General features: G+C 34.0%; 6 protein-coding genes, 1 non-coding gene and 1 pseudogene across 9 annotated transcripts; 5 read left to right on the forward strand and 3 right to left on the reverse strand.

Annotated features, from left to right (window-relative positions):
• Positions 1-17647: 17647 nt before the first annotated feature.
• On the reverse strand, positions 17648-19982 carry LOC102631325 (pentatricopeptide repeat-containing protein At5g13770, chloroplastic-like). The gene is made up of 3 exons (XM_052432737.1): positions 19855-19982; positions 19626-19722; positions 17648-18914 (listed from the first exon to the last, which is right to left on the reverse strand). Exons 1-3 carry the CDS (start codon positions 19980-19982, stop codon positions 17730-17732), a joined length of 1410 nt encoding a protein of 469 aa, XP_052288697.1. The 3' UTR covers positions 17648-17729.
• A 9091-nt stretch (positions 19983-29073) lies between these two features.
• Positions 29074-35282, forward strand: LOC102614511 (uncharacterized). 3 transcript variants are annotated; one of them, XM_052433017.1, is made up of 10 exons: positions 29074-29455; positions 29599-29614; positions 29697-29843; positions 30450-30998; positions 31243-32460; positions 32605-32926; positions 33534-33789; positions 33884-34088; positions 34237-34474; positions 35143-35282. In XM_052433017.1, the coding sequence occupies exons 3-9, from the start codon at positions 29715-29717 to the stop codon at positions 34468-34470; spliced, it is 2913 nt and encodes a 970-aa protein (XP_052288977.1). In that variant the 5' UTR covers positions 29074-29455; positions 29599-29614; positions 29697-29714; the 3' UTR covers positions 34471-34474; positions 35143-35282. The 3 variants fall into 3 exon arrangements, with proteins under 3 accessions (XP_052288977.1, XP_052288976.1, XP_015383406.2); XM_052433016.1 differs by having other exon boundaries at positions 29599-29843; XM_015527920.3 differs by lacking the exon at positions 29599-29614.
• Positions 35283-69424: 34142 nt separating this feature from the next.
• LOC127899377 (uncharacterized) lies at positions 69425-71764 on the forward strand (the record flags this gene model as incomplete). The annotated part of the gene is made up of 3 exons (XM_052432738.1): positions 69425-70027; positions 70427-71395; positions 71630-71764. Coding segments are annotated over 3 exons (1707 nt in total), but the record flags the coding sequence as incomplete, so codon positions are not given.
• LOC127899496 (small nucleolar RNA R71) lies at positions 69728-69834 on the reverse strand. Its single transcript, XR_008051373.1, has one exon. It is a non-coding gene; the product is annotated as a small nucleolar RNA R71 (small nucleolar RNA).
• A 9235-nt stretch (positions 71765-80999) lies between the features above and the next one.
• Positions 81000-81693, reverse strand: LOC102612841 (lignin-forming anionic peroxidase-like). The gene is made up of 2 exons (XM_052432739.1): positions 81534-81693; positions 81000-81388 (listed from the first exon to the last, which is right to left on the reverse strand). Exons 1-2 carry the CDS (start codon positions 81691-81693, stop codon positions 81000-81002), a joined length of 549 nt encoding a protein of 182 aa, XP_052288699.1.
• Positions 81694-98534: 16841 nt separating this feature from the next.
• LOC102630715 (lignin-forming anionic peroxidase-like) lies at positions 98535-100020 on the forward strand. The gene is made up of 3 exons (XM_052432436.1): positions 98535-99013; positions 99169-99331; positions 99480-100020. The coding sequence occupies exons 1-3, from the start codon at positions 98594-98596 to the stop codon at positions 99866-99868; spliced, it is 972 nt and encodes a 323-aa protein (XP_052288396.1). The 5' UTR covers positions 98535-98593; the 3' UTR covers positions 99869-100020.
• A 7562-nt stretch (positions 100021-107582) lies between these two features.
• Positions 107583-108572, forward strand: LOC127899378 (zinc finger CCCH domain-containing protein 16-like). Its single transcript, XM_052432740.1, has 2 exons — positions 107583-107776; positions 108286-108572. The coding sequence occupies exons 1-2, from the start codon at positions 107583-107585 to the stop codon at positions 108470-108472; spliced, it is 381 nt and encodes a 126-aa protein (XP_052288700.1). The 3' UTR covers positions 108473-108572.
• Positions 108573-110976: 2404 nt separating this feature from the next.
• Positions 110977-115831, forward strand: LOC127899379 (SKP1-like protein 14; annotated as a pseudogene).
• Positions 115832-123205: the final 7374 nt, after the last annotated feature.

Here is a 123205-nt window from a genome sequence, read left to right on the forward strand (position 1 = left end):
AGTGTGTACCTCAAATGGTAAGTCATGGTTCGGCAACACAAGTACCGGCTCTTCCATCACGGCCTTCTTGAGGGCATCAAAGGCTTGTTGGCTCCTTTCCGTCCATTCCCACTTGGTAGTCTTCTTGAGCAAATCAATGAGTGGGGCGGCAATGGCGGAATAACCTCTAATGAACCTCCGATAATAGTTGGCAAGGCCTAAGAAAGAGCGCAACTTACTCACCTTTATGGGCGGCTCCTATTCGGCAATGGCTCGAACCTTGGCCTTGTCCATGAGCAGCGTCCCATCTCTGATTTCGTGGCCAAGGAAATCCACCTCCGATTTTGTGAACGAACACTTCTCCCGCTTCGCATACAGCTCATTTTCCCGCAACACCCCGAACACGACCTGCAAGTGCTCAGCATGTTCCGCCAAGGTGTTGCTATAGACCACGGTGTCATCGAGATACACCACCACAAACTGATCAAGGTATGGCTAGAATATGCGGTTTATGAGCGTGCAAAATGTGGCTGGAGCATTGGTGAGGCCGAAAGGCATTACCTTGAACTTGCACGCTCCATATCTCGTCACACAAGCAGTCTTTGGCTCATCTCCCTCCGCAATCCGCACTTGGTAATATCCCGATCTAAGGTCCATCTTGGAAAAGTATTTGGCCCGTTCAAGTTGATCGAACAAATCCACAATCAGTGGGATGGGGTATTTATTCTTCACAGTTACTTTGTTAAGAGCCCGGTAGTCGATACATAGTCGAAGTGACCCATCATGCTTCCGCTGGAACAACACCGGTGCCCCGTACGGTGCTTTCGAGGGCTAGATACATCTTGCGTCCAGCAGCTCCTTAATTTGCCTCTGCAACTCCTCTAGCTCCGGTGGAGACATGCGATAAGGTGCTCATGTAGGTGGTTTGGTACCCGGCTCCACTCAATCTTATGGTCTACTTCCCTTCATGGCGGCAACCGCTTTGGTAACTTGGGTGGCATCACATCCTTATACACCTCAAGGACTTGACCTACCGCCTCCGGTATGGGCTCCATAGCCATAGCATCCTTCTTGTCACCGACCTCATGAATGGTGGCGAGAAATGTGTCCTCATACCGCTTGCAACCTTTGTTGATTTGCATGGCGGAAAGTTGGCCTGGTGGTGTGACCTTACTCGCAATCGGGACCAAGCATTGGGCTCCCTCTAGGATACACATCGAGTTGTACCTCGGAAGTGGCACCGCATTGAACTGTCACAAAAATTCCATGCCCAAAACAAGCGTAAAATCATCCAAAGGTACAACCGAGAAATTGGCCTTACCTCGCCAAGGGCCTAGTTGTAGCTCCACATCCCGCGCTACCCCGCTAAGTGGTTTGGCCTCTGAATTCACCGTCTTGAGCCAGCTATTCGATTTCTCGACCTTGAGTCCAAGCCGTTCTGCTTCATCCACCTTGATGAAGTTGTGGGACGCTCTCGTGTCAATCAAGGCTTGGGCTCGCTTTCCGTTGATCGTAGCCTCAACATGCATGAGCGACTTGTCCTGCACCTTGGCTGGAATTGGCTTGGCATTTAGCGCATTGAAAAGTTGGAGACATCCCATGTTAGCGGCATCCGCTGGTGGTGCCTCTGGGTGTTTCTCCCCGGTCTCGCTAAAAATGGCGTTGAAAGCCTTCTTCTTTGGGCAGTCCCGCACCCAATGGTCTTCATCGCAAAGGAAGCAATTGTGTTTCCGCTTAGCCTCCTTCTTGCCATCCTTAGGACCATCCTTCCGGCCATCCTTCTTTTATGGCTTATCCTTGCCATCATGGTGCGGCTTATCTCCCTTCGCTCCCCCACCTTTGCCATGTAGCAGCTTATCATCCTTCTTCGGCTTGGAAGACTCACCCTTCCTGAATTCCACAAGCGTGTCAGCCTTGGTGAGGGCTGTAGAGATGTCACTCACTTGGCGCCGCTGCAACTCCCGTTATGCCCACGGCTGGAGTCCCTCCATGAAGTTGAACAGCAAATCATTTTTGTTCATGTTGTCGATTTGGAGCATGAGTTTCGAGAATTCATCGACATACTTCGAGATAGGCCCCGTGTGTTTCAGCTCCCGTATCTTCTTGCGAGCCTCATATGCCACATTCCCCGGATAGAATTGCCTCTTGAGCTCGCACTTCAGCAAGTCCCTTGTGTTGATGATGCACGTCCCGTGCACAATCTCTGCATGCTTCCGCTGCCACCAAGCGGTCGTGTGATCCTCAAGGTACCCGGTTGCAATGTTTACCTTCTCTTGCTCACCTTGGATGTTGGTGGCCTCGAAGTACCTCTCCATGGACCACAAGAAGTTCTCGATCTCTTGGGCATCCCGCTTGCCCCCGTACCTCCTTGGCCTCAGAACCTCGACCCTCATTGGAGGTGCGGCATTGGTGTTGAACACCCGGCTGGGCACCGCCTTCTTGCAAAGTGCCAAATCCATCTTAGTCTCTTTAAGGCCCGCATGAAGCTCCTCCACTTGAGCCCTTAGCGCCTCAATAGAGTTCATGACCGCCACTTGGAACTCCTCAAGGATTTGGCGTTGCGCCACCACGTCTTGGCTTAGATCGCCCATTCGCTCACCAAGATCATCCACCTCCTCCATCTTTTGGTCAAAGATCTCGAGGCGCTCCATAACCTCGGCGACATCAATCTCCCCACGGACAACCCGGTTCTCCATCGTGTTGAGCAAGTCCACCAACTTCTCCTTGCTATGTTTCCTCTTTTTCGCATTGGGGTTAGGCTCCCTCCCCCTTTGGTCATCATGAGTGATCTCCGACATTCTTCCTTTCGAACAACGCAACTACCCACAAGCATAGATGTCTCTGATACCAACTGTCACGGGCCGGTTTGTTCCCACGCTATGTCGTGCGGCTTTAGGCGCCAAATTTGCACTCTCTTGGCCCCAAGTCAGCCTTACACGCAAATCCGTTGTTGGATTCGAAAAGCAGAAAGAGGATTCACTCTAACTCACAAGTTAACCAAGTTCTGTCCATTTCAAATATTTTTACCTTTTCATATATTATATAGTGTCAGTTTAAGTTTAAGAAAATTGCATGATTAATTTCAAATATTTAAAGTTATTATGATTATAGCTTCAATAACATACTTTTGTATATGAAAATTACATGGCTTATGTATTAATTGGAAAACATTCCACTTACAGGTAACCCCGATCAAGTTTAAATCACTAGAACGTCCTCTAATTGATGCTCCACTTATAAATTTAAGGAGATGAATTAGTAAGATTGGCCTTAATGGCTTTTTAATAAACCGAGCTAAATTTCTAAATAACGAAGTTTATTAAATAAGGATGAATTAATAAAACTAGGATTTTAGGCCCTTTTATATAATAACATTTAATATTGTGAATTTACCAAAATATGTAAATTTAAGATACTATTTGTTAATAAAAATCTTCTAACCAAAATAAGAAATCCAAAACAAACAATATCCAAATCCGATATCTACAAAAAAAGGTAAAAATCCTAAAAAAACCTAAAAATAAGAAAATATCTTAAAACAAAAAAAACCAAGAAAGAAATAGAATTTCAGGCTCGAGCTTGGGCTATAACTTTTTTAGCAGTTCTAGATTTGATTCGTCTCGTTTCAAGCTTCGAAACGGTATATTATATGCCTCAAACGGACACTCGTAGCCCAAATTATGCCCTTTGAAAGATACCTTACTTGCAACACGCAACTATCCTACATTACTATATTTAACCAAAACTATATTGCCTGAGTGGAGTTAGAGACTGCAAACACTAATTTTACTAATAATGCTGACCTTCAATTCTATCTAATTTTGCACTATTACGAAATCTAATGCAACCAAACAAGAGGTAACCTTCAACGAACTACATGTCAGAATTTAGTTAACAGGTCTGTATAGTAAACTATTGAACTCCAACAAAGCAGGTTGTATAAATATTGAGAGCACTCAAGTTTCATTTGACAGACAGTGGTTAGTCCAAGCTGTAATATTCAATTCAACAAAACCCTAAATTCAAATAAAGAAAGTGAGTGAAATGGTAAAAAACAAAGTAGCATTGTAATTGCCATCGACAACGACGATGTTGATAGAGCTTTGCGTTGCTTCAAAATATTGTTGAAGAGTGAATTGGAGGCTCGATTTCTTAAATAAGAGTAAATAGTAATTTTATTTAGGGTTTGTTTTACGCCTTACAAGGTTCGTGAATTTGGCTAGTGTTATGAATTGGAGAAAGAAGTTTTTAGGTTTCGATTGATGAGATGAGGGAAATAGACTCGATTGAATTTAGGATAGAGTAGTGAATTGCCATGAATAATGTGTGTCGGCCATCATAGTGAACTGAGGAAACAAATTTTTAGGGTTGGATTAATAAGATGAGAGAAAGAGGTTCGATTGAGATTTAGGCATATTACTTTTGCTACTGTATTTTTGTTTTTAAATTTTTAATGAATAAACTTGTATCTTAAGTTCATATGGTTTAGATGTTTGCGTTTCAAACATTAAAATTTTGAGTTAGAGGTGTTAGGTTCATGTTGGTAGATTTACAAATTATAATAATTTTTTTAACCTCTGATACTTTAGTGTCAGTGATTTGTGATATTTAATTTACTGACACACTAGTATCAATAATTTATGATACTTATTTGTTAAAAGTGAAAAATAGTACATATGTATACAATTACTGACACTTTTTATAAAGTGTCAGAAAATTAAGTGTCAGTAAATATCATTTTTGTAGTAGTGTAAATCCTTAAATTCAAATTGACTAAAGAATTCGCAACCTTATTGCTATCTCTAAAAATATGAGAACAATAAAAGCCCTCTCTGTCAATATGAGAACAATAAAAGGTGGATGGTAATTAATTTCTGTATTAATGGCCAAAAAGGACTCGCAACAATTTTGAAGGATTCTCAGACATCAAAATTGAGGGCTAAGTTGGTTTTATATTCAAAGGGTCATTCTATAATGCCGTAACTAAATTTACGGCATTGATGCCGTAATGAACGTGGACCATTAGATATGAATAAAAATCTCTACCATTAATTCTAAATAAATAGGTAATCTGTTACCAAAGTAGAATGTAATTACTCTTTTTTGTTCAAGTTCCAAATTACATTTACAAATCTTATGTGTGATTTACAAGTTTTATGCAACATTTACAAGTTAATGTTGATTTACAAGTTTTATGCAACATTTACAAGTTAATGTTGATTTACAAATTTTATACAACAATTACAAGTTTTTGTTTTGTTTACAAATTCTTCTTACAATTTACAACTCAAATATTAATTTACCCATTTTTCCATCAATTTACTAGTTTTATGTATGGTTTGTAAATTTTTTGTTTCATTTCACACTTAATGTCAATTCACAAGTTTTTTGTCATTTTTCTAAGTTTTTTGTTTTATTTACACTTTTTTCTTCTAATTTACAACGCCATCATTAATTTACCTCTTTTTCCATCAATTTCCAAGTTTTATTTGTGTTTTACACATTTTTTATTTTATTTCAAACTTAAGTCAATTTACTAAAAAGGTCATTCCGTTAAATTCACTAACGGAAATTAGACGGAAGTGGACGAATGCAACAAAAAGTAAACTTCAGGTGGCGCGCTGAAAAAAAAAAGTGTTTGTGTATTTTTGAAAAAGGCAAAACAAACAGGTGGACGGTTGTAAATTTCCCTAAAATCTATATTGAATCTTATAATCTAACTTAATCTTGTATAAAATTTTGCTTGTGTTCATTATGATTCTTCGTTTGACTAGTTAAAAAGAATTTTGAATGATCAAAATTTTACAATTTTACAATTTTGAAAAAAAAATTAATTTTATTTAAATGTTAAGATAATTTTATTTAAATGTTAAGATAATATATTTACTAAAATTTTGCTTTTATGAGATTGTTCTACCGACTACATATTCACTATTTTAATTATTTTCAATCATGTCTACCGAACACATATTATTTTTTTCAGTTTTAAAATACAGGTTATAGAAAATAATACCAAACTTATACTATTCAAAATACAGCAATTGCAAAACATAATTTTCATTCTCATTTTTATGTTTAGAAAATATCAATTAAAGAACAATATCGAACAAGCCCTTAGTAATCTAGTTATTTGAAAAAAGAAAATTGTTTTCTTTCTATTTGTGATTTAAACTAAATTTTGTTTTGGGTAAAACGCTAGTCAGTGAGGGAAAAAAAGAAAGAAAGAAGCTAATAATTGAAATAAAACAAAAAAAATTGAAATATTAACCCAGTTTCTATCAATCCCAAGCCAGAAAGTTCATAGCAAATTAGAATAATCTGAAATCTAACTCCTAGACATATGAGCACGTGAAAAAAAAATTGCTCTTACTATTTGAACACTTACAATTATACTTAACAGGCAAAACCGGACATAAGGAATTAAGGTTGATTTCATAATTTTGGGCCTTGATAAGTATGTTTAAAATAAATGGGATTGATCGTTATATTTTGACTTAATGGGGACTTGTGTGTGTGTGTGTGTAAAATATATAGAACCACTTATGGTTATGATTTTTTTGGGGTTCAGATTTATGATTTTTAGTTCAATTTTAAATTTATGATTTTATACCTAATTTCTCAGGGAAAAGGACATGGTCGATTTTTTGCCCAATTTATTTTTAGGGGAAGGGATAGGTATGAGCTGGAATCTTCATCCCCTCCCTAATTCCCCACTTACCCATTTTAATTTTTAATTTTATTTTTATTTTTTAGAATTATTAATTATTTAAATAATAAATTTTAAATAATTAAATATTAAATATCACTATAAATAACAAATATCAAAATATTTATACAAATATACTATGAAACTTTCGGGCTTAGTTAACTAGTTGTGTCCTGAATTACTATTTGATCGAGTCTTATTCAAAAGGACTTGGCCCAAGATTTTTGTTTTAAACATTTATCTAATAAAAAAAAATGCTAAAACTATAACATCCAAATTTTGCTAAGATATATTGTCAAACTTTACGTTTATTAAATTTTTTTATTTTAATATGATTAAATCAAATTTAGAGACTAAAAACATATCGGTCATTCGAGAGTTATTTGGGGATCCCTTGATATTATTTGGGGAGGGGACAAAGATCCCTTTAAGCAATTCTGACGGGACAGAGGCATATACAAAATATCGAGTAAGCGTACAGGGATGTTAATCCCCTCCATCCCCTCCCCATTACGAATTGATTTGTGGGCTATAAATTTTTAATTATATTCAATCCACAAACGAATAAAATAAAAAAAATCTAAAATAAAACTAATTTTGCTTATTTAGTTCTTTTTTATATTATTATTGGATGATATAATAGGGTGTTGATGTAACTACATTTCAACTTATTAGTTTATCAGTAAGTAGTAATGCCATGTTTTTAAGTTTTATTTTTAATTAAATAAGTAGTTATTATTTTTATACAAATTGATGTGGTATAAATTCTTTGGTTGAATGAAATTAAAAAATAATAAAAATAAATAATGTGAGTCAAGAGCTAATTAATCTAAACAAATAAATTATGTTGAATAGGTTTGTAGAAAACAATTTTGTACAAGAGTTTGTATGGTATGATTTTTTTTTCCAAATCCATCATATATAGGGCAAATAATTGTCTATATTAGATAAATAACATTACCTACCTACTTTAGATAAATAAAAATATAAATTAAGTTGTGAACGTACTTACTATAGATCCATCATGAATTTATTAGTCAAATTCATACTCACTATAAATTTATTACTATTATTTTAATCTAACACCATCGAAAATTATAAAATACACAAATATGTTTTGAAAGACTTTCAAAAGGATGCCACCAATAGTTCGATACTCTAGCCAATTTTGCACTGGATTTGGGTTGGGTCAAGCAAACTAAATTAATAAATGAAAATAATGATTAAGTGTGAAATAAAATAAAATATTTCTAAATCACACATAGAACTAGTAGATTGAAGGACAAGGGGGTAAGAGGTAAATTGATCATCAAAATTGTAATAAAAAAATTAAAATTTTAAAAAATAACATAAAATTTGTAAATTGACATTAAGTGTGAAATGTGATTAACAAATTGTAAATCACACATAGAACTAGTAAATTAAAGAGAAAATTGGTAAATTAATGTTAGGAGTGATAAATTACTCTTTCAGATTGTAAACAAAACAAAAACTTAGAAAATTGACATAAAACTTCTAAATTGACATTGAGTATGAAATGAAATAGAAATTTTGTAAATCACACATAATATTAGTAAATTGATGGAAAAAAGGGTAAATTAATGTGGGAGTTGTAAATTACAATAAGAAATTGTAAAAAAAAGAAAAATTTTTAAAATGACATAAAATTAGTAAACTAATATTAAGAGTGAGACGAAACAAAAAATTTATGAACCACACATATGACTAGTAACTTCAAGGAAAATGGGGTAAATTAATGTTGAAGTAGTAAATTGCTCTTTGGCATTGCAAACAAAACAAAAACTAAGAAAAATGATTAAAATCTTGTAAATTACCACTAAGTGTGGAATGAAACTAAAATTTTGTAAACGACGGATAAAACTAATAAATTGATAGAAAATTGAGCAAATTAATGTTGGCGTTGTAAACCACACATAAAACTAGTAAATGAATAGAAAATTGGGTAAATTAATGTTGGAGTTGTAAATTGCAAGAAGAACTTATAGACAAAATAAAAACTTACAAAAATGACATAGAACTTGTACATTGACATTACGTGTGAAACGAAACAAAAAATTTATAAATCACACATAAAACTAGTACATTGATGGGGAAATGGGTAAATTAATGTTGTAGTTGTAAATTGCAAGAAGAACTTGTAAAGAAAACAAAAACTTACAAAAATGACATAAAACTTGTAAATTGACATTAAGTGTAAAATGAAATAAAAAATGTATAAACCACACATAAAACTAATAAATTAATAGGAAAATGTAAATTAATGTTGGAGTTGTATAGTACAAGAAGAACTTGTAGAAAAAATAAAAACTTAAAAAATGACATAGAACTTATAAATTGACATTAAGTGTGAAACCAAATAAAATATTTGTAAACCACACATAAAACTAGTAAATTGATGAAAAACGAGATAGATTAATGCTGGAGTTATAAATTACTAGAAGCACTTGTAAAGAAAACAAAAAGTTAGAAAAATGACATAGAACTTGTAAATTGACATTAAGTGTGAAACGAAATAAAAAAATTGTAAACTACACATAAAACTAGTAAATTGATGAAAAAATGAGTAAATTAATGTTGGAGTTGTAAATTGCAAGGATAACTTGTAAACAAAACAAAAGTTTAGAAAAATGACATAGAACTTGTAAATTGACATTAAGTGTGAACGAAATAAACAATTTGTAAACCACACATAAAACTAATAAATTGATGGAAAACATGGTTAATTAATGTTGGAGTTGTACATTGGAAGAAGAACTTATAAAGAAAACAAAAACTTAGAAAAATGACATGAAACTTATAAATTGACATTAAGTGTGAAATGTAAACTACATGTAAAAACTAGTAAATTGATGAAAAAGGATGTAAATTAGTGATGTAGTTGTAAATTAAAAAAAAAAGTGTAAAAAAATAAAAACTTAGACAAACAACATAAAACTTGTAAATTGACATTAAGTGTGAAACGAGACAAAAAATTTGTATACCACACATAAAACTAATAAATTGATGGAAAATAGGGTTAATTAATGTTAGATTTATAAATTGTAAGAAGAACTTGTAAAGAAAAGAAAAACTTACAAAAATGATATAAAACTTGTAAATTGACATTAAGTGTAAAACCAAATAAAAAAGTTGTAAACCACAAATAAAACTAGTAAATTGATGGACAAAGCAGTAAATTAATATTGGAGTTGTAAATTACAAGAACTTCTTGTAAACAAAACAAAAACTTAGAAAAATAACATAGAATTTGTAAATTGACACTAAGTGTGAAACAAAACAACAAATTTGCAAACCGCATATAAAACTAGTAAATTGATGGAAAACAAGGTAAATTAATGTTGGAGTTCTAAATTGCAAGAAGAACTTGTAAAGAAAACAAAAACTTAGAAAAATGACATAGAACTTGTAAATTGACATTAAGTGTGAAACGAAATAAAAAATTTGTAAACCACACATAAAACTAGTAAATTGATGGAAAAATGGGTAAATTAAAGTTGGAGTTGTAAATTGCAAGAAAAATTTGTAAATAAAACAAAAACTTAGAAAAATAACGTAGAACTTATAAATTGACATTAAGTGTGAAACGAAACAAAAAATTTGTAAACCAAATATAAAACTAGTATATTGATAGAAAAAATGGTAAATTAAAATTGGAGTTGTAAATTGCAAAAAGAACATGTAAACAAAACAAAAACTTAGAAAAATACTAGAGAACTTGTAAATTGACATTAAATGTAAAACGAAACAAAACATTTGTAAACCACACATAAAACTAGTAAATTGATGGAAAAATTGGTAAATTAATGTTGGAGTTGTAAATTGCAAGAAAAACTTGTAAACAAGACAAAAATTTAGAAAAATATCATAGAACTTGTAAATTGACATTAAATGTGAAATGTAAACCACACGTAAAACTAGTAAATTAATGAAAAAATGTAAATTAATGATGTAGTTGTAAATTAGAAGAAAAAATGTAAATAAAATAAAAACTTAGAAACCGACATAAAATTTGTAAATTGACATTAAGTGTGAAATGTAACAAAAAACTTTTAAAGCACACATATAACTAGTAAATTAATGAAAAACATGGTTAATTAATGTTGGAGTTGTAAATTGTAAGAAGAATTTATGAAGAAAACAAAAAGTTAGAAAAATGACATAAAACTTGTAAATTGACATTAAGTGTGAAATGAAATAAAAAATTTGTAAACCACACATAAAACTAGTAAATTGATGGAAAAAAATGGTAAATTAATGTTGGAGTTGGAAATTGCAGGAGAAACTTGTAAACAAAATAAAAACTTAGAAAAATAACATAGAATTTTTACCCCTCAAAATTACAATTTAACCCAAAATAAATAGAAATTAGAGATAAATTGGATGGATTTAATTTTTTTCAAAGGTGGATGCTAGAAATTTGAGGAAAATAGTGTTTGTTTGTTACTAAATTTAGAAAATTTGTTTTTATTTTCCTCCAATTTCTAGCATCCACCTTTGAAAAAAATTAAATTCATCCAATTTATCTCCAATTTCTATTTATTTTGGGTTAAATTGTAATTTTGAGGGATAAAAAGGTCATTTCATTAACATTCCGTTAAATCCACTAACGGAAATTAGACGGAAGTGGATGAATGCAACAAAAATCAAACTTCAGGTGGCGCGCTGAAAAAAAAAATTGTTTGTGTATTTTTGAAAAAGGCAAAATAAACAGGTGGATGAGTGTAAATTTCCTTAGATTTTATAAAAGTAAGGGCAAAACAAAGTTAAGGAGAGCATTGTTAGTCATCACCGAGTTACTGAATCCAAGAAAAATTGAGAGCAACCAAAAGAAAATTCGAGTTACTCAATGGGTCACATTGTATAAATGCTCAGATTAATCTTTCATGAGCAGTCATCCATCTTTTGCTTCTTGATATATCACATGGTCTAACTTGGATACTTTTTGTTACTTTCATCTCTATACAAATGCCCAAACATCTGTTTAATAATCCCATTAATTTGAACAAATAAAACTGGCTAGCTCCCTAAACACCCATTGAGTTTGCAGTATTTTCATGTAGCAATAGAACCAAATTTTATAGTAATTTCTTATTTTTTAAAAGTAATAGTAATTTCTTATTTTTTAAAGCAATATCATACATGTTTAATTACATTGATCTGAACCAATCAAATGTAAGGTGATTTGAGAAGATAAAGGAAAAATAAAAAGGAGTTTACGGAAGAAGAAGGAAAGAAGAGGAAGAAGAAATGGCCAAAGAAGATGATGAAAAGAAGAAATGGCCAAGAAGATGCAATATAAAAGAAATGAAAGAAAGATTTTTATATTGTTTAGTTTTTATGTCTTGAAGTTTGTTCAGGGAATTGTTTTGTAGGATGAAGAAAACGTGGAAATCCTTTTTTTTCTTTAAATTTATACCCATTAAAGTTTTATTTTTTAAAACAGTATTTAACCAGCTTGTAACCGGTTAAATATAATTTAATTAAATTTTTTATTATATTATAGTAATTATGAATCGTTGATCTAATTTAATGGCTTAAAATAATTACAGTATTGATGCCGTGATTTTAATTACGGTATCATAGAATTTTCCATATTCATGTTTCTTCAAAAAAGTTCCTTCCCTTTTCTTATTCTTATTGTCATTATGCTTAAAGGTAAATGCTTAAATGCTTTAAGTTTTAATTAATTAGTTATGCTCTACTTAATTTATTAAAAGAAGATTAGGCACCGTAATTAATTTGCTGAATAGCGTCATTCTTACTAATTTTATTGGTGTGTAATTTTCGGGGAACTGAACAAAAGCCAGTGAGGGAGAGAATTTTGGATCAAGGTGAAAAAGTCCAAATCTAAAATCAACTTGTTAGCATCATGGATTAGAATCTTCTGATTATTTTTTTCTCTTCTAATCTCTCCTTATTTTTCAAATTTAATTGAAAAACCTAGCTTCATTATAAATAAAGCGAAAAAAAAAAAATTGACTTGATTGTTAACAACAAAATTTAAAACTCAATCTTTGCCACTCATTTAACAAGAACAAATATATATATATATATATAGCAAGTTACCAACTATCACCAAGAAAAAAAAATTAACATTTTCATTTTAATTTTAGTACGAATTTGATAAATTAACGTTCTTTTTTAATTAATGTCATCAAGAATATTTTACAAGGATATTATTGTAAAAGTAAAGAGAAATAAGAGTAAGAGTGTGACTCTTTTAATAGTATGGTTGTCTTAAAGCATTTTTTAAATTATGAAGATTAAACAAACACTTAACTCAAAGAATAAGAACTAAATGAATATTTACTCTTTTTTAAATCTAATTAAAAAAATATCTTAATTATAAATAAAGTAAAAAAAATCTTAATTATAAATAAAGTAAAAAAAAAACTAGTTTCATTGTCAACATCGACAGAGCTCAATCTCAACATTCAATCTCAACATTCAGAGAACTCAATTTTCGCCACTCATTTAACAAGAAGAAAAAAAAATTAAGAAGAGAATCCTTGTCCTTGCATCATTAGGTATAAAAAATACAAAATCCCAAATGATTGCATAACTGTAGTGGAACTAAATAAATTAGAGTCAGTACTCACTACAACATCACATATTCACATGTGATGTACCACCACATGCAAAGAATTATAAATAAATAAATCAGACCTTCGAATTGGATTTTGTAAGATCCATTTTATCAATTAGTCGAGGCTCTTCCTTAGGCAAAATATTCAATTTTTTATGTAGTGGAACTAAATAAATTAGAGTCAGTACTCACTACAACATCACATGTGATGTACCACCACATGCAAAGAATTATAAATAAATAAAGGGTTATTTATCGTCAGCCCCCACATATTTTGACAATTAGCACCGCGCACCCACAAATTTCGACCATGTGCACCGCGCCCCCATTTCCGTCAAAAAATCAGTTAATTCTAACTAGTTAGACAGTTATTAACCTAAAAGACCATACTACCCCTAATTTGAATTGAATTGAGTTTTTTTCGGATAAAAAAGTAAGCCTTTCCATTAAATACTCGAAATCATATACAACACATCAGTTGCAAATTCATTCAACCAAATCATATATGTCATCTTTTGTAGAGCCAATTGCGCTAAAGCATGAGTTGCACCATTGTAAATTCTAGAAATGTGCTGAGCTCTAAAATTCTGGAAACTATTCTTCATTTCCAGAATTTCAGAGATCATCCAAGAGATTTCAGCCATGCTGCTACATCTACTATTTACAAGCTCTACAACCTCAAGACAATCAGACTCAAGTAACACCGAGGATCCTCCTACTCTTAGAGCCACATGCATTCCCCATTTCATGGCTGCAGCTTCAGCCATTGCTACATTGTCAAAATATTTGGCAAAAATACCTCTTACAACTTATAAAATTTACATTAAGAAATAAAAATTAATTATAATAATATCTTATATTGAAACGATTTTTTCTTATTTCATTATCATAACAAAATTGTAAAACCAGTAAACTTTCAAGATGAGAGACAGAGCATGATTCCAAAGGGAAAGAAAAAAATCAAATACAAAATCATTAGTAGATTACAAAACAATTCCAATAATCCCACCAAAACAAACAAAACCCAATAATAAAGAAACCTAAGATAATTATACCAAAATTTCTCTGTAAAATTCTATTACAAAAGAAACCCAAACCAAGAAAATTTAACAAAAATGAACCAAAAATCAAAAACCCTAAATTAAGTTATAGAGGCGACGAGAACGACATCTGCTTCAGGGGGTGGCGTCAACGGCTTCGAGCGATGGCAGATCACGTAGGGTGCGCCATTTGTTGTTGTTGATTCAAGACGGCAGCAGATCACACCGGCAGGCAACAGTAGTGAAAGGCAAGAAGAAGAAGAAGGAGAATAAGAAGAAAAAAGAAAGAAGAAGAAAAGTGAAAGAAAGAAGACGTGAAGAAGAAGAGAAGAAAGAAAGAAGACGCGAGAGAGAGAAGGGGAAAAAATGAAGGATTAAAAAGCGTGTTTTTTTTGTTTTTTATTTATTATTTTAATCTTATATGAAATCATCATTTTACCCTTTTTTTGAGTTAAGTTAACGGTAGTTTGACGGAAATGGGGGCGCGGTGCACATGGTCGAAACTTGTGGGTGCGCGGTGCTAATTGTCGAAACATGTGGGGGCTAAGGATAAATAACCCTTTTTTTATATGGTTGATTGTATTTTAAAGTAATACCAGCCGCAAGGGTGGAGCTCAAGTTCTGCAGGGGCCATATTATAACATAAAACTTTCAAAACTGATTATAGAGTTTAAAAGGTGAGTTCACTTGTTTCTAAATAAGGAGAGAGAAAGAAAATTTTTAATAAGAAATTAATAATCGTAAAGCTGTAATTTGCTATCAAAATTAGTGTTAGGGAGCCATATAATTTAAACGATAATTTTCTTCAAAGTTTAAAAATTGTGAGAGAATGTGCAGGGGTCAAAATGAAGATTTTATGCTAAAAGCTCATGATATTATCATATTTTATTTAGGATTTCACTGAATTTATACAAAAGCCTTTAGGTGCCTTGGCACATCAACTTTAAATAATTATTGGGCTAATAACATACGATTGGGATAATTCTCAATTCTTAAGCTAGTTTTGAGTATTAATTAGACCATTGAGCCTCTATATGGCATTTACAAGTAGGGTCACACTATCTTATGAAAATGACTAACCTACCTTACCATATGACAAGGGCTAGGTAAAAGGATTGGCCTTTACGAGTGGGTCTACACTATCTTTTCACATGACATGGATTAAACAAAGATACCAATCTAAATGACATATATATGTTATCGTATGTGTAACTAACATTACACTTCATCTTCAAGGATAAGGCTCACTGTAACCCCTAATTAGGTGTTTGGCTGTTAATTAGTAAACTTCTTAATTTTTTCAATTTTTTTCCAATATATGTTACTACCATGACACACTTACATACATGTATAAGAATATGCTTTTACTTACATTATACATTTTCGTAATTCGAAAAGAGGAAAAAAAAACACAGAAGACATTATATATTTATCCGTATAATTTTAAAATGCAAGTAGTCAACTGTTGTTCTGGAGGCACAGGTTGAAAGCGTGCAATATAAAAAACCGCTGCAATTCATTTCAGTTTTGAAGCTTTCCGTATTTGTTATGTTCCAAGTCTCTGAACTGCTCTACTTCACTTTTGAATATATTTTGAGTTTGGTTTGTGGAAAAGTTTTCCTATAGAACATGAATAAAATTCCAAATGTTGTTATTATTATATGTCTGGTGACCTCTTTGAAGATTTGAGTTGGCAGGCACTTCCTCGTCTCATTATTAAGACTAAAGTCTACCTTTAGTGGGAAGGAGCGGTCTTCTTCTTTTACGTTCGAGCTTCGTTCGAGCATCATTAGACTGTATGCATTAAATAAAAAAAAAATCCTCTTTAGAAAATCCTATGTTACCCTCGTTAAAATAAATAAATAAATTAATTAATTAATAAGAACCTGGGCTTATTAATATAGAAATTCATGAGCCAATATACTTAAAGCTAGCTTAAAAGTTGAAGGTTGTACTGTGTTAAACTTATAATATTAGCTTTATAAGCCTATGCATAATATTTTTCTCTATCAATTAATTATTCTAGGCATTTAATGCAAAAGGATAGTTAACCACGATCATGGCTTATTTTTAGATATTCGATAGTATTTTATGGCAGTATACGTATTAAATTTATTTTGAAGATTGTATGATGATTTTATTAGATTCCTTCTCTACTGATCGGATCGAGTGGTTTTTATGCAACTTTATTTTTTAAGCATGTCATTATTTAATATAAATACAAAGATAGGATAATCTTAAAAAAAAGAACTTATGCATTGTTAATAATAACATACCAGAACTCATGAATATGTTATTATAAAAGAAAGTAAGATGGATTTGAAACTAAGGTTGGTAGGGTTCCTCGAATCCTGATCCAACACATTAAGGATGGGATTCAGAACATTTAAAAATGCCAATTGAGATTTTGAATGTCCCGAAATATGAGTTTCTAGACATGTATGACAAGTCGTTTTAATCAATATTATACATATGACATATCGATTATAAGCATATGATATGTTGGTTATATGAGTGTGACATCATTTCTGATAGAATATGCAATGTATTATTATATTTATTTAAAAATAATAGTATTATCTTTATTTAATTAATAATAATAAATATTTCATTCTAAGAAAATATTAATTTTGTACTATATTGTCAATAATAATGTTTCATTTGTGTTGCTATTATTAATAATTTTTATTTACATAATTCAAATTAAAATTAATAAAAAATTATGATTTACATAATTAAGAATATTAATCATTATTATTAATTTACAAATATAATAAAATAAATATTTCATTTTTTAATTATATTTTTTATTAATTTTGTAATTAAAAATTATAATTCTTTAAATAAGGGTAAAAATATAATTTAAAATCATTTACTCTTAATCAAAGACAATGTAAACACATAAATTGAATTATGGTTTCAATTTCATGCTCCTATTCCAATGTAAGTAAATAACTTACTCTCACTCCCACTCCTCACTCCTAATCTCAGGATTCCCGCTTCAATTCAAAATGTAAACGCTACCTTAGTACAACCATTAAACTTATAATTTCGAAGAGTTTTTCGAAAGAAAGAAAAAAAATAAAAAGAATTTGGAGGAACAAGTCACAGCATAATTATGAGCTTTGGGAACAATTAGGATGAACATAGCCAAAGGGATTGCAAAAGTGAGTGGTACTGATAAGCTTACCCAATTTTGTATTACATTTTTATTAAGTAGTGTAATACTAATATTTGATCTTCAAATAAAATAAAAGTAGAATGAAAAAAAATGAAATAAATTAGATTGAAGATATGTGATCTTCAATTGCTACGATGCCATATGTTAGAAGTTGGACAATTCGTCATTTCTCACTTCTCACAAAAGAAGTAGCTATGGGGCGATATATAGCAAATATTACGTGCCCTCAAAGTTCTGCTGCAGCCATTGTGCTTGCATTTGCAGCCCAGCATCCCTTAAAGCATTCATAGCGGAATGGTAAAGCCGCTCATCTAGCTTCGTTCCTTCAGATTTCATGTCTCCCAAAAGCTTCACTAATTCTTCTATCTGACTAAGTTTGGAGAAAACCCCAACCATGATTCCAGCCATAGCTCTATCGATGACACCTCCATTCATTTTAAATTCATTGTAAAATTTCACAAACATATCAAACCCCCTCGCCATATTGTACTCTGGAGTCACCTTTCTTCGTTTCATTTCCTTCCATAACTTCTCCACCTGTCTCAAGTTCTTAGCCCTGCCATGCATGTCCATAAGGGAATTGTATATCCATACGTTTGGCTCACAACCTTTCGCTTTCATTTTAGCCACAAGCCGCATTGCATCTCTTATCCTTCCTGTTTTGCCATACATTGCAACCATGCTAGAATATGCCACAACACATTTATCAAACCCCTTTTGTTGCATCTCTATGAACACCTTCTCCGCTTTCGAATACAACCCTATTCTGCAATATGCATTTATGATTGAAGCATAGGTCACTTGTCCTGGAATGCAGCCCTGGGAGATCAGCTGTTCATAAACCTTGACAGCAGCCCAATATCCTCTTCTTTTAGAGAAGCCATTAACAATTACACACGAAATGCAGTCAGAAATATTCACTTTTGCATTCTTCATAGACTCAACAACTTCAAGAGTCTTCTCCACCATCCCTTCTTCAATATACATCAAAACGAGTTTCAAAAAAACTTCCAGATCCCTCAACATTCCCTTCTCCTCTGCTTCTTTGAATAGCTCTTCAGCTACCTTTACTTCCGTAATACTAGCGAAAGAGCATATCAAAGAAGCATAAACTGAAGGATCCTCTAAAATACCCTTTTCCTTCATATCCCTAAAGAACTTGAGAGCTTCAAAAGCTCGACCAGATTTCCCTAAGGAATCACATAAAATCTTATACATATGAGTTGAAGACGGAGTTAAATCTAACTTCCTACTCTCACATTCAAGAAACAGAGCAGCTACTTTTTCCGAGTCACTAATTTTATAATATGCTTCCATAATCTGACAATAGCAACCAGAATCAAGAACAATTCCAGCAGATTTCATCTTCTCGTAATAATGGAGCTTGGATTGACTGTTAGTCTGTTACAAAGGGAAAGGCTTCGCATGTTGAAAAGATAATGTCTCTATGGGATTTTTTTATGCATGTGTAAGTAGTGTTAATCAAAGCCAATGAACAGTCTGAAGAAGAGGAAATGGCCATGTTAGGTCCCAGGCAGATGCAACTAACGATTACGAGTAATGCTAGTAATACTTTTCTACTTATGGTGAGAAATAACCAAATAATTACAGTTTGAATTCTTGATGCTTTTATTCATATTCTGGAGCTTATTTATAGCCACAAGACTTTGATTTTCAACCCACCATCACGGCTGAAATCAATAAAAGAAATATTAAAATAACGACTTAGCTAATATTTCATAACAGAAATATAATCAAAAGCAACTTGATAAGGTTATCCCAAAAGCAACTTCTGTGATAAGGCCATCCCAAGATCACCGCTCCCGTACTCATCTTCACAATATCTACACGTGAAACTGCACATGCATATGCATGCATGGCTTGCATGGGAGTCAACTTACGCTCTCACGTAATATACTTATGGTTTGGCTTTGGCATTCTTCCAGATCTTCGTGGCTCATGCATTTGCTTTCTATCATTGCCTCCGCCATGAAGAATACCCTTGTCCTCAAGGGTCTGATGAGGGAATTGTTGGCGCAGCATTATGGCATCCTCCCAGGTTGCGTCTTCAGCCGGCATTTTTTTCCAACGGACTAGATTCTGCTCGATTACTTTACCTCCTCTCTTCACCCAACGTGTGTCAAGGATAGCTTTAGGGTCCATGATCACCGAGCCTTCATCATCCACAGGTGGTAAATGGACGCCGTTGCTAAGGAAATCACCCACGGCTTTCTTAAGCAAAGAGACGTGAAACACCGGGTGAATTCGAGCATTCTCTGGTAATTGTAGTTCTTAGGCAACGGCTCCAACTTTGCGAAGAACGAAATACGGCCCAAAGTACCTGCAAGCTAATTTCTGATATGCCCTTCTCAACACTGAAGTCTGCCGATAGGGCTGCAACTTTAATAACACCATATCTCCCTGCTTGAACTCAACGTCGCGGCGACCCTTGTCAGCTATTTGCTTCATTCTGTTAGCTGATGTGGCTAAGTTTTTCTTTAATTGTAAGAGCAGTTCATCACGCGAATGTAAGGCTTGATCAACCTCATGCACCGGCGAGGAACCAAGTTAATACATGGGCACGGCTGGAGGTGGTCTTCCATACAAAGCTTGGAATGGAGTCATTCCGGTGGAGACGTGGAATGTGGTGTTTTACCAAAATTCTGCCCACGGCAAAAAAGAATGCCACTTTCACGGCCACTGGTGAATAAAACATCTCAAGTACTGTTCCAAGCATCGATTAATTACCGCCGTTTAGCCGTCGGTTTCCGGGTGGTACGTCGAGCTCATTTTGAGTTTGGTGCCGGATAAATTGAAGAACTCTTGTCAAAATTTGCTGATGAATATAGGGTCTAGGTCGCTAATGATTGATTTGGGCATGCCGTGCAACTTCACTACTCCCTCAAAAAAATTTTCCGCCACTGTTTTTGCCGAGTAAGGATGAAAAAGAGCCATAAAATGTGCTGATTTACTCAATCGATCTACCACCACCAGAATAGTATTCTTCCGTTGTGAGCAAGGTAAACCTTCAATAAAGTCTAGTGTAATATCATCCCATACCTGACAAGGGATTGACAGAGGCTGGAGAAGTCCTACCGGCTTGAGTGTTTCTGCCTTTGTTTGTTGACAGGTTGCACATTTACTCATGTATTTGTAAGAAAAAAACAATCACAGTGAGTTAAACAAATAAAACCAGTAGGTAAATTAACTGCAGCAACGTAAGCAACAAGTGGAAATCAAAACTGAAAAACAGCAGGGAAAAGAAAGATCGAAACATTAAATGAAACCTGAGGCCTGCACAGGTGAGTTTCCTTAAAACAGATTTATCACCTACTGAAGTGCTTTAGGTCTACTGATAAATGTTTCCCAGGATACAACGGGCACAAATTTCTGGTCAAGCACAGACAGGTAATTCCGACGAACCACAATAGCGGCAACCTCGATAAAAAAAACAGACGAAAGAAGGAGGAAAGAAAAATTGCAAGTGCTCTTTGTGTTGGTTTTTGTGTGTCCAAAAACAGAAGAGGAGGTGCCTTTTTATACTCATATGAGGATGTAACAACAACTTTGTATTGAATTTCTGAATTCAAAAAATGTCATTTAATTGTTATAACAGCCAATTCAATTCAATGAATTGATTTCAAAATTGAATTAAAAAAACGTGAATTGTATAACAGCTAAAAAATAATTGTTGTGAAGCTGTTACAAATCCTTTGAATTCAAAAAATGTGAAACTGTTACAATAAAAAATTAAAAACGTGCCATGCAAGCTTGGATGATTTTGGGCTGACATTCGCGTACGCAGGGGCACACACAAGTTCAACCAAATCAGTCTTGAATTTGCACCCCCCTACACACGCACGTGTGGAGAGAGCCTCTATCCTTATAATTCTTACTCATGCATGGTTAAGTGTTTATATATTGATTGACACTAAAAAGTGTACATTTAATAAGGATAAAATTATTAGTTTTTCACTTATTGTATCGATTAATGCGTTCATTATTTTTCCATTATTTTAATACTCCCCAAATATATTTTATGTTAAATTAATTCGTAATTTGTTAATTTTTATCTTGTAAATATTTTTCAAGAATAAATATGGAATTGGAATTGAAAGCGGGAACAAAGAAGAACTATTGGAACAAAATTGAAGAGATGTAATAATAAATAATAAATAAAATAAAATAAAAAATAAAAAAATAAATAAAAAAAGAAGAAAAGAACAAAAACATGTTGGTGATGGTCAGGAGGCCATCACGCCTCCTAACCATCACACAATTCAATATATATATATAATATAAAAATAAAATAAAATAAAATATTAATATTAATAAAATAAAATAAAAGAAGACGATTCCCTTGTCTATAAAAGGCAAGGGGATGCAAGCCAGAGGGGGACCTTTTCAAAGAGCCAATTTGAGAGGAATTTTGAGAGCTGAAGCCGAGACTGAAGATTTTCTTTCTTTTTTTGTTTCTTTTCTTTTCTTTTCTTGTTTCCGTTTGTATCAGTTTTCTTTATAATATAATTCAAAAAGTTTATCAAATAAAAAGAGTGTTGTGTTTTCTTTCAATATGAATAGCTAATTTTATTAAGCTGGGGTGAAGAGTGAAACTCAATGTTTCAAACTATTAATTATTATTATTTTCTCAAATGAGTTTTTTTAATTCTTTTCTAATTATTTTATATCATGTTAATTTATAAATCTCACTGAATTTTATGATATTTTGACATAATGTTGACACATTAATGTAATGTGGCACATTAGGTACTTTATTCTATATTTATCCACATACATAGAATTAAATGATATAATAATTAATTGGTAAAAGTGAGGCAAAATATAAATGAGAGAGCATTAAAATTATAGTTTGAATACAGAGAGTGGATCCTAAATCTTAGCTTATTTTTAAATTGATTTCAAATAATTTATTTTCCCCACAATTAATTTTCTTAGTTTTACTAGATTTAAAACTCCATGTGGTTCGACCCCAGTCTCACCGGGTTTTATTATAACTAGACACTCTTATACTTGAAAGTAATACACTTTTGAGTCGTGTCATATATAAACACTAATCCCTTGGCTTCTTTTTCCCATGTGGGATAAGCTTCATTTCCTTTTAAATTTCCAACTTCAAGGGTGAACTTTGAGAGACAATTTCTCATTCACCTAAGCACCATTTTGAGAAAATAAAATTATACTTTTGAAGTATTAATGGAATAGAATTCGAATCTCACAAGATTTTTCACTTTTGTTAAGTGGGACCCACTCAAAATGTGCCCTCAAAATAATATAATATGCTATTTTTTCAACAGTATTCACGCATAGTTTGGAACATTGATGGCCAGTAAAACTATTGTGATCAACGTTTGAATGTGCGAAGAATTCCAAAGTGACCTCCTATCTTTGTATCATGTGCTTCAAATAGGAGTGTGTCCCGTAATGCTTGTGGAACTACTACTTTGTTTTTGAAAAATATCAGGCCATCCCGCAGCGTGTAAGGCCCTGAAGGTTGGGTTTGCACAACTGAATTTATTTTCTTCATGTACTCATCGTTGCTGGGTGCGTTTTTTATTTCTTCTCATATAGCAACCTACGGAACAAAGACATGAAATAGAGTTGGGCTGTCCGAACGTCGTGACAACGCATCTGCGGCTGTATTTTCTCGACCCGGCCTATAAACAATTTCATAATCGTAGCCCATTAATTTTGCCATCCATTTTTGTTGCTCCGGTGTTGCGACTTTTTGTTCCAGGAAAAATTTGATGTTGCGTTGGTCAGTTTGGATTGTGAAACGCTGCCCTAGCAAGTATGGCCTCCATATTCGAATAGCTTCCACAATGGCGAGCATCTCTTTATTGCAAACTGACCAAGCTTTCTTTGTGATGCCGAGAGCTCTATTCATGTATGCTATTGGTTTTCCTTGCTGCTATAACACCGCACCAATACCATCGCCGGAAGCATTAGTTTCAATAATGAAAGCATCATTGAAGTTGGGCATGACGAGCATTGGAGTACTAGTCATAGCCTTCTTTAAATTGTCAAAAGCTTTTTTCGCTTCGTCACTCCAACCGAACTATCTTTTCTTTAAAAGATTAGTAAGTGGGCAAGCAAGCAACCCATATCCTTGCACGAATTTTCTGTAATATCTGGTGAGACCAAGGAATCCCCTCAGCTCGGAGATGTTTTGTGGCCGGTGCCAAGTTACCATCGCCGCAATTTTCTTGTCGTCCACCTTTACGCCATGACAAGTAACGATGTGACCTAGATACTCCAACTCCTGCTACCCCAAATTGCACTTGCCTGCCTTGATAAAGAATTACTATTCTCGAAGAATTTCTAATGCCTGTTTCACATGTTTCAAATGGCAACTCCACGTGGGGCTGTAAATTAGTATGTCATCAAAAAAATACTAGTATAAATTTTTTGAGTTAAGGACAGAAAATAGAATTCATCAAAGCCTGAAATGCTGATGGTGCATTGCACAATCCTAATGGCATCACTAGGTATTCGTAATGCTCGTTCAGAGTTCGAAATGTGGTTTTGTGGACATCCACTGGGTTAACTCGCACTTGATGATACCCTGCCCTTAAATCCAATTTTTTGAAATATGCTGCACCATGGAGATCGTCTAACATGTCATCAACCGTTGGAATTGGAAAACAATCTTTGATGGTGACTTGATTTAGTCTGTAGTCGATACAAAAGTGCCAACTGCCGTCCTTCTTTTTAACCAGCAACACCGGTGATGAGAAAGGACTGGTGCTTGGCCAGATTAACCCCGAAGTGAGCATCTCTTGTACTTGTTTTTCAATTTTTTTCTTTTTAGAAATAAGCGTACCGGTAGGGTTTCACATTAATTGGCTCGGTACCTTCCTTTAATGGAATTCGGTGATCAATGTCTCGTGGAGGAGGGAGCTGCGTGGGTTCATGAAATAGTGCCCCATAATTTGTCAACAGTTATTGCATATCTAGTGGTAACGTGCCCAGCGACTCTTCTGGTTTTATTTAGAAACAAATTGCATATACCTCATGACCTTGTTTAATTTCCTTTGTTGCTTCTGTCACCGATACTGACAATACCATTTGCAGATTTATCCCTTGTAGGCGTTGTTTCCGGTTTCCCCACTCAAACTCCATAGTTAATGTCTTCCAATTACATACGACTCAACCTAATAATTCGAGCCATTGCACACCCAGTACCATATCCAATCCTGATATCGGTAGAGAATAAACCGTGAGTGAAAATGGAATATCTTGAATGAAAAGTTGTACCTATTCAAACTTCCCTTGACATGTCAATCTTTCACCGTTGGCTATGCGTATTGTGAAAGTCTCCATTGGTTTGATGGGTAATTGCAGCATATTAGCAAGTTTAGTGCTAATGAAATTGTGGGTGGACCCACTGTCTATTAAGACTATTATTTTGTACGGCCCAATCCTTGCCATGACCCGCATTGTTTGAGGTGCAGCCCATCCCGTTAATGCATATACAGAGATTTTAGGTTTTACTATTTCTGCTGGTTCTGTTGTTGGATCATCTTTCGTGGCCTCTTCATAGATGAACTCTTCTATTTGTGGTTCACCTTCGAAAATCAGTAATTGTGCCTTGGTGCATTTGTGGCCAGCGGTAAATTTGTCATTACAGTTTAAGCATAATCCTTGTGTACGTCGACGTTGCATCTCCTCCTAAAACAGCCGTTTGAAGGGTATTGTCGGTGATGCTCGATTGGGGACAGGCGGTGTTCGGCTGACAATTGTTGGTCGGAATAATCTCCGTTGGCGTGTTATCTGGTCGTCTTTCATACGAGCAAGGTTGATGGCTTCCTTTAACGTTCGTGGCCTGAACATCCATATATCCTCTGCAATCTTCGTTTTCAACCCTCCCATGAAAGTGCCTACCACGCTTTCTGTGACCACCCATGAACTCAGTTTCCCAACCTCTCGAATTCCTTCTGGTATTCTTGCACAGAACCTGTTTGTTTGACCCAAGACAGTGCTTCATCAAAGTCTTCACAATCCGTTGGTCCCAAGTGCGCCCACAGCTCGTCAACAAATATTTCCCACGTAACCAGTCGGCCTTCTTCTCGGTAAGCCTTGCACATCCACTGCCACCATTGATTTGCTTCGCCCTCCAAGTGATATGCCACTAAGACTACTTTCAACTCATTTGTGGTTTCTTGGTACTCAAAATACTGCGTTACCTGATTGAATCACTCCGTTGGGTTGTCGCCGACATAGCGGGGAAACTCTAACTTAACAAATATTGTCGGCATCGGTGGTCGATCTCTTTCACTTTCCTTGCGGAATAGTCGTGAAGATCCAATGCTCTCGTTAGTGCCGTAACTGGCAGTGCCTCTGGTTGCACTAAAAGATTCAGCCAATTTGTTCATGGTATCCTCCAGACGCTGCAGCTTGTCATTGAACCCAATTTCCACTTGTTCCATCTTGTTCTGTAAGCTCCCGATATCAGCTTCAATTCGTTCGATGCACTTCTTGTTAGTCATCATTGATAGCTAGCTTTGATACCAATGTTAAGTCCCAGTCAGATGCAGCTAACGATTACGAGTAATGCTAGTAATACTTTTCTGCTTATGGTGAGAAATAACCAAATAATTACAGTTTGAATTCTTGATCCCTTTATTCATATCCTGGAGCTTATTTATAGCCACAAGACTTTGATTTTCAACCCACCATCACGGCTGAAATCAATAAAACAAATATTAAAATAATGACTTAGCTAATATTTCGTAACAGAAATATAATCAAAAGCAACTTGATAAGGTTATCCCAAAAGCAACTTCTGTGATAAGGTCATCCCAAGATCACGGCTCCCGTACTCATCTTCACAATATCCGCACGTGAAACTGCACATGCATGTGTCATGCATGGCTTGCATGGGAGTCAACTTATGCTCTCACGTAATATACTTATGGTTTGGCTTTGGCATTCTTCTAGATCTTCGTGGCTCATGCATTTGCTTTCTATCAGGCCATGGCCATTTTTCAGATAAAATTTAAGAAATTAACAATATTTGATCAATGTAGAGCCGCTGCATGTCTTGTGGTGTACATATACCTTATCCAGCCACTTAGTGCCACGCAGACTACATATTCTTCTCCATCTGTTTTGTCCAGAAATATGTTTAATGGAAATTTTCAGATTTTTGGCTTGTTAATAATAATAATAATTAATATTACAAAAATAGTACTTGATACTATTATTTTTTCTTCTAATTAAGAATATTTGTCTTACAATTTTTCTAAGTACTACCATTTTGTTTGAATCAAATAATCTCTTTTAGCATTTCTCGATGTATTAGGAGACTACACCTTAAAGAATAATAATACAATTACAAGCTCTTGAGTACAAACTAACGTGATATCAAATGAATGGTTCAATAAAAATATCTCTTCGTCTACAAAATTTATTTTTTTATGTTAAATTTTTATTTAACCAATCATGTAGTCATAAATAATTTGTATAAGAGCTTGATATCATAACATTACTCATCTAATAAATACAATCCAAATGATAATTATGCCAGAGAGTCTTGTACACTCCTAGTGCATTATTCTGCTCATCATGTGTATCTAAACGTTTTTTGAACATTTTTATAATTAGTTAAAAGAGTCCTACGATAAGAAGTTAATGGAGAGACAGCAATATGGTCGACTCTAGATGATATGAGGCTCTAGACGAAAACGATATTTTAGGTCTTTTGATATTATAGCTAAAATAACTTTTGGTTATATTTTTTTAGGACATCTTAAGATACTTTAAGTCATGAAATTATTTGTTATTTTTATTTTTAAGATATATTTCTTTTTTTAAGATTTAAAAAGTAAACTAAATTAATGTTGTAATACAGAGAATGTGAAAATAAATGGTAAAAAATTATAATTTTTTTGTAAATTATGCCAAACAATTGTTTATAAGATTTTATTAGAAAAATGATAACTAAGATGATTTATTAGAAATCATATTTAGCAGCGGAGCACCTAAATATTCTCATAATTTCATATTATATTATTTGGAGAAAGACGGGGCAAGTGATTTTGCACAAATATGATATCATTGTACTTTCATATGATTTATTTTAATTAATTCAATTATTTCATATCAATTTATATAAGAATAATTTTGCAAAATTTATAGTTCTATCACTATTTATATTATTTTGTCTACATTACTAATGAATAATACGAACATAATGCTGGGTTGATGCTTTCAACTTCCATCCTCAAGAGACTATTTTCTACTGCTCTCCTGAGTTATTTGGGGAAGTAACTTTTTTAGTTAATCTTAATAGACTTATGAATCGTGGTATAATTTTATGTATCTAAAGTACCAAAAGACCATAAATTTAACTCTTAAATTGTCTTATTATAAAAAAATGTTACAACACTTTAAAGTTGTATCATTCATCCAAGAAACCAAATTATTAGCTTCCATTAAAAAAATAACAGAATAGTTGCAAATTGAATATTTTGTCCCTGAAACTTAATTTGATGTAATCTTAAAGACGTAGGAAAATTATCAACCATATATCTTAAGTTTACCGGTTATAAAAAAAATACTACAAAAATTTAAAGTTGTTTGATTTTCCAACCTAAGTCCATAATTGTATCAACCATCCACTAAAACATTAACACCATTAGAATCTTTAACGGAGTTTAAGTAAAATGGTCATTTCACCGAATTCAAGGGAATTCTTGACTACCAATAGTAAAATAAATTTTATCATTTTTCTCTTTTAATAATGGAATCAAATTTAGAGATTGGATTTATTCGGTGTTTATAAATTAGGCTTTGGGATAACCTGTGGATTTAGTTTGATTATGTAAATTTTTGAAGACAAGCTGAGAAAAAAAATTTAGAATTTTTTTAATTAAGAAAAAATAGAGTATTAAGTGCATTTAATTGAATATTTGTTATTAAAAATAGTTTTTTACTTTTATATTTTAAATTATTATTTAAATATCTAAATTACCCTTGGGATATTACTAATTATAAACAACAATTAATGTTATAGTGGATGGTTGATATAAATTATAAAATTAGAGTGAAAAATTGAATAAATTCAAATTTTTGTAGTAATTTGGATAATAGAACAAAAAGTGGATGATTGATATTTTTTTTAATCATGTTAAATCTCTAAATTATCCTTACCATGTTATTACAGTCTAATGGAAACTAATTATAATATTTTTTATAACAAGATAATTTAAGAAAAATGACTAATAATTTATCTATGATATATCTATTGATGGTGACCTTTTAAAAGAAATCCTCGGGGTCCTGTAGTAGGCAGAATTTTAGGTTGTACTACAAAATTCATGAATTTAATGTTCAAATAATTAATTTAAGATTGTAATGAACGTTAGGGTTATAATAATTTAAAGAAAAACATCGTAAATAAGAAATTACGATTACTTTTGATTCAAAATACTGAATAATATTTGAAAACCGTAGACTGAGTAATGTAATTAGAAACTCAAGAGAAGTATGCTTTCAAAAATAGAATGAATTCTCGAATTTTATTTTATTTTTTTAAAAAAAAGAAAGAAAAAAAGGTTAGAAGAAATTTTATGAAAGCTGATGAACAGTTGACGAATTTAAGCAAAATAAATGAATAATTAAATGAAGCGGACCTTGCTAAATTTTAGTTTCCAAATGAATCGAATAATAAACTTTTCCATTCTTGCATGTCTTTTCGGTTTTCAAGAGGCTCCGTAATTTGTGTTAAGTAATGAAGGAGAAGTAGGCGCTATTGCATTTGCCACGGTGATCACGACTTTCCCTATTAAAGCAAGTGTGAGTGGGAAAGGAAAAGTGGGAACTGAAATTTGGGCTCCAAAATGAAAATGAAAGAACAAAAAAGGCAAAGGAAATGGAAAGACTTTTGCTGTTTAGTCTTTCTGTTTCGCTACAGTGTCCAGGTAAACTCATGTATCTTTAATCTTTAGTTTGTGCTCGTACGAGGTGATTCCTTTTCTCTTCCATTTCTTTGCTTTACAGCTAAGTAACTTCCTTTTTTCTTTTTTTGTGTTGGGGGGGGCGGCGCGCGGGGCGGCATTTAAAGGGTGCCAATGAAATGGGTATTCAGCACCGTCATCGTTCATTTCAAAAAAATTAAAATATAATTAAAACGCTGTCATTGTTTGTTGGTTGATGATACAGGAATCATAGAGTGAAGAAATGATGGAAGGTGAAGGTTGCAGCAGCAGCAGCGGCAGCGGCATGGGGAGACCAGTAGGCTTCACAGAATATACAGTGTTTTCTTGGTCTCTTGAGAATATTTTCAATGAAAACTTTTTCAAGCACCAGGTTTCAATATTTATTTCTTCTGGGTTCTATGCATATTATTAGTGTTTTTAGATTAATTTAGTCCACTTGGTGCTGTAAATATTCTGCTTTATTCTTAGTAGTTAGCACTTGTGCACTGTTTGTTTTTATTCAATATTTTAATTGGTGTCATTAGCAACTATCCCTTTCAATTATATTTATATATTATGTTCAATTGGTCATTTTGAGTCATCAACTATAAACTGTTTCTAATGTTTTGTTATTAATCATCATTATAATTATTCTGTTGTAAATTTAAAATTAGAAAGATCCCAATAAGCATTTGATGGAATGCAGCATTTTCTTTGAATACAAAAGTATTCAGAAAATCAATGCTATTTTGTGTTAGTTTTCTGTTCACTTGTTGAGCTTATTGACTGAAAAGTTTTAAGCAAGGTTTCTTTTATTTGTGAACACTTACACATTCATTCTGTCACTTTGGCTTTGCTATTTCCCTTAAGGATTGTAGCACTAAGGCTACAGATTGTCAAATGCAAAGTGCCGTTAATTAAAATTATATTGTGGTATATTTGAGTTCATAAGCCAACTATTTTATTGATGTTCTATTTTAAACTGCATCCCTTTCAGGTGGAAAAAATCCCAGAGTCTTTTCAATCTGTTAAGCAGTATTTTGGGTCATTTGTTTTCCCTTTGTTGGAAGAAACGCGTATGCAGTTGCGTTCAGGCTTGGAGGCTATGCGAAGAGCACCTTATGCTGAAGTAATAGCTTTTGAGGAGTTAAAGCCCTATGGAGCAAATCGATATGGCATTGAGGTTGATTACTGGAGGAACACAATCAGTAACAGCGGCAAGGAGCCTTACAAAACATTGCCTGGTGATATTTTAGTTTTAGCAGATTTTAAGCCTGAAAAGGTTTCTGATTTGCTAAGGGTGGGAAGGATGTGGACTTTTGTGTCAGTCACTATGGTTCCTGATGAGGAGGTTGAGAATAAGAATAAGAAAAAGAATTACTATGAAGTTGAGGCCAGAAACAACTTGCAAGTCCATGATGGGACAAAGAAGTCATTCTTTTTTATTTACTTGACCAATATACTTCCTAGCAAACGAATATGGAACTCATTGCATATGTGTGGAAATTGGAAGGTTATTACCCAAGTTTTAGGCACTGATTCAGTGGTAAGTGTTCGAGGATAAATTTGTAGGTTTTGATACAATGACATTAGAATTACCTATATTGATACAGATGTCCTGTTATCCATTTGGCGGGAGAGGGGCAATACTTCATGCATTGTGTGTAACGTAGTACTAAAATGGGATGACATAAATGGCCTTCAGAATAATTGCATTTACATTTTTGCCAGCTGATATTAAGTTTTTTCTTTTTTTTTTTATGTTGAAATTTTCAATTTTTTTATGACAGGTTGAGGAAAGTTGTGAACTCTGTTCTTTGCAAAGAAAGGGCATATGGGATGAGAAATTTGGTCCAAGTTTGTCATCTACCCTGAATGAGCCACAAGTAGGTGCGGTGTTTGCTTGTCTTAGAAGACTGGATTGTGATCACAAGTCTGGTGTTGAACTTAGATGGGGGCCTCCAGGGACGGGGAAAACTAAAACTGTTAGTATGCTGCTCTTTAGCCTCTTGAGAATTAAATGCAGAACCCTTGCTTGCACCCCAACAAATGTGGCTATTACAGAGTTGGCCTCTCGTGCTCTAAGGCTAGTGAAGGAATCATATAAAAGGGATTCTAGAAACAACACCCCCTTTTGTCCACTGGGAGATATTCTCTTGTTTGGGAACAAGGATAGACTTAAAGTTAATCCAGGTTTTGAAGAGATATATTTGGATTACCGTGTTAAAAGACTTATGGAGTGCTTTGCACCGCTCTCTGGATGGCGGCATTGTTTTTCTTCCATGATAGATCTTCTTGAAGATTGTGTTTCTCAGTACCATATTTATGTGGAAAAATTGAAGGAGAGGGAAGACTGTAATGAGAATCAAAGTGAAGAGAAAAAATGCAGGAAGGAAACTGAAGGGAGCAAAGGGGAGTTGAAGCCATTTCTTGAATATGTGAGAGAGAGCTTTAATTGTGCTGTAATTCCCCTTCGGAACTGTATTTTTATCTTTTGCACCCATTTGCCCAAAACATACATTTCGGAAAATAGTTTTCAAGACATGGTTGCTCTTAAAAGTTTACTTGATTCTTTTCGGACATTATTGTTTCAAACAAATGTGGTTTCTGAAGAGCTGGAGAAACTTTTTTCACATTCAGTAGATGAAGATTTCTCTCTGGCATTTGTGGGTAAAAGATATCTGTTGCAATTACACCAGAGGAGAAGTGAATGTCTTTCTGTTTTAAGAAATCTTTGGAATTCATTAGATGAACTTAACCTTCCATGTACTACAAGCAAACAATTACTGAAAGATTTCTGTTTTAAAAGGGCTTCTCTGTTTTTTAGCACTGCTTCAAGTTCATATAAGCTGCACTCAGTGAAAATAGAACCACTGAACTTTCTAGTTATTGATGAAGCAGCACAGTTAAAAGAAAGTGAATCGACCATACCTCTACAGCTTGCAGGTATAAACCATGCAGTTCTTATTGGTGATGAGTGTCAATTACCAGCAATGGTTGAAAGCAAAGTATGTCAATTTTCTTATCTTTCTTTGTTTCCTTCTAGCATTTTTTCCTTTTCTGTTTTAGAAGATTTAGTTTTGAGCGTGCTGATTTCTATGCATGTGACGTTTCCTTCTCGGCTTTTTGGTTTCCTTTTATGGTTGTTTCAGATTTCTGATGGAGCTGGTTTTGGAAGAAGTTTATTTGAGAGGTTGACCTTATTGAATCATTCAAAGCACCTACTCAATATACAGTACAGGATGCATCCATCAATAAGCTTATTCCCAAATTTACAATTTTATCGCAACCAGATCCTAGATGGTGCAAATGTTAAAAGCAAAAGCTATGAGAAGCACTATTTGCCAGGGACAGAATTCGGCCCCTACACTTTCATTAATATTATTGGTGGAAGAGAAGAGTTCATTTACCATAGCTGTAGAAATATGGTTGAGGTATCCGTGGTGATTAAAATACTGCAGAAGTTGTACAAAGGTATTTGTTGTAGGAATCTTTTGTGCTATCATTTAAAGATTTGTTTGATTTCTTTTATTGACCTGTCAGCATGATTTAATGGGTTGTCTTTGTCAAAACAAGATAATTTTTACAATCTTGTCAAAAATTTTCCTTGTGATAGCATCATTCAGCATCTGTTACACTATTCATTTTTATTTTGATTTGACTTGCCGATTGAATGTACATGGAACTTGTTTCTTTGATATTTTAGATATTTTGTTGCTAATTAAGCCTTTTGTAATCCTTCTGCTTTTGTACCATAATTTTGTGCATTCATAGAATGGTAGGACAAAATATTTGTTTGATGGAGTTAACTAGGATATTTTATAATCAATTTGTAATTGAATTGTAGAGCAGTTTCCTATTGTAACGGTCAGTCTTTACTGATAGCCTGAATACTTGACCAAAATCTTGATTGCACCATATCAATTGCTTTGTCAGATATTATTACATTTACCTAGCATTTAATTCAGTTCTATGAATGAACAGAAAAAGATGTTGATTTCTTGTGGATAAGGCTAAAACACTTTGTAATTATGCTTTCTGACCTATTCTTCTGATATTCTTGGCTATTGTTATACTGCAGCTTGGGTTGGCTCAAAACAGATGGTCAGCATTGGTGTAGTTTCACCATACACTGCTCAAGTAGTCGCCATTTGCAAAAAAATTGGATCCGAGTATGAGAACAAAGATGGTTTCACCGTAAAAGTGAAGTCAGTTGACGGATTCCAGGGCGGGGAGGAGGACATTATAATTATATCCACAGTTAGGTGTAATACTGGTGGATCGATTGGATTCATATCCAATCCACAGAGAGTTAATGTTGCTCTTACAAGAGCTAGGTATTACTTTTATGTAAAATCATATGAAATAATATATTTTGGATCATTTTAAACATCTTTGGTTAATACCTGCTGTCTCTTTGACACATTCTAGGCACTGTCTTTGGATTTTGGGGAACGAAAGAACCTTAATTAGTAGTGAATCTATATGGGGAACCTTAGTATGTGATGCTAAGGCACGTCAGTGTTTCTTTAAGGCTGATGAAGATAGGAATTTGGCCAAAGCAAGACTAGAAGTCAGTAAAGAGTCAGTTGAAATTGATGCTGAAAGCTTAACCTCCAGAAGTCAAAGGGGAAAGGTACATAGCTTCAGCAATTAGTAGTTTCACAGTCTTATCACTTTTTCCTATTGCACCTAGTTTTATATTTTTTTTAGTTTTTCTGTGGTTATTTCTAGTGATACCTTATTTCCCTGCTCATGTTGTTAATTACTTTATTTTTTTCCAGCTATGTTATAAACCTAAATATGAGAAGACAACTTTGTGCTATGATAAAGATGGAGAAACTTACTGGGAAGGAAGGTCCACTGCTACTGACCGCAAAGCAGCTGCTGACCCTATATGCAGTTCGAACCCTAAAGAGGTTAAGTTTAACCTTCAGGAAGCTGCTGAGATATTTGCAGCAATAGACATGCCTGATTCAGCTGTCAGATGTTTTAATGATTTGGAGAAGTATGAATGAGCAGGTATGATTTTTAGTATTGATTAACAGCAATCTGCTACCTTTATGTGATATGAAGTTATGGTTCTAGTGTTGTACTTTTTTATCTATATTATGAGATTTTTCTGTCTGATGGTCTATTGCTGATGTACCTTGCAATATTGGAAATTTTGGTCTATTGCTGATATATCTTGCAATATTGAAATTTGGTGTATTCAGATTCCGCAAAGAAATAGCTCAGAACAATAGTTACAATTGTATAAACTTTTCAGAAAAAAAGCAGCCATTAACAAGGCCACGATTTCTAATTTTGGTGCACAAAGTTCAACAATTCGGCAGTTTATTATTCAGTGATTTTCAATGAAATTATGAGTATTAATTTTGATTTTCATTTTTAAAAGGAAAATTTCCCTATACTAGTCTAACTTTCTAACATTTTCTTCTGCTGTTAGCATGATTTTTTGGTAATCTCTTTTTTCATTTTTCCCCTTTTCTGTATTTGAAGTTCTCCAGAGAACAATACCAAGTTCTGCAGGCTTGATCTTTTATTTTGTTTTATTTGCTGAGAACTTCATGATGCTCCATTTTATACCAGTTGAAAAAATAAATGCACAAAGAAAGAGGAGTTTGAGTTTGAGTTTATTAAAGCTTTTCGTTCTATAATTTTGATACACAAAGTTTTGAACTCTTTAGGTCGCTTTGATGAGCTCATGATGTTGGAAGAAGGATCAGGGAATTTCATGGAAGCAGCAAACACGGCAGTACTTGGAGGAGATATTTTTCTTGCAACTGATTTGCTTCAGAAAGCTGGGAATTTCAGAGAAGCGAGTAAGCTTGTTCTCAACTTTGTGTTCTCCAACTCACTTTGGTCACCTGGGAGCAGAGGTTGGCCCTTAAAGCAATTTACACAGGAGGAGGAGCTCTTACAAAAAGCAAAGTCACTGGCAAAGAATGACTCAAACCAATTCTATGAATTTGTTTGTGCAGAGGCTGACATTTTATCAAATGATCAGAGTAACCTACTCATGATGAATCAACAGTTCATTGATTCTAAAAGACATCAGAATATCAGAGGTGAAATACTATCGTCTCGAATGATTTTGGACTTCCATCTTCATTCAAATGCCTCTACATATCATTGGGAAGATGAATTGGTTTTGAACCTTACAACATATTCAGATGACAGAATTTGTAAAAGCCAGGTTTCCATTGAGACGTTCCTCTACTTTTGGAACTGCTGGAAGGATAAAATTGTAAAGATTTTTGAGTATCTAGGATGTCTCAGAATGCAGCAGGATGTCGATGACTATAGAAGTTATGAAGACTTTTGCTTGAGTTATTTCAGTGTGTGGAAGCATTGTAGTAATCTTGATACCACCTATCTTTTGCTGAAGTCTGATGCCTACTGGGTTAGAGAACTGAACAACATGTACGTTCAAAAGAGAGGGCAGCTGGTTTTTATCGATTTGCACCAGCTTGTTTCTGCCGCTCAAAGCTATTGGAGTACAGAGTTACTTTCTGTTGGAATTAAGGTGTTGGACAAACTTGAAGCCCTACATGAGCAATCAATCAAGAATTCAGTTTCTGTGCTCTGCCAAAGCAAGTGTCTATCTTATATCTATGATGTGGCAAAATTTCTTCTGGACTCTAAGTTCCTGTACCGCCACTGGGATGATAAGACACTACAGAAATTTGTTGAACTGTCTACTGAGGAGTTTTTTCATTGCATATTTCCTCTGGACTGGCGAGAATCTTTGAGCAAGGATATGATTTCTCTGAGGCAAACAGAGGTTTGCAGGAGTATACTTGAAGAAATTGTTTCTAGATATGTCACTTCAAAGTCTAAACTATCTTATGGGCAGATTGGACGCATTGCTGTAATGATTCTTGGGTCTGGCAAGCTGCACAATGGGTTTTACAGGAAAGTTGTAGGAAGGTGTGTTAAAAATTCACCATGGCAGGCATTTCTAAAGTGTTCATCTCGGAAGATGGAATTTGAATATCTGCAGCATCCTTCAGAATCTAATAATGAAAGAGAGTTGCATGTTATTCAAAAGCTCCATGGAGCACTGCTAGATACTTATGGAGCCAACTGGAGGAAAGAATATGACTACATGTCACCTGCTTGTTTCCTATATCTTCTTGAGCGCTTGTTGATTTTGATGTCTTGCTTTCAGGGGTACATCTTTACTACAAAATCATCTTTTGTTGATTGGCGTATCTACCAGGAATCGAATATCAATCCAACTGCCAGCTTTGTCCCTGATGCGTGGCAATCCTTTGGTAATGTGCTTGATTCTATATTCTTCATTGTTCAGCATTTCCTTTACAATAAGAAGGAAATGATTGAATGGATCAGTAAATCCCATAAAAATGTGAACGATTACCATTCACTAGTGGTTTTGAGACTGGTTGTCATAATATGTTTGCTTCATTTGAACTTTGGGAACTTTGGAAGTTCACTTTGTGATTTGCTTGGAAGGAAATATGTTACTCAACTATTGCCATTGGAATTCTCTGATGCCCTTCGTAAAATAGAGAATCATAATCGTCTGAACGTACATGAGATTTCTCAGGCATTCAAGAAGATTGGCAATCCTCTTGTAATAGCTAGCTTGGGAAAGAATTGTTCACAATTTTTATGTCCAGATGCAATCTTTGTTAATATGAAGGTAATGAAAAGCACGGATGGGATATTCGGAATTTTGTATCCAAAAATGGAAGCTTGTCAAGTTCAAGTTGGAATGAGTAAAGATGTTCCATCTAAACGTCCTGCTTCCCTCCCTGAGGACACGGATGCTCAAAACATGAATGACAATACCATGGTGATGAACCTTGATCAGCTGTGTAAAGTATTTGAAGCATTGAAGACGGTAGATAATGGAAACAATGGGAATTACAAGCACAGTGTTAAATATCAAATTGGAACAAGTAAAGATGTTCCATCTAAACATCCTGCTTCCCTCCCTGAGGACACATGTTCAAAACAAGAATGACAATACCATGGTGATGAACCTTGATCAGCTGTGTAAAGTATTGGAAGCATTGAAGATGGTGGATTATGGAAACGATGGGAATTATGCGAACAGTGTTAAATATCAAGTTGGAACAAGTAAAGATGTTCCATCTAAACATCTGGCTTCCCTCCCTGAGGACATGGATGCTCAAAACATGAATGACAATACAATGGCTATGAACCTCGATCAGCTGTGTAAAGTACTTGAAGCATTGAAGATGGTGAACAATGGAAACAGTGGGAACTAAGGGCACAGTGTTAAATGCCCCAGCGGTTAAGGTACTACCAAATTTGTTTTAACAATACCTTATGACTTCAAGATGAAGCATGTGATGAAATGGGCACTATAATGTCTGTTTGTTCTTTTTTGATTAACAGGCAGATATGTAGATATGTAGATAAGTATTCAACTATACTTGCAGCCAGAATGCTTGAAGAATTGAAGCAACTTTATGCTGCACTTGGTGGAATGTGTGTGATTCAAAGATGTATGGTTTTATGTCATTGGATTTCATTGTTTCTTACTTTCTATAATCTTCAGTAGGCTGAAACTGGAGGGACTGCATTCAGGAATCTGAAGTCTAGGGATATTAATCTTTCTCCTAGACTGTAAATGTAATATAAATCGTGCAACTTAAAAAGAAATTTGTGCATACTAGCTGAGAGGCTGAGACATTTGCCGCGACCCTCTTGTAGAAAAGAAACTTTGCAATGTAATATAATTTAATCAATTATATTTAGTATTGTTTCAAATTATAATGCAACACAAATGATATTTGTCGCAACAAATTTACTTTGCTAGGAGATTGCGTTTCATCCTTCCAACTATCAAATGAAAGTTGAATACGAACTTTATTTCATCTATGAGAGAGTTTATTTATCACCTAATTATATACAAAAGTCTGTCATTATTGACGGGCACAATACCATTGGTTGTCAATCTGCACTACAAAGGGTCTGTTAGTTAGCTTAAATGTTTGAAATCTGATTTTTTTTTTGTTTTAAAATTTTATTTGTTATTTTTGCAACTTAAATCTGGTTATTATTTGTACCTAAAAATCCTATTAAATCTTAATTTCAGCCCAGCTGTTTTCCCCCCTCCAAGGTAGATGCTTGTCGGCTAAGAAACTTTATTCAGGATATAAATTCTATAATCCTAACCCAGCTTATTCAGGATATAAATTCTCAAAACTGTACCTTACAGCATAAGGATTCGTACTACCTTCTACAAGTGAGATTCTTAAACCGTGTCAATTAAGTTTTCCCTCAATGCCTATAAATAGGGCGCCCTATGCACTATTCATGTAGCCATTAACAACCTAACATATACCAATATCGTAACTTACCCTTAAGCACTCACGAGCAACTTAGCAATCATTTAGCAGCTTAAACATCCCCTAACCAGCAGCCTCTGCAACCATCCATTCTCCTTATTCAAGAAAAACTTTTCTTGAACAAAGAACCCTAATCGAAATATTTTTTTAATCTCAAGACAACCATCCTTGTCATCCCATCAACATTAAAGCATCTTTCTTGGATTAGAACCATCCTTCATTCTTAGTCGAACTCCTTAAAACCTTCAAACACGACTTTAAACCTCAAGAAATTGTTATGCTAATATTCTTGATTTGCGGCCAAAAATTCTTGTATTCTTGCAAACCAATGTTAGAACAACCTTAGACACCATTCAATTGCATATTTTAGGTTGCCATTACCCCTGAATTCCAACCTTACGCCTTAGATCCCATTAGGATTTTTTTTATCAACTTTACACCTTAGACCCCATTAGGATTTTTTTTTTCCCCAATTTACTTCCGTATTGGTTACAAGGGAAGATCTTAACTCGATTCTTGATTATTCACTAGTGTAATGCTCCCACGATATTACTCACAATAGGTGCCATTGCTATTCAGACCCATATTTGCTATTTGTCAAACCAGCTACAGTTAATGCTTCAACATGGGCTTATCTATGTCAGATCAATGCTTAGATAATCTTATAGACCTTACTCTTTGAACTATAAATAGAACGGTGGGTTCACATACCACATTCAATCCAAGTTTCATGCCCAAATCCTATTCTCAGTTGAAAGAATTGTCTCCAACCAATCTTGAGGTGGCATATGAACAGATCCAAGTCTTGCCAATACAATTATTAACTATTGACGTTTGAATAGAAAAAATAAAAATTTTAACTTTTATGTGAATGGAATAGTTTTGAAAAAAAAAATAGAAATATCTGCATATACTTAATTATTATTATATATAGTCATAATATCTGTCTATATCTTCTTCTTTTTTATTATCATTTCTATTTTTTTAACATTAAAAGATGTTTTTTTTTTTTTTGTAGTTATTGTTTTAGATTACGCTTGGCCAGCCTGCGGTAATATTTTTAAGCACTTGGACTGAGCTCAAGCTTTGACTAAAAAGTTAGGCTTGGCCACAAAAGGCTGAGAAATACTTAACAAATAAAAGATAAATTTTTTATTTTAATAAATTCTTTTAATATTTATTTAACCAGTCCATAACATATATGGAAAGTTGTAAATCGATTAAGCCCAATTTTAAAAGCCTAATCTTATAAAATAAATTTTTTGAATTATAAATTTATAAAACATAATGAAAAAAAATGTGAAACATATCATCTAGACTTTTAGGGCTTGAATGAAAAAAGTAGCCAGATTTTGCCATCCCAAATTTAAAAATAATATTAACTAATAAATAAATAAATTCGTTATTTTTTAGGTTTAGGTGGCATGATTCAAGGCTACTGGGGACATACATGTGATCGCACAAATGAGGTGATTATTATTATTATTATCATCATCATCATCAGATTGATTGCAAAGGTATTACAATCTTAAATTTATTAGAAATCTAAATACAAATAGTTAAGTACATCTAGAAATCTACCGGCTCAAATGCATGGCCTCAACTTTAAATTTGTCTAATTGCAAGCCCACATATAATGTAAGGCTTATGATAATCCAAAATCTAGATCATTGATATTGTTTACTTGCAAAAACGGAAGGAGGAATGAGAATGAAAATAGTGGCCTCGACATAAAATTAGAAATATAGAACAATGGGAATCAAGTTCTCATTATTTGATTTTACCATCATGCCCTAATGAAATATCATAATTTCATTTTTATCATCGATTAAATTATCGTCATCGTAATCGTCATCGTCGTCAATCATCATCATTCGTCATCATTTTTGTTGTCGTTTTAATTATTATCATTTTCATTATTATTGTTATTTATTAATATTGTCGTTATCGTCGTCATCATCATCACCTTTATTATTATTATTGTTTTTTTATTTAAACCACCAAGTGGTAGGGGGTTAGGCAGGACCCATATCTGTGATATAAATCAGTGATGAAGTACATAAAGTGGGGGAAAAATAAGTCAAAGCTCCCCCAAGTAAATGCAGATACATAAGAATGAAGGCAAGAGTATGAAACAACAACTGAAAGAATAGAACAAGCAATCATATCGTCTGATGTGAGGAATCTCCTTAGCATCCAAATGAAGATTGCCAGATAGGCCAATGAGAAGATCCCGAGAAGACAAAAAACATTGGCTGACCCGATGAGTGCAAGCCCAATTAGCTAGAAAATCAACAGCAGAAGTAGCCTCCCCGAGTACATATCTTATCACAATAGGGAAAGAAGATGTCAAAGCACACACTCGATGCAACGAGTAAGCAAAGTCCCACCGAATAAGACCCTAGGAATGAATCCAAGAAACCACTGTTGTGGAGTCAGACTCTACTTCTAGCATGAAGTGTCCAAGCTAAACTGCGAGATCTAATCCCTCATAAACAGCCATAAGCTCAGCATAAAGTATTGTTGGTGACCAAGGAAAGATCCAAAAGTAGCCAAAACCTCCCCTCGATAATCACGGAGGATACCACCCGAAGTAGCTATCTCGGGATTGCCCCTAGAGCAACCATCCACGGTCAATTTCATAACCCCCAAAGGTGGTTGAATCCAAGAGACTAAGCGAATTGGCCTCTTGGGTGGTGCGATTATTCGTAAACCCTTTACAATCCTAGATCCAACACTTCTCGAAGCTAGGAAGTTTTATAACCAAAAGCAAAACTAGCAAGCCCAAGGTCCAATCCCACCCTGTGGATAATTACAATGAGATTGTGAATCAAATCTGAAAGAGTTACGAGCCTTCCAAATCTGCCACAAGATAAAACAAGGTAAGAGGACTCAAAGATGGCTCCGAGAAGGGGTGCACCGTCGCCAATGAAGGAGCAGAGCATGAGGGGTCAGAAATACAACTGCACGCATACTAGAATTCACCAAAAATGATCGCAAACCAACTTAATCCATGGGCAAGCAAGGAATACGTGACAAGCAGTCTCAGCAGCCTGACCACAAATGCATCGAGAAACCATGCAAAAACCCCTCGAACATAAGGCGTTATCAGTAGCCAAAAATCCATGCAACATCTGCCAGAGAAAGAAGGAAATCTAGGAAGGGATGAGCCGCTACCAAATAAGAGAAAAGACTTCAATTCTTGGTTTAGTACAACGCACAAGCTCCTACGCTGATCGTAACTGAAAAGTGCCGTCAGGAGTGAGATCCTACCTAATCAAATCTAGCTCCTCCCTATAAATAGGAATTAAAAGAATATGTGCCACGATCGAAGAGGGTAATACTTCCTGGAGTTTACCCCCATCCCAGACTGTACCCTGCCAGTAAAAAAAAACTGGAACCATAGAAGCTGCTGTAGGGTTATAGAGTGTCAAAGGATAAGATCCTAGCCAACAGTCATACCAAAAGCTGCACTCCCCCCGGCCTATCAACCAATGCACTTGGGGCCTTACAATACACCGAATCGAACAGAGGCGTCTCCAAAGAGGAGAAGCAGGATAATGAAACTGAACTAGGCTTGGATGTGTGGCTATACAATACTTAGACTTAATATACGAAGCCCATAGAGAACTTTGCTCTCGAAAGTGCCACCTAAGTTTAAGTTCTAAAGCCTTAGCCAAATCATCAAAAGATTGAATACTCAGTCTGCCCTCGTCTACCTGGTAATAAACCACCGGACCAGTGAATCTGACGCTTTATATCAAACTCTCCCCATAAGAATCGTGTAAAAATTCTCTCTAAGTGGTGGATCACAACAGATGGAGGGTTAAGAACGTAAAATAAATGCATCATCATAGAACATAAGACATGGCGAATGAGCACTAGTTTCCCTCCACAAGAGAACAATCGGTTGGCCCATCATAAGATCTTATCCTCACCTTTTGAACCATATCATCAAAAAGAGAAATCTTATGACAACCCTTAAAGATAGGGCACCCAAGATAAGTAAACGGAAGTTTGCGTCTTTGAAAACTAGTAACTGAATGGACAATAGTCTGGCACGAAGCAGTAACTAAGTCCCTAATGTAAAAACTACTCTTGTCCTGATTGATACACTGTCCAGAAATAGTCCTATAGTGGCGGAGGAAATCTAAAAGACGCCGTAAACTAGACCTACTCCCATTAATAAAGATAACAATATCATCTGCGAAGCTCAAATGAGAGACTGTCATAGGGGCCGAGGTTCTATATGCCATGGAAGGATACCAAGAATAAAAGGAATCCAAACTTCTGGAAAGAAACTTAGCTGCAATAATGAAAAGACACAGGGACAAAAGATCACCTTGTCGCAGGCCTCCATGAGACTGAAAGAAACCATGACAGAAACCATTGACTATAATAGAGTACCACAGACCAAAGATGGCCCGACAAATGAGGGAAATCCATCGCTCTGAAAAACTACGGCTCCGAAGCATCTGAAAAATGAACAACTAGGACATTTTATCATAAGCCTTAGCCATATCCAGTTTAAGAACAACATTATTCCCACAGGTCCTCTTATTTAAATCATGAACAAGCTCTTGCACCAAGAAAATATTATTATGGATTACCCTACCCGGAACGAAGCCACTCTATGAAAGAGATATAATCTGAGGCAAAATGGGCGAGAGTCGTGTAACTACTAACTTCGTAAGGATTTTGCTGCTGACATTACATAGGCTAATAGGTTTGAAGTCTGCCCAGGTTGATGGAGAAGTCTTCTTTAGTAGAAGGACCAGAAGTGTACTTTGAAAGCCCCGTGGCATAGCCGAACCTGAGAAAAAATCCATCACAGCAGCTATCAAATCACAACAAATAATTCCCAAAGGATCTATGCAGAAACCATTAGGCTCGGGTGCACTAAAAGGATCTATAGAGAATACAACTTGGCGAACCTCCTCTATCTTAAGAACTCTACATAGTTCTACATCATCCTCATTTAAAACTAAAGATGGAATATCATCAAAGTCTGATAGTTGAAACTGACTGGTACCTCTAGAAAGCGAATCCTGATAGAAATGAACAGTCAAAGCAGTAATATCCATAGATTCAGCTAGGCAAGAATCAACATCCTAAATCTTGTGAATAAAACACTGCTGACGCTTCTTTCTGACTACAGTATTGAAGAAACGGGGGTTCGAATCCCTCTCTCAGACCCATCAAATACCAAACTGCTGTCTAAGAAAAGTCTCCTCACTAGATAAAGCATGTAGTAATCTCGTTCTAGCCTTAGAAAAAGTGGTTATATCCTCTGCCGACCCAAACATATCAAAAAGGAGCTTTTGATGAGCCACTTCCTCTTCAGCCACTCTTAACTTTTTAAAAGACATCTTAAAAAATGTCTTTGTTCCAAGACTTTAAAAAAAATTTCAACCAAACTAGTTTTTGCTTAAAGGCCCGCATCCATCTACGTGTCACTGGAGCTGACCAGGACTGCCTTACCATATTAAAAAGCTTAAATGTGTAATCAAAGAATGAATGAACTTAAATCTCGACAATCCCTTAGCTCACTGTCAATCAAGAGATAAAGAATGGGAGGGTGGTATGATGCAGTACAATTCAGATGAGTAACCCTGAAGACTGTAAAAAGACTAGACCACTGCGAGTTGCAGACCACCCTATCCAGACATCACCAAGTATGCCCATTAGTCCAAGTGAATAAGCTACCTAAAAAGCCAACATCCTCCAAACCACAGTCTAGTAGAGCCAAATTAAAGGCATCTATAGCGGCTTGAGTCTGGTTATGTTCACCGGAGATCTTAGATAAAGACTGAACTACATTAAAGTCTCCCTTAACCATCTAAGGGCCATCCATATCATCAACAAAAGACACAAGAGCATCGCATAACTCTTCTCTTATAGAGATAAAACAACTGGCATAAACAAGTGAGACAAATACAGGATCAGGAAAAAATGAGTGACTGACCCGAAAATGCAGAACTTGTCTCGCATCCTGAATGACCTCTAATGTAAAAGAAAACGACCAGAAAACCCAAATCTTTCCAAAAGAAGAGGAAATAGCTGATTCCATTCCTAGTCGATTCCGAGTGGACTTAAGTTTGTCTAAATGAAGAAAAGACACCAACACGCAAATTAAGGACAAACGGTGCATGTGAATAAGTTTCTTCAAGCGTCGAACTGCAGGGGCTTTACTGATAGCCCGTATATTCCATATAATGGAATGGAAAAATATCCACCGTCCACCTGTTTTTTTTCAACTTTTTCAAAAATACACAATTTTTTTTTTTATTGGGCTGGAATCTACCTAAAATTACATTTTGTTACATTTTTCCACTTCTGTTTGGAATCCATTAAGAAAACTAACGGAAACCTAAGCAAATGACCATTTTACCCCCAAAACAGAAATTACAATTTCACCAAAAAAAATACCAAAAATAATCATATTTAATATTGTAGTTGTTAGCTCCCAACGGCTACAATTTGGGCCTTATAAACACAAAAATCAGCATGCATGAAGAAGTCATTCAACCATGCAAATTGTTCCCAACCAGCCATATAAGCCTCCTCATAATCCATAACACATCATAACTGTACCATTCATTCAAACTCATTATCTCCATATTGAAACATTACAGCCACTTAATCATTCATTCATTCAAACTTAAGACTTACTAAACCATCATCCACATATCACATGATTAACCATTCATTGAAACACATCATCTACACATTCAAAATGGCATCAAGTTATAGTTCAAGTTCTACAGCTAGTGGACAGCCACATAGAACAATTAAATGGATTCCCAAGTATTGCTGGTGTGGCGTGTAGGCGTGTGCTATGGTTTCCACTACACCACAAAATCTTAATGCAATGTTTTAGTCATGCAAGTTGAATAAATGAAAGTTTTGGCAATGGTTTACTACTAAAGCTCTCATATACCCTAGTAGTAGTGATCAAATGGTAGATAATCAAAATTTGGAGCCAAATGCAGTAAACTTTAGAGCTAATGAGATGGTGAATATAAAGAAAAGGCTTAGGCTTATTGAAGGGAAGCTTAAATATGTAATAATACTGCCAATCTGTCTCTGTTCAATTGTGTTTATTAAAATGTAATGTATCCTATAAAACATACATTACTGAAATAAAAGCTTAATTATGACAGTCCTAGTATCTATCTTTGCAATTGCATTTAAATACACCCTAAATAACATTTCGTTAACCACAATAATTGAAAAATATCATATCATAATTATCCAAAAATACAACTAAAATAACTATTAATCATATCATCAAAATACATCCTAAATTGCCATTGACAACCACATAATTATCCAAAATAACCAGTAATACACCAAAACAACAACCAAAATGCCTAGTTAACAAGTTTAGTTTGTTTCCATTACAAAGAACCTGTGATAATTGAAGCTTGGGATGGATTTTGGAATTGGTTTAGTCTTGGACTTGATTGTCTTTCCCTAGTTCCAGCACCTCGAAGAGCCCTTTTTTTCCTTGTTCCAGCATTGGAACTTTGACCCGGGCCACTAGGTATCTAAATTATATATTATGTTAGTTTCAGAACTTGAACAAAAAACAAATATACAAATATTCAACTAAGATAACACCTTTCTTGCTGTTTTGGATGCAGTAGCTGCTGGCTGGCCTGAATCAATTGGTTTTGCAGCTGACGCCTATAAAATATGTTGATTTGTAAATTAATTTTATATTATACATAAAACAAACTATGAAGGCACAAAAAATGAAATATAAGTGCAAGTAGCACTTGTTTTCTTCTCCTTATTGCCTTCTGTGAAGCATTTAATGGCTGACTTGATGTTGTTAATGCCTAGAAAACATGATGATAATAAACATGACGAGAGATGGTAAACATGTTAGCCTAAAGGGCTATACATAATGTAATTTTGATGATAACAAACATGTGTATTAAGTAATTTTATAAATATTGTATTTAACATTTTTACTAGTTTTTTAAGGATAATATTTATGCAAGTGAATCAAGTGAAATCAAGATTGAAGACACTCAACGGACAACGGCGACGTCAAGAATATAGTTTAGAGCTCAACGAATAAATTAGTGCGATAAATTCTTGTAAAGCCTATATGATTTAATTAATGCATGATTTAGCATTTGAGAAGCTCAAGAGATTAATTTAATTAACTACTTGTCATAAACTAAAAGGTTTTATTTTTATAAAGTAAAGTATTTTGTGGATTTGAGTAATTTGGACTTAAATGCTAAGTTTTGAAATCTTTGATTTTAATAAGTATTAAATTTCAGAGTTGGACGTTTTTACAAACATTTGAAATGTTTTGGGCCATACTATAATTTATGAATATTTTGGACTAAAGTGAAAGGTTTTGATAACTTTGAAAAATATGGGTATTATGTTGAAAAGGACCTTTGTGCGACATAATAAAATCTTTGGGGCCATATCATAATTTTAAAAAGTTTGGGAAAGACAACTATTCTTAGGGAGTTCTGAAATTAGACATATTTGCAAAGTTTAATAACATTTTGGGCCATAGATAATTATAGAACGTTTTGGGTCAAAGTGTAATTTTAGTGAACATTGTTACTATAGCAAAATTCAAAAATAATGGTAATATCACTGTTCCTGAGCGGCTAGCCGGATAATCAAGCGGCTAACCGCTTGAGCAAGGGAATTTGTCTATAACGGCTAGTTTTTGGGTTTTCACTATAAAAACTCAACTCAAACTTCATTCTAAGGACTAATGCATGCAAATATAAGATCATACAACATATATTGAGCTTCCAAAACGCAAATCATCATTGATTGAATCATTATTGAGCTATTAGTTGCATATCCACTCTTAAAGAGAGTTTTTGTTGTAATTTTCTTTTCTCATCAAATTGTGAGTGTACAAGTGTGGGAAACACTTGTGGTGAAGAGATTGGGGATATAATCTCTTGTTATAAAGGTTCATTGACACCTTAGAAGTTAATTGTAAACATTTGAAGCATTGGAAGGCTTGGATAGTAAAATCCTCAAGCCGGGTGAGCTTGGAGGGGTGGACGTAGGCGGGGATAGCTGAACCACGTAAAAATCCTTGTGTTTATTTTCTCTTCCCTTACTCTTTTAATATTGTGCTTAATTGAATTTATTGTTTTCATTTGATTAAAGCAATAGATTAAATTGTTGTGCGAATTGTATTGCATAAATTTTAAAATCCCAATTCACCCCCCCTCTTGGGTTGCATAACTTGCATTTCATTTGGTATCAGAGCAAGGTGCTCTTGTATAGACTTAACTGTCTAGAGTTAAAGATCCATGGCAACCCATAATGATTCAACCTTTAGGGAAGGACAATCCACAATTAGACCACCGTTCTTTGACAGTAATGACTACCCTTATTGGAAAACTAGGATGATAATTTATTTACAAGCTTTAGATTATGAAATTTGGGAAATTATTTGTGATGGTCCATTTATGCCTTTGACTAAAAACGAAGTTGGGGAAGATATTCCAAAACCTTCACGGGAATGGAATGAATTGGAAAAGAGAAAAGCTTCTCTAAATTCCAAAGCCATGAATGCCTTGTTTTGTGCACTTGATAAGAAAGAGTTTCATAGAGTGTCTAGTTCTGAAAGTGCTAATAAAATTTGGCACAAACTTGAAGTTGTTTATGAAGGCACGAATCAAGTGAAAGAGTCTAAAATTAGTAGGTACACTCGACAATATGAATTGTTCCAAATGGAACAAAATGAGAGTGTGTATTCTATGTATACTAGATTTACGGACATAGTGAACACTCTAGGAGCCCTAGGCAATACCTTTTCAAATAGCGAGAAAGTTAAGAAAATCATTAGGTCGCTACCTAAGGAATGGAGACCAAAAAGGACTGCCATTGAGGAAGCCAAAGATTTAAATGTATTACCTATTAATGATTTAATTGGTTCTCTCATTTCATATGAAGAAGATTTGGCAGCTGAAAAAAGGCATGAGGAGAAGAAGAAAAGCATTGCTCTCAAAGCCTTGAAACATGAGAGTGATGAGGAAAGTGAGCTGGATGAGGAGGAGATAGATATGATGGCTAGGAGGTTTAGAAAACTTTTTAAGAAATCCGGTGAGCGAAGAAAATTTAGAGACCTCAAGAACCGAAAGGAGAAAAAGGAAGTAATCAAATGTTATGAGTGCAAGAAGCCTGACCATATAAGAACGGAATGCCCTCTTCTCAACAAGCTCAAGAAGAAAGCAATGGTAGCCACATGGGATGATAGCGATGAGGAAACAAGTGATGATGAAGAATATCAAGAAATGACAAATCTAGCTCTAATGGCAATTGGAGATGAATCGGATGATGAACTTGATGAGGTAAATGATCTTTCTGCTTATGATGAATTATATGATGCTTTTAAAGAATTGCATGATAATTGGATAAAAATTGGTAAAAAGAATGCATGTCTTAAAAAGAAAATAGGTAAAGCTCACAAATGAGAATGAATCTCTAAGTGCAAAGATTACATGCCTGGAATTGGAGAATAAAACATTGCATGATAGAGTTGCATTATCAAATGAGAAATCTAGCACCTCACATGAGCATCTAGAATCATACGTAGATGACTTGAAAAATGAAAATGATGCTTTACAAAAATATAATGATTCATTAAACGAAAAGATTAAAGGACTTGAGTTAGATAATAAAATATTGTATGATAGAATTGCATCATTTAAATGCAAACAAAGTACTTCATATGAGCATGAGAAATCACATGTTAATGAATTAATGAAAGAAAATGAAGTGCTTAAGAAGAAGAGCAATGAGCTAAATCAAATTGTGTTAAAATTCACAAATGGGCAAAAGATGTTGGATAACTTACTTAATTCACAAAAATGTATGTTTGATAAAGGAGGTATCGGTTATAAGCCAAATTTGAAACAAAAATATTATAAGAGTTATTTTGTTAAAACTACCTCCATTAATGATCAAATTGTGTGTCATTATTGCAACCAAAATGGTCACATGAAGAATAGATGTCCAGTGAAAAGAAATGCATATTATGGCGCAAAATGTATTTGGGTTCCAAAAGAAACCATTGCTAACACTCAAGGACCCAAGAATATTTGGGTACCAAAGTATACAACTTGAATAATTTTTTTGTAGGTACCACAAACAAGGAAGGATGGAGAGTTCCTTGATGAAGCTTGTGAGGATGATCATGGTCTAGGCAAAAATAATGAGACAATATGATTTAATTGTTTTGGTAACAATTATTGTCTTATTGATTATGAGTGATGGTCTTTTAAGCTTAGTAAGTATTTAATAATTCATTTTGTATCATGTTGAGTGAATCATGAAAAATGGATAGTAGCTTGAATTTGTGATAATAGACTTATATGTTTACATGATTGAATTATCATTGTGTTTAACATTGAGTGTTTTATCATGATGCATAGTTATATATATATATATATATATATATGTATATATATATATATATATATATATATATATATATATATATATATATATATATATGTATATATATATATTATGATAGCTTATCAACTCATCATGATGGATTTGTTTGATGTTAATGTTTACGAAGTGTTTAAGCATGTTAAATAAGTGGTGTGTTTGATTTATTAACTTTTGAATGCTTATATGTTTAATTATTGTGAAAAATATATGCATAATGAATGAATTGTATTTTTGAATTAATCATGTATTAAATGTTTATAATTCGAACTATAAAGTGTTATCGTATCTCATAATTGTGATGTATATGCATGATGAATATGTTATAAATTTGAGTTTTATTATTTTTTATGTTAATTATATTGATGCATGCATTAAAATGGCTTTTGAAAGTGTTTGGGAATCGCGAAATGGTCTTAAAATCGATCAAAAATAGCCGGAGAGCAAAAATTGGTGCACATGGGAAGCCATGAGGCGGCTAGCCGCCTGCCCCAAGCGGCTAGCCGCTTGGGTGCTGTCCCAAACCCGAGAGCAAGCGGCTAGCCACTTGCCCCCAAGCGGTTAGCCGCTTGGTCACGGGTTTGTGATTCTTCTTCTTCGTTTGTTTATTTTTTCTGTGCATGTTCTTGTTCTTTCACCAAAACCGTGAATACCCTCTCCATTTTCACTCAATTCTCTTCATTTCTCACTCATTTTTATGCCCAAATCAATCATTCAAACTAATACCCATGCATTTCATCTTCATTAAACACTTCTCCATCATCATTTCTTCACTTGTTCTTCATCATTTCATTACCATCTCATTCACAAGTGAACAGTACTTCTCCATTTCTCTCTCAAATTTCTTCATCTTTCACTCATTTTCTTGTTAAAATCAATCATGCAAATCATTATTCATCCATTACTCCTTCAATTTTCGCTCTCAAAACTTCATTTCATCAACTCTCCACAAAAAACCCAAAATAAAAAAACCTAACTCTACCCGTTTCTCTCTCTACATTCCCAAGCTTCCTTTAGCCCATTTTTGATCCAATCTACATCATATATTAGCTTCTTTTATCTCTAGGATTGATTTTCTTGGCTCAAACAAATCCATTTCACTCAATTTTTGTTACACTCGAAATTGCATATTTAATCTCTTTTTAGTCCACTTTTGATCCAATCAACATCATCCATTATCTTAAATCATCTCTCGGATCAATATAATCGGTTTAAAATAATCCATTTCACTCATTATTTTACAAAACTGAATTTGTGCATTTTGGGTATTTTAAATTACCATGGTTCCTCATTATATTATGCGCCTACATTTTCATATGCATAATTGTTTTAATTGTGGATTACGGATGATGGTTGTTTAATATTTGGATAATTTATATTTGGATGATATTTTCTGAATTCTTAGAATGAATATGACTATTTAGTTAATTGCATGCTTAATTTTTATACGTTTCTTGATTAATCATTGAGATATCCTTTTTGGTATAAGCATGAATTTATAGTACTTTTGATGATTGATGATTATATGTGTGTTGATTGATGAATTAATGGAGTTGTTGGTTTGTTATAATTGTTTAATCTTATATAGAAGTGTTTTTAACCATGTTATGTATTTAAGGATTTGTTCATTTTTAAGCAGAGACTCTGCTGAAATTTTTGCTCGCACAAAATTGGTAATATCTTTATCGAATTATTTTTTATGCTCTTGTTTCGATTACATCTATCTATTTTTTTATGAAAGGGGGAGATAAATATGATATGTTTTTTTTGATAATATCATTTTGGTTAAATTTTTTAATTGGCCATATATTTAGGGGGAGCATACAATATAATTTTGGCATGATGGTTCATGATCATTTTATGGTTAATTGGATGTTTGGTTATTATATGTTTCTTGATTAACCATTGACATATTATCAATCTTCGCATGAATTTCTAGTAATTTTGATGATGAAGGGGGAGAAGTCATGTATTTTGAATATGAAGACATGTAATACGTATTTTGTATTTCAAGTATTTATGCATGGTTTTGAAATATTAAGGGGGAGCTTACAAATTATCATAAATCAAATATTCAGGGGGAGTTTTTGTTTTGAATTTGATTTATATGTTTAATTATATATGCCATGTATTAAGGGGGAGTATAAATGTCAAAATACATGATATGTTTGTCATTATAAAAAATGGGGAGATTGTTAGCCTAAAGGACTATACATAATGTAATTTTGATGATAACAAACAAGTGTATTAAGTAATTTTATAAATATTGTATTTCACATTTTCACTAGTTTTTTAAGGATAATATTTATGCAAGTGAATCAAGTGAAATCAAGATTAAAGACACTCAACGGACAATGGTGACGTCAAGAATATAGTTTAGAGCTCAACAAACAAATTAGTGCGATAAATTCTTGTAAAGCCGGTATGATTTAATTGATGCATGATTTAGCATTTGAGAAGCTCAAGAGGATTAATTTAATTAACTACTTGTCATAAACTAAAAGGTTTTATTTTTATAAAGTAAAGTATTTTGTGGATTTGAGTAATTTCGACTTAAATGCTAAGTTTTGAAATCTTTAATTTTAATAAGTATTAAATTTTAGAGTTGGACGTTTTTACAAACATTTGAAATGTTTTGGGCCATACTATAATTTATGAATATTTTGGACTAAAGTGAAAGGTTTTGAGAACTTTGAAAAATATGGGTATTATGTTGAAAAGGACCTTTGTGCGACATAATAAAATCTTTGGGGCCATATCATAATTTTAAAAAGTTTGGGAAAGACAACTATTCTTAGGGAGTTCTGAAATTAGACATATTTGCAAAGTTTTATAACATTTTGGGCCATAGTATAATTATAGAAAGTTTTGGGTCAAAGTGTAATTTTAGTTAACATTGTTACTATAGCAAAATTCAAAAATAACGGTAATATCACTGTTCCTGAGCGGCTAGCCGGATAATCAAGCGGCTAACCGCTTGAGCACGGGAATTTGTCTATAACGGCTAGTTTTTGGGCTTTCACTATAAAAACTCAACTCAAACTTCATTCTAAGGACTAATGCACGCAAATATAAGATCATACAACATATATTGAGCTTCCAAAACGCAAATCATCATTGATTGAATCATTGTTGAGCTATTAGTTGCATATCCACTCTTAAAGAGAGTTTTTGTTGTAATTTTCTTTTCTCATCAAATTGTGAGTGTACAAGTGTGGGAAACACTTGTGGTGAAGAGATTGGGGATATAATCTCTTGTTATAAAGTTCATTGACACCTTAGAAGTTAATTGTAAACATTTGAAGCATTGGGAGGCTTGGATAGTGAAATCCTCAAGCCGGGTGAGCTTGGAGGCGTGGACGTAGGCGGGGATAGCTGAACCACGTAAAAATCCTTGTGTTTGTTTTCTCTTCCCTTACTCTTTTAATATTGTGCTTAATTGAATTTATTGTTTTCATTTGATTAAAGCAATATATTAAATTGTTGTGCGAATTGTATTGCATAAATTTTAAAATCTCAATTCACCCCCTCTCTTGGGTTGCATAACTCGCATTTCAATACATATAATAAACAATGATAAACATAATAAATAATAATAATAATGTATTAAATATACCTGAAAATAATTGCTCCTCGCTTTATTTGCCCTGGCAATAGATGGCTTAATGGACAGGATCTCATGTTGTGATTAAAACCACCACAAAATGAGCAAATGACAAAGAATTTTCTTTTCTCTTTCTGAGGCTCATTTGCTACTTTTTTCTGGATTTTTTTTGGGCCTTTTAATCTTTTTTTCAACAATTGGTGGGTCAATCAATAGTCTTCTTATAGGCTCCCATGTATACTGATCTGGAAAGGGGCTGAACATCACTGAATATGTGCTAAGGTAAGCATGTCTACTAAAGCAGGCTGGAATATACTCCTGAACATTATGTCTTGCATATCCCATCGCAGCCATAGCATGTAGACAAGGGAGGCCGACAATTTCCCAATAACCACAATCACATGTTCTAGATTCTAGCTTCACAACAAACCTCCTAGGTGGATTGTAGGCTCTATCCATGACTTGAAAATTAAGATCACCAGAAGTTTGTACAATCATTTCCTGTGCAATCTTATTTTTTTTGTCCAACTCTTTCAAAATCTTAGGGGTCAACTGTTTTTTTCAAGTGGTTGCCTCATTTCTTCTTTTTGTAAACCGTTTCATAAGTCTACTCCTTATTTCTTCAAGCATTGTCAAGCAAGGTCTGTCTCGGTAAGGTAATATCCAGTTGTTGAAGCACTCTGAGGCATTGTTATCTGTACGATCTACCATGCAATTTCTGTCATATGTGTGCATTGACCAATTATAACTATGTAGTTCTCGTTCCAACCACTCAAATACAACTTCTTTTTCAGCTTTGATCTCTGCCATTGCCTCATCAAAATCATGCTTGTTATTGCTCTTGGCAGCTTTCCAAAACAATTGTTTTAGCTATGCACCAATTAACGACTTGGAAAAATTAGTATAAACATGCCTAGAACACGCCTTATGATAGGTAGTGGGCCATATGTTTGAAATTGTATTAATTAGCCTCTTTTGTCCATCATTAATGAAAGTGACCTATCTTCCATCATCTAAATAACTATTCAAGTTCTCCATAAACTATCCCCATGTCTCTGCATTCTTAATCTCGCAAACACATAGCGCTAAGCAAACAATTCCATTATTACCATCCATGCCAACAGTGGCTAATAACACTCCACCGTACTTACCTTTCAAGTGACATCCATCTACTCCAATAAAAGGTCTACAACCATTAAGATATGTATTTTTTGTACTGGAAAGGCAACAAAAAACCTCTGGAATAATACCTTATTAAGAATAGAAATAGGATCACATAACACCTTGCATACTGCTCCTGGATCAGCTTTGTGAATGGCAGCAGTGTAGTCAAATAATTTTTTAAATCCCCTCGAATGATCCCCAAATACCTCAAGTCTTCCTTTGCTCTAGCTCTATACAGTGTCATCTTCCCAATCTTTAAACCATAAGTCTCTTGCACATGATTATTCAAAATATCAATCTTAACATTTGGGTCAACAGCAACCTAACCCTTTATTTTCGAAGCAACCCAAGCAGAGGTAACTTTCATTGTCTTGTTAGTAAGGCTACACTCGTGTTTTTTGTTGTATTCTTGTAATATAAAACCAGTCCCATCATTCAATTTTGCACCAGACACGTACTATGGACAGTCAGCTTCTTTACAAGTACCTACGAATCGTCTTGGCTCACTATATGCTGTTTTAATGGCAAACCTTTTCCTAACCATCACCTTATGCAATATCTCCCTAAAATGACCAACATCTCTAAACACATGCCATAATCTAAGCCTATGTTTCCCATCTGCACCTACTTTGTACTCATGTTGCTGTAAGTAATTAGTTAATTGGACAGTGCCGAGCTCAACATCATCATCATCAGAATCAACCAGCCTTGTTACCTCTTTATTAGCATAAGACAGATTGTCATCTGAATCGGATTCCAAGTTATTGCTTTAACCCCTCTTATGATCCCCATTGTCATCACTACCCTCGTCAACAATAGTAGGTGTAACAGCACCATCAAATTTAGCTTCCATGAATTCCATATTGACATCATCATCACTGTTAGCCCTTATGTCTGAATAGTTAGATAGCAATGCATCTTCATCAGATTCATCAGCCCCAACAACAACCTGTTCTCCAATAGCAGCTTGTCTCCCGACAATAGTTTGTCCCCCAAAAGTAGGATATCCCCCAACAGAAGCATTTCCTTTAATAGATTCATTCAAGTGAGTAATCAATTCATCAGGCAACACAACTCCTAGGTTCGTTAATAATGCTTGCAGTAAGGAGGAATCTTGAAACTGAGGGTAAAGAACTGGTACAACGTCAACAGTTAAAGTATTGACACTCAAAATCTGATGAATTCTACACAAAAAGTCGAGCCCAAAATCTGAATCCAGCGCAACTTTCATCTTATTCTCCGGGTTCGTAACATTCAACAGAATTTTTGAAGTGGAGTCTAATCCATATGGACTCGTAATGTTTACAGTAGCCTCCTTTATCTTCGTAACAGTACAATCAGGTTCAAGCAACCCTAGATTATGATTCATGCCTCGATTGCATATCACTAACTCTAGATGTGGCATCCTGAATGTCCAAAACAAATGAGCAGATTCACCAAAATGTACTTAAATACATTGATGAGGCGTAAATGCAAGTATATGAAGGAAATAAAACCAAACAAATAAGTTATCTTCTTATTATATTCCAACAATCATTATTCCTTGAATTAATAACGTACTATTAATATATTTCAGGCAAGAAACTTAGAGGGAAGACATGGAAACAAACATCCTGGGGGAATTTTTCAGATTATAAATTATAATCTTTAAGAGATTCAAATTTCGCATACATATGCCAAATCTTCACCAGGGGGGCTAGGGGATATGGATACATATTGATAAAAATTTTCAAAAAATCATGACCCATAATATAACAACTAAAAATTTTCAAAAACCCCAAATTTTGTAAACCATAGGCACTAATACATGATAACGTAGGGGATAAATATGCATTCAACCATGCTAGCAACAATCTTTCATACATGTGCTTTTCACCAGCCTTAAAACAACATATTACTTCTCAATTTATCATTACCAAAAATAATTTACTATAAATCAACTTAATATGTATTCTAGGGTTTCAAGAAACAACGATTAACAACATTCTCGATACAAATCTTAACTAACATTATTTCATGTGAAAAATAAATGAAAATTAATAAATAAAATGAAACTTACTTGATACTAGCTTCAAACCCAGAAAACCTAAGTTTCAAGATTTCTAAACGGCTCACAACTTTCCTCAATACCTCTAAATCTTTGATTTAACAAAAGTTTTGATACTCAAGTATAGTTTGTTGATGAAAATGGGTGAAAATTGCAGAAAGAATGGCAAGAATTTGTTGGTTCTTCATGCAAGGTGGTGGTGGGTCACTCGTGAATAAACAATGGTTGTTCTGGTTTGCTCTTCTCTGGACCACTTTGCCTTTTTCTTTTTTTCCTCCAATTAAAGTTGTAAACGACGTCGTTTTGGGCTGTTCTATTGAAATGAACGATTTTCCCCAACGACATCAGTAATGTTATAACGGATTCTAAACGGAAGTGGAAAAGTAAAAAAAATGTAACTTTAGGTGGATTGCAGCAAAAAAAAAAAAAAAGAATTGTGTATTTTTGAAAAAGTTGAAAAAAAAACGGGTGGACAGTGGATATTTTCCCTAATGGAATTAATCATCTAAGTGAATGGGAGCATGAATTGTCTTGCTTTTTGTTCTTACGCCACTTCCTTGAATAAGTATTAGTAAAACCATGAGTAGAAAATTCTATGTCCACCCAAACTGCCAATACCTGTGTCAATAATTGAAGAAGATTTAGCTTCCTCATTATCTGTCATAAAACGGTGTCTCCGACAACCTCATCAGAACAAGCATCAAAATCTGATTGATAAAATCTGACACCGTGTCGGAAATTACCAATGGTCGTAATGTGGGAGTTGAAGCCCACTACCATATTACTGATGTTATCATCATAGATCGATATAATCGGGAGCCAGCATATACTCTCTGAACACCAGAACCCGAAGGAGTGATGTCCCCAGTGCATCTATCTGCATCGCCATCTAAAATGGTTGGATCTCTCATAGCAACATCATTCAGAGCCCCCCGCGTCTCAACAGAAGGTGGTGAAATTACACTAGGATTCTCTCGCTCTTTCATAGGAGTTGGATCATTATCAGTTGTGGTTTGAATCTCATGGCTTGGTCGTTGGGTCTTCCGGAGAGCAGGATTTGCAACAAAACATTCTCTATCTGAATGGCCAAGGTGCTTACATGTAGTACAATAAGCAAGAAATCGCTCAAAGATAACCTCCTGTCAAAAACTAGACTTACCTGCTTCAATCTAAATTCAAGGAATTAGCGGTTTGGAGACATCAAATTCAATCAGTACTCGGGTAATTGATGGTTTGATGACAACAGCGATGGCATAATCTACTCTCAATGGTTTGCCGATAGCATCAGCAATAGAGCATAAAGCATGTTTGCATCGAATATAGTGTACTATCAAAAAAGGTAAAGATATCCAAACTGGAACAATCAGCGACTCCTCGGAACACCAAAACTTAGTGGTCCATTTAAAAATACGCATTGTACGACCACTAATATACCATGTCTGTCTTACCCAAATCCGAGAATAATTCTCCTCAAGCTCCATATTAAGCAGTACATGCCTCGGATCCAGTAAAAATACTTGAACATTTCCTTTCAAACCTAAAGATTTAAAAAATTGGTGAATAACTAGCATTTTTGGTCGCCTAAAAGAAAATTTACCTACAAGTGAGAGTTTGAAAGGTGCTGCCATCGATTGCTCTTCTACTTCTGAAAATTGAACTGCTGGTTCTCCTTGTTGAGGAGTTACTGGTTTAATCTAGATTTAAGGGGCAATCGAGTCTGGAATAGCATCCAAAAAGATTTAGTAATATCAGCATATAAGGGTTTCGATATGGGAGGATCGGCATAGTGGGCCACATGAAGATTATGGGAGGTATTAAGGAACGGGCCGAGGTTTATTTATTATTATTGTTGTTGTCGTTGTTGTTACAAGAATAATAGTTATTATCATTATTATCGATAATTTTTAATAATAATAATCACAATAATTATAAAACACGATAGTAAAAGTGACAATAATTATATAAGGGTATTTTAGCAGCTTAAAACAATTCATTCATATTTGAAAATAAACTAACACACATCAATAAGAATACAACTTATTCTGATTCTTATAGGTAAACAACTTGATGTTGTATTTGTTTATGATGAATGAGAATCCAGAATTAGAATAATTAATATTGATGTTGGGAATCAACATCATTGATGTTGTTTACTTGCAAAACGAAAGGGATAATGAAAATGATGAAAACAAAGGACTCCACATGTATTGATATAGTTTTATCAACAATTTTGATTGGCGTAGTCTTATCATGTTAAAACCTAATGAAATGTTGCCAAAATGACATTTTTATATGCGGTGCATTTATATGTCCATTAATATTTTAAAAAATTTCAGTGTTCCAACTACTATCTAATTTTGATAAAATTCTTAAACTCATGTTTTCTTATAAAAATTTCAATTTCTGCCACTTTGATCTTTTTTTTTAATACTGTTATACAAGAATGTTACTAATATTTTATCAGATATTACAATTAATATTTACAAACAGATTATATAATTGGGACATTCTTCTTTGCATGTACTCCTCTGAAGTATTGCCAAGATTCTTTAAACCCTCTCTAATAGTCGAGAGTTATCCACTCCACTCACATTTCGTGAGGGAGAGATCATCTCCACTCAATTATTGATAATTGAAGGATGACTAAAAGTAACCCACATAATACTTTTATGGAAGCTCAAACCCTTGTATTCAACATTGTAAGTTTAAGGGTTCTCCTATTGGGCCGAAGATCTATTGGTTTCTACCACTTTGATCTGAATCATAAAAATAATAGTCAAAATTTTCATTGTAGTGTATTGAAATATTATTTCAAAGTGCTACAAGAGTTACTCTATTCTGAATTCTCACATGCTCGATGGTCAGGTCGTGACAATTACTAATGTGGATATTTCGTATTTTTCTTGTCCTCTTTTAATGGTAAAATATTATTTTGAGTACAAAATTGGTTAGAAGTTAAGTTTTTTTATCTCGAACTTTTAGTTGTGTAAAGGGAAGGAAAGCTTGTACTACGTCAACTTTTAAGAGATTTAAGATTTAAAGGGTTTCAAATTGAAAGTTTTTTACCCCATGCCACCATTAAGATAGTTTCCTTGGTGTTTTTACCTGAGGCTTTAATAAAGAGTGAGCCTAACATTACTCTTAAAAAATTTATATAATGAGCAGCATTTGGTGTCACCTAACTTGCATTGGATGTAGTGTATGTTTACAATATTTGGTTCCTAATGTACTATTTGCTTCAAATAATATCCTCACTCTGTAACTGGTCTTTTATTGAAATAGAGCTTGCTTCAAAACACATTAAAGAGTAAGGGCTTGAATTTCATCAGTTTACTTTAACTGTTTTTTAATAGCCTGAAACAATCTATTCCGATTCTAAAATAAAGTAAACACATCAATATAAATATATTCATTTTGATTCTAGTTTTATAACTCAAGTAAATAATTTATTCTGATTTTGATTCCTCACTCACATTTCAATTTATTATAGTTTCTGGGTATTCTAACTACTAACTAGTAAACGTGTCAAAAGAATGGGGTTGATTGCTCACTCATTTCTAATTTAATGCCAATTTGCCTATGGTAATGATCAAAACAGATGGCTAGATGGTCATGTGTTAGCTAGCTGATTTATTTGAAGGGTTTTAGTTTCTTTGTGTTCAGACATGACTGGACTCTAAGCATTTAATGATTCAGATGAGTTTTCGATTTCTTTTTTTTTTTTAATTTTGTCTACCAAAATAATCAATAAATAATGAAGAACTAAAAGATGATAAATAAAATCATTGTTGACAATATGTTGTATACTTTTAATTACAAAATATAATTCTACAGATATGAAAAAAAATCCATTGAGACCAGCCGACATAATTTCATAGCGACCCAAACTGCTATTTCTACATTGAGGAGTAAACCCTTTTTTTTTTTTAATTTAATGAGAAATTCGGTGCAATATAGGGAAAATAGAGTCCCTCATGCATGAGGGAGTGTGTGTTCTCATTATGCTACGTGGTCCAGTTGTGATAATATGTTATCCCAAAGCTAAAAATAGTTAGGATCTCAATTTGAATCCTAACTAGTGTGACATTAATTTATTAGATGATATAATATTAATTTATTAATTATAAATTAAAATCAAAATATTAGAATGTCTAACACTATTATAAAGATTAGAGCAATTATCATTTGTATACCTTAAATTTGTGTTTTTATAAAAAAAATTATAACACTTTAAAGGTGTATTAATTGTCCACCTTAAATTGACAAAAGTTATATACCGACCACTAAACCGTTAACTGCCATTTGAAAGTTAACAGAACTGCGGTGAATTAACGATTTTACCCTTGAAAATTATTACTTGTATACTCTTAAAATCTCTTATTATTACTTATATACCCTTAAATTATCACTTGTATGATATGAAAAGATCATATTACCGATCTGACGTCTTCATATTTAAACGGTAACTAACAATTTGGTGGACAGTAGATACATTTTATCAACTTAAGGTGGACGACTGATATATCCTGAAAGTGTTGTAGTAAATTTGATAACGAAGTAAAGTAAGGGTATACGATTGATAATTTTCCTAAAGATTATTACAAGATATTGCAATCATAAGTAAAGTAAACAAAAAGAGAAAAGAAAAGTAAAAAAAAAAAAAAAGGAGAGACATCAAAGAGAAAGAAAAGAAAAAAAGGTAAAAGTAAAAAATTTAAGTTATTATTTTACTAATACTGTTATATTATAAAAAAAAAATTACTAGGACTAATCTAGATTAACTCTATTATGAAATAATTCAGATTTTAATTCCCATATCAGAATATATCTATTGGTTAATATTAAGCTAGGAATAGAATATATACCCTAAAGAATATGTTTTGGTGATAAGAGTCATTTTATTTAAATCTGCAGTAAACTATGCTTTTCTCACTTACTTCCTAGCCGTGCTTATGATATTATATTTTAAAACCAATTTTTCATTATTTTAAAATTGTTTTATGGGTCATTCTATAATGCCATAAGGGATGTAAACCGTTAGATTTGAATAAAAAAATCACCACCATTAAATCTAACTAAATAGGTAATATATTACCTAAGTAACAATAATTACTCTTTTTTGTTCAAGTTGCAGGTTACATTTACTAGTCTTATGTGTGATTTATAAGATTAATGTGTTATTTGCCACTTAATGTTAATTTACAAGTTTTATGTGATATTTACAAATTTTTGTTTTATTTACAATTCTAAAGACCAATTTACAACTCCAATATTAATTTATCATCTTTTCCATCAATTTACTAATTTTATGTATGGTTTATACATTTTTTGTTTTATTTTAGACTTAATGTCAATTTTTAAGTTTTATGTCATTTTTCTAAGTTTTTATTTTATTTACAATTGTTTCTTGTAATTTACAACTCTAACATTAATTTACCCCATTTTCCATCAATTTACTAGTCTTATATGTGGTTTACACATTTTTTAATTTTATTTTGGACTTAACGTTAATTTACAAGTTTTATATCAATTTTCTAAGTTTATGTTTTATTTGCAATTTCTTCTCGTAATTTACAGGTCCAACATTAATTTACTCTTTTTTCCGTTAATTTACTAGTTTTATGTGTGATTTACGTATTTTTTTTGCTTTATTTTATATTAATGTCAATTTACAAGTTCTATGTCATTTTTCTAAGTTTTTATTTTGTTTACAATTTTTTCATCTAATTTACAACTCCATCATTAATTTACTTTCTTTTCCATCAATTTACTAGTTTTATGTGTGGTTTACAAAATTTTTGTCTCATTTCACACTTAATGGTAATTTACAAGATTTATTTCATTTTTCTAAAGTTTTGTTTTGTTTACAATTTCAAAAAGCAATTTACTACTCCAACATTAATTTACCACTTTTTCCTTCAATTTACTAGTCTTATATGTGATTTACAAGATTAATGTGTTATTTGCTACTTAATGTTGATTTACAAGTTTTATGCGATATTTATAAGTTTTTGTTTTATTTACAATTTTGAAGACCAATTTACAATTCTAACATTAATTTATCCTCTTTTCCATCAATTTATTAGTTTTATGTGTGGTTTACACATTTTTTATTTTATTTTAGACTTAATTTTAATTTACAAGTTTAATATCATTTTTCAAAGAGTGACAAAAAGTTTGTATTATACAAGCATCAACTCAGATTTTGTACTTCATGCTTACTGATATTTAATAGAGTTGTATTTTTCAAATCAGTGAATTTTTTTTAAAAAAAAAACCTGAATCTATAACCGACAATGAAGAATCTATTTATATCATTCAACTAACAATGATTTTTTCACTTGAAAAGTTACGGAATCTTCACAAAGAATGGGATAAGAGTTTTTGGTTTATTTATGCCACCAAAAGTGTATAATTTCAAAATATATGCTCTCTTTTCCATTTTGTTCGAACCCAAAAAATTAGAAAAATACGTAATCATAGTCTAGTATAAATTAAGTATGAATATAAGTGTCGTAGGAGTAAGTTAAAAGATTGGGTAATTTTTAGATAAAGGTCAAGTAATTAACAATTACAAGTTGGGTATTTATTAGCCAAGAATTGGTAATGGTTAGGTAAAGAGAGATGGATGATGAACAGGTAAAATGGAGAATAAATATAATCTTTTAAGGATATTTATGACTTATTTTTATTGAATTGTTATATTACTGGAATTACTGAGTATGATGTCATATTTATAGAATTAAGTTATTTTCATGGCATAAATAGTATAATTTCCTCAGAAAAAAGTTAGGTAGTTACTGGAATTACTCAGTATGATTTTAATCAAGGCATTATAAAACTTTCTTTTATTCATATATATGTGCAAGGTGAAGGATTTCTTTTTTGTCCCCTGTTTGATAATATTTGAAAATGACTAAAATATATGGTTATTTTGAGGAGCAAAACTATGGTATCATAGCAGTACCATACCACAGCTAGATCCAGCCATTGGATCCAGCCCACAGTGGTCACCAAAGCTGGATCCAATGGTTAGATTCAGCTGTGGTATGGTACCACTGTGGTACCATAGCTGGACCCTATTTTGAGATAAAGGTTATAATTTGTTTCGAGAGTAATGCTTCTTTTTTTTTTTTTATTAGAGGGTACTCGTCAAACCGAGCTAAACAGGAACAAAACGGGGTTGAGTAACCCCAAATATGTCTTGCGAAATGATAGAATAAATACCCATAGGAGGGTTAGAAAACACATGCAATCCAAGCAGAACTGAATGAGCCATATTAGCCATGAAGTCCGCAGCTGAGTTTGCTTCGCGGTAGATGTGAGTGATAGAAGTCTGCCAGTTTCTACTTAATAATTTTCGAACAGCAACAACTAAAGCATAGAACATGTTAGGAACGACCACCTGCTTAGAAATCATTTGGGTAACACAAAGATTGTCCACTTCCACCAACAACCATTTTATGCCTACTTCCCAAGCAAGAATTAAGCCCTGATACAGCCCCCAAAGCTCAGCCATAAGCACTGAACTCTCCCCAATTCTCATACTAAATTTGGAAATCCAATGACCGATGGAATCTCTAATAACACCACCCGCTCCTGCTTCCCATACATTTTTACAAGAACCATCTGTTTAATTTGCACCATGGCCAAGTCGGCGGCAACCAGCGAATAAAAACCTCGTGCTTCTTTAAATGCATCCAAATATAACAAATTGTTGTTTGAAATATTTTAACCTTAATTTTCCGCTAATTTTATCTAATTCAAAAATATTTTTATTCTTTTATTTTAACAAATCCCCCAAAAAATCCTTAAAAAAACACGAAAAAAAAAATCAACCTTTTACAGATGTAAAGTAAGCAAGTTATTGTGATCAGATTCACTAATAAATGAAAGCTAATTGTCCTGTCTGTTGTTACTCGTTGGTGGGATGTTATAACTGGATTATTGTTTATGTGTCAATAAGCTTACAACGCCATAAATATTATGCATTTCAGAACCATAACATTGCTATCTTTATGTATTTATTTATTCATTTTCCTTTCATTCACTTTGCATAAGCACATTTCATTTCTTGTAATTTTATCACCACCTTCTATGGCTGTGGAGGCTCTAACTTTGTCACCAAAACCTGCCGAAATCAAACCTTTAGCCTACAACTCTTCTTCTAGTATTGAGCCTTTAGGCCATAACATTTGGGGTATCAACTTCGGAGAAGATTACTTTGTTACAACGGTGACTTCTCGTGCTTCGGATGTTGATCGTTGGATAGCTCGAACGATCAACGTTCATCGTCGGAGGCTTCACAGACTTATTGTAGGTCTTGATACAAAATGCTGTTTTCCCACCTAGACAAATAAACTCCAGAAAGTAGCAATCATTCAACTTTGTGTAGGCCAAAGATGTGTTGTATTTTAGCTATTTCACAAAGACAGAATGCCGCAATCTCTTGTCGATTTTCTTGACAATGACAAGTTTACGTTCGTCGGGTAAGGAATCGAGAACGACGCCAATAAACTTTACCAAGATTATGGACTGAATGTGGCAAGAACAATGGATGTTGCTGATATGGCTGCGGCAAAATATGATGATGAAGAGTTGAAGACATTTGGGTTAAAGAGATTGGTTCTAAAATTCCTTCACGTTGAGATGGAGAAATCTAAACGTATTACGTTGAGTAAATGGGATGTAAACAATCTGAGTAAACAACAGATTCGATATGCTGCAATCGATGCATTTGTTTCTTTCAAGTTAGCTATTGAACTGAAGAAGGAGATAATTGCACTGCCAAAACCCACAACCTTCGATGCATTTTGTTGCTTTCAAATTAGCTCATGAACTAACCAAGCCTGGAATTTATTGAACAATTTTTGCCTTTCTTTTTTCCTTTTTCTTTTCCCCCCTTTTTACTAGTATTGAACAGACTATTTGTAATGAGTGATAGCATCTGTACTTTCATAATGGATCTACTTGTTTTTACCTGTTCGAGTTTAAAAAGAAAATCAATAAGTAAAGAAATGTAAGATACCTACATCAGCTATTACCCTCTCAAATTTGATATATTAATTTCCAAAACGGAAATATGTTTTAAGAGAACATAAAACTCACAAACTGAACAATAAAAACAACAGTTCAATTATGATTCGTATTGAAATTTGATCTATAGGATACAAAGAATGCGCTAAATCAGAATGTTAAATTGGAAAAAGATTAGCAGTCATCCAATTGCTATCGCAACAAATATATTATATATACACGGCTAAAACAGAAAATTTTTAACCAGCTTTCCAAAGGCACAATAACTTATCCGCATACCCAACTCATCCTCCATTGCAATCTTGCGTGCCAGATATGAATGATTCTTCAGAAAATAAAACCAGGGCCTGGTGGATAAAAAGTACTAATCTCAGAAAATTCGTAACAATAGATGCTAAATAATCAACATCTCTATCAATGAAATCTACGGGGCTGCAAATAAGTACAGGCAATTTGTGGATTCTGGGGAAAATAGATGCAGGGAAGTAATTTACGGAAAGTAATTTACGGAAACTCTTATTGAAACTGACATAATAAGCCATTTAATCAAAAGAATAGGCACCTTGATGGGCACCTTGGATATCCTTCAGGCCCAAATTCAAACCAGTTGTAGATTGCAGCATGGAATTGGGAACTTGAAACTTCAACTGAAAGCTCTCTCATATTTTGTGGAATAGACAATGTAATGACCAAAATGTTTGTGTATATTACAAGAGAGCGATCTATTGAAAGACAATTATTGTTAAACATAATAATGCAGAACTTTTCCATCCTCTCTCTCCCTCTCTCCCTCAGAACAAGTTTATATTCTCTCTGCTGTACAGATGACTGGATAAAAGCGCCAGACAATCTTTGTACTGCTATAGGATCTCATCAAGCTCACAGGATTCAAACATGTTGTCCCAAACCTGTTAGTACTGGGGCAAGATAGATCCACAGGCTCCTATATGCTGATGCATGGACAATAAATACGAAATAATATAACGACGTACAGTTTTCATTATAAAATCATATATTGCATGCCATCCTGATGGTTTTCATCTATCAATATGTTTATTATGTAGAAGTTGGCATGACAATGACTGCTGTACCTATTTCCATCTAGTATTATGTAATTTTTTTGTTATCATTTTCATAATCTATGTATACTTAATTCAAGTCAATATCCACAACCTAAGAGCTCTTTCTTTTTTACCTTTTTTTTTTTTGTGTTTCCCCCCAATTAGAAGGAGGGTAATTGGTAAAGGAATGTATCTTAATTTAAGTTATGAAAAAATTAATTGAGATTCTGCTCACATTTTGGAAACTATTTTACCAAAATCTATCAGATGCATATTTGTTACTAGATTTTCACTACGAACGGGAAGTTCTCTCCATATTTAAGTTACCTGATGCACAATCACTGATTTGACAAAAGAAATAATATTAGAATCAGACTATACCTGTAGGAATTTAAGCATTTGCTTTTCAACTGTACCACGCATTGCCAAAGTTTCCACATGAATAGGACGAGCAGTGGCCATCCGATGAGCGCGACTAATGACTTGTTCCTCCATGCTGATAGGGTTTTAAACAAATGAGACAATTTAACTCCAATTAGATTTGAAGAAAAGAAGGATCAATTAAGGTGTTAAACAGATGTTCAGACACAAAAATCCAATAAGAATAATCCAAAATCTATTACACAATCAGTTACAATTGTGTTGGTGACAAGCAACTGCCGCAGTAGGTTGTATGAAGCAAAACTATATTAATAGCAGATAATAATACGTTCTTTCCAATTCCCTAAATATAAATTTGTATGAAAATCTGTTAGAGTGCAATTTATGCACTAGTTTTGCATTGTTTACTTCCCTTAATATCGATGTTTTGCACTTAATAATAATGATTTACTTGTGTTTTACTTTTGTAGGTGCAATTCTATTGATTGGTGATAAAATTGAGCTACAAGATGATTTTTAAGGATGATTGTTCTCTTGGAGAAATTATGAGCGGCAGAAGAACTTTATTGATAAGGCGTGGGCGCGTGCTGTCAACTGCGGACCTGCAGTTTTTAGTTTAACGTATTTTGTATTTTTGGTTATTTTTGTAATTACGAATTTAATATTTCAGATATTAGTATTTTATTTTAAATAGAACTCTAAAAGAGAAGAGAGAGAGAGTATTTAAAGGAGGAATCTATTGTGAAAAAGGGGGGATTTTGGATTGGAGAAAAAGAAACCCTAGATCTAATTTTTCTCTTCTCTCTATGAGGAACTAAACCCATTTTTCTAGTTGAAGGTTAATGAAGCTTTGATTCATCACTACTGTGAGATCTTTCTTGTGCTTTAATTGTTTTATTGCTTTTTGGGTATTTGTTTATTCTCTGAATTAGTTTCATGATTATGTTTGTTAATTAGGTAATTGGCCACTATTTAATTATCAACTTAATCTATTGTCAATTAAAGGATTCATCGTATGAAGAATTTAATGCTTGTGACAAATAACATAGCAGAGAGTTGTGTTGTGAGAATAAACAATCTAATTTAAATGAATCATCATATGTGTTGATTAGGATTTGGGTCTCTCTGGTTTTTCAGGCTGTCAATTGATTAAATTCTATGATCGTATCTAGGGTTGTCTATTGATTAGGGAAATAACCAACGGTCGTACCTTGGTTATTGACTAGTTAAGGAGAGATTGGCTATTAGAGGGTCTCAGTAGCTATAACCGGTCTATTCATGAGTAATAATAATCTATATTTGAATCAATGATCAGTAGTCGAATCAAGCTGAGTTAATTCCTTCAACCAGAGCTTTCTCCAATTTGAATTACAACTTTAATTTGTATTCTTATTATTTTAATTTGATTTTTATTATTGTCAACAATTCCCCTATTTTACGTTTTACGTTTCAAAAGGATTTAATTAATTACCGATCTCTGTGGACACGACCCTGCTCAATCACTATACACAATTTATTTAGAGTAGGAATTTATTTTTGTTGGCTTCGACTCCCATCAAATTTTGGCGCCGTTGCCGGGGATTGGTGTCATTTATTTAATCCTTTTTACATTTTACTTGGTGTATGATTCGTTCTTCTCGTACAGGTACACTTTCGTTTGATCCTGAAATTGAGAAGACAGCTCGCCAGCTGAGACAGCAGACTAAGCGAGCTAAGCAACGATCCTCGTCGCCTTTGCTTTCTGAAACATATACGGTGCCTGATTTAGTTGAATCATCTAGCGATTCAGAAGAACAAGTGATGGATAGACCTGCACCTGTAGAAAGAACTCTTAGAGAGTTAGCTGAACCAGACTTGAATCAACAACCACTCTGCATTCAATATGTAGACTTGGAGGTAAATTTTGAATTAAAGTCTGGTCTTATTCACTTATTACCCAAGTTTCATGGTTTTGCAGGTGAAGATCCTCATAAACATCTCAAGGAGTTTCATGTTGTGTGCTCAAGTATGAGGCCACAAGGCGTGACTGAAGAGCAGATTAAGCTGCGTGCTTTTCCGTTCTCTGTAGATGGGCTAGCTAAAGATTGGTTGTACTACTTGCCTCCTGGATTGATTACAACGTGGAATGGTTTGAAGAAGCAGTTCCTCGAGAAGTACTTTCCTGCTTCAAGAGCTGCCAACATCAGAAAAGATATTTGTGGGATCAGACAGCTTCCTGGGGAGACTTTGTATGAGTATTGGGAGCGATTCAAACAATTGTGTGCCAGTTGTCCTCAGCATCAGATTTCTGATCAACTTCTTATTCAATATTTTTACGAAGGACTATCATTGATGGATAGGAGTATGATAGATGCTGCTAGTGGAGGTGTGTTGGTGAACAAGACTCCTACTCAAGCAAGGGAGTTGATATCAAATATGGCTGCCAATGCACAACAATTTGACAACAGACAAGATGCCACCTTAAGGAATGTGAATGAGGTAAATATTTCTTCTGTTGAACAACGTTTAGATAAACTCACTTCTCTTGTGGAAAAGTTTGTTGTAGGTAATGTGCAAGAGGTGAAGACTTGTGGTATTTGTTACAATATGGGTCATTCAACTGATATGTGTCCTACACTTCAAGAAGAACCCGTCGAACAAGCCAATGCAGTTGGAGGATTTCCAGGCATGCCTCAGAGGAGGTATGATCCTTATGCACAAACATACAATCCGGGATGGAAGGATCATCCAAACTTCAGCTATGGCGTTAGGCCGTCAGGATTCCCACAACAGTATCCACCAAGACAACCAACACCTCCACAGTCAAACTCCAAGTCAGGTATATCTCTTGAAGAAATTGTTAAATCACTTGCGACTAACACTCAACAATTTCAGCAGGCAACTACAGCAAGCATTCAGAACTTGGAAAACCAAGTGAGTCAATTGGCAACTACGATGAGCCGTCTAGAGTCTCAAGTATCTGGGAAATTGCCTTCACAAACTGAGGTGAATCCAAAGCAAAACGCCAGTGCCGTCATCCTTAGAAGTGGGAAGGAGTTGCAAGAGCCTAGTAAGAAAGTGACAGAGCATGTAGAAGATGAGCTTGAAAAGAATGAATTGATGCCTAAATCTCAGGATGCGCAACCCACCAGAGCGAAACCCCTACCTATTGTGATACCTCCTCCTTTTCCAAGCCGGTTTACAAAATCCAAGAAGGAGGAACAAGAGAAAGACATCCTTGAGACATTTCGCAAGGTTGAGGTAAATATTCCCTTATTAGATGCTATAAAACAAATACCTCGATATGCTAAATTTCTTAAGGAACTGTGCACCTCCAAGAGAAAATTAAGAGGAGATGAAAGAGTTCATATGGGGGAGAATGTTTCAGTAGTTCTCCAAAAGAAATTACCTCCCAAGTGCAAGGATCCAGGTATGTTTACTATCCCTTGCAAAATTGGTAGTGTTAGAGTTGAGAAGGCTATGTTAGATCTAGGAGCTTCTATTAATGTCATGCCTCGTTCTATTTATTCGTCTTTGAATATTGGTGCATTAAAAGAAACTGGCGTGATAATTCAACTAGCTGATAGGTCTAATGCATATCCTGATGGGGTATTAGAAGATGTCTTAGTACAAGTTAATGAGTTGGTTTTTCCTGCTGATTTTTATGTACTTGATATGGAAGATGATAACTCCTCTAATTCTGTCCCAATTTTGCTAGGAAGACCTTTTCTTAAAACTGCTAGAACTAAAATGGATGTACATAAAGGGACTCCTACTATGGAGTTTGATGGAGAGGTTATAGAGTTCAATATATATGATGCCATGAAATATCCCAGTGAGGAACATTCGGTATTTTCTATGGATGTTATTAACCCTATAGTGCAGGAAGTTTTTTATTTGGATGTTGAAGATTCATTGGTAGCTGCTTTAAATAACAGTTTGGGCCTCAAAGGATTGCAAAAGGATGAAAATGAGTTTGTTTTAAATTCTGTATTGCAAGAGACAATTTATGAATTAAATTCTTTGAGAACTTTAACTCATCATATGTCTAATAATGAATTACCTTCATCTAATGCAAAACTTCTTCCATCTATTTTGCAGGCACCAAAAATAGAGCTTAAACCATTGCCTAGTCATCTAAAGTACATGTTTTTAGGAGATGATGAGACACTTCCGGTGATCATCTCTTCAAAGCTTAGTACTTTAGAGGAAGAGAAACTTATTAGAGTGCTATGAGATTACAAAAAGGCTATTGGGTGGACAATTGCAGATATTAAAGGGATAAGTCCGTACACGTGCATGCATAGAATACTGCTGGAGGAAGATGCCAAACCTTCAATTCAAGCTCAACGCCGTTTGAATCCACTCATGATGGAAGTAGTGAAGAAAGAAATTCTAAAACTTCTTGATGCAGGTATAATCTATCCAATTTCGGATAGCAAATGGGTAAGTCCGGTACAAGTGGTACCAAAGAAAACTGGTATAACAATTGTTGAGAATTCTTATGGTGAGTTAGTTCCTACCCGAGTTCAGAATGTGTGGAGGGTTTGTATTGATTTTAGAAAGCTTAATTCACTCACTAGGAAGGATCATTTTCCTATTCCTTTTATTGATCAGATGCTTGAAAGGTTGGCAGGAAAATCTCACTTTTGTTGTCTTGATGGCTATTCAGGTTTTCATCAGATACCAGTTGCGCCTGAGGATCAGGAGAAGACTACCTTCACATGTCCTTTTGCAACCTTTGCGTACCGACGTATGCCATTTGGTCTTTGTAACGCTCCCGCCACTTTTCAGAGGTGCATGGTCAGTATTTTTTCAGACTATGTAGAAAACACTATAGAAGTATTTATGGACGATTTTACAGTCTATGCTGATTCTTTCGATGATTGTCTCTATAATCTGAAGAAAGTGCTTGAAAGATGCATTGAAACAAACCTTGTCTTGAATTATGAAAAATGTCATTTTATGGTAGATCAAGGCATTATTTTGGGTCATGTAGTCTCTGCTAGAGGAATTGAGGTAGATAAAGCTAAAATAGATGTTATTAAATCTTTACCTTATCCCACATGTGTGCGGGAAGTTCGTTCTTTCCTTGGTCATGCAGGTTTCTATAGACGATTTATCAAGGATTTTTCGAAGATAGCTCAGCCTTTATGCAAGCTTCTTCAGAAAGATGTGACGTTTGATTTTCATGAAGCATGCAAGGTAGCATTTGATAAACTTAAGGAGTTGTTGACTTCAGCTCCAATTATACAGCCACCAGACTGGAGCCTCCCTTTTGAGATAATGTGCGACGCCAGTAATTATGCTGTTGGTGCTGTTCTCGGACAAAGGGTTGGAAGAGCTGCTCATGTGATATATTACGCATCAAGAACACTTGATAGTGCTCAGTGCAATTACTCGACAACGGAAAAAGAACTTTTAGCTATTGTTTTTGCTTTAGAAAAATTCCGTTCATATTTATTGGGTACTAAAGTGATTGTTTTTTCTGACCATGCAGCTCTCAGATATTTGCTCGCCAAGAAGGAAGCGAAACCGAGACTTATCCGTTGGATCCTATTGCTTCAAGAATTCAACTTGGAGATCCGTGACAAGAAAGGAATAGAAAACTTAGTTGCAGACCACCTTAGTAGATTAACCACGAGTGAAGAAGCAGCACCTTTGAAAGATGATTTTCCAGATGAGCATCTCTTTGTAACTCAAGGTATGGTTCCTTGGTACGCTGACATTGTCAATTACTTAGTTACAAGAACACTACCTAGTGATCTGACGAGGGCTCAAAAGGATAAAATTAAGAGCGATGCTAAATACTATGTTTGGGATGACCCTTACTTGTGGAAACATTGCTCTGACCAAGTCATCAGAAGGTGCGTATCTGAGTTTGAAATTCCTTCTATTCTTCAATTTTGCCACTCATATGCATGTGGTGGTCATTTTGGTCCCAAAAGGACAGCATCCAAGGTGTTAGAATGTGGTTTATTTTGGCCTACTTTATTTCGTGATTCATATATGTTTTGTAAGTCGTGTGAGAGTTGTCAAAAGACTGGTAATTTAAGTCATAGAAATCAAATGCCACTTACCCCTATTCTTGTATGTGAAATATTCGATGTGTGGGGCATTGATTTTATGGGACCTTTTCCCTCATCTTTTGGCAATTCTTACATTCTTTTAGCAGTGGATTACGTTTCTAAGTGGGTAGAGGCTAAGGCCACCCGGACTGACAATGCTAAAGTTGTTGTAGATTTTGTCAAGTCTAATATTTTTGCCAGGTTTGGTGTACCGAGAGCGATGATAAGTGATAGAGGCACTCATTTATGTAATCGAGTGGTGGAAGCTCTGTTCAAAAGATATCATGTTACCCACCGAGTGTCTACCGCCTATCATCCACAGACAAGTGGACAAGCTGAGATATCAAACAGAGAAATCAAGTCTATTCTTGAAAAGACAGTTAGTCCAAATCGAAAGGATTGGAGTTTGCGATTAGATGATGCATTATGGGCGTATCGCACCGCTTACAAAACTCCCATAGGTATGTCTCCTTATCGTTTAGTATTTGGTAAGCCTTGTCATTTACCTGTAGAACTTGAGCACAGAGCATACTGGGCGGTTAAGCAATGCAATATGCGGATGGATGAAGCGGGAAAGCAGAGGAAGTTGCAGCTGCAAGAGTTGGAGGAGATTAGAAATGAATCCTACGAGAGTTCGCGATTTTACAAGGAAAAGACGAAGACATTTCATGACAGAATGATTTTGAGAAAGGAGTTCACCATTGGTCAAAAAGTTCTTCTCTTTCACTCTAAACTTAAACTTTTTCCTGGTAAATTACGTTCTCGTTGGGTAGGACCTTTTATTGTTACTAATGTTTTTCCTCATGGTGCAGTTGAGATTCGGAGTCCAATCTCTAATAAAGCCTTTAAGGTTAATGGTCATCGTTTAAAACCTTTTTACGAAGGTTTTTCGGTGAATATTGTGGAGGAATTGGCTCTCGAGAATCCTATTTATGGAGATTGATGCGTAAATGTGTCTAGCCAAAGACATAAAACAAAGGCGCTTTTTGGGAGGCAACCCAAATGATTTATTTATTTTGGTTTTTGTTTTATCTTCTTAAAAAAAAATGAAAAAAAAATGAAAATGAGTTTGCTTATTTTGGTCAGAAGAAAATTTTTGATAAGGCGTGCCCACGTCTTAGCTAATAAGTACTTCTGTAATTTTTAATGTCTCAAAGTTTTAAGGCGTGCCCACGTACTTATTAGAAAAGTACTTCTGAAATTTAATGTGTTTGCTTATTTTGGTCAGAAGAAAATTTTTGATAAGGCGTGCCCACGTACTTATTAGAAAAGTACTTCTGAAATTTTTAGTGTTTCAAAGTGATTCAACAAAAAAAAAAAAAAAAAAAAAAAAAAAAAAAAAAACCAAAAATCGAAAATCATCATTTATTTATTTATTTTCGTTCCTTTCTTTCTTTTATTTATTTATTTATATATATATAAAAAAAAACAAAAAAAAAACCAAAAATCAAAAATCACTGTTCACAAATCCCTAATTCAAAAATTACTGTTGATTATCGTTTTACAGCAGCATCAGCCCCAGCCGCAACCAGCAGCATCAGCTCCAGCCTTCACCGCGCAACCAGCAGCAGCAGACGAGTACGCCCAGAACCAGCAGCAAGCTCCAGCATCCCCAGCCCGCACGCGCAGCGCGAATCAGCCCCAGCCGCCGCGCGCAGCGCAACAGATCTGCAACGTAGACCCGCAACGCGAACTGGCTCTCGCGCGCAACAGCCCCGCAGCAACGCGAACCAGCTCTCGCGGGCAACAGCCCCGCGCGCGCAACACAGCAACGAACCAGCACCCGCAGCGCAACAGCTCCGCAGCGCAACGAACCAGCAACGTGAACCAGCTCTCGCGGGCAACAGCCCCGTGCGCGCAACACAGCAACGAACCAGCACCCGCAAAGCAACCCTCAGCAGCGCGCACAACCAGCCCGAACTCGCGCAACAAGCTCCAGCCGAGCAGCAAGCGCAACACAACCAGCCTACGCCCTGTATTCCAGCCGGGTAAATCGAAATCCGTGAGTGCAATTATTGTAACAATGCCGAAGAGGAAAGCATCTACTTCCAAGTCGTCGAAAAAGACACCCGTCGCAAAGAAATCTAAGATTGCCGCTCCCACTACGGTTCCATGGAACATAATTTCAGATTCACGCCAAGCCGTGAGACAAAGATCGAAGCATGGAAAAGGCATGAGTGTTTTGCCACTTGCGGAATCCAATCTCGGAGGGTGCTTCGCATTTGCGACTCAACAAGAGAAAGAGAGGTACAAAGATATTTCCACGCGCAAAATACTTCCAGCTAAGTATATTCATTACCCGACTCTTGAAAAATTAAATGTTAAAGATAATTTTGATTCTTTGATAGATAAGATTGGGTTGCGTAAGTTTGTTGATGTTGATTGCTTGGGTTATGTTGAGTTGATTAGGGAGTTTTATGCTACTTTTCAATTCACTATGCCGAATGATTTTACTTTGCATACCCCGGATGTCATTAAGTTTAGGTTAATGGGACGAAATTTTTCACACTCTATCACGGATTTTAACCTAGCTTTAGGATTCATTAATGATGATTATTCTACTAGTGATGAATATTTAGGAACAACTTGTGACTTTAGCGAAAATTTTGAGCCTTATGGTCTTTGGCGTAATTTATCTGTTGATCACAATGCCTATGACCCGAGTAAATCAAAGAGTTCTTTCTTACGTGATCGTGTTTTGAAATGTGTGCATCGATTCTTAGCATATAATTTTTTAGTCAAGAAAGATCACTCAGGAATTTTCTCTAAAACTGAATTTTATTTTATCTGGTGCATGTTAAATGATGTGAGGCCTAATTTAGGTTTTTGGTTAGCGGATCAATTTCAAAGTGTGCTTAAACGGTATAGGACTTTATTTCTTGGTCCATACATTACTCTGTTAGCTATAAACCTATGTGTGCTTGATCCTGACAATAATGATTTGCATCCTGCTTGCAAAAAGGAATTTTTGGATATGTCTGTGTTTGAAAGAACAGGTGTGGTCGAATTCAAGGAGGGGAGATTTCAGTTTACTGAACCAGGACCCACTCAACTTCCGAAGAAGCTTTATGCTAGGAGTGATGCTACCTCTGATGACGAGTTTGACGATGACACTGTTGCCCCGCCAACTATTCCTTCTACATCCGCACCACCTTTGAGCAATCAGTTAGAGAAAATGGAGCACAAGTTGAACAAAATGGAGCAGAATTTGGCCGCATACTTCAAGAGTGTGGGATTTACCCCACCATTTCCGCCAAGCCCATAGACGTTATGTGGATCAAAGCTCACAATTCAGGGAAGTTTCTTTTTGCCCTTAAACTTTTATCCTTACGCTTTAATTTTTATGTGAGCCTTGATTATCTTACATTGGGGACAATGTAAGTTCTTGGTGTGGGGGAGGGATTTTTGCATTATTGATGTCTGGAAGTAGTATTTTCACTCTACTCATTTATTTTCACTCTACTCATCCTTAAATGATTTTGGAGTTAGTATGCTTCATATATTATTATTTTTCTTTTCTTTTCTTTCTCACTACTTTTCTCCCATCTATCTCAAACTATTTATTTTTATTTTTATTTTACCATACTCTTTCATCACTCACATTTTATCTTTCACTTTTCATATTACTACATACATCTTTCTCACTTCTTATCATTTTTACCTTTTCTTTTATATATCACTCATACCTTCTTCTCATTCTACACCACTATTGATGGTTGATTCATTTGAAGAGTGTACATGATTTGATGGCAAATTTACCAACTTTGTGAGGATTTGAGCCTATGAGCAACCACTTTGCTCTAATTATTTTTGTTATGTGAATATCAATCCTAGTTTGTTTATTCTAGAACTTGCTTTGTTATGCATGTTGAAGCCACATTACGGGATTTTAGGCATTAAAATGATAAGGGCAAACCATTTACCATTTTTCTATTCTCGCATTTTCCTTTTTCTCTACCCGAAGACCTTTATTTGCTACTTTTGTTTGAGCCTTAACCATTACCCATCTAATTCTCTCCGTCTACTTAACCATTTTTCTTCTTTTTGAGCCTCAATTTAAGAAGATTTTTGAACTCATTGTGTGGATATATTTTGTTGCATTTTCTACCTTGTATTGAAGTTTCTCAATTAGATCAACAAGCATTATGCTTGAATTAAATTGTGCAAGGTTCGTTTCTTTTGTTTGATTCGAAAAAAAAAATGAAAAAAAAGAAAAAAAATAAAGAAAAAGAAAAAAAAAGAAAAAGAAAAAGAAAAAAAAGAAAAAGAAAAATCGAAAAAAAAAATGTTTACATTCTTGGTGACTTGAGTAGAAATAAGCATTTTGATATCATAAGTTCATTCAATGAGTTCATTCTTCTCATTTTGATCTCTTTTTCTTTCGTAAACCTTTCTTTTTCATTTAACCCATTTAACCCCATTACAACCCTTTTAAGACCCTTAGATTTTTGCATTTTATTCATGTTTTGTGGATTGAGATGTGATATATGAGCAAGCTTATGGTAATAGCATTCTTTGATTTGATTTGAGTGAATAAATGACACCCTAAACACTTTGAGTGCATGGAGTGAAGTCAATGAGAGGGCTATTAAATCTTGTTGCACTTGAATTTTGAATGGATCTTCTTGGTGGTTGAATGTTCTTATTCTATCTTATGAGATTCTATGCTTTAAAATCCTTGTCTCTCGAATGTTGATCGACTTAATTTCTTGGGGTATACTTGCTTAAAATTGTTTTTGGATGAGTTGAGATGAGAACTGAGTGGAGATTTGGGATTAATCTTGAGTTATATGCTTGAGGACAAGCATCAGCTTGGTGTAGGGGAATTTGTTAGAGTGCAATTTATGCACTAGTTTTGCATTGTTTACTTCCCTTAATATCGATGTTTTGCACTTAATAATAATGATTTACTTGTGTTTTACTTTTGTAGGTGCAATTCTATTGATTGGTGATAAAATTGAGCTACAAGATGATTTTTAAGGATGATTGTTCTCTTGGAGAAATTATGAGCGGCAGAAGAACTTTATTGATAAGGCGTGGGCGCGTGCTGTCAACTGCGGACCTGCAGTTTTTAGTTTAACGTATTTTGTATTTTTGGTTATTTTTGTAATTACGAATTTAATATTTCAGATATTAGTATTTTATTTTAAATAGAACTCTAAAAGAGAAGAGAGAGAGAGTATTTAAAGGAGGAATCTATTGTGAAAAAGGGGGGATTTTGGATTGGAGAAAAAGAAACCCTAGATCTAATTTTTCTCTTCTCTCTATGAGGAACTAAACCCATTTTTCTGGTTGAAGGTTAATGAAGCTTTGATTCATCACTACTGTGAGATCTTTCTTGTGCTTTAATTGTTTTATTGCTTTTTGGGTATTTGTTTATTCTCTGAATTAGTTTCATGATTATGTTTGTTAATTAGGTAATTGGCCACTATTTAATTATCAACTTAATCTATTGTCAATTAAAGGATTCATCGTATGAAGAATTTAATGCTTGTGACAAATAACATAGCAGAGAGTTGTGTTGTGAGAATAAACAATCTAATTTAAATGAATCATCATATGTATTGATTAGGATTTGGGTCTCTCTGGTTTTTCAGGCTGTCAATTGATTAAATTCTATGATCGTATCTAGGGTTGTCTATTGATTAGGGAAATAACCAACGGTCGTACCTTGGTTATTGACTAGTTAAGGAGAGATTGGCTATTAGAGGGTCTCAGTAGCTATAACCGGTCTATTCATGAGTAATAATAATCTATATTTGAATCAATGATCAGTAGTCGAATCAAGCTGAGTTAATTCCTTCAACCAGAGCTTTCTCCAATTTGAATTACAACTTTAATTTGCATTCTTATTATTTTAATTTGATTTTTATTATTGTCAACAATTCCCCTATTTTACGTTTTACGTTTCAAAAGGATTTAATTAATTACCGATCTCTGTGGACACGACCCTGCTCAATCACTATACACAATTTATTTAGAGTAGGAATTTATTTTTGTTGGCTTCGACTCCCATCAAAATCAAACTAGTAACTAATCTAATACTGAGGCATTGAAGAAACTCATATAAGCAAAATCTCAAATATCCTTGATCATGATAAAATAGTATTACCTTCCTTATCAAATAAAGAAGAAAAAATAAGATAAAATATTATTACCTTCTGTCCCAGATTGGTTCATTTAGAAACACACGAGTTACAAAGCTCAAATCAAGACCCAATGATGCACTTCCGTCCGTTAAGAGAGCCAGACAGCTAGCGTCGCGCCGGAACATGTCCAGTGACTTTATCTGTTAAAGAAAAAGCAAATTAACTTAGAGCAAAAGAAGAAAAAATTGAAAAAAAAAAAATTAGTTGCAGGAGGACAAAGTACCTTGTTGCTAGAATGCATTGGATTTTCACGGGATCCACGTAAGTGTCTACCAACTCATATTCTTAAACGTGTGTACGTGTGTTATAGTAGTAAACTATATTTAAAAAAGAAATTGGAGAAATTGAGAAATTTATTAATTAAAGGCCAAACACCTAATCGGGAAATACAGTGAGCCTTACCCCTGAAGATGGAGTGTAACATTAGTTACACATATGATAACATATATATTACTTCTCTTTGTCTAATCCATGTCATGTGGAAAGGTAGTGTAGGCTACTCATAGAGGCTGATCCTTTTACTTGGTCCTTACAATGTGGTAAGGTAGACTGGTCATTTTGTCTAGTCATTTTCAAGTGGTAAGGTAGTGTAAACCTGCTCGTAGATACCATATAAAGGCTTATGGATTTAACTCATACTCAAAAGTAGCTTAAGAATTGAACATTATCCTTATCATATATTATTAGTCTAGTAATTATTTAAAGCGTGCCAAGGCACCTGCAAGCTTTTGTAGAATCAGTAAATTTTTATAAAAAATACGATAATATCATGCGTTTTAGGTACAAAATCTTCATTTTATCCCCTGTATGTTTTCTTATAATTTTTAAACTTTGGAAGAAAAATCTCATTTGAATCATATGATCCTCAAACCTTAATTTTGATAACATTAATTTCTTATTAACAAATTCGTTTCTCTCTCCTTCTTTAGAAACAAGCGAACCCACTTTTTTAAACTATATAACCAGCTTTGAATGTTTTATGTTATAATATGGCCGCCGTAGAGTCGAACTTGAGCTCCACCCCTGTGGTTTGGTATTATTTTAAAATATAATCAACTATAGAAAACATTCATACTTTTGTTAAGAGAATTTGCAAACATACAACAATAAATTCATCATGTTTGTATTAACTGAATAAAGAGTACAATAAACAATTGGCTAATTAGAATTTCATGAAGGCAGGAATAGATAATTTCTCCGTTGAAATATAAAACAATTAAGAATAATTAAGAGAAATTCTTGGGCAACTGATTATCAGTTGACAAGATTGCAAACTCTTCGAATTTGTCCGGCAGTGCCAGTTAGAGGACTGATATCTGCCATCTCGATCATAGCAGCTGCAAAATCAGACTTAAATTTTGAACAATTTTTGCTATATTCAGCAACAATTGAGTCAGTGGATCTGCCACTAAAGAGAACTTGGTCTGATGCAAGAAGTCCTTTCTTCTGAACGAGATTCTTAAAGTAATTGTTATCAAAAGAACGGGGTGTCACCAAATCAAGTGGTGATAGGTTGCTGTCACCACCACTAGCAGGACACTGACGCCTTCGAGTGCTTGCAAATCCGGCGTCAATATCGCTTTGATTGTTATAAATCCTATCACGGAAAAACGCACATTGCGCTCGGCCGATTGTATGAGCTCCTGAATTTCAAACGAAGCAATTAATTAATATCAATATTGATTAGTTAGTAATAATTAAATAAGAAATGTTATTTTCTATATATTATGATATACTATTTTATATACACATAATGAGATGAAGATATATATACAGAGAGAGAGGTACCTGAAAGGGCAACCAAGTCTCTTGCGCTAAAGCCCTTGGTAGCGAAGGTGGAAATAAGTGTGTCCAATCCATAGAATGTTGGTGAGAGTTGTGCTTCACATTGTGTAGAGATGATCAACAACAATATGGAGACAAATATTATTTGAGAAAGGGAAGCCATATTATTAGGCTGCTTAGTGCTTATTACAAGTAACTATGACGAATGAAATGGGATATTATCCGAGTGAGTGTTGAAAGATGAAGGAGAAGCTCAAACTTTGCATGGTGTATATAGTGCTAGCTACATCTCTATGAAATTTATTAGTAGTTTTTTGGGTTTGGTCCATTAAGGCGGCTTCATGCATATACACATGATTGCTGCATGCCGTGTGTAGAGCAAACCAACCTTATGCTCCGATGTATTAATTTTTGCATGGGAAATAAATTTGTGCCTTAACAATATTCTGTTCATATGTTTTCTCGTTAAGTATTCAACCTGGAAACCTATGAAAATCAATAATGACAGGGATACAGCTAATAACTAATTAGTTGTAATTGCCTAATTTTAAAAAAATATTAATGTTGACCTTATTACACGCCGTATAATTTACCCGACGTCGCACTCAATTTACTTAATTGTTAATTTTATCCAAACATATGTCAACTCTTAGCTATGTTGATGCTAAGAGATTGGGAGTCCAGTGGAAGTTATTAGATCAACAAACCGAGATACGTAGGCAATAATAAGCGGGCGTATGTCCACCCATCTAATAATTAAAATTGGAAGTAAACATCAATTTCGAGGTCAAGTAAACCATTTTTGTCTCCATCTTATCTTAATCTCTGTGAATAGTTTTTTTTTCATGAAGTTTTCTGTCATTATTTAACTTTTTTTTGGGACAGTAGTTACTATTTAACGTTTATAAAAGTTTTTATGTTCGATTATGATCACTAGGTATTTATGTTGCGGGATGGATCAAAACCCCTAAAATTACCCAAAAATTTTAGTGATATTTCAAAGTGAGCATTTTGTAGTAAAAAAAAAACAAAATGTTACGTTTTATAGACTCTCATGGGCATGGTCGGATCCATTGATCTTATTTCAAATTTAGTGGCATATGTTTGCGTCAATATTGGCGTATATAAAAATTCTATTGTTATACTAAATTTATGGAAACATAAGGGTAACTAAGTTGGGGATATATATGAAAATAAAATAAAAATATTATTATTTTAATAAATTGATAAAAAAGTAAGGGGTATAACTGATTTTTTTCTGGACTCAACTAATGAATGGACACAGTTCTCATATTATATACCAAATAGAGCCGGGAATCGGAACGATTGACGGCGTTTACTTCACAAAATAGAGTCGAGAATTGGAATTGGAATCGTGGGGCCCACCATAATTTAGAAATGAGGAATGAGACACTCATTCCCAAGGGGGAGGTGGGAATGAGTCTCCCATTCCTAGAAATGACTATTTTGCCCTCCCCCAAAATTAAAAATGTCCATATTGTCCTCATTTATAATTAATTAATATATTATTAACAATAATTATTAATAATTGTAGTTTTTGAATAAATAATCACAATAATTAATATATTATGATTATAATTAATTCACATATTATTATTAATTAATTATTATATTAATTAATATATTAATGTATTATAAACAATAATTATTAGTAATGATAAATAATCAAAATAATTAATTAATTATTATTAATTAATTAATATACAACTATAATAATTATATTAATAATTAATTAATATAATTTTTACTAATAATTAATATATTAATATATTATGAACAATAATTATTAATAATTATATTTTCTTATAAATAATCACAATAATTATTATATTTTTAATAATTAAATAATTATTTAATATACTACTATTATAATTATTATAATTGATTAAAATATTATTAACTAATTAATTAATATAATTGTTACTGTTAATTAATATATTAATATATTATTAACAATAATTATTAATAATTATAATTTTTGATAAATAATCATAATAATTAATACACTTTTATTATTAATTAATTAATATATTTATTACTATTAATTAATATATTAGTATATTATTAACAATAATATATTAATAATTATAATTAATCAATTAATATATAATTTTAATAATTATTAATATAATTATTACTATTAATTAATATATTAATATGTTATTAGCAATAATATATTAATAATTATAGTTTTTGAATAAATAATCACAATAATGAATATATTTTTATAACAATGATTAACATAATTATTATAATTAATTAGTGTATTATGATAATTAATTAATTAAAAAATTTACAATAATTAATATATTAATATATTATTCACAATTAATAATAATAATAATAATAATTTTTTAATAAATAATCACAATAATTAATATATTGTTATAATAATAATTAATATAATAATTATATTAATTATTATATCATTATAATTAATTAATTAAAAATAAAATTAATTAATATATTATTCACAAAAATTAATAATAATAATAATTTTTGAATAAATAATCACTATAATTACAATATAAAATTATTATTATGATAATAATTCATCAAGTACTTTTTAGTAATTTGTTACATTTTAACTCATTCCGATTTCGATTACAAGATAAAATAAACACATCAATGGGATTTCAGCCTATTCCGATTCTGATTCCTATAGGTCAAGTAAACAACTTATTCTGATTCTCATTTCCCATTCTCATTCCAGGTCATTCCGATTCCAGTCCATTCTTATTCCAGTCCATTCCGATTACTGACAAGTAAACGTAACATTAACTGTTTCGTTTAGTTTTTATATTCTAAAATTTTTTTTAAAACATCCCTTCTATTAAACATGTGTTCTTATTCTTATTTTTTTCTGTATTTTTGTAATAATATCTTCAAACAAACTTTTTATTATTTACATTAATATTTTTACAAAATTTAGCAAATTAATATCAAATTAATCCTAAAAGTAAAATAATAAAAAGAAATTTTATAGCAATTTTTATTTACTTTTAGGATTAATTTGATAAATTAATATTTTTTATTTTTATTAACATCCCCAAGATTATTGTAACTATTTTTGTAAAAGTTAAAAAAATAAGGGCAAAAGTATAACACGTTTAACAATATATAAGAGTGTTCAAAATATAAAAACCCAACTGACACTTAATTCAAAATATAAGAACTAAACTAGTATTTACCATTATTTGATTTAATACAGCTGTGCGGAAAATTTTGACCACATCTGCAAAAATCTTTTCCAACGGCCTCAAAGTTCACCAAATAAATTAATTAACAGAAGATACGCGTATAATAGCAGAAGAAGATGCCATGCACATCAAGCAATCATGATCTCCACGCAAATGTTTTGATTATTTCTTTTTTTTTTTTTTGAAATTGTAAATGTTTGATTGATTAATTTGCTCTAAAGACAAAGTCATCAACAAGCAAATAATGAAGACCAGGTATACTTCAAAGGCAACATGGAATTACAGGTCTAGGATCTTTGTTGTTATTACACATGAATAGCCTCGCGCCTTCGTGGACAAAACCAATCTGTAATATTATGTAGAGTCAGCTACCTAAATAACACTATAAATAATATAGGAGCCTTGAGCTTTTCTTTGCATCAGACGGGTCTATAATCATTTTTAACATGGAAAATTAAAAACTTTACAATAAATCTATTACTACTAACGTAAAACAACTAACTATTATTAAGCTAAAACATAATAATATAAATTAAGGTAAAATCAGTGCTACGAATACAATCAATGCTTATTTATTAGTTTATCGATTGAAAAATATTCATTTTTACTAATTAATTTTTCATGGTTTCAAGCCTATTAACTCGTTGAGGTTTTACCGTATGTGTTCAAAATGTTATCCCACATCGGCTTTGAATAGTTACATAGAATATTGGGGTGATCATCAGCTTTTAAGCTAACTTTTGAATATAAGTTAAATCCATGAGCTTTCATATGGTATCAATGAGCAAGCTCACACTACTTTACCACTAAAAAATGACCAGGCAAAATGACCGACCTAACTTACCACGTGATAGAGACCAGGCAAAAGTATCAGCTTTAATGAGTGGGCCTATACTATCTTTCCACACGAGAAGGACCACAAAAAGAGACTGATCTATATGAAATATGTTATTGTAAGTGTTATTATCGATAGCAATTCACCTTAAGTGGTATTGCTAAATATAAGTCCACTTGATCAAATGTTTGGACTTTATTTAATAAATTTCTCGATTTTTCAGGTTTTCCAAAAAAAAAAAAAAGGCTACACCTCTAAGGTTTGCAAAATGGTCATGCATATCTTTAAGTTTTCAATAAAGGACAATAAAATTCTTTTTTAGTCATAATATCCTTTGAATATCGTAACAAAATAGAGTCGATTTCAACCTTTTTTAGTAAATACAAATATAATATAATAATTTAATTTGTCTAGTAGGCTAATAATATTAAAATATTTTTTAAAATTTAAAGTAATTTTAAATTTTAAACTATTATAGTTATTTTAATAATATAATTTTATTTATTATAAAGTTTAGAAATAAATACTTGGGTTAAATAGGTTTGACAATTAGTAAAATATTTTTGAAGTATTAATTATGTTAAAGTTATTTTATGTGATATTCAAAATAATATAAATTTTTGTCCTTCTATTTTAAAATTATGTTTCCATTTATTATAAAATTTATATAACATATAAAGTATGTCTAATAGATTATGAAAGATTGAAGTTATTTTTTCAAATATTGAAACTATTTTAAAATGTAAATATTATTATATTTATTTTTAATTTATATTTTATGTATTAAAAAAATATTGGAGTTAATTTTTTGGGTTAATAGAGCTAAATGATATTATGGTTAAAAGGAGATTTTATTGAAAACTTGGGGTCCGCATGATCTTTTTTAGATGGGGTCCGCATGATCTTTTTTTCTAAACCTTAGTGATGTAACTATCCTTTTTCTCGAAAAAGAATGTGCTACCACCATAACACACTATATGTATAGAAATTATGCTTTTACATGCATTGTTATCCGACAGTGCAGATCAGACTAGTGCCTATTCAGGATCACCTCTGGAATTTACGTCGTTAGTTTCCCGTCGATATACTCAGATGGAGAACCAAAAAAAACCTTTTAAAACATTTTCTTTCTCGGGCTATATAACCCAAAACAGACTTTCCTTTGGTTTAAAACAGGGTACCAAACCAGATAAGAAATTATCAAAAGGTTTTTTGATGCACAGGATCCTTGCTAGAATGCAAGTGCAGAGCATACTTCCTTAAGTTTCAAAATGAACAAATTTAATCTTTATTCCTTTTCTTTTCCTTAGGGCTTCATTTGCAGAGAGAGAAGAGAAGTTTAGAAATTCATGGTTGAAAACACACGAGAGTTTATTACTTTCAAGCTTCTATATGTTACAAGCAAATGGGAGATTCCTATATATAGGAGAAATCTCAGGGAAGATAGGACAGGATCCCTATCTTCCCTGTTTTCTAAATCCCTGTTTTCTTGCTCAAAATGGTATAATTTAAGTCTTTATCCCTGATTTGCTCTTTAGACTTCAGGCGCAGAGAGAACTTCTCCTTCATGGCTTCTACTTCCTCTTCCCCTCCTGTTACTCTTTCTTCTACTCTATCTTTGCCTAGATCTTGTACTTCTCATACCACTAATAAGATTGAAAACCTTATAAAATATTCCTATATCCCTGAATCAGCACAAATCAGTGAGTCCTCCTACCCTCTTATTAGCCTTTATCAGTTGTACAAACGACCTAGCTCCTTTACCCGCAGTATCCGCACTCTCATCTCTACCAGACGCCCTCACCCTAAAGAATATATCCAGTCTTCCCGCCTGGATCAATGTGCTCTTCAAGCCACCTCTGCTGAGCAATATGTCACTCTGGAGATTCCCTCCGAGTTGCTTTCCAACTGGAAAAGAGAAGGCTGTACTCATCTTCATCTTGGAGGCATCAGATTAATCCTTACCCTTCACGGGAGAAAAGGATTACCGGTTACAGCTCGCCTTGCTATGCTTGATACCCGGTTTAAACAGTACCAAGATGCTGTTATTGGCACTGTCCTCACAACTCTTCATGCCGGCAGTGTTTTACTCACCTTCTATCCCAACTTTAATCTTTCCCTTCAAGATCCCAATTTGTCCACAACCTTGAAAGTACAAGTTCAGATCCAAGGTGCTGAACAAATTTCTTCTGCCAAAATTGCCACCTTACACCACCAATTAGTCTATAGGCTTCAAAATCATGCCTTAGATCTACCCACTCCTGAACATCATTCTGATACCCTCATGGTCTTAGCCGAATCTGACCAGATCCCAACCATCATCTAGATCCCACGACAAATTCCTCGCCATGAGCTCATCAAGCTTATGCCGCTTGAATGGATCTCCAACTACGAACAATTCCATAACAATACAGCTCTAATCCAGACCTCTGAAAGCATGTTTGAAAGACGCCAAGATGGAACAGTCCGAATGACTTTTAAATCACCTCCAAGTGCTCCACAAGAGCCTCCTCGGCTCTCCTTTACCTATTCTTCAATGATCACAGCTGTTCAGACAGCCCAAGAAGATCTGCCCATTACAGGGTTCAATTCTAAAGGTTACCCTGTTTATCCAGCCAAGCACAATGGCCATTTTCTATGGGATACCCCTGGCTCAGGCATGTGTGACCCAAATTGTCCCTGCTGGGATGATTGGGATGATGACGACGATTATGCCACCACAAGGAAAAAGAAACCCAAAAAGAAAAAATCTCCAGTTTCCTGCCACCATTATGATCCCAAACCACCACAAAATCCTCCACCTCCACCAGCTCCCTTACCCTTTTACACAAAAGAACTCAAATGGATTGCAAAGCATTGCAAATCTGAGATTCCATCACCTATCTTAAATCCTACACTACCACTACCTTGCATGATGTTCTCATCTACTTCATCCGACTATTCTTCCTCTTTTTCTCCTTTAGACACTCATACAGATTCCCAACGCAATGTCGTGTCCAAACCCTTTATTTCTTCCCCAATTACCTCATCCGGTCACCTAGAACCTCTCAAACCTTTTGAATCAGTCTTCAACTGGCAAACCCAAAATGCCAGAGCACAGAATGATACTTTGGTAAATATCAATTCCAAAGTTGAGAAAATCAGTTTACGAACTAAACAACTTGAGACAAAAGTTGACTCCATCTCTGCACAGATGCAGCAGATCCACCAAAATCTCCAGTCCCGAGTTACCCAACTCGATTCTGAACTACGAGCTATGCTTGCCCAGGGCTATTATAGCCCAGAATTTGATCAAAAGGAGAAGGAGATCAGACGTTTAAAAGCTGAGCTTGACCAAATTGAGTCTGCAAAACAACGACCTACCCTTTTCACCACATCACCTCCTATTCTTTCTATTGGCCCAACTTACCACCATTTTGCCTCTACGCTTTCCCCCATCAGACAATATGATCCTTCCAAGTTATTTGGCATGACTCATACTCTTTTTCGGGATAATCCCTTACCACCACCATCTAAACCTAAACCAAAGCCTAAACCCCAACCGTGACCCGTCACATTCCATCCCTCATCCATTACCATTCCTGGCCAACATTCTCTTGGTCCTCCTCCAGTATCGTCACCAATACCTCCACCACCAACTGAATCCCAACCACCTTCTCAATCCAAGGATAAACAACCCATGCACCAGTTTAGTGCCCATACAGTCGCCCACTCTTCTACCATAGCCCATACAGTCGCCCACTCTTCTACCACAGATGACCAAACTTCTGATTCCAATCTAGCTGTTTCTGATAGCCATACTGAGACTGACATAGAATCTTCAGTATTCACTAGTGATTCTGAAAAGTCCTATGCTGATATCACTAAAATCCTGATGGCTCAACCTGATCAGCCTAATCCCGGCCAAACCTCTCATACAGAACCATATGTTGATATTCCCTCCGAAGTTGAGGAAGAAATGCCTGAATTTTCAGCCACAAATTAACCTCCTCCAGCTCAAACCTAGACCGGTTCCACCAGTCAAAAATCATTGAATGGTCCTTGGTTCACATTTGATGATCTTCCATCTCATAAATGGCGTGATCGCCTTAATGAAATGTTTGCCTGGATTGACCTCCAAATGCTACGTCCAGGAGCCACAACTTAATTAGTCCTTAGAGAATTTGCTATTCATTTTACAGGTGCTCTAAGAGATTGGTTTGATTCTTTAGGCCGATATCGCTAATTACAGTTTGTTGATCTACCAGAAGTCTCAAGTGCCCCTGCGGTTCTCCATGATCAATTCCTTGGAGACCCCTCTGCAGTCTTTGAAGCTGCACGACGAGACTATCTCAACATGAAATGTTGTTCCCTTAATGCTAAGGATCTTGATTTTCATTACAAACGCATGTCCTTGCTGTTCTATAAGCTTAATGGATTCAATGAGCCTACATTAAAACATGTATTTCTGGCTTCCCTTCCAGATGAACTCCAACCAGATATACAGCGACAACTCACAGCATCCAATCTTTCCCTTGACAACATCTCTCTTGGAAAAATCTTCCAGCTTGCCAAAACTTGTCTTGATAAACTTTGTGAGCAGAAGCAGTTTTTCAAAGAACTGTTGAAAGACAAAGAGCCATTTCGGAGTGCTTGCAAAAAGCCTTATTTGCAGATCAAATGCAAAAAGAAAAAGTATTGTGATTGCAGTCCTAAAAAGAAACGGCATTTTAAGAAATCCAGAAATCCAGAATTTTCATCCAGACCTCATCGATCCAGAATGCCTTACAGATTCTTCAGAAAGAAGTCATCCTCTTCTAGAGATTTCAAAAGACAAAAATCAAGCAGATGTTTTATCTGTAAAAGAAAAAGTCATTATGCCCAAGATTGTCCCAACAAGCGCGACAAATCTATCCGATTAGTTGAGCATCTCCAAGCCACTACAGATTACTCCCCAGAAAAGGATGAACTGGAATTCTATTTCTCCGAACAAGATGAACCCAATGATGAAACAGTGTTCGCACTGCAGAACTCCTCTGATGATTCTGACAGTGATCAATCCCAAGTGATTTTTCACCAACAGCTACTGTCTCTTGATACTACTGTTCCTATACCTTCCATTAAACTCCAAATCCTGCTTTCAAAATTTCAAAGGCCCCTTCCAGCAATTGGTCTTATTGATACTGGAGCCTAACACAGCATGCTAAACCCCCATATTCTTCCATCAGACTACTGGATACAGTCTGAAGAACATTTAAAAGCTGTCAATGGCAAATTGTTCACCACCTCTCTGATTACCAAAAAACCCATTGGTATTCAGATTTTCCCAAATTGTGTCATATGGACCAAGGTTATTGGTCCCACCCTTGCTAATAAGGATATCTTGTTAGGTTTTGACATCCTTCACCAGATCAAACACCTCCAAATCATTCCCACTGGAATTCGAGTCAAATCCATGTTCAAACTATTCACAGACATTCTGAAACTGTACAATCTATCTGAGACTCCTCCATCATATCAGGATATTTCAACCAAACTTTTGAGTTTCTGTCCAGAGTCCCATGCTGAGATTACCCATCCAAACCCATTGTGGAAAAATAAATCTTTCTTCGTTAAGTTACCCTTCAAACTCAATGAAGACATTAACCCAACCAAAGCTACTCACCCAGGAATGAGTCCATCTAACTTACTCCTAGCCCAACAGGAATGTTCCCAATTATTAGCCCAAGGTCTAATTGAGCCCACAAATTCTCAATGGGCTTGCCAAGCCTTTTATGTTGAAAAGCATTCTGAAATTGTTCGAGGAAAGAAACGCCTAGTCATTGACTACCAGCCATTAAACATGTTTTTGCAAGATGATAAGTTTCCTTTACCCCGTCGACAAAGCATATTTACTTTTCTCAAGAATGCTCAGATCTTTTCAAAATTCGATTTAAAATCAGGTTTCTGGTAATTAGGCATTGAACTCTCTGAACGGTATAAAACTGCCTTTTGTATCCCAAATGCCCATTTCCAATGGACCGTCCTACCCTTTGGCCTCAAAACAGCCCCATCCATTTTTCAAAAATCCATGGTCAAAATCTTTCAGCCAATTCTGCATCATGCATTGATTTACATTGATGATATCTTACTTTTTTCAGGATCCCATGATGAACATCGTCAGCTGTTAACTCAGTTCTATGATATTGTCCAAAGTCATGGAATCATGTTATCGGCAAAAAAAAGCACCATTGCTACAGACAATATTGAATTTCTTGGTATGGTCATAAAAGATGGCCATTATCAGCCAGGAAAACATATTGCCCAAGAGTTGCTCCACTTTCCCGATCAGCAACTTTCCAAAAGGCAAGTCCAATAGTTTCTCAGCATCATCAATTACATCAGAGACTTCATCCCACATGTGAATCACTACACCCATCACTTCTCGGCTTTATTGAAAAAGAAGCCCCCAGAGTGGAATGCTGACCACACTACTGCTGTCACTACTCTCAAGCAAATTGCGCAAAATCTGCCTCCATTAAAGTTGATTACTGATGGCAAGCGCATATTGCAAACAGATGCAAGTGATGAATTATGGGGTGCCATCCTCCTCGAAGACATCCATGGAAAAGAACACTTTATCGCTTACACTAGTGGACAATTTTCTAACACACAGAAGCATTACCATAGCGTGTTCAAAGAAATTTGAGCGGTAAAGAATGGCATCAAAAAATTTGAGTATCATTTGATTGGACACCACTTTCTCATCCAAATAGACAGTTCAGCCTTATCCAATATTCTCAATTTCAAAGGTAAAACTGTTCCCGAAAAAATGTTACTCAGACTAAAAGATTGGTTTTCCAAATATGACTTTTCGGTCAAGCATATAAAGGGATCCCAAAACCTCATCCCTGAAATGCTATCCAGACTCTCAAAACCAGAAAAACCTCTCACCTTGTTTTCCACTACATACCACTTTCCGATCATCTCCATGGCTACATCATTACCCCCAGAAGCTCTCACCAAGAAAAATTTTCCCTTTAACAAAAATTTCTCTTCTGTCTTTGACATCCAAGAATTTGCAAAGAAAGTTCTTTTTCGTTTCTTCATGAAAGCCTACCTTGTCATCAAACCCTTTCCCTTTTCCACCTTCCACCCAGAAAATCTGTTCCTTACAGGTCTAACCCTTGATCTATCCAGAGAAACCACTGAAGATGTGTTATTGTACATCTGGTGCCTAACAGTCCTTTATGCAACCAAGTTAGTCCTACCAATTACTCCCACTTTGGAACACCTCCTTGACCCAAATAAAGCTACCTCTCTTACCTGGACTTTACTTGAATAGTTCTCCCCAATACCATAGTGGAGAAAGAAGCTCCAACAACTCTCAGAAATTTACAATCTTGAACGAATGCCTGCCTCAGAAGCACAGATGTTCACATCAGTCTTTATCATTCACAGGCCCTACTTCCAACATCCAGATACAAAGCTTTTCTGGACACATGACCAGGTATATGAATGGTTTACTGCACCACATCTAGCTGTCATCGAAAATGAAATCCAATCCACCCTACACAACTATCTTTGTCAGTTAAATCACCAAACTCCGCCACACAAAGACATCTTCCACACCTCCTTAGGTCCTCAACATGACCTCATCATGATTCCTACTCCATCCGCCATATCCAAACCAAAGTCCACATGTATCATTATCAAGGAAGAAAAACCAGACTACACTGACTTCCTGTTCCAGGATTCCCAAGACCCATGGGATGCATTTCTCCCTCTCAGTCAACACCTCCACCAGTTTCCCCAACTAACAATGGATGAACCCGGACCCTCTCAACCAGGACCCTCCTTCCAACCAGCACCACTAACTCAACCTACCAAAGTTGACAAAGCCACCCAAACTTCCCCTTAGTATACTCCAAAGTGTACTCCCAGAGACTATAATTGCCCTCGTCCACCATGCCGTGGTCCCTCCTGTAAGCATCCAAAGCTCTCCAAAATCTTTTTCCCAAAGCATACGGACCCAAATGCAACGGACAGCTCATCCAACGATGACTACCTGAATCTCTCCTCTCCATAAAGTAGTTTGTCTTGTTGTAATAATTGTGTTTTACTTTATGGTTTTATCTTGTATAATTATTGCACTTTGCTTTTGCTTTTGTCAAAGTCATGCTTTAATTATTAAAGCACTTTGTCTCTTTGTAATAATTAAAGGTGTGTCATGATGTAACTTTTACTTTTCCTTTTGTAAAAGATAGGGATCCTGTCCTATCTTCCCTGAGATTTCTCCTATATATAGGAATCTCCCCTTTGCTTGTAACATATAGAAGCTTGAAAGTAATAAACTCTTGTGTGTTTTCAATCATGAATTTCTAAACTTCTCTTCTCTCTCTGCAAATGAAGCCCTAAGGAAAAGAAAAGGAATAAAGATTAAATTTGTTCATTTTGAAACTTAAGGAAGTATGCTCTGCACTTGCCTTCTAGCAAGGATCTTGTGCATCAGAAAACCTTTTGATAAATTCTTATCTGGTTTGGTACCTTGTTTTAGACCAAAGGAAAGTCTGTTTTGGGTTATATAGCCCGAGAAAGAAAATATTTTAAAAGGTTTTTTTTGGTTCTCCATCTGAGTATATCGACGGGAAACCGACGACGTAAATTCTAGAGGTGATCCTGAATAGGCACTAGTCTGGTCTGCACTGTCGGATAACAAATTACGTACTTTTATGGTATCAGAGCATCATGACACACCTTTAATTATTACAAAGAGACAAAGTGCTTTAATAATTAAAGCATGACTTTGACAAAAGCAAAAGCAAAGTGCAATAATTATACAAGACAAAACCATAAAGTAAAACATAATTATTACAACAAGACAAACTACTTTATGGAGAGGAGAGATTCAGGTAGTCATTGTCGGATGAGCTGTCCGTTGCATCTGGATCCGTATGCTTTGGAAAAAACGTTTTGGAGAGCTTTGGATGCTTACAGGAGGGACCACGACATGGTGGACGAGGGCAATTATAGTCTCTGGGAGTACACTTTGGAGTATACTGAGGGGAAGTTTGGGTGGCTTTGTCAACTTTGGTAGGTTGAGTTGGTGGTGCTGGTGTGAAGGAGGGTCCTGGTTGAGAGGGTCCGGGTTCATCCATTGTTGGTTGGGGAAACTGGTGGAGGTGTGACTGTTAGGCACCAGATGTACCATAACACATCTTCAGTGGTTTCTCTGGATAGATCAAGGGTTGGACCTGTAAGGAATAGATTTTCTGAGTAGAAGGTGGAAAAGGGAAAGGGTTCGGTGACAAGGTAGGCTTTCATGAAGAAACGAAAAAGAGCTTTCTTTGCAAATTCTTGGATGTCAAAGACAGAAGAGAAATTTTTGTTAAAGGAAAAAGTTTTCTTGATGAGAGCTTCTGGGGGTAATGATGTAGCCATGGAGATGATCGGAAAGTGGTATGTAGTGGAAAACAGGGTGAGAAGTTTTTCTGGTTTTGAGAGTCTGGATAGCATATCAAGGATGAGGTTCTGGGATCCCTTTATATGCTTGACCGAAAAGTCATATTTGGAATTAATTTTAGTTTGTGAGTACATTCATTTCAGTTTTGAAGTTTTTCGTAGTTGTTATGTTCCAAGTTTGTGAGTACTGCTCCACTTCACTTTTGAATATATATTGAGTTTGAGTTGTAAAAAAGTCTTTCGATAAAATATAAAGAAATTTCCAAAAGCTGTTATTAATATGCTTAATTGACCTCTTTGAAGATTTGAGATCGTAGCCATTGAATTACTAGTTATACAATCCAAGAGGGGGTTGAATGCCTCAATGAAATCAAAAGCAATAAATTTAATAATGCTAAAAAATAAAAGAGTAAAGGAAGAGAGAGCAAACACAAAGATTTTTACGTGGTTCGGCAATCCCTGCCTATGTTCACACCTCCAAGCAAATTAAGTTTGAGGATTTCACTATCCAACCCTCCTAAGGTTTCAAGTTCTTACAATTGACTTCCAAGGTGTCAATAGACCTTTACAACAAGAGATTATCTCCCAATCTTTTAACCAAAGTGTTTCTTACACTCAAGCTCTCACAAATTTGATAAAGAAATGAAGATTACAGCAAATAACTCTCTTGTTCTTTCTTGCAAAAGTTTTTAAATTTGAATTGGATTTGAATTTATATAGTTTGGAGACAAAAACTAGCCATTATGGACAAAAACAACAAACAGCCGGCTAGCCTCTTAATTAGCCAGATTGTCGCTTAGTACAGTGCAAGTTACCATTATAATTTGAATTTTGCTACAGTGATGCTATAGCAACATGTTTTTTTAAAATTATATTTTGTCCAAAACTTTCTATAATTTGACTATGGCCCAAAATGTCATACAATTTTGCAAATAAATCTAATTTTAGAAATTCTAAATAATGCTGGTTATTTCCAAAACTTTTTTAAATTATCTAAAACTTTATAATACTTTTCAAAGGGGTTCTTTTCAGAATTTTAACATAATGTTTATTGATTTCAAAGTTCTCAAAACTTTTTCAATTTAATCCAAAATTTGAAAAACACTCAAATCCACAAACTACTTGTCTTACAAATAAAAAAAAATTTTGGTTTATAAAAAGTAATGATTTATTAAACAAAATCTTGAGCTTCTCCAATGCTAAACCATGCATATATTAAATCAAAATGGTTTTACAAGAATTTGTCGCAACAATGACTCTGTTGAGCTAAACTTTGTCCTTGATCAAGTCGTTGTCCATTGAGTGCCTTGATCTTGACTTCATTTGATTCACTTGCATAAATATTATCCTTCAAGAACTAGTGAAAATGTGAAAGACAACATTTATCATATCACTTAAGTTACATGTTTGTTATTGTCAAAATTACAATATGTTTAGGCTAATAGTCACCTCTTCATCTCATTTTTAAGACTTAGGTCTAGTTTTAGTAGCAAAAAGCAGTCTTCTACTAGGTTCAAGTCTCATTAGATTGCTTGCATTAAATCATAAAGCAAAAAAATATAAATAATGACCTCTTTATAGAGTCTGATATATCTCTATTAGTTAATTATTGTAGGTAGTAAGTATAAAAGGATCGTTGCTCATGAGTATGCCTTATTTGTAGATACCCGATGGTAATTTTATAGCAGTGCACATATCAAGTTCATTTTAAAGTATGCATGAAAATTCCATTATATTTCTATTCTCTAATGGCATAGTTGAGTGGTTTTTAACCAAATTTTTTTTTAAGCATGCCAGTACTCAAAATAAATATAAAGATATGATAATCCAAAATAAAAACTTGTACACCATTAACAATAACATACTACATGATGTAGGATGGTTGTGTATTACAAGCGGGGTACTTTTCAGAGGCCATAATGTGAGCTACAGGTGTTCATTTTCAGCGAATAACATACTATTTCGAAACTTGCAATAAGAGAATCAAACCCAAAATGGGTGCCACGGGGTCAAACCAAAAATTTTACTTCTTTCCTAGTCATTTTTTTAGTTTTAGAATTTTTTCAAATTTTCCTGATTCTTTTAGGAATTTTTTTTAGAACTCGGATTTTAGTGTTATTTGTTTTCCTTTTCTTATTTTGATTAGGGGAATTTTATCATAAAATAATATTTCAAATTTACCTATTTTAGTAAATTTGCTATATTTAATATTATTATATAAAAGGGTCTAAAACCCTAATTTGTATTATTCAAAATTATTCAATAAATTAATTATTCAAAAACTTTTGTTTTTTCTATCAATCTACTTTCAATGTTTCCGTTTTGTCACTAAAATTCAAGAAAATGTTATTATCAGAAAAAGTAAGATGGACTAGAAAGAGATAATTAATTACTAGCATGTCAACTTTAAAACCACGTTTGTTTGCGCTACCAAAACAAACATAGTCAAAATAAATTAATCTCTTATAGCATGTCAACTCTTAAAGCTTTTGACTTTTATACATACATCAGCGTTTCCTACGTGTGGATGTTAAATGCGAATTTGAATTTGCGCGTATTCATATTAAGACCATCAGGTGTTAACATTTTTTAAAAAAAAAATTAATTGTAACAACATATAATGTTAATATGAATCCACATTTAAGCATCACACGAAATCATTTTTAGGTCTGAAAATTCTAAATTTTATAAAATCAAGGATAAGTTGACAACGATGTGAATATACTTTCATAATGTTGCCAAATAATTTACAGTTTTGAGAAATTCTATTCTAGCAGTTGTCAATTCATCCCAATTTTTATGTCTAAATTGAAAAATTTTCACCCACACACACATATATAACTTCTCTGGAGGGTATGTCCACACAAAATTCTGTGCAAATGTGAATTTTACAATGTTGTAAAAGACTTTTATAAAAACGTTGTAAACGTCATTCACAAAATTGTGATACCTTTGACAATATTGTAAAATAGACATTTATACGAAAATTTGCGCCAACATCATCATTGCTGAGAATTTTCCAACGTATATATGCATAAACAGACCACAATGACTGTTGAAATATGACATTGTATTGATAGAATAAATTCCGAAAATTTTGACTCCTTTCTTTTTCTTCTTTAAGATATAAAAACCTAGCTAAGGTCAACATCAATAATATTTTATTTAAATTGGGCAATTATCTTAGCTGTAACCCAGTTTCCAACGATTTTCTACGATTTCCGAGTTGAATAGTCCGCAAGAGAATATATGAACAGGATACAAAGGCACGAACCTTTCCCTTATGCATTAATGAATCCAAGCAAATGTTTGATTTGCTCTAAACACGGCAAGCAGCGATCATGAACGGGGGCTGAAATAGTAATAAAACATCTGTCAAAGTTTCTTACTGTCACCATTATATATGCATGAAGCCGCCAAAATGGACCAGAACTAAAACGAGTATCAATGTCAAAGAGAAAAGAATAGCTAGCACTATAAATACCATGCAACAATTGAGCTTCTTCATCATCTTTCAATACTCAAGATAACAGTTAATCCATTTATTCATTAGCTACTTGCAAGAAGCTAGCTAGATAGCACCTAAAATGGCTTCTCTTTATCAAACAAATAAGTTCACGTGTACAATTATTGTCTCCATGTTTTTGTTGATCATCTCTACGCAATCTGAAGCACAACTCTCACCAACATTTTACGATGCCACTTGCCCAAGTGCCCTCAACACAATCCGAACAGGCATTAGAAATGCTGTTTCACGAGAGCGTAGGATGTCGGCATCCCTCATTCGCCTCCATTTTCATGATTGCTTCGTTCAAGGTTGTGACGCGTCCATTTTGTTGGACGATTCCTCCTCCATTGACAGCGAGAAAAATGCACTTCCAAATTTTAAATCAGCTAGAGGGTTCGAAGTTATAGATAGTGTCAAGTCTCAACTGGAGAGAGTTTGCCCTGGAGTTGTTTCATGCGCTGATATCGTTGCTGTTGCAGCCCGTGATGCTTCTTTTGCTGTGAGTAAATCATCATTAATTTTCTACAAGATTAATACAATAAGAGACATGGTAACAGAAATAGTGATAAGCCGATACCGTTCTGTATTAATAATCTTAATATATAATTCATTGTTAGTTTTGGTTAGTTAATTAATTTAAAAATATTAATACAGGTTGGTGGACCATCATGGAGAGTTAAGCTTGGTCGAAGAGACTCAACAACTGCAAGCAGAAGCTTAGCAGAAAACCTCCCCAGCTTTACAGATGGATTGGACAAACTTATTTCCACCTTCGCTACCAAAGGCTTGAATGCAAGAGACTTGGTTGCCCTTTCAGGTACCCCTCTCTCCCTACATACATACATACATATGTGTGTGTGTATTTGTCACGCCATAATATATACATATAAAAAATAATATTCTTAATTAACTATAACTAAATAATCAATAATATTAATTAATTTGTAATTTCATTTGAAATTCAGGAGCTCATACAATTGGCCAAGCACAGTGTGCATTTTTCCGTGATAGGATTTATAGCAATCAAAGCAATATTGATGCTGGATTCGCGAGCACTCGTAGACGTCAGTGTCCGGCTAATGGTGGTGACAGCAATCTATCACCACTTGATTTAGTGACACCCAATTCTTTCGATAACAATTACTTCAAGAATCTCATTCAGAAGAAGGGACTTCTTGCATCAGACCAAGTTCTGTTTAGTGGTGGATCGACTGACTCCATTGTTGATGAATATAGCAAAAACCCTTCAAAATTTAAATCTGATTTTGCTGCTGCCATGATCAAGATGGCAGATATCAGTCCTCTCACTGGCTCTGCTGGAGAAATTCGACGAGTTTGCAATCTTGTCAACTAATGATCAGTTGTCCATGAATTTCTGTTTCAATTATTTTCAATTGTGTCATATTTCAATTCTTTGATTTTATTTTTTGTTATGAATAACTCACAACGGCAGGAAAATCTATTGTTTATATCTTTATTTTCTGTTTATCCAATTGTTTATTGTTTTCTTTATTCAATTAATTCAATCATGATAAACTTATCCAAATTCTCTTAAAATAAGTGGAAATTCTTAGTTGATTATATTTTTACGAGCAGTACTATTTGAACTGCAGCAAGATAATGGGAAGACAAAAATATGGGTGCTGTTCCTGTTGCAGTGACATTGTAGCGTACAAAATGACAGCAATGTTCATGTTATAATGTTGTCATTTCTATATTTCTACTGTCTTGTTACTATACAAATAGTATTCTTCTATTTTTAAGTTGATAGCAAAATTGTGTATATACTGGTGGATGATAAATAGAGACAAAATCATTTAGCGTTTCCCTATTTTTATGGTAATGGCAAATCTGTGTATATAATGATCTACGATAGCAAAATTGTACATGTATTGATCGACGATAAATAGAGACAAAATCACTCATACGATAATAAAATGAAGACTATGTATTAATGATATTATCCCACATTTTGAGAATTGTTACAGGGCTAATATTATTAAAGTTGAGGCTATCGAAGCCCATATGCCTAAACTATACTCAAAAACTGACTTAAGATTGAGGTTTGCATCAAGCTTATATTAGTAGCCCAATAATATATTATACTCAACTAATGTGTAATGATATTCTAAGTTAAGCAAGGATAATGTTTAATTCTAAAGGTAGCTATTGATTATGATTGTAGCTCATAAGTAGTCATGCACATGTAAGATGTAAGCCCATATTACTCTACTACATGATAATGACTAAGGGTTGATGTGGAATAATATTCTCAGATCCATGATGTGGGCTTATATCCTGAGTAGAGACAATCTTTAACTTTTAAGTTACCTTTTAACTATGAGTAAGGCTCGTGAGCACTCGCACACGAGTAGGCCATACTACCTTGCGATATGGTAAAAACCAAGCAAAGAGATCGGTCTGCATGTAAAATGTGAATGTATATGTTACCACCATAACACACCTAAATGTATAAGAACACGTTTTTTCATAAATTATATATTTTCGTAACTCAAAAAGTAAAAAACAAAAAAAAGACTATATGTTTATCCTTAGTTTTTTTTTTTTTAAAAAAGTATATCAAAATAATAAATTTATTAGAACATTTCAATTGTTGCAGTCACAAGTTGATTGTTTGTTATATAAGAAACCGCGGCAACTCATTTCAGATTTGAAGATTTCCGTAGTAGTTATAATTCCAAGTTCCTGAACTACTTCACTTTTGAATATAGTTTGAGTTTGACTTACAAAAAAGTCTCCCCACAAAACATGAAGAAAATTCCAAACGCTGTTGGTAAGTTTTAATTAAATCACTTCTCTGGAAGGATTCATGGCTGAATTGGTGTACCTTGATGAAACACCAAGGACGTCAAAGGCAACCACAGCTTGATGAAACACCATGAACTTTGTTTATGCGATTAACTCATGCTTCTGTTCTTCAACGCAAGGATACCTTGGATTTTCAACCTGAATAACTTCATGCTTCTCTCATCCGTGGTGATACAGTTAGTATCAAGGTGGAACAAGAAACTTTTCAAAACCTGGAAGATTATCCAAGGCTCAACGGTCGGCATCTGTGAAAGCTCAGGATTTAAAAGTTCTTATTTAGAATTTATGGAATCCTATAGGGCATTCGCAGTTAGTCACAATGGCAAGGGGTTTCTAGTTTAGTTGTCCTCGAAATTGATGGTCACTACCAATTTTAATTATTAGCTGGACACAACGCGTTTGTTGATATTGCATACGTATTTTGGTTTATTGATCTAATAATTTCCACTGGACTCCCAATTCCTCAGCATCAACAGAGCTAACCGTTGACATATGTATGGATAAAATTAACAAATTAGGTAAATTGAGTGTGATGTCGGGTAAATTATACGATACGCGTGTACTAAGGTCAACATATGAACAGAAATCAATGCAAAAATTAATATATCGGAGCATAAGTTTGAATTACTCTACAAACGGCATCCAGCAATCATGATTTTGCAGCTGCAACGCCGGACAAATTCGAAGAGTTTGTGATCTTATCAATTGATGATCAGTTGCCCAAGAATTTCTTTCAATTGTTCGACGGAGGAATATCTATTCCTGCCTTTATCAGATTCTAGTCATCCAATTGTTTATAGTATTCTTTATTCAGCTAATACAATCGTAAGAATTTTATTGTTTTATGTTTGCAAATTCTCTTAACAAAAGATTGAATGTTCTTATGTAGTTGATAATATTTTAAAGTAATAACAAACAGCGAGGGCGGAGCTCAAAGTTAAACTTTCCAGACTAAATTATAATATAAAATTTTCAAAACTGATCATATAGTTTAAAAAATTAAGTTCACTTGTTTTTAAAAAAGGAGAGCGAAAAGAATTTGTTAATAATAAATTAATAATACCAATTGTCGTCAAAATTAATGTTTGAGGACCATATAAATTAAACGACATTTTTGTCCAATGTTTGGAAATTGTGAGAAAATATGCGGGGCCAAAATGAAGATTTTGTACTTAAAACTCATGATATCGTCATAATTTATTTAGGAATTCATTGATTCTACAAAAGTCTGTAGGCGCCATGGCATACTTTAGTCTAAATAAAACTCCACCCCTGACAAACAATGTATATATCAATGATAAATAGAGACATAAATTTTCTTGTCAAGAATTTTGATTGTTTTTTAAATTAAAGAGAAAATTATTAGTAAGATAAAAGATTACAATGGGATGATTAAATTATATATATTTACCTCCCAAAAATTTAGAAGAGGAATTTTCCAAAATGAGGTAGTTACTTAATTCCATGATGTAAAAGAATGACAACCAAGGATATCATTAATTAAGGAATCCCCCACTTTGTTACCTTCATGATAAATTTGTGAAACATAATATTCCATTGAGCAAAGCAAGTCAAGACAATTTAAACCAACAAGCGTAAAGTTACCATGGGGAGTGTAGTAAAATATCTAAAGACATTGACTCACAGAGAATGAGTGTTCTTTCCTATAGAAAATAAATAATATATATTGTGTATTCAATAATATTATCTCACAGCGGCGTTGAACAGTTATTAGGTTAATAATATACAACTTGAGAAATCCTCAACTATTAAGCTCCATTTAAGTATGTTCGGCGTCTATGAGCGGACTACCTTTTCACTTGACATGACAAAGTGATCAGTTTGAATGATACATATATGTTATCATATTTGTAACTAACATTACTCTTCATCTTCAAGAGTGAGGCTTACTATATCCCTGATTGAGTGTTTGGCCCTTAGTTAACAAATTTCTCAATTTGTCCAACTGTTAAATTTTTTAAAATGTGTGCTACTACGATAACATACGGACATATACGTTCAACAATATGCTTTTACATACATTATACATTTTTGTAATTCAAAAAAAGAAAAAAGAAAACAGAAGATAATATATGTTTGTCAGTATAATTGTAATTGAAAGTAATAGATTAATTAGATCATTTCAATTGTTGTTCTGGAGGCACAAGTTGATAGAATATAATGTAAGAAACCGCGGCAATTCATTTCAGATTTGAAGCTTTCCGTAGTTTTTATTACATTCCGAGTCTCTGAAATTACTTTACTTCACTAATACAAATTTATATATGTTACAAATTTATATATTTATATATGTTATCATATTAGATTCAGTTGGATAATCAAACAAAAGACAGTATATGTTTGTCCTTAGTTATTAAAAAAAAAATGTATATCAAAGTGATAAATTTATTAGAACATTTCAATTATTGTAGGCACAAGTTGATAGCTTGACATATAAAAACCGCGGCGACTCATTTCAGATTTGAAGATTTCCATAGTTGTTATATTTCCAAGTCTCTGAACCACTTCACTTTTCAATATAGTTTGAGTTTGACTTACAAAAAAGTCTTCGCATGAAAAGCAAAATTCCAGTCTCCGTTAGTAATTTGTGATTAATTAGTGTCTTAAATGAAACACTATTGTCCAGGAAAGTGAGAACGTTGCTAATGCGATTATGTACGTCAAAACAAAGAAACTTTTCAGCGCAAGGATACTTCATGTTCCTCCCATCCGTGGTGATACAGTTTGTTTTAAGGTGGAACAATAAGCTTTTCAAAACCTGGTTTCGTCTTTAAAAAAAAAGATTGGAAGATTATCCTAACCTCAAGGGTCAACATCTGTGAAAGCTCAGGATTTAAAAAGTTTTTGTTTAGAATTTATGGAATCCTATAGGGAATTTGCAGTTAGTCCAATTGGGATGGGGTTTCTGTTATATTCATTGTGATCTAGAACAGGACATGCGCTGTACGCGTAGCGGAGGGGCTTTTAAACTTCCAGCAGGATATTTTCGATTGTTTCAATGGCGACCAAAATTCAATCCTCTTAATTCAAAAATTCAAACTCACACTCAAGTTTGGATTAGAATAAATGTACTTAATTAGCATAAAGCGCTTAGAAAACTTCAAATGGGCATGGCGAGTGGAATTGGCTTGCCTCTGAAAGTTGACAAATCTTCACTGGACATAGCGTATTTAGACCTATTGGCAAGTGACAGATGCTTGTAGAGAATAAAAGATAAGAAATGTCAACACTATATCTAGAAGCTGAGGATAGCTTAAGACAAGCTAGGGGTAATATCTGAGAGAGAAGATAGCTCCTGTAAATTTATCCATTTCAAAGGGAAAAGTGGAGCTAAAAGTAATAAGTTAAGCCTCATGTGTGTGAGCTGATGCCACTAGAAATGGGATAAAATATTTATTCTTTAGGCTTAAACTAAGGGACCAATGAGAGAATAGATCAGGTAAGCACAACAATGAGGAAATAGTACGCCAGCACAAGAATTTGAAGTGCTTTCAATATCCCAAAGAAGGTCACTTCAAAAGCGATTTTCTGAAAAGAAAGAACAAACACAAGTAACAAAGAATCAAGATGGAGATCCAGCTGTTATAGAAGAAGAAGGTAACACTACTAGAAAAATAGTCTTTTGTGACACTTGTCTTCTGACACTTTATTATAAAGTATCAGTAATTACATGTATTTGGGACATTTTCCGTGTTTAAGAGATAAGTATCACAAATTGCTAATACTACGGTGTCAGTAAATTAAATATCACAGATTCGTGACACTAAAGTATTAGTAGTTAAAAAATAAAATTTTAATTTTGTATCTATTAATAATCGAACTAAAGACCTCTAAGCCATAACCTTTTTATTTTAACCGCTATACCACTCGGCCACAAATTGCATTTTTGAACTTATAAATTAATTAATAAATAAATATTATAACTTAAAACCTAAAACCTAAAAATCTTTCATGTTCTGTGTGAAACCTAAAACCTAAAAATTTTTGTTAAAGTAAAAAATCTATCTCACGGCCGCCGAAGCTTTCTTCCTTCTCTCTCCTTCCCTCTCTCTCGCTCTCTTTCTCTCTCTAACAATGATCTACCTTGAAAGCCGCCTTTGTCAAAACCTTGAAACCCGTCGTCCTTAAGCTAAAATATCCCTGAAAAGAACCCAGAAAGTGCTGTGAAGAATTTGGGCAAAGCTAAGGTTTGAAAGTCCGAATCAGTGTTGTGGTAACTCTTTGTCTCATTCTCTATTCTCATTGTTTAAGTATTTATCTATTAATTGATTGATGTTTATTGAGTGCAAATGAGAGCTTGCACTTGTTTGGAAATCTAGCCATCTAGGGTTTTTGTTGCTTATAATCTAATTTATTGTTTAATAAAATAAATAAAACGCAGCTTTATTATAGGTGGAATTCAGTTTATTAAGTGAAAGAATGATTACAATCGGTGATTATGGATTTAGGTTGAATGCAATTTGTTAATTAAAAGAATAATGGCAATCGACAATCATGTGTTTAGTATGTACTATATTTCGTTTAATGGTGTGTATGAAAACCCAAACCTAAAATTTTCTTAAGTAAAAATCTCCATTCTCCCTCACGAAATTATGCTGAAAATTTGAGGATTGATAGACTGTTGTTGTGAACTTGGTTGTTTCCGAACTTGACTAAATGACTTTCAATTGATTTGAAAGTTTGATTAAACTAAGTTTAAATGAGAACATTTTAATTCTGGAAATTTTAGAATGAATTGGGTTTATATTTGATTTTCAATGGATTTCTCAATATGGTTGGTTGTTGTCCAATTTTATTAGAAATTACATATGTACCATGTTTGATATTGCAAACGTATAGTCTAACAGAGTTAGAATAAGCTGAAATTCGGATAAACTACACTTCTATTTGCATACTTCGAATCTAGAAAATTTTATTTTGATTGAACTTGTAATTTATTTTTAATGATTTTTCAAACTCTGCTGTCTCTGCAGTAACTTCTTTTGACAGAACTGTTCATTAATTTTTGATCCTATTAAACACCAGTCTAATGATATCGAAATAGCCTCAAATTTTAATATGTTGTTGACTTATATGTCCACTTAAAATCTGGAAAGTATCATTCTGATATATTTAGTATTTTAAATTTAATATATATTCAAACACCTGCTGCTACTTTTACAGTTTCATATGCAATTTTGACAGAACTGTTCATTAATCTTTGATTCTATCAAACACCAGCCTAATGATATCGGAATAGCCTCAAATTTTAATATGTTGTTGACTTATATGTCCACTTAAAATCTGAAAAGTATCATTTTGATATATTTAGTATTTTAAATTTAATATATATTCAAACACCTGCTGTTACTTTTACAGTTTCATATGCAATTTTGACAGAACTGTTCATTAATCTTTGATCCTATCAAACACCAGCCTAATTATATCGGAATAGCCTCAAATTTTAATATGTTGTTGACTTATATGTCCACTTAAAATCTGGAAAGTATCATTCTGATATATTTAGTATTTTAAATTTAATATATATTCAAACACCTGCTGCTACTTTTACAGTTTCATATGCAATTTTAACTTATATAGTTTTATCATGTGAGAAGCAAATGTAGAGTTGTCCAAATGACTTGGAAATTTGATTTGTGGTGCATTGACATGGCTAATTATGTTTTGTTCATAGCATTCCAAATTAAATTAAAGAAATCTTAAATTCAAGCTGTCAATGTTTCCTATTAAATCTGATTAGTGATAAATCTACTAACTTGTAGTACTTTTCAGGGAAAAAAATGTGTCAACACTGTGAATTACAACGAGAGAAGAAAGTACCAAAAGCATAAATCTTTTTTCATTATATTTGGGACTATTCTTAAAGGTTAGTCTTTTCTTTTTTCCTTTTTTTCTTTTTTTCTTTTTTATTTAAGGTAATCATATTCTTTTTAATTTTAATTACAATCAATTTGGCGCTGTTATACAACTCGCACCAACCAATCAATTTATTAATGTGACTAGATGGAAGATTGCCATATGTGGGGAATATATGAAGTCAATACTAAAGGTACAGCCAATTGTCTCATTTTTCAGAGTTATAATTGTGCGGCTTATACACTTGCTTTTTTCTTTGCCATTTTGCTTTTGATATGAAATGAGTTTGTTTCTTTTCTTCTTTTCTTTACACTCTTATTATCTTCGTTGGGCATATATTTTAACAGACATGCTCTTGTGGAATGGCCTGCAATTTTATCCACTGTTTCCGCAACCCTAGCGGAGACTATGAATGGGCTGATTGGGATAAACCACCTCCGAGATATTGGGTGAAAAAGATGGCTGCTTTATTTGGTTATTCTGATGAATCTGGGACCTGGAATCAAGAACGCGAAGGACAAACGAGGAACAAGATAGATTCAACTAATGCCGACAGGTATGCTTTTATTATTAGTCATAGACACTAAAAACTGTACTTGGTATATATGAACTCTTGTTTATTTAATTCACTTTCTGTTATTTGAATTTTTTAGTTTAAACTTCCATGTTTGACCGATGATTTTGAGAGGTTTCTTCATAGTATCGTTCTCTTCATTTGTGTTTTCTTCAAGTCTCCTAACTCGGTTTTCTTAGAAGTAATGAATAATGAAAAGATGTTCTTTCAATGCAAGGTTTAAAGAAAGCTCTTCTGTTGGTTTTTTGGTCTATTGTTCGAGTTTAAAACCCACTTTCAAAAATGTATGATTAGTATGTGGCGTAATGACCATGTTGCAAGCATGGCAAGAAAATAATTAGATTCAACAAGAAGCCTTTGGTGATGTAGCATTGCAATCTTATGTACAAGGGATGATGATCCAAACTATGATCAAATTTCATTATTTAATGTATTTACTGCTGATGTTAGAAATCTTCTGGTTATTTATGGTTTTGTAATTTCTTATGCAGGCATCATTACAGAAGGTCTAGATCAAGGGAGGCTGATCGTGTGAAAAGTGGTTCTGGCAGAAGCCATGATGATGAACGTCAAGTTCATGAAACAACTTGGAGTCGGAGGCGCTCCAATTATCACAGTGAAAGCAGAAGTGATGAGGCTAATTCTGATGGAAGTTGGTCAGATAGGGACAGAGACTAATTTTTATGTATTGAATTTGGATTATTTAATTATGAGAGTAGGATATCTCATATTTTGGCTATTGAAGTTCAATTTGTAATATATACTAATAATATTTAAATGTGAAATGAAAGATTTTGTGATATAAATCAATTTTTTTTTGTTATTTTGTGGTGCTTTTAATTTTACAAATAAATCAATAGGCAATGATCCAATTTAATTTTTTATTTTTTAAAAAATAAATTAACTAGTGATACCATGGTAACAGTAATCATAGACACTAATAAAATATCAATAACTACTAATACTATGGTGTCATAATATCGGTGATACTGTAGTAATAGTAATCACTGACACCACTTACAAGTGTCACTATTTTTCTGACTCCCAGATTACTGACACAATTAACAAGTGTCGGTAAAAGTAATTTCTGACACTATTTTAAAGTCAGTAAAGACCTTTTTTCTAGTAGTGTAATGCATCAGCAGTTGTGTATGGGGCTTCGGATATTAGACAAGAAGGTCAATGGATAATAATGCCATGTGTAGCGTGATTGGTATAGGAAACATCAGTTGAGAAGTACATGATAGAATCATTAAAGGGCTAAAACAAGTTAGACATGTCCCCCGACTTAAGGGAAATTTAATTTATTTAAGCTTACTTGATCAAATGGGCATAGTTTTTGAAGGCCGAATTTAGTGCTTTGAGGATTATCAAGGATTTTATTCTAGTGATGAAAGGTACTAGGAGGAATGACTTACATTAAATGGTAAAATAGATTCTGTTGTTGATGATGATTACTCAGACAATGGTAATTAAAAAACTAGGGTATGGAACTTGGGCACGTGAGTGAAAAAAGATTAAAAGAGTTAGTAAACAGGGGCTCTAAGTGGTGATAAGAATGAGAATTTGATGTATTGTGAAGATTATGTCCTAAGTCAGTCAACTAGCTTCAGGTCATCTCTTCACAAAATTATAAAAATTCTGGATTATTTACATTCAAGTCTATGGGTACCTAGACAGCATGTATTTTTAGGTGGTAATAGATAGATTTTATTTATTATTAATGACTTTTCAAGAAAAATCTGAATTTATTCGTTGACGAACAAAGAATAGGTATTCGAAAAGTTTAAAGAATTAATGGAAGGTTTTGGTAGAAAATATACCTAGTGCTCCTCGTCGTCTTTACGTGGAGACATGATTGCATGGTGTGCATGGGAAGCATCTTCTTCTGCTATTATAGGCGTATTTTGTGTTAATTTATTTATTTGAACTCTGAGGCCAACAAAAGAGTACTGACATGTAGTCAAAATTTTCCACAAACCTGTATTAAATGATTGGGCAATTGATTCATCTTTATCTCAGCTTACACTACAATCAAATGCAATCATTGTACTTACTTTAAAAAGAATTTAATTAACCCTGAATACCGAGTTAAAAGCTATTTTTGTATCACAGGAAATTGTCCAGAAATTGTTTTAGTATATTATTCCGCCACTTCACTAACTTTTATTTTATTTTTTTCAGCAACTTGGAATACACCTCTCCCTTCCACCGTTATCTCTGATAGTGAGAGAATGATGCTACTGAGTGTGCTCAATATTTCATCAGAATATAGATTTTTAATATATCTCTGTCAATCTGGTTTTTTATCTATATTCGATTTTATCTCCCCTGCACACCTTATAGATTCTCCTAGAGGTGAGTTTTTTACTCTTTTTCTATATTTTTGATCACGTAGTAACATATATGCTTTTTTTTTTTCAGCCATGTCTTTCGAAAATGACGGAGCTTGCAAAAAGAAGAAGATTGAAAAACTTCCTCCGACTAAGATTAATAGAAACCTAAGGGATAAGCCTACCTTTCATGTTGGATGATCCTCTTCCCAAGTTGTTATTCCCAATCATCCTCAGCAAGAGACCTTGCCTCTACCAACTGTTAACTTGGCTGTGTATCCACCATCTATTAGCTCTTTTGCCATTACCAACATATCAGCTTCAGCTCCTTTCCCATCAGATTCCAACCAATGGACCTTACCTACGGTGAAGGACTTACCCAACTTTGCTCGGGAGGACTCTGCTAAGACATATCTCAATTTTTTCAACCAACTTTGGGCTCAGTACATTTCTTCTAATGATGTGAGGCATATTGAAAGTTGTGATCCGACCGACGTCATGCTAAACAACATCTATCAAGTGCCTTATGCTTTCTTACTCTTGGTGTTTCAACAAGATGTCTATCTATTAAAATTTCTATTCATTTTATTGTAACTTTGTTGTGCCATCCAAGTATCCAGAAAAAGAATTAAAAGTTTGATGTTAGAAATGAATACTCTAATTGAATCTGGGTGAGCTTCAGAAAGGCAAATTGTTGAGCTAGAGGAAAGCTTGGTTGAAGAAAAAGCTCACGTGGCGCAGCTAAAGACAAACTATGACAACCGAAAAATTGAATATGACAATCTAAGGGCTCAGTCCTAATCTAAGATTCAAGATTTGTCTAACTCCCTTAATCAACTCAATCTTCAAATGTCAACTGCGAAAGCTTTAGCTGTTGAGGAATATAAGACTTCTACTGAGTTTGCCAATATTATTGATGAGGAATTTTTTAAGGGTGCTGCAAAGGTGAAAGCAATGATGGAAAGTCACTATCCCCACTTTGACTATAGCTTTCTAGAAGATGATGAAGACGAGGACTAGTCCGCTATTTTTTTCTTTTTGTCTTTTTTGTACCAGGCTAGTGGGATTATATGATGCCTCTATTTCCCACTCCTCTTGTTATAGACTTCAGAAGTTGTCAGTTTTTAAAAATCTTAATTCTGACTTTCTTTTCCTTTACCTTTATTGTCACCCGAATTTCTTTAATGTTTTCCTGCACCAAACCTTTCTTACACCAGAAATTTGCTTAACTTTTCCTGTGCTAGGAAATCGCTTAGAATTTGCTTAACTTTTGTGAAATTTTCTTGACTTTTCCTACACCAGGAAATTTTCTTAGAATTTGCTTAACTTTTCCTACTAGAATTTGCTTAACTTTTCCATCAGGAAATTTGCTTGACTTTTCCTGCATTAAGGAATTTGCTAGATTCACTTCTAGTTTTTCCCTGCTTCTTTCTTGTAAGAACAGGAAACTAAACCTATTAAAAACAATATACTGAAGTGATTGAGAAAAACGCTTTTATTAATAGATAGTTATAAGTTTGATTACAAACAATCCTTTGGTAATAATTAACTTTTCGATGGCTCAAAATGAGCCTTATTATGACTACTAAAAAATTAAAAAAAAAATTACTGATAGTATATCCTAGATGCTCTGTATTCCAAGGACGCAGGAGCACAACTCCACTCATATCTTTTATCTTGTAAGTTCCAGGATGAACAATTTCTGTTATTTTATACGGACCCTCCTAGTTCGGGCCTAACACTCGAACATTCTGCTCTCTGGTGCTCTGAAATACTTTTCTAAGGATCACTTCCCAACTAAGAAGCTTCTTGGACTGACTTTTGAGTTAAAATATCGAGCTGCCCTTTGCTTGTACGTTGTAACTCTAAGCTGGACCTATTCTCTCTTCTCTTCCAGTAAGTGTAGGTTGAGATTTAGTTGCTCCTCATTTTGCTCTGGTTGAAAGTGTTTCACTCTATATAATGACATCCCTATTTCAGCTGGAATCACTGATGTAACATATACACCTTAATTTTTCCTAATTAAGTGTATCATGTGTTTTTCATTTCGGTATCAATTTTAAAGTCGTCAAATTGGTTACAAATTATTACGAGCAAACTTGACGCAACTCGATTTCTTATCATGAATTAATGGATTTGGGTCGAGTTAATAAATGGATCATTTTTTGAGATAATTTGAACACAATTTAATGGCTTTATAGTCGGATTTTATTTCAACACGGGTCCGACATCAGCTTAATTGGTAGTAAGCTTAAAAAAAGCTAGTTTCTATAAATGGAAAGGGGGGAGCTAGTTTCCAAAAAGAGAAAGAGGGGGTGTGCGAGAGAGAGAGTGAGAGTTGACCTGGTTTTGACCCGCGAACTCGACCCGACTCACGAATGTGACCCTGTCGGATCTCACGATTCCAGCCACTGTTCTGATCAAGCTTGGTACTGATATAAAGCTTGAGCGACGCCGGTCATATCTTCGTTGTCATCGTCGCCGAAAAAAGGACAAAATGTCGGTGATTTAGTTTGAAAGAACTGCGGCTCCACCCATTTTCGTCGTCGTTGATTCTACCGGAGTTAGGCCGTACCACCACCTGAATTTTGATCCTTAGCTCACTCTCATCATTTTCCGACCAACCTCGCTACCTGAAACCTCCATTTTGACCGTGAACGACTGCCGGAAAGCTCACAGTTTTGGGACCACGATCCGCCACCATCGCCGCGCGTAGGACCTCACCGCCAGCACCATTGGATTCATTGAGGTCAGAATTATCAAACTTGAGCTTTCCGTCACCATTGACTGAAGTCCGGTCACCGTTGACCGGTGGGGGCAATTCGGTAATTTCATAAGACTTTGGGGTAAATTTATAATTTGTGAAAATAGTGGATAATTTGGTAATTTTAGATTAGGGCAGTGATGCAATTTTAGATTTCAGGGGTAATTTGGTAACTTAAGTTATTAAGGGCATTTTGGTAATTTTACACTCCAAGGGTAATTTCATAATTTCTAACATTGTGGTTATTTTTGGGATTTGAATTGAGGGCAGCTTGGTAATTCAGGATTTTGAGGATGATTTGGTAAATATTAATGTCGGGGGTGTTTTAGTATTTTGGCATGCAGGGGTAATTTGGTAATTTTATGTATACGGGAATAGTTGATTATGAATGAATATTTTTTTGGAGCTCTATTGCGTAAGATTAGTTGTATTTCACATTTACGAAAAATGATTATGTCGTTTCCTTAAATTAGGAGGATCCATGAACGAGAATCAACCCGCAGACGTTGACGATATCGAGTTTGAACATCGTCACTGTGAGTGGAATATACAAAACCTATTTTTATAGTATATTCTGATTTTACCATACAATACAACATGTTTTGATAATAAGTATTTAATACTTCGATTTAATGATTTTCTAGAAAATGGATTTTTATTAGCGTGCTGATATTTATTATTATTGCGAATGAGTTTGATTAATGATTTTATGACCGCTTTTAAGTAAATTTATGATAATAGTTTTAAAGAGAATTGAGTGGAATTGAGATATGTTGAATAAAAAGAAAATGAGAATTCAGATGTCATTATATGTTTATGTACATCTGTATCATTGTATCTCCTCTAGATACAGTGATACAAATGATATGAGATGACAGTCCTTTAGGGCCCGTCTGAACACACATAGAGGCTTTGGGCCATGTGTTTGGGCGCTTCTACCTGTTGGGGGCATATGCATGTGGTTGATGATTATAGGGATACAGATGTTGAGATACATATGATACAGATGAGATATAGGCCTTTTGTGCCCATTTGAGTACACACAGAGGCTTTGGGCCATGTACTTGGCCGCCTTGTCCTTTAGGGATCAGATTATGCATGCACAAATATGATGAGATATATGGGATATGAGATGGCATTTCCCCGTCTATCCGTTGTAGCTTCGGGGCATGATGGTTCTTGATTGCCCGTCCGTCGAGATTCAAATATGATGAGATTATTCCCCTGGGTACTTGTTTGGTGATAGTTTTTAGTATTCAATATTTGATATTATATGTATTATGATTTCATTGATTTTAAGAAAATTTATGTAATATTGTTATTTCAGTGCATGATTTGAATTAAACAAGTTTATGTAAGTTCTTATGATATTTTGACAAAATTGATTTGGGAAAGATTAAATCATTTTAAATAAATTTATTTTTTCAAAAATTACTATCCACTCACTGAGCTTACTGAGTTTTATACTCACCCCATTTTTATTATATTCACCCCCCCCCCAACAGGAGATTTGCAGGTACATCAGTCGACCCAGCAACGATAGTTAGATTTTGAAATTATAGCCACATGATGATGTTAGGAATTATAGATGTTTTGTTGAGATAGTTTGAATTGTATAATTTATAACTTATTTGTGACTAAGGATAAAATATTTGTATTCTTGATTGAAGGATACTGGTATTTGATTGAGAAAGTTAGCTGTGGAGGTTGATTGATTATTGTATCATTTTTGGGAGTGTTGATTTTATAAATTGGGGAAACTATCTATCGATCACTTGTTTTTTCGTGCTTTTTCAAAAATACACATATCTTAAATTTTTTTGACTGAATTCCACTCGAAGATGCATTTTCTTGCACACATCCACTGCCGTCTAAACTCTATTAAAACTTTGCTGATGTCACGAGGATAAAATTGTTATTTCACCCAAACAAAAAATAAATGACATCGTTTAATGGTTGAAATTAAAAAAAAAAGTCAAAAGCACATCACTGCCTCGAGCAAGTAACCAAAAGCACGCCATTGTTTTTCCAATTTTCATCAAACTTCGTGTTTGTGAAGTGCTTGAGGACCTTTAAAATCCAGCCATTTTTTCTCCAAAAGCACGCCATTTTTTGTCCAATTTATTTGCTATCAAGCTTCTACGTTTCGATTTGTATGGTAATTGTTGTTAATCATTGTTCTTAGAAACCCTAGAATATGGGTTAAGTTGATTTGTAATAAATTTTAGGAAACATCCTCCTCTTGCTCCGCTCAGGCAACGAAGAAAATATCTATGAAGACAGACAACAACTATTCAAGGTGGAAGAGCAAGGGTGTTCGAGATTGTGAAGTCATTCTTCGATGAGCGACGACACATCAGAGGACATGGTGGTGCCGCAACTGCCGTACATAATCAAATTTTGTAAGGCCCATGGAGTTTCGAAAGAAAATGTCACCAAAATAGGGGATGAAGACATTCAACTAGGAGTTTGGGAAGGGTAAGAGTAATGATGAGTTGAAAGAGATGTTATTGGTGGCAAATTATTTGAATATCAAAGAGATGTTGGATTATTTGACAAAGACTTTGGCCAACAGGATCAAGAACAAGAGTGTCGAGTACATCAGGAAGTTTTTTGGGATTCAAACTAATTTCATGCCCGAGGAGGAGGAAGCAACCAGGAAAGAGTATGAGCTTTTAAGGATGTTGATCTAGATGATGATGATTAAGCTTAAGCTTTTTAAATTTTAATTACTATCATTATTTAATTGAAGTAGTTTTATGTTTTATGTTTTACAGTAATTACCGGCTGGATATTGATTAATGTTGAATTTAATCATATCTAATCACACTTCAAATCTTTTAATTTATTAGTGTTTTTTGTATTTTTTTTTCTTTTTCATTTATTTTTTGGCATTTATTTAGGGTAAAATAGTAATTTTATATTTGTGGGTAAAAAGGTCATTTGACTAATATTCTGTTAATTCTAGTAACAAAGTTAAGACGGCAGTGGATAGGTGCAAGAAAATACATCTTTAGGTGGAGTTCAGCAAAAAAAAAAAAAGATATGTGTATTTTTGAAAAAGCTCGAAAAAATAAGTGATCGGTGGATAATTGCCCTATAAATTGCAGGTTTGGGGATGTCATAATTACATAGGAGACTTTGCCAAATTTTTAGTAGAATTCTTAGATATTAAAATTATTGTTAATTCATTTAGGTGAGATTAGATAGACTCGTCCTAAAGATTCGGGGCGGGTCTTTTCAACTGCCTTCATACCAAATGCGAGGGAATATAGTGTTTCTACAGTTGTTGTAGAATGTGTTGTTCTATAGGACCACAATACGAATGGAAGCTGATCTGCTCAAGGCCCCTTGTGTTTTTCTAACTTGGTCTTCAAGTGGTGCTTAATTATTTTATTAATAGCTTTTACTTGCCCGTTTGCTTAAGGATGGGCTGGTGAAGAAGAAGTTCTTGATTTCAAGACTCTGACATAATCCCCTAAAGCGTGAATTGTCAAATTGCTTTCAATTATCTGTAACAATAGCTTAAGGGATTTCGAATCTACATATATTAAATTTCTATACAAACGCTGTTGTCTTTTATTCTATAATTTGTGCCAAAGGTTCTGCTTCTACCCATTTAGTAAAGTAATTGATGTGTTGTATGCTTATTCCTATGGGTGTCAATGTGCAAGTGTACACAACAAGTAATATACTAATGAGTATTCAGATTGTCTCCACAATGATTGATATTATAGGATTTGCTACAACAACCTTAACAGTGCAAATACAATTTAAATTAATATAGAATAAGTGATGAAACAATTAAACAAACTAAATAAAAATAATGAAAATAACAAAATGCAATAAGGAAAATTCCCAAGGCAAACACAAGGACAAACTCAATGGGAATAAATGTAGTTGAATGATGAAACTCACTTAATGGTATTGACTACTTTGCCAACTAAGATCATGTTGCTACAGCATCTACTACAACACTGGGCAGAATCCCTTATACATCCTCAATTTCGCCTATTGGATATCTTATATGTAAATGCAACCAATAAGGATCAGTTGTTACGCTAGCATGAGATATAAAATTATGCGTTCTAGGTTCCAATTACCCTACAAGCTAAATATCTATATCTAGTTCTTCCTAAATTTTAGATCAATCATGGCCCTATTCAAATAGAGATTAACACAACTTGGGAAACCGATCTAAAACCATGTATTACCTTAATTTGTTCCACTAAGTCAGATAGTTTTTAGACTCTTTCTTAGCTAGTATCCATTAAATTAGTGGTCAGCCAAAATAAAGAATTACAATAAGCAAAATTAGGACAAAATGACGTAACAAATCCCGAGCAACACGTATATATCAGTCAAACATCCATTAAGCTTGTTTATCACTCAACCACAATAAAATTTAGTTCATGATTTACGATAGAACAAAAACAAAAATAGTTTTAGCCATCAAATACATTCCAATAAACAAATAAAAATAAGAAAATAAAAAGAAGAATTGAGTTTTGCTTGGTCTTTTTTATATCTCTACTGTTTTCTCCTTGAATCCACTATTGTAGTTCTCAAATCTCTTTTAGTCTTTGTTTTCATTTTGGTTTTTCTCTGTTGTTTTTCTTTAATGTCGGCTCTCCTTTTTCTTTTCATGTATCCTTCTTTTATAACTTATAATTAGGGCAACCAGAAGCGTGTGGCCACGTTTCTTCTATTTCTTTTACTACTCTCCTTCTTATTAATACTTGGTCTTGGCAAACTCTATAGGAATAAGTTTGGTCAGGCTTGGGTCGATAGCTGAAGCTAATATAGCAAGAGCATCTGTTTGCTATTTTCCTCTCTTGAGATTTATATTACAGCGTATTCCACAAAATTTTCTAACAGACCCTTAACCTTTCTAAGATATTCCATCATTTTATCTTCTTTTGCTTGGTATTCTGATTAGTCTGGTTCACAATCAAAGTGAATCGCTATACATTTCTAGTTTTTCTAGCTCCATTTCTTTTTCCCATCTAAGTCCAACAAGTAATGCTTCATATTTTGCTTCATTGTTAGAGACTTGGAATCCAAATTGAAGGGTGGAACTTAGTTCTGTATTTTTTGAAGTCATTAAAATTAGTCTTGCCTTATTTTCTTATCAATTTAATGATTCATCCACATACAACTTCCAGACTAGTAAAGCTCCTAAGTTAATTATTTCCTTTCTGAGTTGATTACTGGTAAATTCTACCACAAAATCTACAGCAGCTTGTCTTTTAATTGCTGTTCTAGGCTGATACTGAATATCATGCTCTTCCAGTTCTACGGCCCATTAGACTAATCTTCCTTACGCTTCTGATTTTTTGCATGACTTGTCTGAGGGGTTGATTTGTCAGCACCATTGTAGTATGGGCTTGAAAATAGGGCCTTAACTTCCTAGCAGAGATCACCAATGCCAGCGCCATTTTCTTTATCATTGGATATCTCATTTTAGCATTTAACAGTGCATGACCCACGTAGTAGATAGGTTTTTCCACTTTATCTTCCTCTTTTATTAATACTGAACTTACTATTGAGTCTGTCATAGTTAGATAAATATACAGGTTTTCCCCTGATATTGGTTTTGAAGGAATTAGAGGACTGCCCATGTACTTTTTCAATTCCTAGAATGCTTTCTCGCATTCATTAATCCACACTAGATTTTTTCCCCCACAGAGAGTTTTAAAGAATGACAAGTATTTATATGTTGCTCGTGAAATAAAGCAACTTAAAGCATCAACCCTATGTTAATAATTGGACCTTTTTTATTGTTTTTGGTGACTCCATATCCAACAGAGTCTAAATTTTATCAAGATTAGCTTCAATTCCTCGTGGACTGACCATGAATCCTAAGAATTTTTTGAAAGATACTCCAAAAGCACATTTACTCAGATTAAGCTTCATGTTAAAATGTTTCAGAATTTTGAAAGCTTCCTTCAAGTTTGCAACGTGGTCCTTCATTTTCTTGCTTTTAACAAGCATGTCATCTATATAAACTTCCATTTTCCTTCCAATCTGTCCAACAAATATCTTATTGACCAACCTTTGATAGGTTGCTCCAATATTTTTCAACCCAAAAGGCATTACTTTATAACAATATAAGCCTTTATTTGTAATGAATGTTGTTTTCTCCCTATCTAAATGATGCATTTGAAGTTGGTTATAACCTGAGTCTGCATCCATAAATGTGAGTGATTCATACCTTGTGGTTGCATTAACTAGTTGGTCAATCTGGATAAAGGAAAACTATCCTTGGGGCACGCTTTGTTCAAGTCAACAAAGTCTATGCAAATCATTCACTTTGCATTTGGTTTTTTTACCATTACTATATTAGCTAGCCAGGTAAGGTAATGCACTTCTCTAATAAATCCTTCTTTTAACAACTTATCAACTTCCTCAACAATTGCTTCAAGTCTTTCAAGATTAAATGACCTCTTTTTACCCACACTATTTTAGAACCACGATTGACATTCAATTGATGGGTTATTACTTCAGGATTTATACCAAGCATGTCTTCGTGGGACCATGCGAATACATCATAGTTCACTTTAAGAAAACTTTCGAGTTATACACACATCTCTAGATTTAGCGATTGGCCAACTTGGGTGCACACACTTTGATCTCCTTACTGCAACTGGAGAATGTTTGATTCTTTTACTGGCGAACCTCTTTACTCATCTTTTTCTTCCCTTAGGTCAAACATAATCTGTAAGTTGTCATGTCTGTCCATCCGGCCACTCAAAACTGTAGCGTAGCATCTTCTAGACTCCTCTTGATTAACTCTCAAAACTCTAACTCCTCCTTCTGTTGGAAACTTTATCATCAAATGGTAAGTTAAAGTTACTGTTCAGAACATGTTTAAAATTGGTCTTCCCAAAATGACATTGTAAACCAACGGATGTCCTACTACTAAGAAATTTACAATCTTAATAACTTGGTGGGGTGGTTCCCTCATAGTCACTAACAATTCTCTGCTACCTAAAAGGATCAAACATTCTCCCCCATAACCAATTAAGGGTGTGCGCATTAGTTTTAATTTTTCTCTTCCAATCTCCATTTTATCAAACGCTGCTGCATACAGAATATCTGCGAAACTTTTATTGCCTATCAGAACGCTGTAGACGTTCCTATTTGCCAGGATTATAGAGATGACTAAGGCATCATCATAGGGCTGATGTATTCCTCTCGCCTCTTTATCTGCAAATGAAATAGTGTTATGTCTTATTTTGGCTTCATTTTGAAGTCCACTAGCTAAATCTACAACAAAAACCCCTGGTGTGTTTCTGGCCTCTCTATCATGGGCTTTTCAAGCCCTATTAGAATCTCCTCCACTTGCAGGTCCACCAATTATGGTCCTTATGAGTGTGCCACTCGCAATATCTTGGTTTTCTACTTGCACGGCTGTAGATAGTGTTATTTTCTGTGGAGTATGGAATAGCTCCTTGTCGTGTATTCTTCCACCATCCTTCCTCACAAATTCTTTAAGATATCCTCTCTAGATCAAGGATTCTATTTCTTCATTGAGATCAAAATAATATTTTGTATTATGGCCATGATCTCAGTGGTATTGGCAATATTTGTTTCAATCCATTTGATTGGGCGCTGTCTTGATGTCCTTGGGCTTTCGTAGTAAGTGTAAGTTTCTAATTTTCATTAGCACTTGATCTTTAAGCAAATTAACTGGTGTATACCTCGGGAACCTACTCGGCGGAACCCTTGACCTTTGTTTTTTGTTCTACTTATTTTTTCTTTGTTTTTAACTTGTTCCTTATTTCTTTTCTTTTTTCCTCCTACTCTTTGTGATTTTGGGTCAGCCCTCATTTTCGCATTAGTTAACTCATCTGCGTTAGAATACTTTTGGGCTCGTAATAACAATTCCATGAAAGTTCTTGGTGCATTTTTTAGAAACGAGTAATGAAATTTCTCTGGTTGCAACCTGGCCATAATAGCAATCAATGCCATTGCATCACTATAGTTTTCCACACTTACAGCTTGTTTGTTAAAACGAGTAACGTAATCTTTCAAAGATTCATCATTCCCTTACTTAACCGATAGAAGATGAGTTGAAGGAAGTGATGGTCTTTGGCTCTAACAAATTGGCTGACAAATATCTGACTTAGCTGGGCAAATAGGGAAATCGATCTTGGTTTTAGCTTTCTATACCACCTTCGCGTGACTTCAGTGGTGTTAGCGAGAATGCCCTACACATAGCTGCTCATGATGCTCCATGCAACTCCATCCAAGACCTGTATGTCTCTAGATGTTCTGTCGAATCTCTTTCCCCTCCATATAATTTTATCTGGGGCATTTAAACTTTAAAGGAAGTGGTGCATCCAATATGTCTTTAGTAAAAGGAGGTTTTATCTCCTTCATATATGGTTCAATTAGAGTTTTATCATTATCATCTATTCTTTTCTTGAGCTTTCTTAACTCTGCCTCTAAGCTCGTTGAGTCAGCACTAGACTTAACATGTTCACACATTCTAGATTGGATTCTAGACTGGTGTTTTTCATTCAATCTCTCGCATAGGTCTCTAGAGTTTAATGCTTCTTTGACTTTATTATAATTAGCATGACCGGCATGGCTTCTGACTCGTGAGCCATCTTGAAATCTTTCCCTTTCATGACCATGTTGATCATGATATTGGTGATGTTGTTGTTGCTCCTCCACTAGCAGGGCCGATCCACGATTCATTTGATCCTCTATATACTGGAGCACAAAATTAATGTTTTATGTCAAATCAGCCACTTGCTGCACAAGCAGTGGCTGCGAGCCCTTACTGCTACGCTGCCTTCTTTGGGGGTTTGGGACTCGCATAATCCATAGTTACGATGACTACATTGGCTTTGTTGTCTCATGATTTTGAGTTAAGCGATTTTTTATTTGTAATTAATTATATCTTCTCCACAGACGGTGCCAATCTATTAACACTAATTTTTGGTCAACTACAAAATTAACTAAATGAGATGATATAAAGAGTGAAACACTAAGGATTTACGTGGTTCAGCGCTTGGCCTATGTCCATAAGAGTCAAGAGCGCAAATTTCACTATTGAACAATGATTACAATAGAGTTTTTCTTTCTTGCTATTCGCCTTTTGAATTTTTTTTCCTTGTCCTTTATACCTCTAGAGCTCTCTATTTATAATACAATTTTTTAGTATCTTAAGTCTTCGCTAATTCCTTATTTTGGTCGATTTTTTCTACTTAATTAGAATTTTATTTGGAGTCTATTTTCGTCTCCTTCTCGATGTAGGTTTCCTAATCTTCTAGGTTTTTCTTTCTAGATTTTTTGTTATGCTTTGCTTTTATTGTTTCCTGCAGTGCATGTTTCCTTTTAATTTTTACTTTTCTATGCTTTGGTTCCTGGTTCCTGGACATGACTTTTCATGCTTTCCAGTTTTCATGAAAAATGATGTGTCTTTTATTCTTCATGTGAATTTATGTGACTTTTGACTTTTCTTAGTTCTTGGTTCTTAGTTCCTAGTTCCTATGACTTTTGACTTTCCCTGATTCCTGGTCCCTGGTTTCTGGTTCCTTTTCATGCTCCCATGCTCCATTCTTCATGTACCACTTTAATTAATTCTTTTTCATGCTCCCATACTCCATGCTTCCACTTTAATTAATTCTTTTTCATGCCCCCATGCTCCATGCTTCCTACTTGAATCAATTCTTCCTCATGCTCTCATGCTTCATGCTCCCATGCTTCATGTTTCCACTTTAATTAATTCTTTTTCATGCACCCATGGATTTGCATGCTTTACTTTTCTCTTTGACATCAATTATTGTCCGGTACAATCTGTTCTTGACACCACATTTAGTAGAAGATCATTATCCTTTAGCACAAGAAGATCTTGATACCACGTATACTAGAGTAAGGATTATGAAGAGTGGAAATACCCTCTCATAAATTAATTAGAAGTAAAAAAAGACTATTAAACCCATGTGAAGTGTTGAGTGTGAATTCAGAGACTGCAACACCTCATTTGTACATTTTCATCTTTAATTTATTTATACTATTTTATTTTAAATCTTAAGATAAAGAAATCACTTCTGACCAATACACATATGAACTTAGAAAATTAACTCTTCACATAATTAAATTTACCTCTTTGTGAGATCAACACTCGTCTTGCAATAGATTCGCGTACTTGCGAGTACAATAAAATTGGCACAACACAATTGATCTAAGATAACAATTGGCAATTGAATTCAATTTAAAATGACCAAAATTTACTTTTCATTTGGCTTTGTATTAACATTAAGTAGTAAAAACAAGAAAAATGGGCAAGGAAAGCCAAAA

The sequence above is a fragment of the Citrus sinensis genome, chromosome 8, assembly GCF_022201045.2.
Source record: "Citrus sinensis cultivar Valencia sweet orange chromosome 8, DVS_A1.0, whole genome shotgun sequence".
NCBI lineage: Eukaryota > Viridiplantae > Streptophyta > Magnoliopsida > Sapindales > Rutaceae > Citrus > Citrus sinensis.

What these genes read in the sequence shown, in the direction of transcription:
- LOC102614511 (XM_052433016.1), top strand. Translation starts at nt 29,715, where the DNA reads ATGATGGAAGGTGAAGGTTGCAGCAGCAGCAGCGGCAGCGGCATGGGG. An exon ending in TTTTAGGCACTGATTCAGTG is followed by an intron (nt 30,999 to 31,242) that starts GTAAGTGTTCGA and finishes TTTTTATGACAG; the next exon opens with GTTGAGGAAAGTTGTGAACT. An exon ending in CAGCAATGGTTGAAAGCAAA is followed by an intron (nt 32,461 to 32,604) that starts GTATGTCAATTT and finishes TGGTTGTTTCAG; the next exon opens with ATTTCTGATGGAGCTGGTTT.
- LOC102630715 (XM_052432436.1), top strand. Translation starts at nt 98,594, where the DNA reads ATGGCTTCTCTTTATCAAACAAATAAGTTCACGTGTACAATTATTGTC. An exon ending in CCCGTGATGCTTCTTTTGCT is followed by an intron (nt 99,014 to 99,168) that starts GTGAGTAAATCA and finishes ATATTAATACAG; the next exon opens with GTTGGTGGACCATCATGGAG. An exon ending in AGACTTGGTTGCCCTTTCAG is followed by an intron (nt 99,332 to 99,479) that starts GTACCCCTCTCT and finishes TTTGAAATTCAG; the next exon opens with GAGCTCATACAATTGGCCAA.
- LOC127899378 (XM_052432740.1), top strand. Translation starts at nt 107,583, where the DNA reads ATGGCCTGCAATTTTATCCACTGTTTCCGCAACCCTAGCGGAGACTAT. An exon ending in GATTCAACTAATGCCGACAG is followed by an intron (nt 107,777 to 108,285) that starts GTATGCTTTTAT and finishes TTTCTTATGCAG; the next exon opens with GCATCATTACAGAAGGTCTA.
- LOC102612841 (XM_052432739.1), bottom strand. Translation starts at nt 81,693, where the DNA reads ATGGCTTCCCTTTCTCAAATAATATTTGTCTCCATATTGTTGTTGATC. An exon ending in AGACTTGGTTGCCCTTTCAG is followed by an intron (nt 81,389 to 81,533) that starts GTACCTCTCTCT and finishes TTTGAAATTCAG; the next exon opens with GAGCTCATACAATCGGCCGA.
- LOC102631325 (XM_052432737.1), bottom strand. Translation starts at nt 19,982, where the DNA reads ATGAAGCAAATAGCTGACAAGGGTCGCCGCGACGTTGAGTTCAAGCAG. An exon ending in TATCAGAAATTAGCTTGCAG is followed by an intron (nt 19,723 to 19,854) that starts GTACTTTGGGCC and finishes TGATTTCCTTAG; the next exon opens with CAACGGCGTCCATTTACCAC. An exon ending in GGGTGAAGAGAGGAGGTAAA is followed by an intron (nt 18,915 to 19,625) that starts GTAATCGAGCAG and finishes CCTTTGTAACAG; the next exon opens with ACTAACAGTCAATCCAAGCT.